The sequence below is a fragment of the Mobula hypostoma genome, chromosome 13 (assembly GCF_963921235.1).
Source record: "Mobula hypostoma chromosome 13, sMobHyp1.1, whole genome shotgun sequence".
NCBI lineage: Eukaryota > Metazoa > Chordata > Chondrichthyes > Myliobatiformes > Myliobatidae > Mobula > Mobula hypostoma.
This window is the reverse complement of record NC_086109.1, coordinates 50494712-50638890: the sequence shown is the minus strand read 5'-3', so window position 1 is coordinate 50638890 and position 144179 is coordinate 50494712. Positions and strand designations below refer to the sequence as shown.

At 46.2% G+C, this 144179-nt stretch overlaps 2 protein-coding genes across 3 annotated transcripts in view; both read right to left on the bottom strand.

Moving 5' to 3' along the window:
• The window catches only part of LOC134355586 (choline/ethanolaminephosphotransferase 1-like), a 143196-nt gene extending 108913 nt beyond the window's left edge, over positions 1-34283 (bottom strand). For both annotated transcript variants that reach the window (XR_010020129.1, XM_063065673.1), the window contains exons 1-2: positions 33821-34283; positions 2938-3085 (exon numbers count right to left, since the gene is read on the bottom strand). Coding sequence is in view for 1 of the 2 variants with exons in the window: in XM_063065673.1 (XP_062921743.1) it covers positions 2938-3085; positions 33821-34162 (490 nt within the window). In the remaining variant the exon portion in view is untranslated. The remainder of the gene's footprint in view (positions 1-2937; positions 3086-33820) is intronic.
• Positions 34284-56761: 22478 nt separating this feature from the next.
• LOC134355953 (myosin-binding protein H-like) lies at positions 56762-143892 on the bottom strand. The gene is made up of 11 exons (XM_063066495.1): positions 143333-143892; positions 142026-142160; positions 121777-121944; positions 94853-94941; positions 85428-85623; positions 79180-79319; positions 76652-76811; positions 72623-72759; positions 64467-64653; positions 57613-57657; positions 56762-57002 (listed from the first exon to the last, which is right to left on the bottom strand). The coding sequence occupies exons 1-10, from the start codon at positions 143355-143357 to the stop codon at positions 57638-57640; spliced, it is 1257 nt and encodes a 418-aa protein (XP_062922565.1). The 5' UTR covers positions 143358-143892; the 3' UTR covers positions 56762-57002; positions 57613-57637.
• Positions 143893-144179: the final 287 nt, after the last annotated feature.

Sequence of the window (144179 nt, the reverse complement as noted above, 5' to 3'; positions counted from 1 at the left end):
CTGTGGACGGAAGTTCCCAATTGCTTCAAAAAGGCAACAATTATACCAGTGCCTAAGAATAATAATGTGGGCTGCCTTAATGACTCTCGGCTGCAAGCACACACATCAACAGTGATGAAATGTTTTGAGAGGTTGGTCATGACTAGACTGAACTCCTGCCTCAATAGGTCAACGGCAGATGCAATCTCAATGGCCCTCCACACGGCTTTAGACCACCTGGACAACACAAACACCTAGGTCAGGATGCTGTTCATCGACTATAGCTCAGTATTTAATACCCTCATTCCCACAATCCTAATTGAGAAATTGCAGAACCTGGGCCTCTGTACCTCCCTCCGTAATTAGATCCTCCACAATCCGTGTGGATTGATGATAACACATCCTCCTCGCTGACAATCAACACTGGTGCACCTCAGGAGTATGTGCTTAGCCCACTGCTCTACTTTCTATATACACATGACTGTGTGGCTAGGCATAGCTCAAATACCATCTATAAATTTGCTGACGATACAACCATTGTTGGTAGAATCTCAGTGGGTGATGAGTGGATGAACAGGAGTGAAATATGCTAACTAGTGGAGTGGTGCCGCAGCAATAACTTGGTACTCAGCGTCAGTAAGACGAAAGAGCTGGTTGTGGACTTCAGGAAGGGTAAGACAAAGGAACACATACCAATCTTCATAGAGGGATCAGAAGTGGAGAGAGTGAGCAGTTTCAAGTTCCTAGATGTCAAGTTCTCTGAGGACTTAACCTAGTCCCAACATATCGATGCCTTGTGGCCATACCCACTCATGGGAAAGGCTTTGAGAGTAAACCCTGAGGATAAATCAGGAGCAGGAGTCCCTATGGCAGTCCGACATTGCCTTCAACCTCATTCTGGCAACTCCTGCGGTGACACTGGTGCCAAGCTGTATTGGCCCTTGCCCTTCCCTTGGACAACATCAGTGTCGTGGAGAGGGGAGAACTGCTGCATGGGCAACTGTCAGTCTTCCATACAACCTTGCCCAGGCCTGCGCCCTGGAGAGGACACCAGGCGCAGATCCATGGTCTCGTGAGACTAATGGATGCCACACTATATATACACACACACACACACATATACATATATATACACACACACACATACACATATATACATATACACACACACATACACATATATACATATACACACACACACATATATACATATACACATATACACATATACATATACATACACACATATACATATACATACACATATATACATACACATACATATACATATATACACATACATATACATATATACACATATACATATATACATACATACACATATACACACATATATACACATATACATACATATATACACATATACATACACACACATATACATACACACACATATACATATATACACATATACATACACACACACACACATATATATAAATTTACTTTGAACTTTGAAGGATACCGCTCTTAAGACAAGGAGACAAAAAAACAACACACAAACTCCAGTGGGATCCAAACAAAGCTTGGCTCCTGTACGCAAAAGACCAACATACATTTTTGATGCAGAGCAGAGAATATCCTAACTCGTTGCATCTTGGCCTGGTATAGAAACATCAACACCCAGGGATGGGAAAGTTATAGGAAGTGGTGGATACAGCCCAGTCCATCACAGACAAAACCTTCCTCACCATTTAGCATATCTACAAAAAAAGCAGCATCCATCATCAAGGACCCCCACCATCTAAGCCATTCTTTCATCTCGTTGCTACCATCAGAAAGGAGGTACAGGAGTCACACTACCAGGTTCAGTAAGAGTTATTACCTTACGACCATCAGGCTACTGAACTAATTTCACTCATCTCAACTCTGGACTGATGCCACAATCTGCACATTCACTTTCAAAACATGTACAACTCACATTGTCAGCACAGAAGCAGGCACTTTGGCTCATCTAGTCCATACTGTACCATTAATCTGACCTGAAAATGGACTACAGCCATCCATCACCTCTCCAAATTTCTTCAATATTGAAATCGAACCCGTATCCACCACTTGCGCTGGCAGCTCATTCCACACTCTCACTACTCTCTGAGTGAAGAGGTTCCCCTCATAATTTTGTAGACCTCTATCAATCTCCCATCGATCTTCTATGCTCCAGGGAATAAAGTCCTAATCTATTCAGCCTTTCCCTGCAACTCAGGTCTTCTAGTTCCCACAACATCCTTGTAAGTTTTCTCTGCACCCTTTCAATCTTATGTAAATCTTTTCTGTAAGATGATGACCAAAACTGCACATAATATTCCGAATTAGGCCTCACCAACATTTCTTATAATTTCAACATTACATCCCAACTCCTGTACTCAATACATTGATTATGAAGGCCAGTATGGCAAAAGCTTTCTTTTGGAGCCTACCTATTTGTGCCGCCACTTTCAAGGAATTATAGATTTGTATTCCCAGATCTCTCTGCTCTACCACAATGCTCAGTGCCCAACCCCTCACCTTGTAAGACCTACCCTGGTTCATCCTCCCAAACTGAACACCTCACTTGTCTGCATTAAATTTCATCTGCCTTTTTTCAGCCAATTTTCCCAACTGGTCCAGATCCCACTACACTCCCATCTTGGTGTCATCTGCAAATCTGCTGATCCAAGGACCCACTGCAGGTTGATGGGAGTAGACAGTTACAATGGTTTTGGCATGGACTAGATGGGCCTAAGGGCCTGTTTCTGAGCTGTACTTTATGACTATGGATAGAAACATTTGCTATGATGGAATGGCAGAGCAGATAGACTCATTGGGACAAATGGCCTAATTCTGCTCCTATGTCTTATGGTCTTTTTCAAATGTGGATCACAGTAACTGGAGTTAAATGCACAAGAAAGAAATCTGTGTAGTGTACGTGAAAAGCAGCCGATTAAGAACGACTCATACCTGTGGAGAGTGAATCGCAGCCATGGTCAAACAGCTCTCCGAGAGGACTGCTACTGTTTGTTCGCCTTGCCTGCTTCCCATCAATGGCGTCGAGTGTCTGGTACACAAACAGACCTAGAGCACAGGCCAGGTACGCCCACAGAGGTGCCTGGAGAGCACAGAAAGCACAGTGAGCTAAAAGGAAGCAGCCACATTACACACATGAGACCATAAGACATTGAAGACTTAAGATTGTTTAATATCATTTCCTTTACACAAGTATAAAGAGAATGAAATAACTGTTACCCCAGATCCAATGCAGTGTAAAATAGCACAAAAGATAAAGAACACAATAATAAAAGCACACAATATAAATACACCAGATAGCTTGTATACATACACTGATTGTGACACTAGACTGTACATAAGGTGACTGATGGGAAATATCAAGTAGTGGCGGAGTTAGTAGGTGGCGGTGTTGATCAGTCTTATTCCTTTTTTGATCAGTAACTTCTTTTTCTGAGTGTGGTGGCCCTGGCGTGGGTGCCATGTGGTCTCCTCCCTAATGGGAGTGGGACAAACAGTCCATGAGCAAGATGGGTGGGATCTTTCATGATGTTATCGGCCCTTTTCCATCACCTTTCTGAATTTAGAATCTTAGGGTCCTAAAACTTTTGCACAGAACTGTTTTTATCAACATGGAGTGAGTATGTAAATCTGGAAAGAGCAAAGGATGTTGGGAACAACGAGGGTAGACTGCCATGGAAAGGACCTTGGATAGGTGACCGAGAAGACGGGGGTGGCGCCGGTGCAGATGCACCCAGCCTGAGACACCAGGCAAAGTCATTTGATTCCAAACAAATGATTTACTGGTCATTACAGAATGTCTCTTTAGGGCTTACTGCTCCCTCCCTTCTCCCTTCCACTTTTCCAGACTGGATTCCTAACTCCCTGCCCCCTTTCCCACTTAGTCCACAATAGAAACCCGTATCAGAATTAGGTTTCATCATCATCACCTTGTGAAATTTGTTTTTATTTTTGCAGCAGTACAGTGAAATGCATAAAATTATTGCAATACTGTGCAAAAGTCATACATTGCCTAAGACTTTTGCACAGTACTGTACCATCCTTGATGGTAGGCAAGTTGGTGCCAGTGATGCATTGGCAGTTTTGACTATCCATTGTACAACCTTCCTGTCCATCAGTGCAGTTTCCATATCAAGCAGTGATACAGCCAAAAGCAGAATTAGGCCATTCGGAAACTACTCCAGGGACGTCCTTCTATTCTGAGGCTGTCCCCTCTGGTCCAAGACTCCCATAAATTAGAAAGTATCCTTTCCACATCCATTCCATCTTGGCCTTTCAATATTTGACAGGTTTCAGTGAGATTCACCCCCCCCCCCACCCAATCTGTTCTAAACTCCAGCAAGTACAGGCCCAGAGCCATCAATTATTCCCCATACATTAACCTTTTCATTCCTAGGATCATTCTCATGACCATTCTCTGGTGGGATGCTGCTAGATTGGAGGACTCTAGTTATGGGAAAAGGGGACAGGCAGGAATGCAGAGGAGGTGGCATTGTCGCTCTGTCGGTAATAAATGAGATCAATCATTAGAAAGAAATGACAGTCAGAAGGCGTTTAATCTTTGTGGATAGAGCTAAGGAACTGCAAGGGTAAAATAACCCTGATGGGAGTTGTATACAGACACCCAAACAGTAGTAAGGATGTTGTCTACAAATTACAACAGGAGAGAGAAAGTGCATGCTGGAAGGGCAATGTTACAATAATTATGGGGTATTTCTATATGAAGGTAGATTTGGAAAATCAGGTTTGTGCTGGATTCCTAGAGCAGCTTGTGGTGGAGCCCACGAGTGGGATCAGCTATTGGATGATCAAATTCACCCTGGAGTTGGAGAAGGAATAGGATGTATCAATATTATAAAGGAGTAAATGGAATTACAGAGGCATGAGGCAGGAGTTGGCCAAAATTGATTGGAAAAGAACACTGGCAGGGATGACGGCAGAGAGACAAGGGCTGAAATTTCTGGAAGCAATTTGGAAGGCATAGAATATACACATCTCAGAGGCAGTAGCATTCTAAAGGCAGGATGACACAACTGTGGCTGACAACAGATGTTAAAGCCAATATAAAAGCCATACAGAGAGCATATAATAGAACAATAATTAGTGGGAAGTTAGAGGATTGGGAAGCTTTTAAAAACCAACAGAAGGCAACTAAAAAAGTCATTATGATAAAGATGAAATACAAAAATACCCTAGCCAATAATATTAAAGAGGTCACCAAAATTTTCTTCAGATACATAAAGTGTAAAAGAGAGGTGAGAGTAGATTTCAGACCACTGGAAAATGATGCTGGGGAACAAAGAAATGGCAGATGAACTGAATAAATATATTGCATCAGTCTTCACTGTGGAAGACTGAAGACACTAGCAGTATGATGGAAGTTCCAGGTTCAGCAGTTACCATTACTAGAGAGAAAAACTGAGAAGTCTGAAGACCATAAGACTAATAGACAGAGGAGCAGAATTAGGTATGCCATTCCATCATGACTGATCCCAGATCCCACTCAACCCCATACACCTGCCTTCGCGCCATATCCTTTGATGCCTTGATCAATCAGGAAACTATCAACTATACCAACAGACTTCGCCTCCACAGATTCACTGCTCACTGGCTAAAAACATTCCTCCTTAACTGTTCTAAAAGGTCACCCACAATTTTGAGGCTGTGCCATCTTGTTCTGGATACCCTCACCAAAGGAAACATCCTCTCCAATTCCATCCTATCTAGTCCTTTCAACAATTGGTAGGTTTCAATTAGATCTCCAAGCATTCTTCTAAATTCGAGTGAGTAAGGCCCAAAGCTGCCAAACACTCCTCACTTGTTAACCCCTTCATTCCCAGAACCATCCTCGTGAACCTCCTCCGGACTGTCTCCAATGACAACACAACCTTTCTGAGAAATGGGGCCCAAAACTGTTGGCAATACTCCGTGTGGCCTGGCTAGCGTCTTATAAAGCCTCAGCATTATCGCCTTGCTTTTATATTCTATTCCCCTTGAAATAAATGCCAACAATGCTTTGGCCTTCTTTATCACAGACTCAACCTGTGAATTAATCTTCTGGGAGTCTTGCACAAGGAGTCCGTCTGCAGCTCTGATGTTTGGACCGTCTCCCTATTTAGATAATAGTCAGCACTTTTGTTCCTTTTACATTTCCCAACAATGCATTCCATACACTGTAGTGCTCTATGACTCCATACAATTAACATCTTCCATCTTGTTTTGGACCTCTGTCATTATGCTGAATGAAAGAGATTCCAAGTGAAACTGGAGGCTAAAAGGAAAACCAGGCCAATCAATAGTTTTGTTGAATATCAGAAGTGTATTGCATTGTGACTTGCAATCTCAAAGCCAGGCCTGACCCTCAGATTGTTAGCTGAGTTAAGCCAAACCAGAGGCCATAGATTTAAGGTGAGGAGTAAGAGGTTTAGAGGGGATCTGAGGAAGGACTATATTCACCCAGAGTGTGGCAGCAACCTGGAACATACTGTCTGAGAAGTTGCAAAGGGGAATGAGAGATGACTTGACAGAGATGTAGATAATCATAAGAGGGATAGACTGGATAGCCAGAGACTTCTTCCCAGGGTGGAAGAATGAGGGGCATAATTTTAATTGAAGTATGGGGGAGGGATGTCATAGGTATTTTTTTTTACACAGACTGGTGGGTGCATGGAACATCCTGCCGGGGGTGGTGGTAAAGACAGTTACATTGAGGACATTTAGATGCCACATGGATGATAGAAAGATGGAGGGCTATGTAGGGAGGAAGGGATAGATTGATCTTGGAGGAGGTTAAAAGGTTGTTACAACATTGTGTGGCCAAAATGTACTGTTCTATGTTCTAATGTGGTAGAGGCAGATACATTAGGGGCTCCTTAGATAGGCACTGTGACGAGAATACACATAAAATTAAGATGTTTGCTGGCCTGGGTTAGCATCAGTGACATCAGCAAGTGGTCTGCCACCTGCCCTCAGGGGAAGGAGAGATAAGGAACAATGGAGCAGCGTCTGGAGATGTGCAATGAAGGGACGGGGGAGAGAGAGCTGTCTGGAGCGGCTCCCCCCTTTGAACCTTGAACTGTTTGAAATGATGGACAGGCGATGCCCCAGCAGGGGGATAAAAAGGGACCGGTTCGCTAAGGCAGGACACACGCCACCCGAGGTAACGAGACCCTGGAAGCGGTGCGCCTCTCACGAGGGGGTGAGAAGTCCATCTCGCTGGTCTGTGAGTGAAGCCGTTCTGAATGATCAGTTGTTCCTGTTCTATCTCTCTCTTCCCCCACGTTGTCCATCGCCATGGCAACGATTACTGCAAACTGAACTTTGAGTCACGTTGAAATTTGGTCATTTACCCCTAGACAACGATAGAGCTTGATTGATGCTGTTATCTTAATTCTGTGCACATGTGTGGTTATCATTGCTGAACTGTTGCATTTATTATCCTTTCGATTACTGTGTTGCTTGTTTCTTTAATAAAACTTTCTTAGTTCTAGTACTCCAGACTCCAACTGAGTGATCCATTTCTGCTGGTTTGGCAACCCAGTTACGGGGTACGTAACATAAGTGGGGTTCTCGTCCGCGATTTTGAACGCTAAATTTGGGACGGAGTAAATTGATTGGGTTAAAATTCCCGAAAGAAAGAAAAGACAAACAGCAGAAATGGAGGCTGAGGAATTTATAAAGGCGCCGAGCTTGGAGGCATTAGAGGATGCCAGGAAATCGGAATTGATAGCTGTGGCCAAACGGTTGAATCTTGCTAAGGTGAAGTCGACAATGAGGAGAGAGGAGATACACAGAGCTATTGTAGAGCACTATGTATCTAAAGGTGTGTTTCCCCAAGGTGAGCTGGGGGTGGTGTCTATTGAAAAACCTGCTGGAGACGCGGTACAGGTACAGCTTGAAAAACTGAGACTCGAGCACGAGTTCCGGGTACGGCAGTTAGAACACGAAGAGAAGGAGAGAGAGTTAGAAAGGCAAGAGAGAGAAAGACAGTTGGAGAGAGAAGAGAAAGAGAGGGACAGACAGTTAGAGAGAGAGGAGAAACAGAGGGAAAGGGAATTCAAGTTGGAAAAGTTAAGGATAAGGGCCGAGCAGGGGCTCGTGCCGAACCAAGGTGGAGGGTTCCGGGCGACCCAGGAGGTTAGGCTGGTTCCCCCATTTGACGATACCGACGTGGATCGGTACTTCCTCCACTTCGAAAAAGTGGCTATAAGTCAGGACTGGCCGAGGGATAAGTGGGTTGTTTTACTTCAGAGTGTACTGAAAGGGAAAGCCCAACAAGCTTACTCCGCTTTATCCGCGGAAGATGCCCAGAAGTATGAGGTGGTGAAAGAGGCCATCCTCAGGATTTATGAGTTGGTCCCAGAGGCATACCGGCAGAGGTTCCGGAATGCGAGGAAGCGGTGGGACTGCACGTATTTGGAGTTTGCCCGTGAGATGCAGACATATTGTGAGCGTTGGTGCGCCTCGAAGGGGGTAGAGGGGGATTATGACAGACTGCTACAACTGATCCTGATTGAGCAGTTTAAAGGTTGTGTCCCTGAAGGTATGAGACCCTACCTCGATGAGAAAGAGGCAGCCACGTTAGCCGCAACTGCTAAGTTAGCGGATGAGTATGCGTTGACGCATAAAATGAAGTTTGCCCCGAGTAAAGGCTACCAGAAGGGTAGTCAGGACGGAGGGGAGAGTCCGCCGGAAAAGTCAGAAAGTAAGCCGGGGACTAGTGAAAAGGATAAGGTAGACCGGGAGCAGTCTGGTAGGAAGTCTCCTGGGGTCGTCTGTTATAATTGTGGGAAAGCCGGACACTCTGCGTCCAGGTGCTTTGCCCCAAGGAAGGAGACGGGGAAAGGAAAAGCGGAAATTTGGAATGGCTGTATCGAGCTGTTAAGCGAACCGCTAGGGAAGGACAGGTCTGAAAAAGTCCAGGAAGGGCGCGAGAGGTTTATCTCGGCCGGACTGGTGTCAGTGAAGGAGGGGTTAAAACCAGTTCCAGTGCGGATCTGGAGAGACACGGGAGCGTGTCAGTCACTAATACTGAAGAGTGTATTAGAGTTTAGCTCAGAGACCCAGACTGGGGAGGTAGAGGTCAAAGGTGTTGGGGAAGGGACAGAGTCAGTCCCTTTGCACCAGATACACTTACAGAGCAACCTGGTCTCTGGACTAGTCACGGTCGGGGTGAGGTCCGAATTACCGCTGAAAGACGTGGAAGTCTTGCTCGGTAATGACATCGCCGGAGGAATTGTGTTCCCCGCCGTGAGGCTGACAAGTCAGCCTGCCAGCATGGAGGCCCCGCCTGTGGACTCGCAGGTTTATCCCGTTTGCGCAGTAACTCAGCGGATGGCGAGGAAAGCTGCAGAGGCCGACATGAATTTAGCTGAAACATTTCTGCCAACCTTGTATGAGACAGGGTGTAGTGAGATAAGAGGTAGTGAGGGAGCTAGGACAGACGTAGCAGTAGCCAGGAAAGAATTTGTGCAGACGCAGGAGCGAGACGAGGGGCTGATGGTTTTGGCAGAGACCGCTCTCTCTGACACAGCCTTAACAAGGGAACTGGTAGGCTATTGTGCGGATGAGGAAGTGCTAAGGAAGAAAGGGAAATCAAGGACAGTATCCGCAGATGAAGAGTGGGGGGTGGTGCAAAAGAGTTATGGGGATGAGGTTTTTAACATGGCCCACGAGGTACCCCCCAGTGGACTTTTTGCGGTGCTGGAGAAAACAGTTGGTGGAATCATGAAAGAGATTTACCGGCTGCCCAGGGGGAAAAATGTTATTGATCATGACCGACGCGAACTGAGACGGTCACCGGCTTTTGATATGCTAACAAACCTAGTCGGTGTTAGCGTGGAAATCAATGAAGCTAGGGGCCCCCTGATAAGAGGAAAAAAACATTTTGAAAAGATTAGTATGGGATCGATCAGATGGGAGAAGGCTATTGTTTTGGCCAGGTCTACTGATAAGGTCTCTCCCTTAATCCCCAAACAAAGCGAATCTTTAGAAGAAGTAACTAAACGACTCACGCCCGTGGGTTTGATTGTCCCGAGGAAATGCAAAGAACTGGGACGTTGGGTGATGTCTGTTACAATAGGGCGGCCTAGTAAACAACACCCATATTTTTTGAGTAATTCAGTGACTAAAGGGCTGATGAACACAGAGGTGTGTATTGGCAATTTAATACGGCTGTCTGAAGCCAGTTTGATAGTGAACCTTGAAAAAAATGAATTCGGCCACACGAGGGTCACTTACCTGGGAATTGTGGTGACACAGGGGCAACTGGCAGTGATGCAAGCTACAGTGCAGGCTATCGCTGACCTCCCAACCCCGACAGACAAGAGGGCCCTCAGAAGGCTCTTGGAGATGGTGGGGTACTGCAGGAAGTTTTGCAATAACTCTGCGGTCAATACCCGTCCCCCTCCTACTAAGCCCTTGCGAGAGAAAATTGAGTCGGAATGGGACGACCCTTGTTGTTGTGGTCTGGGACAAAACCAAATGAGAGGTTACATTGGTCGCAATTCATCAGTGTTTTTGGCCACTATGAAGTTTGCTGAGTTGGAGCCTGGTCTAAGGGATTATTAATAACACGTGTAAAAGGAACAGAAAATGTGATGACTGTCTGTCAAGGTGTTGACAGCTTCAAATTCTCTGTATTAGCCAAATAACTGATAAAGATGCATATTTGTGTGTGTATCCAATAATGTAGTCATGTTTGTAATTTTTACCTCCCGGTAAAAATCCTTTAAAGGGGGGAAGTGTGACGAGAATACACATAAAATTAAGATGTTTGCTGGCCTGGGTTAGCATCAGTGACATCAGCAAGTGGTCTGCCACCTGCCCTCAGGGGAAGGAGAGATAAGGAACAATGGAGCAGCGTCTGGAGATGTGTAATGAAGGGATGGGGGAGAGAGAGCTGTCTGGAGCGGCTCCCCCCTTTGAACCTTGAACTGTTTGAAGTGATGGACAGGCGATGCCCCAGCAGGGGGATAAAAAGGGACCGGTTCGCTAAGGCAGGACACACGCCACCCGAGGTAACGAGACCCTGGAAGCGGTGCGCCTCTCACGAGGGGGTGAGAAGTTCCAGCCAACGGCCAGGGTGGAAAGGTACGATCAGCGGGAACCCGGTGTGTGTCCGCCCTTGCCTGGGTGCCGGGTTCACTGCAGAGGATCGACCGCCATCTCGCTGGTCTGTGAGTGAAGCCGTTCTGAATGATCAGTTGTTCCTGTTCTATCTCTCTCTTCCCCCACGTTGTCCATCGCCATAGCAACGATTACTGCGAACTGAACTTTGAGTCACGTTGAAATTTGGTCAATTACCCCTAGACAACGATAGAGCTTGATTGATGCTGTTATCTTAATTCTGTGCACATGTGTGGTTATCATTGCTGAACTGTTGCATTTATTATCCTTTCGATTACTGTGTTGCTTGTTTCTTTAATAAAACTTTCTTAGTTCTAGTCCTCCAGACTCCAACTGAGTGATCCATTTCTGCTGGTTTGGCAACCCAGTTACGGGGTACGTAACAGCACATTGATGAAAGATAAACAGAGGTCTATGCAGGAAGGGAGGATTAGGTTAATCTTAGAGTAGGTTACATGGGACAGGACAGGTATGTTCCAATCAGAAAGATGGAATAGGATACAGTTGCAAGAAAAAGTTTGTGAACTCTGTAATTACCTGATTTTTGGCATTAATTACTTATAAAATATGTTCTGATCTTTATCTAAGTCACAATAATAGACAAACACAATCCATTTAAGCTAATAACAGACAAACAATTGTACTTCTTCTCGTCAATATTGAGTACACCATTTAAACAATCACAGTCTAGATTCAAAAGTATGTGAACCTCTGGGGTACAGGTGTCCCCAGCTTTTTGAACGTTCACTTTACGAAACCTCACTGTTACGAAAGACCTATATTAGTACCCTGTTTTCACTTTCAGGTGTTTTCACTGTTACGAAAAAAATTCAGCGTACAATAAAAAATTCAGTGCGTGAAAAAAATCAGCACGCGATAAAAAGCAGCGCGCGCCTCGAGCAGCCACTCTCCCCCGGATTCGGAACAGCATTCTCGCCAGCACTGCTTTAACACAAGCCTGTGAGCAGTCATTTGCAAGATGAGTTCTATGGTGTCGGAAAAGCCTGAAAGAGCTCATAAGGGTGTTACACTTAGCGTAAAACTAGACATAATTAAGCCTTTCGATCATGGTGAATGAAGCAAGGACAAAGTGAGTTTGGCTTGTGGAAGCTGACGAAGATGATGTTGAAGAGGTTTTGGCATCCCATGACCAAGAACTGATAGATGAAGAGCTGATGCAATTGGAAGAGGAAAGGATAATAATCGAAACCAAATGAGTAGTGATAAAGTACGACTTTAATTTTGAAAGGGTACGTAGGTTTAAGAGATATTTGCAAGATTCTTTGAGTCCTTACAAAGAACTGTATGATAGAAAAATGTGCGAGGCTCAGCAGTCAAGCAAGCCTTCCACATCAGCCACAGCAGACGACGAACCTCGACCTTCAACATCGAGGCAGGCAGTCATAGGAGAAGATGAGCTGCCTGCTCTAATGGAAACACGACGATGAGATGACACCCCAGTGTCCCACCACCCCAAGACCCAGGCCGCGGACAGATACTGATTCGCGGAGAATGCAGCAGTAGCCAGGAGACACACAGCACATCTTTAAGAAAAAAGCCGAAATAAACATGCTAATTAATTAGATGCCGCCCCACACCAAAGGCAATGCAATCGGCTTTTTTCTTAAAGGTGTGCTGGGTGCGTCCTGGGGGTGCAGGGGTCCGGCTACCGCTGGACCCCTGCGTGCTACGCGGCAATGTATTAGTTGGTGGCCCGGAGGGTGGGGCCACTGCACCACCCAGCCTGCGACGACTCAGTCTAACACACCACCATCAGTGTGCTCTGTGCTGTCCCGATTCCAGTAAGTGATACTACACTGTACATACATTATTTCTACTTTATATCGGCTGTGTATTTTTACGTGTTATTTGGTATGATTTGGCATGATTTGGCAGCTTCATAGTTTAAGGATTACTGGAGAGTGCTTGCGCCATGTTTTTGCCAACAGCGCTTGCGTGAGATTTTCTGCTGACGGCGCTTGCATGAGATTTTCGCCACAGAGAACAGTTCAGTAATGATTGTGGAAAAGTATTTCTAGTTTATATAGGCTGTATATTTATATCATTCCTGCTTTTACTATATGTTACTGTTATTTTAGGTTTTATGTGTTATTTGTCATGATTTGGTAGGTTATTTTTGGGTCTGCGAACGCTCACAAAATTTTCCCATATAAATAAATGGTAATTGCTTCTTTGCTTTACGACATTTCGGCTTACAAACCGTTTCATAGGAATGCTCTACCTTCGGATGGCGGGGGAAAGCTGTAATGCCTTCTACAAAAGTGATTTGGAGTTGGGTGTTCCAATCAATGAGATGAGATTGGAGGTGTGGGTTGTAGAGGTGCCCTGCACATTAAAAGAGACACACTAAGTCAGGTTACTGACAGAGCCTGTGCTTCTCAAGAAAGATCTCTTTATGTGCACTGTGCCTCGATCAAAACAACTTTCAGAGGACCACGGAAGAAGAATTGTAGAGATGCAGGAAGCTGGAAAAGGCTACAAAAGCATTTCTAAAGACCTGAGTGTTCATCAGTCCACAGTAAAAGAAATGGTCTATAAATGGAGGAAATTCAGTAATGTTGCTACTGTCCCAAGGAGTGGATGTCCTGCAAAGATCACACCAAGAGCACAACATCCAATGCCGAAGGAGGTGAAAAAGAACCCAAGGGCAACAGCAAAAGACCTGCAGAAATCTCTAGAACTTGCTAAAGTCTCTGTTTATGTGTCCACCATATAATGGCATTCATGGAAGGACCCACTGAGGAAACCACTGCTCTCCAAAAAAAACATTGCTGCATGTCAAGTTTTCAAAGATCACCTGGATGTTCCACAGCACTTCTGGGACAATATTCTCTGGACAGATGAGACAAAAGTTGAACTTCTAGGCAGAAATGCACACTGCCAGGTTTGGAGGAAAACGGGCAGTGCACATCAACACCATAACTTCATCCCATCTGTGAAGCATGGTTGAAGGCGCATCATGGTTTGGAACTGCTTTGCTGCCTCAATTACAGCTTGCAATTGTTGAGGGAACAATTAATTCAAAGTTGTATCAAAACATTTTACAGGAGAATGTCAGGGTAGCAGTCCGTCACCTGAATCTTTACAAGTTGGATGGGGCATCAAGACAATGATCCAAAACACAGAATAATTTTAAAAGAAAATTCACGCTTTGAACTGGCCAAATCTGAGTTCAGATCTTAACCCAAATGAGATGCAGTGGATGACCTGAAGGCGGCTGTTCATGCAAGGTATCCCAGAAATATTAATGAACTGAAACAGTTTTGTATGGGGGAATGGTCTAAAATTCCTCTAAGCCCATGTGCAGGACTGATCAATAGTTAATGGAAACATTTGTTTGAAGTTATTGCGGTACAAGGGGTCAGACCAGTTACTGAAAGTCAAGGTTCACATACCTTTTCCAACAAATACATGTAACATTTGATAATTTTTTGCAATAAATAAATAAACAAGTGTTATGATTTCTGTTTTCTGATTTAATTGGGTTCTCTTTATCTAGTTATAGGCTTTGTGTGAAGATCTGATTACATTTTAGGTCATATTTATCCAGAAATAAAGCTTAAGTTCATCAAGAGAGGAGATGAATTTCGTCAAGAAAAAGGAAGTATGTGAAGCTTAGGAAGCTCGAATCAAACAGAGCCCTGGAGGATTATAAAGGAGCCAGAAAAGAAATGAAGGGAATTAGGGAAGTCTGGAGGAGCCATGAAAAGTCCTTGGGAAGTAGGATGAAAAAGAATCCCAAGGCGTTTATACATAAATCAAGAGCAAGAGAATTACAAGGGAGAGGGTAGGATCACTCAAGGACAAAGAGACGAACATTTGCTTGGATGCGGAGAATGAGAGTGAGGTACTTAATGAGTATTTAACATCAGTATTTACTGATAAAGGATGTGGAGAATAGGGAGATCAGTGCCAAGAGTATTAATTGCTAGAGCATTTTGAAGTAAAGGAAAGAGTGATTAAGTCTCTTAAAGAGTATTAAGGTGGTTCAGTGCCCAGGGCCTGATGGAATATACCCCAGGTTATTGAGAGAGGTGAGAGAAGAGATTGCTGAGGCCTTGACTAATATCGTTGTGTCCTCTCTAGCCACAGGCAAGGTCTGAGATTTTTTTGGCGAGATGATGAGGGTGATTGATGAAGGATTGATATTTGGATTTTGGTAAGGCACTTGATAAGGTCCCTCATGGAAAGCTCATTCAGAAGATTAAGATACATGGGATCAATGTTGGATTGGCCATTTGGATTCAGAATTCATAGAAGGTAGTGACTGAAGGAACTTAATCTAACTGAGTTTTGTGACAAGTGGTATTCTGGAGTGATCTGTACTGCGACTTCTGCTGCTTGTGATGTATATAGGTGACCTTGATGAAAATGTCAGTGGGTGGGCTAGTAAGTGTACAGGTGATACATAGATTGGTAGTGTGTGAACAGCATAGTAATAGCCACTGCTATTACAAAGAAAAAAGAGCTAGGCAAACTGAAAGGTCTTAAGGTGGATAAGTCACCTGGACCAGATGGACTACATCCCAGCCTGAGGGAAGTTGCTGAAGAGATAACAGATATATTAGTCATCATCAAGAATGACTTGACTCTAGGCATGTTCCCGGAGGATTGCACGATTGCAAATGTCACTCCAATCTTCAAGAAGGGAGGAAGGCAAACAAAAGGAAATTATAGGCCAGTTAGCCTAATCTTAGTGGTTGGGAAAATGTTGGAGTCTATTATTAAGGATGAGGTTTTGGGTTTCTTGGAGACTAATGATACAATAAGTTAAAGTCAACATTGTTTCTGTAAAGGGAAATCTTGCCTGACAAATCTGTTAAGAGTTCTTCAAGGAAGTAACAAGCAGGATGGACAGTGGATGTCTTTTACTTGGATTTTCAGAAGGTATTTGGTAAGGCGCCACACGAGGCGGCTTAAAACGATAAAATACCATGGCATTACAGGAAAGGTACCGGCATGGATAGAAAAATGGCTGACAGCCAGGAGGCAGTGAGTGGGAATAAAAGGGACCCTTTCTGGTTGGCTGCCGGTGACTAGTGGTGTTCCTCAGGGGGAGTATTGGGATCACTATTTTTCACATTGTCAATGAGTTAGATAATGGAATTGATGGCTTTGTGGCAAAGTTTGCAGATGATACGAAGACAAGTGGAGGACGGGTAGGTAGTGCTGAGGAAGCAATGCGATTGCAGCAGGACTTAGACAAATTGGAAGAATGGGCAAAGAAGTGGCAGATGGAATACCATGTTGGAAAATGTATGATAATACATTTTGGTAAAAAGACTTATCTAAATGAGAAGGTTCAAAAACTAAAGGGCACAGCCTCAACTTTGAGAGGCAATCTTTTAGAAGAGGTAAGGAGGAATTTTTTTTACCAGGAGGCAGTGAATCTGTGAATACTCTGCCACAGACTGCGGTGGAGGCCGTGTCCGTGTGTATATTTAAGGTGGAAGCTGATTGCTTCCTGATCGGTCGGGTCATCAAAGGATATGGTGAGAAGACAAGCATATGCAGTTGAGTGGGATCTGAGATCAGCCATGATGGGATGGCAGAGCAGCTCGAAGGGCTGAATGGCCTAATTCTGTTCCTATGTCTTAAGATTTTATAACCATAAACAGAGGTGCAGAGGGACTTAGCAGTCCTTGTGCAAGACTCCCAGAAGGCTAATTTACAAGCTGAGTCTGCGGTAAAGAAGGCAAATGTAATGTTGCCATTTACCTTCAGAGAAACAGAATATTACCAGTATTCTTACAGAATTAACAGGGGTACAATTACCAATGGACCCCGCTGTACATCTTCTAAACGATGACTCCCACCTTTCCCTTACGGGAAAAACACGCAAGATCTGGCTGGCAGGCCTGACTGCAGCTAAGAAGAATGTAGTCCAGTGATGGAAACCTCCCAATGATATTTCAAATACTCACTGGCTTCGGAGCTTTTTAGACATTTCTTACCTGGAACTTTCATCAGCAAAAGTAAATGATGCATGACCAAACACAATCTTAATGTGGACAAATTTGATATCTAACTTAAAAGGTCTTTTGTTAAAATAGGAATGCTTTGTCTGTGTATGCACTACTATTCAGTTGGTTGGTGGAGGGGAGAGGGATGGGGGGGGAAGAGAGGCGTGGAGGGAGGGATGGTGATGAAGGTTGGGTGGTGGCTGGGATAAACAGTCAAAATGTAATTGGCAAACATGAGGAATTCTGCAGATGCTGGAAATTCAAGCAACACACATCCAAGTTGCTGGTGAACGCAGCAGGCCAGGCAGCATCTCTAGGAAGAGGTACAGTCGACGTTTCAGGCCGAGACCCTTAGTCAGGACTAACAGAAAGAGTTAGTAAGAGATTTGAAAGTGGGAGGGGGAGGGGGAGATCCGAAATGATAGGAGAAGACAGGAGGAGGAGGGATGGAGCCAAGAGCTGGACAGTTGATTGACAAAAGGGATATGAGAGGATCATGGGACAGGGGGCCTAGGGAGAAAGAAAAGGGGGGGGAACCCAGAGGATGGGCAAGGGGTTTAGTGAGAGGGACAGAGGGAGAAAAAGGAGAGAGAAAGAATGCGTGCATTTAAATAAATAACTGATGGGGTACGAGGGGCAGGTGGGGCATTAGCAGAAGTTTGAGAAGTCAATGTTCATGCCATCAGGTTGGAGGCTACCCAGACAGAATATAAGGTGTTGTTCCTCCAACCTGAGTGTGGTTTCATCTTTACAGTAGAGGCAGCCATGGATAGACATATCAGAATGGGAATGGGACGTGGAATTAAAATGTGTGGCCACTGGGAGATCCTGCTTTCTCTGGCAGACAGAGCGTAGGTGTTCAGCGAAACGATCTCCCAGTCTGCGTCAGGTCTCAGCGAAACGATCTCGTCTGCGTCGGGTCTCAGCGAAACCAGTTCCCCTCTACCACCACTCTGCTCCGTCTAGTGGAATTAGTCCTTACTCCTAATAGTAAAGTAAGAGTAAGAGTTTCAGCGAAACTCTCCTTTGGCTCCTCCCACTTCCTCCAAACTAAAGGTGTAGCTATGGGCACCTGTATGGGTCCTAGCTATGCCTGCCTTTTTGTTGGCTTTGTGGAACAATCTGTGTTCCAAACCTATTCTGGTATCCGTCCCCCACTTTTCCTTCGCTACATCGACGACTGCATTGGCGCTGCTTCCTGCACGCATGCAGAGCTCGTTGACTTCATTAACTTTGCCTCCAACTTTCAGCCTGCCCTCAAGTTTACCTGGTCCATTTCCAACACCTCCTTCCCCTTTCCAGATCTTTCTGTCTCTATCTCTATCTCTGGAGACAGCTTATCTACTGATGTCGACTATAAGCCTACTGACTCTCACAGCTATCTGGATTATTCCTCTTCTCACTCCGTCTCTTGCAAAAATGCCATCCCCTTGCAAAAATGTCATCCGCCGCATCTGCTCTCAGGATGAGGCTTTTCATTCCAGGATGAGGGAGATGTCCCCCTTTTTTTAAAGAAAGGGGCTTCCCTTCCTCCACCATCAACTCCGCTCTCAAGCGCATCTCCCCCATTTCACGGACATCTGCTCTCACTCCATCCTCCCGCCACCCCACTAGGAATAGGGTTCCCCTTGTCCTCACCTACCACCCCACCAGCCTCCGGGTCCAACATATTATTCTCCATATATTCTGCCACCTCCAACGGGATCCCACAACTAAGCACATCTTTCCCTCCCACCCCCCTCCCGCTTTCCGCAGGGATCGCTCCCTACACGACTCCCTTGTCCATTCGTTCTCCCCATCCCTCCCCATTGAGCTCCCTCCTGGCACTTATCCTTGTAAGCGGAACAAATGCTACACATGCCCTTACACTTCCTCCCTTACCACCATTCAGGGCCCCAGACTGTCCTTCCAGGTGAGGCGACACTTCACCTGTGAGTTGGCTGGGGTGATATACTGCGTCCGGTGCTCCCGATGTGGCCTTCTATATAATTGGCGAGACCTGACGCAGACTGGGAGATCGTTTCGCTGAACACCTACGCTCTGTCCGCCAGAGAAAGCAGGATCTCCCAGTGGCCACACATTTTAATTCCACATCCCATTCCCATTCTGATATGTCTATCCACGGCCTCCTCTACAGTAAAGATGAAGCCACACTCAGGTTGGAGGAACAACCCCTTATATTCCGTCTGGGTAGCCTCCAACCTGATGGCATGAACATTGACTTCTCAAGCTTCCGCTAATGCCCCACCTCCCCCTCATACCCCATTCGTTATTTATTTATATACACACAATCTTTCTCTCTCTCTCCTTTTTCTCCCTCTGTCCCTCTCACTATACCCCTTGCCCATCCTCTGGGTTTTTCCCCCCTCCCCCTTTTCTTTCTCCCTGGCCGTCCTGTCCCATGATCCTCACATATTCCTTTCGCCAATCAACTTCCCAGCTCTTGGCTCCATCCCTCCACTTCCTGTCTTCTCCTATCATTTTGGATCTCTCCCTCCCCCTTTCAAATCTCTTACTAGCTCTTCTTTCAGTTAGTCCTGATGAAGGGTCTCGGCCCGAAACGTCGACTGTACCTCTTCCTAGAGATGCTGCCTGGCCTGCTGTGTTCACCAGCAACTTTGATGTGCGTTGCTTAAAATGTAATTGGCAACTGGTTGTATTGAGTGTAATTTGTTGGTGTTGCAATAAAAAATTAGGAATTAGAAAAAGAATTTAAAAGCAAGGAGATCATTTAACGTGGGGGCTTATATGGGAGGCAGGGTTTGAGGATCGGCACAACATTGTGGGTCGAAGGGCCTGTACTGTGCTGTATTATTCTATGTTCTATCATGCTGAGCCTTTATAAGACACTAGTCAGGCCGCACATGGAGTATTGCTGACGGTTTTAGGTCCCGTATCTCAGAAAGGATGTCTTGTTATTGGACAGAGTCCAGGGGAGGTTCACAAGGATGATTCCAGGAATGAAGGGGTTAACATATGAGCAGCGTTTTGCAGCTTTGGGCCTGTACTCATTGAAATTTGGAAGAATGCATGGGGATCTCACTGAAACCTACCATATGTTGAAAGGACTAGATAGGGTGGATGAGGAGAGGATGTTTCCTCTGGTGGTGGTATCCAGAACTAGAGGGCACAGCCTCAAAATTGAGGGGTGACCTTTGAGAACAGGAGGAGGAATTTTTTTTAGCCAGAGAGTAGTGAATCTGTAGAATGCTCTGCCACAGACTGTGGTGGAGGTCTAGTCTGTGGGTATATTTAAGGTAGAAGTAGGCAGTTTCCTGATCAGTCAGGGCATCAAAAGATATGGCGAAAAGGCAGGTGTATGGAGTTGAGTGGGATCCAGGTTCAGCCATGATGGAATGGCGGAGTAGACCTGATGGACTGAATGCCCTAATTCTGCTCCTGGGTCTTATGGTCTAAGACTGGCAAAGAATACAATGGGATATAGGTCAGTTGCAAATATGGGCACAGAAAGGGCAGATAGAGTTTAACCCTGCCAGATGTGGTGTTGCACCTTGGAATTTAGAATTTATTTAAATCTTGCATCCATCCCACAACATGAGGGAGTAAAAATCTTTGCGTTATGACTCCGTTGCAATGTACATACATGTGAATTTAGAAGTCTAATGGCTCGTAGAAAGAAGCTGTCCCGTAGCTTGTGTGATGTCCTGGCTTTAATGCTGCAGCACTGTTTGCCAGACGGAAGCAGCTGAGTTTATGGTTGGGGTGACTGAACTGATATCCCTGATGATCTTTCAGGCCTTCTTTCTGCACCTGCTTCTATAAGCGTCCTCAATGCTGGGAAGTTCACATACACAAATGTGCTGTGCCACTCTCGGCAGTGCCCAGCAATTAAGGTTGGCGCAGTTTCCGTACCAGGTGCTGGTACAGCCAGTCTGTATGCTCTCAATGGTGCCCCTGTAGAAGGTTTTGAGGATTTGAGGGCACATGCCTGAGGTGGAAGAGACACTGCTGTGCTTTTTTTGCCACACAGTTGGTTTGTACAGTCCAGTTGAGATCTTTGGTGATGTGTATACCAAGGATCTTGAAACTACTCACCCTCTCAAATGCAGACCAATTGCTGTTGATCAGTGCAAACCTGACTCCGTTCCTCCTGTAATCCACAATCAGCTCTTTTGTTTTTGGACATTGACAGAGAAATTGTTATCCTGGCACCACTGTGTCAGGGTGTCCACATCTTTCCTCTGCAGGCTATCTCATCACCACTAAAAATAAGGCCAATCAAAGTTCTGTCATCTGTGAATTTGTTCAGTGGATTGGAGCTGTGTGTGGCAGTACAGTCATGGGTGTAAAGGGAGTGGAGAAGGGGACGCAGAACACAACCCTGAAGGGCTCCTGTGTTGAGGGGCAGAGGTGAGGAAGCTCATCCTTACCACCTGTTGTCTAGAATCCAGCTGCACAAGGTGAGATGCAAGCCAAGGTCTCTGAGCTTCCTGACAAGTCTGGAGGGAATTATGGTGTTGAATGCTGAACTGCAGTCCAGGAACAGCACTCTAACATATGCATCCCTCTTCTCCAGGCGAGTGAGGATAATATGCAGTGCATTGGCTATGGCATCATCAGCAGACCGGTTCCATCAGTCTTTAACCAGCCTCTCAAAGAATTTGCTCAAAGAGTGCAACATAGAATTTGGTAGACCAAATGTAAGGGAACAATGTTAATGAGCAGGGAGATCTAGCTACAAAGGATGATAGGGTGGCTAAGAAGACATATGGCATACTTGCCTTCACCAGTCAAGCACTAATTCAGGAAGTTAAGCTGCAGCTTTCTAAAAGTCTAGTTAGAAACACAGAAAACCTACAGCACAATACAGGCCCTTTAGCCCACAATGCTGTGCCGAATATGTACTTACTTTAGAAATTACCTAGGGTTACCCATAGCCCTCTGTTTTTCTAAGCTCCATGTACCTATCCAGGAGTCCCTTAAAATACCCTTTCGTATCCACCTTCACCACCATCGCTGGCAGCCCTTTCCACGCACTCACCACTGTCTGTGTAAAAAACTTACCCCTGACATCTCCTCTGTACCTACTTCCAAGCACCTTAAAACCATGCCCTCTCCTGTTACCCATTTCAGCCCTGGGAAAAAGCCTCTGACTATCCACACGATCAATGCCTCTCATCAATCATACACCAATCAGGTCACCGCTCCAAGGAAAAAAGGCCGCGTTCACTTAACCTATTCTCATAAGAAATGCCCCCCAATCCAGGCAACATCCTTCTAAATCTCCTCTGCACCCCTTCTATAGTTTCCACATCCATTCTCTAGTAAGGTGACCAGAACTGAGCACAGTACTCCAAGTGGGGTCTGACCGGGGTCCTATATAGCTGTAACATTACCTCGCGGCTCTTAAACTCAATCCCACGGTTGATGAAGGCCAATGCACCATATGCTTCTGAACCACAGAGTCAACCAGTGCAGCAACTTTGAGTGTCCTATGGACTTGGACCCCAAGATCCCTCTGATCCTTCACACTGCCAAGAGTCTTACCACTAATACTGTATTTTGCCATATTTGACCCACCAAAATGAACCACCTCACACATATCTGGGTTGAACTCCATCTGCCACTTCTCAGCCCAGTTTTGCATCCTATCGATATCCCGCTGTAACCTCTGACAGCCCTCCAAACACACCCAACCTTTGTGTCATCAGCAAACTTACTAACCCATCCCTCCACTTCCTCATGCAGGTCATTTATAAAACTCATGAACAGAAGGGGTCCCAGAACAGATCCAAGGCACACTACTGGTCACCAGCCTCCATACAGAATATGACCCGTCTACAAGCACTCTGCCTTCTGTGAGCAAGCCAGTTCTGGATTCACAAAGCAATGTCTCCTTGGATCCCATGCCTCCTTACTTTCTCAATAAGCCTTGCATGGGGTACCTTATCAAATACCTTGCTGAAATCCATATACACTACATCTATTGCTCTTCCCTCATCAATGTGTTTAGTCACAGCCTCAAAAAAAAATCAATCAGACTCCTAAGGCATAACCTGCCTTTGACAAAGCCATGCTGACTATTCCTGATATTATGCCTCTCCAATTGTTCATAAGTCCTGCCTCTCAGGATCTTTTCCATCCACTTACCAACCACTGGAAGTAAGACTCACTGGAATTAGGCTGCATCTGGAGTATTACATACAGTTCTGGCTGCCCCATTATAGGAAGGATGTTGGGGCCTTGGGGAGGGTGCAAAAGAGGTTTAACAGGATGCTGTCTGGATTAGAGGGAATGTGCTATAATGAGAGCTTGGACAAACTTGGATAATTTTCTCTGGAGTGGCTGAAGATGAGGGGAGATCTGATAGAGGTTGATAAAGTCATGAGGCATAAATAGAGTAGAGAAACAATACCCTCTTCCCAGGGTTGAAATATCTAATACCAGAGGGCACGCATTTAAGGTAGAAAGGGGTGATTTCAAAGATGATGTGAGAGGCAAGTCTAAACCCTTTTTACCTTAAATGCATCCCTCTCATATGAGAGGATTCAGAGAGGCCAGGAAGGCCAAAAAACTGGAGGTAGAATTTTTTTCCAGTTAATTAATTGTTTCCTTCTTTATATTTGCACAATTAGAACCGTACAGATGCCAGGTGGGATAGTGGAACGCTCCTTTTGCAGGGTATGGGAAACCAAGGAGACCTCCAGTGTCCCTGACAGCTTCACCTGTAAGAAGTGCATCCAGCTGCAGCTTCCAACACTCCGCATTAAGGAGTTGGAGATTGAAATGAATGAACTCCAGATCATTTGGGAGGCTTAGGGGGTGACAGATTAGACGCATAGAAAGGTAGTTACACCCAAGGCGCAGCCCACAGGAGACTGGGTGACATTCAGAAAAGGAAAGGGGTGAAACAGCCAGTGCAGAGTACCACGTGGCCATACCCCTCAACATCAGGTTTAGGCGCGACGGAACGAGAGGGCTTAAGGGGGAGGTGTGGCATTACTAGTCAGGGAGAATGTCATGGCAGTGCTGTCAGGACAGAGTGAAGAACTTGTCTAGTGAGGCATTATTCCTTTATTTATTGAGATACAGCGTGAAATAGGCCCTTTGAACCACGCCTCCCAAAAATCCCCCGATTTAATTAGAGCCTAATCACAGGACAATTTACAATGTCCAAATGGTACATCTGTGAACTGTGGGAGGAAACCGGAGCATCCGGAGGAAGCCCATGCAGTTCGTGGTGAGAATGTACAAACTCCTTACACATGGTACCCGAATTAAACACAGAACACCGACACCCTGAGCTGTAACATCGGCTCGCTAACTGCAACACTATGAATATCACACAGAGGAAACCCATGTAGTCACGGGGGAACATACGAACTCCTTACAGGCAGCAGAGGGAATTGAACCCAAGTTGCCTATACTGTAAAACGCTATGCTAACCACTACACCACCATGCCACCTTAGGGGTGGAACTGAGTAATGAGGCTGTCTTATAGATGACCTAACAACCCACAGGACTCTTGAGGACTAATGAGGGACAAATTTGTAGAGCGATCACAGACTGTGAGAAACACAAGGCTGTTATAGTAGGTGATTTTAACTTTCCACATATTGACTGGGACTCCCATTAAGTAAAAGAACTAGATGGGATGGAGTTTGTTAAATGTGGTCAGAAAAGTTTTCTTAATCAGTACGTAAAAGTTCCAACAAGAGAGTGCACAACTCTTAATCTCCAAATAGGGAATGAGACAGGGCGGTTGGCAGAAATCTATGGAGAGGAACACCTTGCAGCTAGTGTTCATAATGCCATTAATTTCAAAGTAAATATGGAAAAAGATAGATCTGGTCCATGGGTTGAGATTCTAAATTGGAGAAATGCCATTTTTGATGGTATCAGAAATGATCTGGCAAGTGTGGATTGGGGCAGGCTGTTTTTTTTTAGCAAGGGTGCTTTTGAGAGCACAAAGCTTGTATGTACCTGTCAGAATAAAAGGTAACGATAACATGTTTAGGGAACTTTGGCTTTTCAAGAGATAGTGTGATCCTGGTTAAGAAAAAAAAGTAAGTGCATAGCAGCGAGTGTCAGGTAGGAACAAATGAGGTGCTTACAAGTACAAGGAATGCAGAATACTTACGAAAAAAATCAGGAGGGTTAAAGGGTTACCCAGGCAGACAAAGTAAAAGAGAATCCTAAGGGATTACATAGATATGTGCAGAGGAAAACATTGCAAGGGAAGAAATTGATCCGCTGGAAGATATGCGTGGAGCCAAAGAGATGGAGGGAATCTTAAGTGGATTTTTTTTTAAATCTGTATTTACTCAGGAGATGGACACAGATTCTACAGAAGTGAGGCAAAGCAGCATCGAAGTCATAGAGCCTATACAGATTACAGAGGAGGAAGTGTTTGCTATCTTAATGCAAATTATTGTAGATAAATCCCCAGGGCCTGACAAGGTGTTACCTTGTACCCTGTGGGAGGCATATGCAGAAATTGCTGGGGCCCTAGCAGAGATATTTAAATTATCCTTAGTGACATGTGAGATATCAAAGGATTGGAGAAAAGCTAATGTTGTTCCATTGTTTAGGAAAGGCTCTAAAAATAAACCAGAAAATTATAGGCTGGTGAGTCTGACATCAGTAGTGGGAAAATTATTGGAAGGTATTCTAAGGGATCGGATTCATGAGTATTTGGATAGATATGGGATAGTCTCAGCATGGTTTTGTACGTGATAGTTTGTATCTAATTAATCTTACAGAGTGGTTACCAGGAAAGTTGATGAAGGCAAGGCAGTTGATGTTATCTTTATGGACTTCAACAAGGCTTTCAACATGGTCTCACATGGCAAGTTGGTCAAGAAGGTTCAGTCACTTCACATTCAAAATGAGGTTATAAATTGGATTAGACATTGGCTTTGTGGGAGAAGCCAGAATGGTAGTAGATAGTTGCCTCGCTGACTAGAGGCCTGTTACTAACGGACTGCCACAGGGATCAATACTGGATCCGTTGTTGTTTGTCATCTATATCACCAATCTGGATGATAATGTGGTTAACTAGATCAGCAAATTTGTTAACACCACCAAGATTGGGGGCATAATAGACTGTGAGGAACATGATCAGAGCTTGCAGAAGGATCTGGACCAGCTGGAAGAATGAGCTGAAAAATAGCAGATGGAATTTAATGCAGACAAGTGTGAGGTTTTGCACTTCAGTAGGACCAATCAGGGTAAGTCTTACACAGTGAACAGTAAGACACTGAGGAGTGTGGTAGAACAAAGGGATCTGGGTCCATGATTCATTGAAAGTGGCTTCACAGGTAGATAGGGTCGTAAAGAAAGCTTCTGGCACATTGGCCTTCATAAATCAATCTATTGAGTACAGGAGAAGGGATGTTATGTTGAAGTGGTATAAGATGTTGGTGAGGCCTAATTTGAGTATTGTGAACAGCTTTGGTCACCTATGCACAGGAAAGATGTAAATAAGGTTCAAAAAGTACAGAGAGGCAACATGGCCCAGGTCCGGGAGCATATTGAAACAGCAGGGCTCAAGTCCAAGAGCAAGAAACAGGCCAGATCAGCTTGCTGCTCTATGAGGTGTACTCATGTCTGTGCTGAACTAAGATGATGACTGACTTTGTGGCTATGGACTCACTTTTGTGAACCTCGGTTGTTTGCTTCCTTTTGTTGTTAACATTTGTGTTTTTCTATACACATTGGGCAGTCTTTCTTCTCAAATGGGCTCTTTGTTTTGTGTCTGGCTGTAAGGAGGCAAATCTCAAGGGTACATGTAGTATACACTTTGAAAGTAAATATACAGTTCAATCCGCGAGGGATTGGTTCCGAGACCCCCCGCAGATACCAAAAAACGCGGATGCTCAAGTCCCTTATTTAACCTGTCTCAGTGTGGGTGGACTTTAGGACCCGGGGTAGCTCCAGACCTTATTTAATCTGTCTCAGCGCCGGTAGACTTTAGGACCCAGGGCAGCACAGGACCCGCCGCCCGCAGTGTTTCTGTTCCGTTGACTTATAATACCTAATACAACATAAATGCTATGTATATAGTTGCTATACTGTATTGTTTAGGGAATAATGACAAGAAAAAAGTCTGTACGTGTTCAGTACAGACGCAACCATCGTAGCTCTTCTGGGAACGCCGATGCCGCCTCGGCATCAGCCAATCCCGATTCTCCCGTGACATTTAAGTCCTTGAGGCTGTAGCGCTTTACATTGCCAGCCAGCCATCCCTAGCACTAACATTTCCACGAATTTCAGCTTCTTTCTGCTTTATTGTGCAAATGCTCGATTCGTTCTTACTGACCTTACAGCCCACTTCAGAATGCGACATGACACTTTTCAAAAGATCCAATATTTCTAATTTCTTGGCGAAAGGTAGCACTTTATGCTCCCTCTTGGCCTTTGAGGAATTGCTTTGACCATATAAATGCTTTTTAGGAGCCATTTTTTTACAGAAACAAAGTAGCGAATGAACAAGACGCGACGCAAACAATGCTCGAACAACGAGTGCTGGAGAGAGAACATTCGGGTTTTCCCGATTCGCGGTTGGTTGAATTCGCGAATGCGGAATTTGCGGATAAGGAGGGCCGACTGTACTTTGACATTGAGAACATTTACAAGGATGCCCTGCATTACAAGGAAAGATTGACATTATTCCTTGGACATAGAAGACTGAGCGGAGATTTGATAAAGGTACAATTATAGATACGTGGGGTGGCAAAGTGGAAACACATCTCTACTAAAGGAGGTGTAAGGTGCTTTTCCCTCTTCTAGCCTCCGGGTCACCTGCTTAGCCACACCACCCACATCTTGATCTGGGTTACTTGAAGCCATGGCAGCAGGTGGTGGATGGTCATATGAACAGCTGGTGCATATCATAAGTCCTGGTTATGCGACCACTGATGCCAGGCAGACAGTCTTTGAAGAGTACAGATAATAGCTGGTGTCACCCCTCTTGTAAGACACTGCTCGGAGGAAGGCAATGGCAAACCACTTCTGTGGAAAAATTTGCCAAGAACAATCATGATCATGGAAAGACCATGTTCACCCACGTTATACAACATAGCACATAACCATCTAAAGCTAGATAGGGTAAATCCAAGCCTGAACTAGTTGGGCCAAAGGGCCTGTTTTTGTGCTGCACTTTTCTATGACTATGAGTGAGTGCCTCCAATGCGCTGCCTGGGATGGTGGTAGAGGCCAGTACAGTACAGGAGACTTTTAAGAGGCATTTAGACAGGCACATGAACACAAGGAAAATGGAAGGATATGGACATTGTGTAGGCAGAAGAGACGAGTTCACCATTTGATTACTCATTTCATTGGGTCAGCACAACATTGTAAACCCAAGAGTCTGTTCCTGTGCTGTCCTGTTCTATGTTCTCTTTAATGGCACAGAGCCCAGCACATCAATAAAATATTGCAAATGTTTGCAGCTACAAATACCAAATATCACATTTGAGGGCCCCAGTAAGACAAAAATCAATCATCAGCCAATTAGTAATGCAGAGTGGATCGATCTGAAGCACAGAAAAGTGCAAAACTATGGTGTGGTGTGTTTCTCAACAAGGTTCTCTAGTACAATTACTTGGGCACCATGGTAATATAGCAGTCAGTTTGACACTATTACAGCTCAGGGTGTCAGTTCAGAGTTCAATTCCAGTGTCATCTGTAAAGAGTTTTCTGTTTGACCTCCCCAAGGAATGTATGGGTTTTCTCTGGGTAATCCTGTTTCCTCCCACAGTCCGAAGATGTACCGAGTAGGTTAACTGCTCATTATAAATTGACCCATGATTAGGTTAGGGGTAAACCAGGGTCTTTGGAGGTTGTGGGCTGGTGGGGACTCTGCCCCGTATTAAAATAAATATATTACAACACCACCCCTTACACAAGCACAACTCCCACATTCGCATAGAAGACCAAAAGACACTGGAGCAGAATTAGGCTATTTGGCCCACTGAGTCTGCATCACCATTCTATCAAGGTTGATTTATTATCCCACTCAACCTCTTATCTGCCTTCTCCCTGTACCCTTTGAAGCCCTTAATAATGGGCCTATCAACTTCTGCTTTAAATATACCCAATGACATGGCCTGGAGTTCCATATGTTCACCACTAAAGAATTTCCTACTCATCTCTGTTCTAAATGAACATCTTTCTATTCTGAAGCTGTGCCCACTGGTTCTAGATGCCCCACTACAAGAAACATCCACTCCATCTAAGCTTTCAATATTAAATAGGTTTCAATAAGATCCCTCCAGCAGCGAGTACAGACCCAGAACCATCAAACACTCATCATATGCAAGTCTTTTAATTCCCAGAATCATCCTTGTGAACCTCCTCTGCATCCTCGCCAATCCTTTCTTAGATAAGGGACCCAAAACTGCTCACAATACTCCAAGTGCGGTCTGACTAATGCCGTATAAAGCTTCAGCATGACATCCTGACAAAAACCTGGAAGTGAAGCCAAAAATGTGGAGGCAAGTAAACCAAATGTTAAAAAATGCAAAGTATGGTGCACTCTGGTTAACTGGCATATGTCAACACAAAGTATATTTTAGCCCAATTAAGCATCTACTCCAATCAGCTGAAGTTTCACAGCAGTAATTAAAAAGCAACATAAAAAAAGCAAGAAAAGTGAATAACAAATTAGAAGACCATAAGATAATGTAGTAGAATTAGGCCACTTGGCCCATCTAGTCTGCTCTACCATTTCATACTGGCTGACCCAATTTTCCTCTCAGCCACAATCTCCTACCCTCCCCCCCCCCATATCCCTTCATGCCCTGACCAATCAAGAATCTATTAACCTCTTCTTTAAATATACATAAAGACCACAAGATGTAGGATCAGAATTAGGCCTTTCAGCCCATCAAGTCAACTCAACCATTCTATCATGGCTGATCCTGGATCCTACTCAACCCCATACACCTGCCTCCTCACCATATCCTTTGATGCCCTAACTGCTCAGAAAATGATCAGCTTCCTCCTTAAGTATACACACAGACTTGGCCTCCACCACAGTCTGTAACAGAGCATTCCACAGATTTTCTACTCTTTGGCTATAAAAGAAATCCGTCCTTACATCTGTTCTAAAGGGTTGCCCCTCAATTTTGAGGCTGTGCCCTCTAGTTCTAATGCTCAGCATAGGAAACATCCTCTCCACATCCACCCTATCTAGCCCTTTCAATAGTTGGTAGGTTTCAATGAGATTCCCCAAGCATTCTTCTAAATTCCAGTGAGTACAGGCCTAAGGCAACCAAACACTCCTATGTTAACCCCTTCATTCCCAGAATCATCCTCATGAACTTCCTCTGGACTCTCTCCAAGAGGAGGACACTCTGGACACATTCTTTCTGAGATATGAGACCCAAAACTGTTGACAATACTTCAAGTGCGACCTGACCAGTGTCTTATAAAGGCTCAGCATTATCTCTTTGCTTTTATATTCGATTCCCCTGGAAATAAATGCCAACAGCTCTTCCTTCAGTTAGTCCTGACAAAGGGTCTCGGCCCTAAACGTTGACTGTACCTCTTCCTAGAGATGCTGCCTGGCCTGCTGTGTTCACCAGCAGCTTTGATGTGTGTTGCTTGAACTTCCAGCATCTGCAGAATTCCTCGTGTTTGCTGTATTCCATCTGCCACTTTTTTGCCTGTTCTTCCAATTTCTCTAAGTCCTGCTGTAATTCATTGCTTTCTCAGCACTACCTAACCCTCCACCTATCTTCGTATCATCCACAAACTTTGCCACAAAGCCATCAGTACCATCATCTAAATCATTGACAAACAATCTGAAAAGCAAAGAAGCAGATAAAGACTTGGCCTCCACAGCTGCCTGTAGCAAAGAATTCCAGATATCCACTTTCTGGCTAAAGAAATTCCTCATCTCCATTCTAAAAGAACACCCCTCTATTATGTAATTAAATGAAATACAGCACAAATTAGAACTCAGCAAATAATACTACAGTACTAGAAAACTTTGTATTAGTCATTGGAGGAATTCATCTAGTGTACACAACACACAAAATCGCAGACACCTAGTGCAGATAATGGACTGCCTTCACACAATGCTTTCGACGATTGCATCCTCCAAATCTTCATTTTCATTGTAACATTCAAGATGATTGTCGATACCTTCAAATTCTTTGTAGTTCCTAACTTGCTGAAGTAGTGAAATTGTTTCATTTTCACTCCCGAACGTTTCTGGCATCTCCAAGCCTGAATGCTTGAAACAGCAGTGAGTAAAACAGTTCCGAATTGTCTTGCTGCTTATTTCTCACCAACTATCAGTGACAAAAAGCACTGATATTTGAACACAAACACATACCACTGATGATATTTAAAAACTGATCACTTCAATCATGGTGTAGTGCCCAATGGCTACACGGCACGCAACTGAAGCCAGTTAGATCCTGTTCAGCAAGTCTCCTGCCCCAAATAAGCAGCATAGTAGCCAAATAATCGATTACTTTTTGTTCTTGCAGAGTTGTCCCAAATAAGTGGCTACCCCAATTATAAAATTGCCCAAATAACCAGAATCTACTGTACTTATATTTTAGCATTGTGTTGGCATGTGGCCAAGTGGTTAAGGCGTTCATCTAGTGATTTGAAGGTCACTAGTTCGAGCCTTGGCTGAGGCAGCGTGTGTGTCCTTGAGCAAGGCACTTAACCACACATTGCTCTGCAATGACACCGGTGCCAAGCTGTATGGGTCCTAATGCCCTTAGACAACATCAGTGGCGTGTAGAGGGGAGACTTGCAGCATGGGCAACTGCTGGTCTTCCATACAACCTTGCCCAGGCCTGCGCCCTGGAAACCTTCCAAGGTGCAAATCCATGGTCTCATGAGACTAACGGCTGCCTATATATATATTACCATGAAATTCATTTTTTTTTGGTCTTTACAGGAAATAAAAACAAGAGAAACACAAACACCAGAGATTCGCAGATGCTGGATAACCAGAGAAACACACTCAAAATACTAGAGGAACTCAGCAGGTCAGGCAGCATCTATGGAGGGGAATAAACAGACAACGTTCCAAAGACCTGAAGAAGGGTCTCAGCCCGAAACATCGTCTGTTTGTTCTTTCCCATAGATGTTCCTGACCTGCTGAGATCCGAATTCCAAAGAAGTATGAGTTTGAGAGTGGGTGTAATAGGGCAATGTGAGCTCGTTGCACTGGAAGCCCATTACCATGCTGTATGGATTTAAGTAAAACATTACAGTAGAATTTTACAAAATACAACTGTACATTGACAAAAGCTAACAAACAACCAGTGTTCACTATGGAAATACAAATAACACTGAGAACCAGTTGTTGAGTCCTTGAAAATGAGTCTGTAGGTTGTGGAATCAGTTCAGTGTTAAGGTGAGTGAAGTTATCCACACTGGTTCAGGAGCATGATTGTTGTAGGGGTAATAACTGTTTCTGAATCTGATGGTGTGGGACCTGAGGTTTCTGTACCCAACTCTTCCACCCGAAATGTTAAACACTTGGTCTTTCTCAGCATTTGAGAAAGGGTTATGGGGAGAAAGCAGGGGAATGGGGTTGAGAGGGATAACAAATCGACCTTGATGGAAAGGCAAAGCAAACTCAATGGGCCGAATGGCCTAGTTCTGCTCCACTGGAGGCCCAAGATGGCTAGTCCTGGGGTTGAAGACATGTGTCTGTGCGTGCGTCTGTATCTCTGTGTGTGCATGAATGTGTATGGGTGGGAGGGAGGAACAGGACTGGTTTTAATACTTGTTTTGCTCTGTTCATTCTGAGAACTATGGGTGTGCTATGTTGGGGCTAGAATATGTGGTGACAATTGCGGGTTGTCCCCAGCACATCCTCAGGTAGTGTCGGTTTTTAAAATAAACACACTTCATTGTAAGTTACAATGTAACTGTGATAAATGAGCATGTTTGAATCTGGAACTATGCTTGACAGAGAGAATGCATTCAATTTCATAGAATAAGCATTGCAGTGGGTTGGTACATCTTGCAAGTGACTGGGACAGTGAGAGAGTCGATGTATACTAATCACACTCCAGTGACCACTGGGGGTAGGATAGTGAGAGGGGCAGTCTACACTAATCACACCCCAGTGACCACTGGGAATGGGACGGTGGGAGAGGCAGTGTATAGTAATCACACTCCAGTGACCACTGGGGGTAGGAGAGAACATGTGTAAGACCTTGTACACTAATCCTGTGGAGAAAGGACCTTGTCTATTAACCATCTGGAGATGAGATACTGTACAGTAACCATTTGGAGATGGGATCCTGCATTAGTCCGTGTACATTAACCATTTGGAGATGGGACATTGCATTAGTCCGTGTACATTAACCATTTGGAGATGGGACCCTGCATTAGTCCGTGTACATTAACCATTTGGAGATGGGACACGGAATTAGTCCGTGTACATTAACCATTTGGAGATGGGACATTGAATTAGTCCGTGTACATTAACCATTTGGAGATGGGACCCTGCATTAGTCCGTGTACATTAACCATTTGGAGATGGGACCCTGCATTAGTCCGTGTACATTAACCATTTAGAGATGGGACAGTACATTAGACCCCGTATAGTAACCATTTGGAGATGGGACAGTGTATTAGACCCCATATAGTAACCATTTGGAGATGGGACATTGCATTAGTCCGTGTACATTAACCATTTGAAGATGGGACAGTACATTAGACTCCGTACAGTAACCATGTGGAGATGGAACCGTGCACTCACCTGCTCGGTGGCCGTCGGGCAGTACAGGATAAGGATGAGGGTGGTACACACGTTGAGAGCCAGCCCGGTGACGGTGATAGCGTTAGGCGCCATCCAGAGCGGGAGACGGCTAACCAACCACTCCCACCACACCTGCATTAACGGCTCTAGCAGCGAGGCGCCGGCGCTCCGGTACCGGTGCTCCTCCAGCCGCTTCAGCTGCTGTCGGGACAGCGGCTGCTGCATTAGCAGGGCGCCGAGGCCCGGACCCGGACCGACACTAACAGCCCGAGGTCTCCCAGCCGGCGCCCGGCTCAACACCGGGCTCGCCTCCCTGGCCTCACTCCGCCGCTGCACGTTCATGGGAGCCACTGAATTACTGACGGCCTGAGAGTCCCCGTCCGGCTCGCTTCCCCCGCCGGTTCCCGTCTCCCTGGACACAGAGCCCGGAAACAGTCGCCGTCGCCGCTCCAGGACCGGCCAGGCGCCGCCGGACATGACGTCTGTACACATCCGGCCAGACCACGTGGCAGGATCATCGGTGGGGGTAAGGTAGGGAATGGGCAGTGGAACAGGGAATGGGTAGGGAAATAGGGAATAGCTAGTGGAACAGGGAATGGGGCATTAGGGGATGGGCAGTGGAACAGGGAATAGGGCATGAGGGAATGGGTAGTGGAACAGGGAAAGGGGCATGAGGGAATGGGTAGTGGAACAGGGAATGGGGCATGAGGGAATGGGTAGTGGAACAGGGAATGGGGCATTAGGGGATGGGCAGTGGAACAGGGAATAGGGCATGAGGGAATGGGTAGTGGAATAGGGAATGGGTAGTGGAACAGGGAAAGGGGCATGAGGGAATGGGTAGTGGAACAGGGAATGGGGCATTAGGGGATGGGCAGTGGAACAGGGAAAGGGGCATGAGGGAATGGGTAGTGGAACAGGGAATGGGGCATGAGGGAATGGGTAGTGGAACAGGGAATGGGGCATTAGGGGATGGGCAGTGGAACAGGGAATAGGGCATGAGGGAATGGGTAGTGGAATAGGGAATGGGTAGTGGAACAGGGAAAGGGGCATGAGGGAATGGGTAGTGGAACAGGGAATGGGTAGTGGAATAGGGAATGGGGCATGAGGGCATGGGTAAAGGAACAGGGAATGGGGCATGAGGGTGGGTAGTGGAACAGGGAATGGGTAGTGGAATAGGGAATGGCTAGTGGAACAGAGAATGGGACATGAGGGAATGGGTAGGGAACAGGGACTGGGACATTAGGGAATGGGTAGTGAAACTGGGAATGGGTAGCGGAATAGGGAATAGTGGAACGGGATGGGCAGTAGAACAGGGAATGGGTAGTGGAACAGGGAGAGGGGCATGAGGGAATGTGTAGTGGAACAAGGAATGGGGCATGAGGGAATGGGTAGTGGAACAGGGAATGGGATATGAGGGAATTAGTAGTTGGAACAGGGAATGGGATATGAGGGAATGGGTAGTTGGAACAGGGAATGGGATATGAGAAAATGGGTAGTGGAACAGGGAATGGGGCATGAGGGAATCAGTAGTAGAATAGGGAATGGGGCATGAGGGAATGGGTAGTGGAACAGGGAATAGGGCATGAGGGAATGCTTTTTTCCCTATTTGTGCTCTGTGCTATCTGTTGTTGACAATGTGTTTTGCACTTTGGCGCACACAAAATGCTGGAGGATACGGATAGGAATGAACAGACATTTCAGGCTGAGACACTTTATTGGGACTGGAAAGGAAGGAGGCAGAAGCCAGAAAGTTTGGCACCACTATCATCCTCATGTTGTACTGTATGAACCTTTTACTGTTTATTCTTCTCCAGAGATGCTGCCTGACCTGCTAGGTTCCTCTAGCATTTCGTGGGTGTTGCATGGATTAGACAAATTACAAATGATGTGTCATGTTTTACTGGCTGTAATGGATATGGATGTTGGGTAGACCCCAACCTGATGGCATGAACATCAATTTCTCTAATTTCCTCTACCCCTGGTGCCCCTCTTCCTTCCCTTTCTCCCATGGGCCACTGTCTTCTCCTATCAGATTCCTTCTTCTTCAGTCCTTTACCACCTATCAATCACCTTCCAGCTTTTTACTCCATCTCCCCCTTCCCCACCCACTCACCTTCACCCTCACCTGGTGTCACCTCCTAGCTGCCAACTTGTACTCCTTCCCCTCTCCCCATCTTCTTATTCTGACTTCTTTCCCTTCCTTTCTAGTCCTGATGAAGGGTCTTGACTGTTTACTCCTCTCCAGAGATGTTGCCTGACCTGCTGGATTTTGGAATGACACAGGAGATCAGGGAATGGGACATTCAGGGAGTAATAAGACCATGAAACAAAGGAGCAGAATTATGCCATTTGGCCCATTGAATCTGCTCCACCATTCCATCATCCTTACCTGATTTCCTTCTCAATGCCATTCTCCTGCTTGTTCCCTGTAACCTTTGACACCCTGACTAATCAAGAACCCATCAATCTTTGCTTTAAATATACTCAATGACTTGGCCTCCACAGCCATGTGGCAATGAATTCCACAGATTCACCTCCCTCTGGCTAAAGAAATTCTCCCTCTACCACTACACCTGGCACCCACCACATCCTGTGTAAAAATTCTTTCCTCTGAGATACCCCCAATATTTTCCACCATTCACCTTAAAATTATTCGGCCTCATATTAGCCTTCTCAGCACTGGGTAAAGGTCTCTGGCTGTCCACTCTATCCAATCTTCTTATCATCTTGTACACCTCTCTATCAAGTCACCTTTCATCCTTCTTCACCTCAAAGGGAAAAGCCCTAGCTCACTCACCCTTTCCTCATAAGACAGGCTCTCTAATCCAGGCAGCATCTTGGTAAATCTCCTCTGCACTTTAGAAAAAGCTTCCACATAGTCCCTATAATGAAGTGACTAGAACTGAAGTGTGATCTAACCAGGGTTCTACACAGCTGCAGTATTACCTTGGAGCTCTTGAACTCAGTCCAGACGAATGAGCACCAACACACCTTCTTAACTACCCTATCATCCTGAATGACAATTGTGAGGCATGTCGGAAGTAGACCCTAAAATTCCTCTGTTCCTTTGGAGAGATATAATCTGATTAGGGGTAGTCAGCATGACTTTGTCATAGAAAACATAGAAAATAGGTGCAGGAGTAGGCCATTTGGCCCTTCGAGCCTGCACTGCCATTCAGTATGATCTTGGCTGATCATCCAACTCAGAGCCCTGTACCAGCCTTCCCTCCATACCCCCTGATCCCTTTAGCCACAAGGGCCATATCTAACTCCCTCTTAAATATAGCCAATGAACTGGCCTCAACTGTTTCCTGTGGCAGAGAATTCCACAGATTCACCACTCTCTGTGTGAAGAAGTTTTTTCTAATCTCGGTCCAAAAAGGCTTCCTCTTTATCCTCAAACTGTGACCCCTCGTTCTGGACTTCCCCAACATCGGGAACAATCTTCCTGCATCTAGCCTGTCCAATCCCTTTAGGATTTTATACGTTTCAATCAGATCCCCCCTCAATCTTCTAAATTCCAATGAGTATAAGCCTAGTTCTTCCAGTCTTTCATCATATGAAAGTTCTGCCATCCCAGGAATCAATCTGGTGAACCTTCTTTGTACTCCCTCTATGGCAAGGATGTCTTTCCTCAGATTAGGGGACCAAAACTGCACACAATACTCCAGGTGTGGTTTCACCAAGGCCTTGTACAACTGCAGTAGTACCTCCCTGCTCCTGTACTCGAATCCTCTTGCTATAAATGCCAGCATACCATTCGCCTTTTTCACCGCCTGCTGTACCTGCATGCCCACTTTCAATGACTGGTGTATAATGACACCCAGGTCTCGTTGCACCTCCCCTTTTCCTAATCGGCCACCATTCAGATAATAATCTGTTTTCCTGTTATTGCCACCAAAGTGGATAACCTCACATTTATCCACATTGTTACTGTTGAAGGTATCCTGACCGGTTGCATCATGGTCTAGTAGAGCGATTCAGGTGTGCAGGAATGTAAAAAGCTGTGGAGCGAACTCTGCCCAAAGCATCTCTGACGCATCCCGCCCCATCATCGGTCGTATCTACTGGAGACACTGCCTCGAGAAGGCAGCATCTAAAATCAACGATCTCCACCACGCATGCCATGCCATCTTGTCACAGCTACCATCGGGCAGGAGGTACAGGAGCTTGAAGTCTCACACCAACTCAAGTTCAAGTTTATTGTCATTCAACCATACAAATATGTACTGCCAAACAAGACATCATCCCTCCAAACCAGGAGTTCCCAACCTTTTTTATGCCATGGATCCCTGCCATTAACTGAGAGGGTCTGCAGGTTGGGAACCACTACTCCAGACCAAGGTGCACAACACAGTACATATAATTCACACACATATCACATAAAGTAATATCACCAGAGAGTTCAGTAATGTCATGGTCTGGGGGAAGAAGCTGTTCCCATCCTAACAGTCCTTGTCCTAATGCTGCGGTACCTCCTGTCTGCTGGTAGAGGTCAGATGGGAGAGATCATTGAAAATGCTAAGGACCCTGCGGACACAGTACCCCGCAGTACTCGGGGTCTCTCTTCCACTCCTAATAATGGGTGGAAGAGAGACCCCGATGATCCTCTCTGCAGTCCTTGCAATCGTTTATTGGGACTTGCGGTCAGATGCCTTGCAATTCCTATATCAGACGGTGATGCACTGGTGAGGACACTCTCGTTGGCGCTCCCGTAAAAATTAGTAAATACGAGGTGGAGCCAAACCAACCTCTACTCCCTGAAGGAGTAGGGACGCTGATGTACTTTTGTGATCAACAAGGATGTATTGAGGGACCAGGTGAGATCACTTGTTGTGTGCATTCCAAGAGACTTGGTGCTCTTAACTCTGTCCACAGTAGCTATGAATGTGCAGCTGGTTCTAGAACAGCTACTTCCCTCAACCATTCGGATTCAGAACCCTAGTTGCTACCTTCTATAACAACACAATGGCCATTTTGATCACTTTGTACTAAAGTGTTTATTTTTGTTTGAGTTGTGGTTTTTTTGTAAAAAATGTTAATGATTTATGTTTACTTTTTGGTTTTGCTTGTCAGTATTGTGTTTCAGATGCTAGGGATAGCACAGTAGCGAAGTTGTCACTAGCGATCACCGATCAGTGTTTAGTTCCCACCACTTTCTTAAGGAGATGGTATGTTCTCTCATGTTTGCCTGTGCTCTGGGTTTTTCCCACATTGCAAAGACATATGGGTTAGGGTTAGTAATTTGTGCGCATGCTGTGCATGGGAACACCTGCAGACTGCCCCAGCACAATCTTTGCAGTGTGTTGGCTGTTGATACAAATAATGCATTTTCATGGTTTTGATAAACACTCAGTGGCCACTTTGTTAGGTGCATCTGTATATCTGCTCTTTACTACAAATATATAATTATATTTGAAAACATAATTATGCCTTTATGTTTTCAATACATAAAAGCATGTAGACATGGTCAAGAGGTTCAGTTGTCGTTCAAACCAAACATCAGAATGCGGAAGAAATATGGTCTAAGTGACTTTGACCATGGAATGATTGTTGGTGCCAGATGGGGTGGTTTGAGTATCTCAGAAATTGCTGATCTCCTATTATTTTCTCGCACAACAGTCTCTAAGAGTTTACAGAGAAAGATGTGAAAAACAAAAATGACATCCAGTGAGAGGTAGTTCTGCAGAGAAAGCACCTTGCTAATGAGAGAGGTCAGAGGAGAATGGCAGTACATGTATGTCACCATTTACAATCCTGTGGGCATTCACAGTAAGTACAAAGAAGCACAATAGAATCACTGAAAAACTCAATACAACAGAAACAGGCAGGCAACCAATATGCAAAAGACTACAGAACCTGAGTGGCACAATCCTTCAAAGTGAGTTGCTGGGTTGTGGACTCAGTTCAGTGTTGGGCTGAGTGAAGTTAGCCACGCCAGTTCATGTCTGGATGCACATCATGTTGAACTTTGAAGAGGATGGGCTACAGCAGCAGAAGACCACAAACATACGCTTAATGGCTACTTTATTAGCTGCAGGAGCTCTATACGTGACAAATAAAGCTAATCTTTAAATTTAATTTTTAGGTGTGCCTGTGATGCTGCTGCAAATTAGTTTTTCATTGCACTTGTGCACATGACAATAAGTGCAATTTTGAATATGACTTAGGTCAAGATTCATCCTGACCTGTGGAGTATTTCCACACGTTTCTGTTTTTAGTTCAGGGAATGGAATATCAGGAACTGCTGAATATCAGCAAATGAGGCACAGGCAATTGATCAAGGAATTATATACAAAACACTAGACCTCTTTGGTGCCCCTCTCCTGCCCTTTCTCTCATGATCCACTCTTCTATCAGATTCCTTCTTCGACTCTACTTTTTCCAACCTCACACCTCTCGGCTTCTCACTTCATCCTCCCCCTCCTCTGGCTTTATCTATCTACCTTGTCTTCCTTCCCCTACCCCACCTTCTAATTCTGGTGTATTTCCCCTTCCTTTCCAGTCCTGATGAAAGGTTTCAACCCAAAATATCAACTGTTTATTCCCCTCCATTGATGCTACCTGACACTCTCTGAGTTCCTCCAGCATTTTGAGGAACAAACAATTGATGTTTCGGGTGAGACCTTTCATCAGGATTGGAAAAGAAGGGGGCAGAAGCTAGAAGAAGAGTCCTGTTAGCCCAGTGAAGGGTCTCAGCCTAAATTATCACCCATTAACTCCTTTCCATAGATGCTGTCTGAACTGCTGAGTTCCTCCAGCATCTTGTGTGCGATGTCCTAGAGTTCCAGCATTTGCAGAATCACTTGTGTCTACGCGCAATTATATTTTCTTACCAAAAGAAGGGTCTTTCAGTTGGGAATATTGCTGCTACTCAGCTGGCACAAGGATAAGTGTAGTTGTACTCGATGGAAACCCAGCAGTCATTCCACAGAAAATGAGACCTCCCCACTCAAACAGCAATGGAATTATGGACAAATCATGTTTTACCTTCACCACTCTCTGGTTCCTCATCTTTTTCCCTTTCTCCCATCTCCTCTCCTCTCTCTTTTCCTATCACATTCCTTCTTCTCCAGCCCTTTACATTTTCACTTCTCCCAGATTCTTACCTCATCCATCCTCCACATACTCACTTTCCCCCTCACCTGGTCTCACCTATCACCCGTCAGCTTATGTACCTCCCCCACCCCACACTCCAGCTTCTTCCTCTTTCCTTTACAGTCCAGCTAAAGGATCTCAGCCCAAAACATCAAATGCCTGACCCGCTGAGTTCCTCCAGCACTCTGTGTGTTGCTCTGGACTTCTAGCATCTGCAGAATCTCTTTAGAGAGAAAGCAAGTTAGTTAGAAGTTGCAGATGGTGAATGAAGGAGAATCAGACCAAAGGGTCTGACAGGATGAGGCTAGTATTGCTCCGGGGATAAAATGTAGATTAAACCATCTGGTTTATAGGTTGATGGAAAAAGCTATGAAGAAAAGAACAGAAGAGTTGTGACTTCAGGGTATAAGACCATAAGACAGAGAAGCAGAATGGGCCTTCTCAGTTCCATTCTTTTGCCTTCTCCCCATTGTTGTGTATTTGATATTTCAATATTTGAATAATCAAGATAGAGAGAGAGGTTGATTAAGAATTCTTGTTCATTTAAGTAATTAATTATGGGTTACATGTAAAAATATGTTAAGTGCATATATCATCACGCTACCACATGATATGTGCACAGCTCGCTCGAAGTAAGCTCGAACTACACACATATTTTCAGACTCCCGTGGCTTCTTTGGATTAGTTTAATGTTTTGAAGTTACAAAACATAACGTTGGAGACAAGGTATTTTTAGAACAAATTTGAAATGATTTTTTTTATATAGGCTTCCATTAGTCTCATGACACCATGGATTTGAGCCTTGGAAGGTTTCCAGGGCACAGGCCTGGGCAAGGTTGTATGGAAGACCGGCAGTTGCCCATGCTGCAAGTCTCCCCTCTCCACACCACCGATGTCATCCAAGGGAAGGGCACTAGGGCCGATACAGCTTGGCACCGGTGTCATACCAGAGCAATGTGTGGTTATGTGCCTTGCTCAAGGACACAACACGCTGCCTCAGCTGAAGCTCAAGCTAGCGACCTTCAGAGGGTTTAAACTAATTTGGCAGGGGGATGGGAACCGGAATGATAGAGTGGAGGAGGGGGAAAACAGAAATAAATCTAAGACAGTGAGCAGTAAAGATATCAGGAAGGGCCGGCAGGGGATGAGGCAAATTTGCAGCCATTGGGATGAATTGCAGTGCAATCAAAGCAAAAAGTACCAGATACTGGACTTAAGGTGTTATACTTAAATGCAAGCAGCATAAGGAATAAGGTGGATGATCTTGTCATACAGCTACAGATTGGCAGGTATGATATTGTGGCCATCACTGAGACGTGGCTAAAGGATGCTTGTCTCTGGGGGCTGAACGTCCAAGGATACACAGTGTAGCGGAACGATAGGCAGGTAGGCAGAGGGGGTGGCATGGGTTTATTGGTAAGAAATGATATTAAATCATTAGAAAGAGGTGACATAAGATCGGAAGGTGCCGAATCTTTATGGGTTGAGCTAAGAAATCGCAGGGGTAAAAGGACCCTGATGGCAGTTATATACAGGCCTCCTAACAGCTGCCATGATATGGACTACAAATTACAACAGGAAATAGAAAAGGCTTGTCAGAAGGGCAGTGTTATGATAATTGTGGGGGATTTTAACATGCGAATGCATTGGGAAAATCGGGTCGGCACTGGATCTCAAGAGAGAGAATTTGTAGAATGTCTGTGAGATGGCTCTTTAGAACAGCTTGTTGTTGAGCCCACTAGGGGATTGGCTGAACTGGATTGGATATTGTGTAATGAACCAGAGATGATTAGAGAGATTGAGGTGAAGGAACCCTTAGGAGGCAGTGATCATAACATGATTGAGTTCACTGTGAAATTTGAGAATGAGAAGCCAAAATCCAATGTATCGGTATTTCAGTGGAGTAAAGGAAATTACAGTGGCATGAGAGAGGAACTGGCCAAAGTTGACTGGAAAGGGACACTAGTAGGAAGGACAGCAGAGCAGCAGTGGCTGGAGTTTATGCGAGAAGTGAGGAAGGTGCAAGACGGATATATTCCCAAAAAGAAGAAATTTTCTAATGGAAAATGGAAGCAACTGTGGCTGACAAGAAAACCCGAAGCCAAAATTAAAGCAAAGGAGAGGGCATACAAGGAAGTAAAAATTAATGAGAAGACAGAGGATTGGGAAGTTTTTAAAAGCTTGCAAAAGGAAACTAGGAAGGTCATTAAGAGGGAAAAGATGAACTATGAAAGGAAGGTAGCAAATAATATCAAAGAGAATACTAAAAGCTTTTTCAAGTATATAAAGAGTAAAAGACAGGTGAGAGTAGATATAGGACTGATAGAAAATGATGTTGGAGAAATTGTAATGGGAGATAAGGAGATGGCGGAGGAACTGAAGGAGTATTTTGCATCAGTCTTCATTGAGGAAGACTTCAGCGATATACCGGACACTCAAGCGTGTCAGGGAAGAGAAGTGTGCACAGTCACAATTACAACAGGGAAAGTACGCAGAAGCTGAATAGTCTAAGGGTAGATAAATCTCCTGGACCAGATGTAATGCACCCTCGTGTTCTGAAGGAAGTAGCTGTGGAGATTGCGGAGGCATTAGCAATGATCTTTCAAAAGTCAATAGATTCTGGCATGGTTCCGGAGGACTGGAAGATTGCAAATGTCACTCCGTTATTCAAAAAGGGGGCAAGGAAGCAAAAAAGAAATTATTGACCTGTTAGCTTGACATCGGTGGTTGGGAAGTTGTTGGAGTCGATTGTCAAGGATGAGATTATGGAGTACCCGGAGGCATATGACAAGATAGGCAGAACTTGGCATGGTTTCCTTAAAGGAAAATCCTGTCTGACAAACCTATTGCCATTTTTTGAGGAAATTACAAGTAGGCTAGACAAGGGAGATGCAGTGGATGTTGTGTATTTGGATTTTCAGAAGGCCTTTGACAAGGTGCCGCACATGAGGCTGCTAAATAAGGTAAGAGCCCATGGAATTACAGGGAAGTTACATACGTGGATAGAGCATTGGCTAATTGGCAGGAAACAGAGAGTGAGAATAAAGGGATCCCATTCTGGTTAGCTGCCGGTTACCAGTGGTGTTCCACAGGGGTCCGTGTTGGGGCCGCTTCTTTTTACTCTGTACATCAACGATTTGGATTATGGAATAGATGGCTTTGTGGCTAAGTTTGCTGATGATACAAAGATAGGTGGAGGGGCCAGTAGTGCTGAGGAAACAGAGAGTCTGCAGAGAGACTTGGATAGATTGGGAGACTGGGCAAAGAATTGGCAAATGAAATACAATGTTGGAAAGTGTGTGGTTATGCACTTTGGTAGAAGAAATAAATGGGCAGACAGTTATTTAAACGGGGAGAGAATTCAAAGTTCTGAAATGCAATGGGACTTGGGAGTCCTCATGCAGGATACTCTTAAGGTTAACCTCCAGGTTGAGTCAGTGGTGAAGAAGGTGAATGCAATGTTGGCATTCATTTCTAGAGGAGTAGAGTATAGGAGCAGGGATGTGATGTTAGATTATGAGGACACTCAGTCCTCATTTATTGTCATTTAGAAATGCATGCATTATAAAATAATACAATGTTTCTCCAGAAACACAGGACAAACCAAGAGTAAAACTGACAAAACCACGTAATTATAAGATATAGTTACAACAGTGCAAAGCAATACCGTAATTTGATAAAGAGCAGACCATCAGCACGGTAAAAAAAAGTCTCTAAGTCCCTATAGCCTCATCATCTCACACAGACGGTAGAAGGGAGAAACGTTCCCTGCCATGAACCACCAAGCACCACAAACTTGCCGATGCAGCACCATTGGAAGCATCTGACCGCAGCGGACTCTGAGTCCATCTGAAAACTTCGAGCCTCCGACCAGCCCTTCAACACCGAGCACCATCCTCTGCTGAGCGCTTTGACCCCGCCCCGGCCGCTGAGCAACAAGCAAAGCTGAGGACTCAGGGCCTTCCCCTCCGTAGATTTTGGACCATACAGTAGCAGCAGCAGCGAAGCAGGTATTTCAGAAGTTTCACCAGATGCTCTCATATCCGTCTCCATCAAATCAGGATTGTGCACGGCACCCTACTTGACAAATAACAGACATCACCACCGGAGTGGCCGCTGCAAGCTGTGTCACACTGCCATCTTCGCCATCATATTGAGGCTCTATAAGGTGCTGGTGAGACCTCACTTGGAGTACTGTGTGCAGTTTTGGGCTCCTTATTTAAGAAAGGATGTGCTGACGTAGGAGAGGGTTAGAGAAGGTTCACTAGAATGATTCCGGGAATGAGAGGGTTAACATATGAGGAACGTTTGACCACTCTTGGATTGTACTCCTTGAAGTTTAGAAGAGGACCTCACAGAAACATTTTGAATGTTGAAAGGCATGGACAGAGTGGATGTGGCAAAGTTGTTTCCTGTGGTGGGGGAGTCTAGTACGAAAGGACATGAATTAAGGATTGAAGGGCGCCCATTCAGAACAGAGATGCGAAGAAATTTTTTCAGCCAGAGGGTGGTGAATCTGTGGAATTTGTTGCCACAGGCAGCAGTGGAGGTCAAGTCATTGGGTGTATTTAAGGCAGCGATTGATAGGTATCTGAGTAGCCAGGGCATCAAAGGTTATGGTGAGAAGGCGGGGGAGTGGGACTAAATGGGAGATTGGATCAGCTCATGATAGAATGGTAGAGCAGACTCGCCGGGCTGAATGGCCAACTTCTGCTCCTTTATCTTATGGTCTTATGGCCTTAACCACTTGACCACGCGCCAACACTTGAAATGACTACTAACCTGTTAAAGTGAAGCAAGGAGTTTGCAATAAAATAAAACTTTGTGAGGAATGGTGGAGGATAAAAGAAGCAGCCCAACAAGTGAAGAGACGTCAAGTTTTTAAAAAGCCATAGACCGAAGAATTCACGGTTCATGAAGGGCGAGTACCAGGAGATAATTTTTTTAAAAAGATTAGAAATGGCTCTCTACCTCGGAAAGATTGACAAGTTTGATTAGACAAAGAATAATTCACTCGTGTATACTGAACTATTGGAACAGTATTTTGAAATAAATTAAATAACCAATTAGAAACAAGTACCAATTTTGTTAAGTGCATTATGTTTGAAGGCATACAGTTTGCTTCAAAATTTAATTGCTCCAACCAATCCTGCGGAAATGACCTTTGCTGCTATTGTAAAAGTGATGAAGGAACACTTAAGGCCGAACCCATTAATGATCGCAGAATACTTTAGGTTTCATATGCGGAATCAAAAGGTAGGGGAGGGAGCCCATATCAGTGTTTGTGGCTGAATTGAAGAGTTTGACTATTGTCAATTTGGTAATGGAATTAATGATATACTATGAATTAGATTGTTTAGTTTGTGGAATCTTAAAAGAAAGCATTCAAAACCAGCTCATAACTGAATCACAGTTTACAATCAAACAAGCAGTGGAAATTGCTGTTTCAATGGAAACTGCAGAGAAAGACGCAATTGAGTTGCAGTCAGCAATGAAAGTGAGAGTGAACAAAATTGCATCGTCTAAGCAGAAACTGGCTTGGCTGAACAAATTGTGTTACTGTTGTGACAGGGGCTCACGTGCATCAAATAAAGGCAGATTTAAAGTCAAAATTTGTAGAAAATGCAACAAAGTAGGTCATATACTAAGAGCATGCCGGGCAGACAAATATAAATGGTCTGCACAGGGAAGAGAAAATGCTAAAAAGTCAAGTTGCAGTTTCAAAAAGAGCATGCTGTTGATGAAAAATCTGACAATGTTGAGAATGACACAGGACTGTGTAGCCTTAAGATTTACAGTGTGAAAATTGGCGAGAGACAAGCAATATTGTTTATGTCAGAAGTGAATGGCAAATTAGTTACAATGGAATGAGACACTGGTTCAGCTGTTTCAGTCAATCCACAAAATGAATTTGAATAACAACACACATCAAAGTTGCTGGTGAACGCAGAAGGCCAGACAGCATCTCTAGGAAGAGGTGCAGTCGACGTTTCAGGCCGAGACCCTTCGTCAGGACTGCTGTGTTCACCAGCAACTTTGATGTGTTTTGCTTGAATTTCCAGCATCTGCAGAATTCCTGTTGTAAATGAATTTGAATGACGTTTTAAAGATAATCCAACTAAGAACTTAAACCTGCGAAAAGATAACTCCTGTGGGAATGACATTTGTAACAGTGAAATACAACAACCAACAAGCGGTAAAAACAGGAAGGTCAGCATTATGAGGATGTGATTGGCTGAGACAACTACAACTTGATTGGAGATCCATCCACCATTTGCATGCCACATTCCCTGTAATGAGACCATCTGAAAGTGAATTAAGAAAGGCTGGATGATGCCACAATGGTCTCCATGCCAAATACCATGAATTGTTGCCCAACAGAGGGCAAACAGGTGTTGGTGCCAACCTCTGTGACTCTGGTTGGAAAGTATATTGGATCAAGGAAAGACTGTGCTGCTTAGAGGAAGTGTGGAAATGACAAAAACAGTGGTTTGACTACAACAGTTTTTGTAGCCAACATATCTGAGAAAGCTTCTGATACGTTAATCAGGCAGCTACTTGCGAAATGTGGCTATGTTTTAACCTGTAAGAGAGTTCAAGGAGATTCAGGAAAGTTGCAAGTATTCGGCTTTTGTGAGTGTAAGGAACCAGACTCTACTCTGCATGCATTAAGGTTATTGCATGAACTTCAAGTGGGAGACAAAAAGCTGCTTGTAGAAGTAGATGCAAAGACCAAAGCGCAGCTGGATGAATGGAAGGTCTAAAGGAAAGGAGTCAATGGAGATACAGAAGCAGAGGACTCGTCGGATGATATTGTGGATGATGAATCCAAGAGGAGAGTTCACATGGTAAAGGGAGTAATAGAAGGATTGATAAGGGAATACTCCAGGAAACTAAATGGACCTTCCCAAGACCAGGAGGAAGGAGAAGATGGCGGCGCAACGCAGCACGCGCGGCCATTCTGAATGATATCATATGTGTTAACTAGGGGCTGTGCACAATCCTGATTTGATAGAGACAGCCGTGAGAAGCACAGAGGAACACCTGGAGAAACTTCTGAAATGCCCACTTCATTGTCGCTGCTACTGTTTGATCGAGAATCTCCGGAGGGGAAGGCCCCAAATCCTCGGCTTTGCCTATTGCCTATGCCGGGGCCGAGGTCAAAGCGCTTGGCAGAGGTAGTGCTCGGTGTCGGAGAGCTGGTCGGAGGCTCGGAGTTTTCGGACAGACTCGGAGTCAGACTGTGGTCGGGTGCTTCCAGATGCTGCGTCGGCAAGTTTGCGGCGCTGGAGGTTCACCGTCTGCGTGAGATGATGGAACTTTCAAGAGACTTTGAGACTTTTTACCGTGCCCATGGTCTGTTCTTTATTAAATTACGGTATTGCTTTGCACTGTTGTAACTATATGTTATAATTATGTGGTTTTTGTCAGTTTTTCTGTCAGTTTGTCTTGTGTTTCTGTGATACCATTCTGGAGAAACATTGTATCATTTCTTAATGCATACATTACTAAATGACAATAAAAGAGGACTGTGTGTCCTCATAATCTAATCTAATCTAAGGTGCACCAGCTAGAAGAAGAAAAGGGAAGGAAGAGATGGAGTGAAAGAATGTAAACAAGAAAAAGTGAAAGATAGAAGGAATGTGAGAAAAAAAAAGAAAGGGATCAAAGGAGATCCAGAGAAATAAAAGGAGAAAAAAAGTTGTCTTGAGCTGTCAGAACCACTTCCTATAGTCTCAGAGTCAACTCCTACAACCACCACGGAGGATGCCCCAGAACCTGAGTTTGTTTCACAGCCATGTCTCACCTGCCAAGCAGAGTGATCCCCCTTCTCAGGAAAGACATTATCCCACAAGAATAAGAAATTCTCCACAGCAATGAAATCTTTAAGGCTGAATGGGAAAATTTCAAACTTACTCTGCTGTGGACGTCTGTTGTGTTATATAGTATACTGAGTATATAGTTGAGATGCATTCTATATTGAGCTGGAGTTTATAGCTAAGCAGAGAGGAGTTGCGTATTTGATGTTCCTGTATTTGACTAATCTTGTATATATATTGGTTGATTAAGTATTCTTGTTTATTTAAATTATTGATTATGGGTTATATGTAAAAATACATTAATTGCTTACGTCATCATGCTACCACGTGATATGTGCATGCCTCTAACTACACCACATTTTCAGACTCCAAATTTCTTCTTTGAATTAGTTTAATGTTTTGAAGTTTCAAAACATAACACTTATATTCTTTGATACCCAGAGTAATAAAGAACCTATCAATTCCGTTTTGAATATACCCAATGAATTGCCTTCCTCAGCTTTCTATGGCAATGAGTTGCACAGATTCACCACCCTTTGGCTAAGGGATTACTCACTCTTCCTTCAGTTAGTCCTGACGAAGGGTCTCGGCCTGAAATGTCGACTGCATCTCTTCCTATAGATGCTGCTTGGACTGCTGCATTCACCAGCAACTTTGATGTATGTTGCTTGAATTTCCAGCATCTGCAGAATTCCTGTTGAAAGAGTGCGTTGCAGGTTAACGATAAAGTGCAAGATCGTAGCAAGGTGGATTGTGAGACCAAAAGTCTACCTTATTGTACAAGAGGCCCATTCATGAGTCTGATAACAGTGAGCTAATAGCTGTCCTTGAGCCTGATGGGGTGCAGAGAATGTCCAGGGTGGGTCGGATGCTTTACTGAGGCAGTGAGAGCTTAGATAGAGTCCGTAGAGGAGAGGCCGGTTTCCATGATGTGCTGAGCTATGTCCACAACTCGTTGCAGTTTCTTGTGGTCACGTACAGAGCACTTGCCATAACAAGCTAGGATGCATCACTATGGTGCATCACTAAAAATTCTATGGACATGCCAAATATCTTTATCCCTCTGAGGAAGTAGAGGCATTGGTGAACTTCCTTGGCTGTGGCGTCTACATGGTTTATGTTCTCATGGAGTCACATAGTACAGGTTGTGTGATCAAGAGTCCATCTTATTCTGATGTGTTTAATATTTGGATAATCTTGTATGTATATTGATTGATTAAGCATCCTTGCTCATTTAAATAATTAATTTTGGGAGACATTTAAAAACACTTTAACTGCGTATTTCTTCATGTTACCACATGATAAGTGTGCGCCTCACTGAAAGTAAACTTGAACTACACCTGTATTTCAGACTCCCATATCTTCTTTTGAGTTAGTTTAATGTTTTGAAATTACAAAACACAACATTGCCATGAGGTATTTTTAAAACGAGCCTAACATGGCTATCGACCTGTTAAAGTACAGCGACACGTTCCATATAGAATAAAATGCAGCAAGGAACAATCAAGTTACAAAAAGCATGTGTTCATTGGAAGGCAAGACATAACTGAGTTTTTTTTAAAAAGTCAGAAAATGGAAGAATTCAGAGCTTATAAACAGTGAGTACTGGGTGATAATAATCAGAAAAATATCATAAATGCCTGGCTACATTGGAAAGACTGACAGGTTTGATTATACAATTGGCTTATGTATACTGAGCTATTGGAATAGTATTTTGAAGCAATTGAAATAACCAATGAGAGGTGAATGCCAATTTTGCTAAGTGCATTGGGTTTAAAGTTTGCTTCGAAGTTTGACTGGTCCAACCAAACCTGCAGAGATGGGCTTTCCTGATATTATCAAAGTAATGTAGGAATATTTAGAACCAAAGCCATTGTTGATTGCAGAATGCTTTAGGTTTCATAAATGGAATCAAAACAAAGAGGGGTTCATTTCAGCATACGTGGCTGAATTGAAGAGATTGAGCATTGTTAGTTCAGTAATGGGCTTAATGATACACTAAGAGATGGTTTAGTTTGTGGAATCTTAAAAGAAAGCATTCAAAAATAGTTCATAATTGAAGCACAACTTACATTTAAAAGAGCTGTTGAAATCACTGTATTAATGGAAACAGCAGAGTCAGACACAATTTGAGTTGTCAGGAATGAAAGTGAATGTGAATAAAATTGCAGCACCTAAACAGAAACAGCCTGTTCAAACAAATTGTGTACCATTGTGGCAGGGACTCACATTCACCTAACGGTGGACCACTCTTTTTTTGGCGTCTACCGTTTGACCTGTTTGGCATGGGTGGCTCTACCAAGAGCTAAAGTATAAAGCTCTGACTTCAGCCAACATAACCCACAAGGCCATTGAAACATTCAAGCCTCCAAACTATGATAAGATTATGGTGCTCTTAGAAGTTCAAGTTCAAGTTTCTTGTCATTCAATTGGACAAATGCATACAGCTAAATGAAACAACATTCCTCAGGGACCAAGGTTCAAAGTTTAAAATAAAACTATTATCAAAGTATATATATATGTCACCATATAGGCATCTGTTAGTCTAATGAGACCATGGATTTGCGCCTTGGAAGGTTTCCATGGCGCAGGCCTGGGCAAGGTTGTATGGAAGACTGGCAGTTGCCCATGCTGCAAGTCTCCCCTCTCCACGCCACCAATGTTGTCCAAGGGAAGGGCATTAGGGCCGATACAGCTTGGCACCGGTGTCGTACCAGAGCAATGTGTGGTTAAGTGCCTTGGTCAAGGACACAACACGCTGCCTCAGCTGAGGCTCGAACTAGCGACCTTCAGATCACTAAACCAACACCTTAACCACTTGGCCACGCGCCAACACAATATCATCATATACAACCCTGAGATTCATTTTCTTGCAGGCAATCACAGTAAATACAAGAAGTACAGTAGAATCAATGAGAGACCACACTCAACGGATGAACAAACAACCAATGTGCAAATGACAACAGACTGTACAAACACAAAAAGAAATAATAATATTAATAAATAAGCAAAAATATTGAGTACATAAGATGAAATGTCCTTGAAAGTGACTTCATAGGTTGTGGGAAAACACAGGTAGGTGCGAAGCACAGTATATACTGTTTATCACATACAGCACATTAAATAATATTTAACACAATAATATTAACAGATTTTAGAAGATTCTGTTGATGTACAAGTTGACATAAAGTGCATTTATGCCGTACAGTTATAAACAACTGTATAATGCTTCTGGCGCTGTTATAAATAATGTCCACTTGACTCTTCAGAAGTCTCATAGCCTGGGGGAAGAAGCCATTCTCAAGCCTGACTGTGCTTGTTTTTGTGGGATGGATGAAAGTGGTCCTTCATCATGCTGAGGGCTCTGCAAATGCAACAATTTTGGTGTATGCCCTGGATGTGGGGGTGGGGGGAGAGAGACCCCGATCATTCTCTCAGCAGCCCTCACAATCTATTGCAGGGTCTTGCGGTCACATGCCTTCCAATTCCCATATCAGACCAGATAACAGCTGGTCAGAACACTCTCCATAGTGCTCCGGTAGAATGGGGGGAGGGTTGCAAGAAGCCTTGCGCGCCTCTATCTTCTCAGGCATTGGAGATGCTGCTGTGCTTTCTTGACCAAAGTGGTGGATGTTGAGGGACCAGGTGAGATCATCTGTGATGTGCTCTCCAAGAAACTTGGTGCTCCTGACTCTCTCCATGGAAGAGCTGTTGATCTGCAGTAGGCAGTGGTCAACCTGCACCTTCCTGAAGTCACAATCATATTTGTGTTGTCCATGTTGTTACCCAAGTTGTTGTATTCTTAATCTTCAGCTTGTGCCAAAAAAGACATGGTTTCCTTCATCAGATAAATAGCCAGAGTTAGTTGAGAATTAGAACATAGAACAGTACAGCATGTTCCAGGCCGTTAAACCCTATAACTCTGTTCCTCAAGTCCGGGCAACAGCCTTGTAAATTTTCTCAGTACTCTTTCAATCTTATTGATATCTTTCCTATAGGTAAGTGACCAGAACTGCATGCAATATTCTAAATTAGGCCTCACCAACGTCTTATACAATTTAAGCATAAAATCCCAATTCCTGAACTCAGTACTCTAATTAACATGCCAAAAGCTTTCCTTATGACCCAATCTACCTGTAACAACACTTTCAAGGAATTATGAATCTGTATTCCCAGATCTTTCTTTTCTACCAGTCTCCTCAGTGCCCTATTGTTCCCTGTGTAAGGCCTATCCTGGTTTGTCCTCCCAAAGTCCTGCACCTCACACTTGTCTGCATTATATTCCATATATCCTTAGTGGGCAAATTTGTACACACCTTAGTGTTAAATAGCCACTCCCTTTACTCATGACCCTACCAACAGTGAAAACATCTCAACATCTGTCCTGTTAGACCCTGCTAGATAGTAAGAACTTCAAGTACTACAGGATGAATGACAACTAAACTTCAACTTGAACCTGTTAATCCCTCTAGGATTTTATAGACAAGCAAGGTCATCTCTCATTTTTCTAAAATCCAAAGAGTACAGACGTATTTCTATGACGCTATGACGATGAGCTACAACAGAATATGGAACATAGAACACTACAGCACAGTACAGGTCCTTCAGCCCATCATGTTGTGCCAACCCTTTAACATATTCCAAGATCAATCTAATCCTTCCCTCCCTCATAACCTGAAGGGGATCTACTTCCCTGAGAGGGTGGAACAAGCTGCTAGCAGAAGAGGTATATGCAAGTTCACTTTCATCCTTTGGATAGGTGTGTAAATCGGAGGAGTATGAAGAGGCCAACCAATCCAATAATAAATCTATCCAATCTTAACAACAGAGAGTAATGGAAAACTGGCCCAGGAAAGGAGTTGACACCAGCATAGATCATGAATTGGTCTCTTAGGGAAGTAGATCCCCTTCAGGTTATGGGGGGGGGGAGGGTTAGATTGATCTTGGAATATGTTAAAGGATCAGCACAACATGATGAGCTGAAGGGCCTGTACTGTGCTGTAGTGATCACATTGAATGGAAGGACAGGCTTGAGGGACTGAATGATACAACATGGAAGCAGACCCTTCAGACAGCAGGACCATGCTGCTCACCAACTACTCACTTTGCTTTAATGCCACGCTCTCCATGTAGCCAACAATGCCTCTAGGTATCACCACCCACCAACGCACCAATTCAGAGTGACCAGTTATCTCATTAGTCTCCAAATATCTGGGATGTGGAAGGAACGGGACACCCAAGGGCACTCCATGTTGTTGTGAGGTGATCATGCAGACTCCCAACAAACAGCGCCCGAGGTTGGGATTGAACTTGTGTCTCTTGCACCGTGACACAGTGGTTGGACTTTATCTCTATCTGCCAACACTCTATGAAAGTCCTTCCTGAAACGTCAGCAACCTTTTTCTCTAAGATTCAAGATTTAATGTCATTTCCAGTACACAAGTGTAAAGGAGAACAAAATAATTGTTACTCTGGATCCGACGCAGCATTAAAAAAACAATAAAATAAAGAACACAATCATAAAAAACAATAAATATAAATACATGATAGCTTCTGTACACAAATGTCCATAAAGTGATGATAAATGGGGGGGGGGGGTTGCATTGTGTTGATCAGCCTTACGTTTGGGGAAAGTAACTGTTTTTGAGTTTGGTGGCCCTGTAGCCTTCTCCTTGATGGGAATGGGACAAACAGTCTGTGAGCAGGGTGGGTGGGAAGTACAAAATAATCTGCAGATGCTGTGATCAAAGCAACACTTTCAGTACGCTGGATGAACTCAGCAGGTCGGGCAGCACCAGTTAGAAATGATGAGTTGACGTTTCAGGCCAGAACCCTTCGTCAGGACTGAAGAATGAAAGATGGGGAAGGATTTGAAGAATGCTTATAGCGTCAGTTGAAAGACCAGTAATTTGAAAGACAAAGGGGTGGGGGAGGGGAAGCATTGATGTAATAGCCCTGAAAACAATGGGTAGTAGAAGAAGGAGGTGGAACCATGAGGGAGCTGCGGGAGGGGCTAGAGTGAAATAGGGATAGAGGAAGGGAGGGGGAGGGAAGTATCAGAAGTTGGAGAATTCTATGTTCATAACAAGGGGCTGGGGATTACCTAGACGGTATATGAGGTGTTGCTCCTCCAACCTGAGTTTAGCCTCATCATGGCAGTAGAGGAGGCCATGTATGGACATATCTGAATGGGAGTGGGAAGCAGAGTTGAAATGGGTGGCTACCGGGAGATCCTGTCTGTTGTGGCGGACGGAGTGGAGGTGCTCGACGAAGCGGTCCCCCAATCTGCGTCGGGTTTCACCGATGTGGGCTGCACCAGGAGCACCGGATGCAATAGATGACCCCAACAGACTCACAAGTGAAGTGTTGTCTCACCTGGAAGGAGTGTTTGGGGCCCTGAATGGTTGCAAGAGATGAGGTGTAGGGACAGGTGTAGCACTTACAGGGATAAGTGCCGGGTTGGAGATCAGTGGGGATGGACGTGCGGATAAGGGAGTCGCAGAGGGACCGATCCCTGCGGAAAGCGGAGAGGGGTGGAGAGGGAAAGATGTGCTTAGTGGTGGGGTCCTGTTGAAGGTTGAGGAGGATAATGTGCTGGATCCGGAGGCTGGTGGGGTGGTAGGTAAGGACAAGGGGAACTCTGTCCCTGTTGTAGTTGCAGGAGGATGGGGTGAGGGCATCATTGATGACGGTAGAAGGGAAACCACGGTCCTTAAAGAAAGAGGACATTTGAGATGTCCTGGAATGGAAATCCTCATCCTCGGAGCAGATGCGGCGGAGACAGAGGAACTGGGAATAGGGAACTGGGTGGGATCCTTCATGATATAGCTGATCTTTCTGTCCGGCACCTATATGTGCTTGATGGTGGGTTGGCTGGTGCCGGTGATGCGTTGGGCAGTTTTGATTACCTGTTTTCGAGCCTTCTTGTCCACTGGACTGCAGTCTCTGTACCAGGCAGTGATGCAGCTAGTTAGGATGCTCTGTACTGCACATCTGTAGAAGAAAGTGAGTATTGATGTGTGTAGTCTATCTCCCTCAGCTTCCTCAGAAAGTAAAGGTTTTGGTGAGCTTTCCTTATTGTAAGATGAGTTGTGGGACTATCAGAGGTTGAATGAGATATACACTCCCAGGAGTGTAAAAAGGGGTGTGAGTGGTACAAGTTCTCCTGAAGTCGATAACCATTTTGTTTTGGCTATATTTCATTAGAAATTTGAGGAGAATTTGTATGTCAACAAAGACACTCACAGATTTCCAGGAGTACAGTACCATGGAGAGCATTCTGACTGGTTGCATCACCATCTGGTGTGGTGAGGGGTCACTGCACAGGTTTTGAAAAAGTGGCAGAATGTTGCCAACTCAGCCAGCTCTATCAAGGCCACCAGCCTCCCCAGCATTAAGGACACCTTCAAACGTGATGCCTCAAAAAGGTGACATCCATCATTAAGGATACCCATCTGCCAGGACATGCCCTCTTCTCATTGCTACCATCAAGGAGGAAGTACAGAAGCCTGAAGACACATGCTCAATGTTTCAGGAACAGCTTCTTCCCCTCTGCCATCAGATTTCTGAATGAACAGTGAACTTATGAAAGCTACATCTGTAGTTTTTTTCCCTTCTCTTTTTGCACTAATAAATTTCATTTAATTTTCTATTTTTATATACACCTAATTGTAATTTATGTTTTTTTATTACTGCTGCTGCAAAAACAACAATTTCACAAAATACCCCAGTGGTATTAAACCAGATTCTGTTTCTGATTCATTGAGGAAGAGGTTATTTGCTTGACACCAGGCCTTGAGCTGTTCCACCTGCTCTCTGTCCTTAACAGATCTGCCACTGATCAAGTTTTTCTGCAAGTGTTGCTCTGTGTAGCTTGATGTGTCAACATTGCCCCTTGAGCTTGGAGTATTACTCACGGTGGATGTGTGTTATCACCAGTAATTACAATTTGCATGACTGGGCTCTCTGTCCCACAGAATGTGTGTTGTGTGCAGTTTCTTTTATTGAATACCCACATGCCTGGAACGTTTTATAGTTTTTTATTTGTAGATTCGTTCATTGCCAAGTCTCAATGTCAGGACACCTGACTAAAGTCACACACTTTAAAATGTCAGGGTACAGACACGTGAAGAGAGATTTGACCGACTGCACAACTCAGGGACACACAATGTTCTCTGTGATTCTAAATAGTGGCCGACCTTCCAGCAGCGGGAGGACATTTCTTCAATGTTATCAAGGCGGGAGAAAGCTGACAAGAAACGCATCTGTGAGCGACAAAAACAAAACATCATAAACACAAGTGATCTGCAGGTGCTGGAAATCCAGAGCAACACACGCAAAATGCTGGAGGAACTCGGCAGGTCAGGCAGCATCTATGGAGGGGAATAAAGAGTCAACGTTTTGGGATGAGACCCTTCATCAGGATTGGAAAGGAAGTGGGAAAAGACAAAATAAGGTGGAGGAAGGTGGGGTGGAAGAGTACAAGCTGGCAGGTGATTGGTGAGGCCAGCTGAGTGGGAAGGTGGGTGCACCCCTGCAGACTTTTTGGCTATTGGCCACCTTAGCCACCTTAACCATCACACACATGCACACTCTACACACACACACACACACACACACAAATAAATGCATGCACACACCCAATGCTTATGTATGTGGGTGGGGATGTCTGTGGGTGTACAAGTTGTGTTAAAAATGTGTGCTTGGTATTTGTAATTGAGTTTACCCATTGTGGGTGTATGTGGAGCTGTGAATGTGTGTGTGTGTGTGGGGGGGGGGTGCTGAATGCACATGTATGTGTGGGTGTGTGCATGTGTTTGAACCCAATTTCGAGTTGAATGTTGTTTCCATGTCTGCTCCGAGTGGGAACCTCACCTGCTTGTTCCGTTAGGTCCACATATCACTGGGCCACAGAAACAGCTGGAGAGAGAGAGAGAGTGATGCAGTTAGAGAAGACGGAGAAATGGAAAGAGGCATGAAGAGAGGCAAACCCTGATTACCCGACTATTCAGAAACCCCAGCTGCCTGGCACCTGCCTCACTCTTTAGTCCTGAGTGTGAGCTGAGGCTCCAGTGTGCAGGCAGAGCCAGGGTATGAATTGTGGGCCAGCAGTGTGCCGGAGCTAGGAATGGGTCCAGAAGACCATGAATCAGGCTTATGGCAAGAGACAGAGTCTCCAATACTTCTGTTCCCACTTCTAAAGTCACAGGAAAATATACTGCTTACTGTCTGGTATGTAAAAACTGTGAAATAATAATTTTTAAAAATCTTCTGATAGTCCACAACATTTGGAAATGCAAAGGCTGCCAGATTATCGATTTGGATATATTACTAAGATTCAGATGAGCTTTATTTGCCACATGTACATCAATTTTTAAGATTAAGATTTGTGTTACTTGTTACATGTACATTAAAATGTCAAAACATACAGTGAAAGGTGTTTGCGTCAGTGACTAACAAAGTCGGAGAATGTGCGATGGGGCAGCCAGCAAGTGTTGCAATGTTTCCAGTGCCAACATCACATGCTTGTAACCCTATTCCGTACATTTTTGGAATGTTATGCGATCATGCTGATTTAATCTCCATAAAACTGTATGCAGGACAAGTTTTTCACTGTACCTCAGTACACAAGACAATGATAAACCAATTCCAATTGCTTGGAACTTTTATTCACAGAAACAGCATGGTAAAAGGGCCTTATTGCTCAATGAGGCTGTGCCCTCTGTGTGACCAGTTAATCCCGTCTATAGAATGTGGGAAGTCCATAAGACATAGGGGCAGAATTAGACCATTCAGCTCAATGCGATTGCAGCAGGATTTAGACAAATTGGAAAAATGGGCAAAAAAAAGTGGCAGATGCAATAGAGTTTGGAAATGTATGATAATGCATCTTGTTCAAAGGAACAATTGTGTGAATTATCTAAATGAGGAGAAGGTTCAAACATCAGAGGTGCAAAGGGAATTAGGAGTCCTCCTGCAAGACTCTCAGAAGGTTTGCTCCTGTGCTACGTGCCAGTGAGGGTAAGAATAGGATGCTCCGGAGGATGAACAAGTGGCTGAGGAACTGGTGTAGGGGGCAGGGTTTCAGATTTCAGGATCATTGGAACCTCTTCTGGGGCAGGTGGGACCTGTACAAGAGAGACGGGTTACACTTGAACTACAGGGGGACCAATATCCTTTCGGGGAGGTTTGTTAGTGCTATTGGGGAGGCTTTAAACTAGATTTGCAGGGGGATGGGAACCAGAGTGCCAGAGCTGACAGTGTAGCTGGGGTGAAAATAAATGATGTTAAAAGTTCAAGCAAATCCGCTAATAGAAAGGTTGTGAGTGGTGGTAAAAATCTTCTGAGATGTATATCAATGCTAGGAGTATTGCGGGGAAGGCGGATGAGTTGAGGGCGTGGATTGACACGTGGAATTATGATGTTATAGCAATTAGTGAAACTTGGCTACAGGACAGACAGGACAGGCAGGACTGGCAGCTTAATATTCCAGGGTTCCGATGTTTCAGATGTGATCGAGGCACAGGAATGAAAGGTGGGGGAGTAGCATTGCTTGTTAGGGAAAATATTACAGCAGTGCTCAGGCAGGACAGATTAGGGGGCTTGTCTACTGAGTCCTTATGGGTGGAGCTGAGAAACAGGAAAGGTGTGGCCACATTAGTGGGATTGTATTACAGACCACCCAATAGTCAACGAGAATTGGAAGAGCAAATCTGCAGAGAGATAGCAGGCAACTGCAGGAAACATAAAGTTGTGGTGGTAGGGGATTTTAATTTTCCATATATTGATTGGGACTCCCATACTGTGAGGGGTCGAGATGGTTTAGAGTTTGTAAAATGTGTTCAGGAAAGTTTTCTAAATCAATATATAGAGGGACCAACTAGAGGGGATGCAATATTGGATCTCCCGTTAGGAAACGAGTTAGGACAAGTGACGGAAGTCTGTGTAGGGGGGCACTTTGGTTCCAGTGATCATAACACCATTGGTTTCAACTTGATCATGGACAAGGATAGATCTGGTCCTAGGGTTGAGGTTCTGAACTGGAAGAAGGCCAAATTTGAAGAAATGAGAAAGGATCTAAAAAGCGTGGATTGGGACAGGTTGTTCTCTGGCAAAGATGTGATCGGTAGGTGGGAAGCCTTCAAAGGAGAAATTTTGAGAGTGCCGAGTTTGTATGTTCCTGTCAGGATTAAAGGCAAAGTGAATAGGAATAAGGAACCTTGGTTCTCAAGGGATATTGCAACTCTGATAAAGAAGAAGAGGGAGTTGTATGACATGTATAGGAAACAGGGAGTAAATAAGGTGCTTGAGGAGTATAAGAAGTGCAAGAAAATACTTAAGAAAGAAATCAGGAGGGCTAAGAGAAGACTTGAGGTTACCTTGGCAGTCAAAGTGAAGGATAATCCAAAGAGCTTTGACAGGTATATTAAGAGCAAAAGGATTGTAAGGGATAAAATTGGTCCTCTTGAAGATCAGAGTGGACGGCTATGTGCGGAACCAAAGGAAATGGGGGAGATCTTAAATAGGTTTTTTGCGTCTGTATTTACTAAGGAAACTGGCATGAAGTCTATGGAATTAAGGGAAACAAGTAGTGAGATCATGGAAACTGTACAGATCGAAGAGGAGGAGGTCCTTGCTGTCTCGAGGAAAATTAAAGTGGATAAATCCCTTGGACCTGACAGGGTGTTCCCTCGGACCTTGAAGGAGACCAGTGTTGAAATTGCAGGGGCCCTGGCAGAAATATTTAAAATGTCGCTGTCTACAGGTTAGGTGCCGGAGGATTGGAGAGTGGTTCATGTTGTTCCGTTGTTTAAAAAAGGATCGAAAAGTAATCCGGGAAATTATAGGCCAGTAAGTTTAACGTCGGTAGTAGGTAAGTTATTGGAGGGAGTACTAAGAGACAGAATCTACAAGCATTTGGATAGACAGGGACTTATTAGGGAGAGTCAACATGGCTTTGTGCGTGGTAGGTCATGTTTGACCAATCTATTGGAGTTTTTCGAGGAGGTTACCAGGAAGGTGAATGAAGGGAGGGCAGTGGATATTGTCTACATGGACTTCAGTAAGGCCTTTGACAAGGTCCCGCATGGGAGGTTAGTTAGGAAAATTCAGTCGCTAGGTATACATGGAGAGGTGGTAAATTGGATTAGACATTGGCTCAATGGAAGAAACCAAAGAGTGGTAGTAGAGAATTGCTTCTCTGAGTGGAGGCCTGTGACTAGTGGTGTGCCACAGGGATCAGTGCTGGGTCCATTGTTATTTGTCATCTATATCAATGATCTGGATGATAATGTGGTAAATTGGATCAGTAAATTTGCTGATGATACAAAGATTGGAGGTGTAGTAGACAGTGAGGAAGGTTTTCAGAGCCTGCAGAGGGACTTGGACCAGTTGGAAAAATGGGCTGAAAAATGGCAGATGGAGATTAATACAGACAAGTGTAAGGTATTGCACGTTGGAAGGACAAACCAAGGTAGAACATACAGGGTTAATGGTAAGGCACTGAGGAGTGCAGTAGAACAGAGGGATCTGGGAATACAGATACAAAATTCCCTAAAAGTGTCGTCACAGGTAGATAGGGTCGTAAAGGGAGCTTTTGGTACATTGGCCTTTATTAATCAAAGTATTGAGTATAAGAGCTGGAATGTTATGATGAGGTTGTGTAAGGCATTGGTGAGGCCGAATCTGGAGTATTGTGTTCAATTTTGGTCACCAAATTACAGGAAGGATATAAATAAGGTTGAAAAAGTGCAGAGAAGGTTTACAAGGATGTTGCCGGGACTTGAGAAACTCAGTTACAGAGAAAGGTTGAATAGGTTAGGACTTTATTCCCTGGAGCGTAGAAGAATGAGGGGAGATTTGATAGAGGTATATAAAATTATGATGGGTATAGATAGAGTGAATGCAAGCAGGCTTTTTCCACTGAGGCAAGGGGAGAAAAAAACCAGAGGACATGGGTTAAAGGTGAGGGGGGAAAAGTTTAAAAGGAACATTAGCAGGGGCTTTTTCACACAGAGAGTGGTGGGAGTATGGAATGAGCTGCCAGACGAGGTGGTAAATGCGGGTTCTTTTTTAACATTTAAGAATAAATTGGACAGATACATGGATGGGAGGTGTGTGGAGGGATATGGTCCGTGTGCAGGTCAGTGGGACTAGGCAGAAAATGGTTCGGCACAGCCAAGAAGGGCCAAAAGGCCTTTTTCTGTGCTGTAGTTTTTCTATGGTTTCTAAGGTTCATTTACAGGTAAAGAGGAATTTTTTTAGCCAGAGAGTAGTGAATTTGTGGAATACTCTGCCAAAAGACTGCGGTGAAGGCCAAATCTGTGGGTATATTTAAGACAGAAGTTGATCGTTTCCTGATTGGTCAGGACTTCGAAGAATATGGCAAGAAGGCAGGTGTATGGGGTTGAGTAGGATCCGGGATCAGCCATGATGGAGCGGCAGGGTCTTTAGGGATGTTTAAAGCAGAAGATAATATATTCCTGATTGGTCAGGCAACAAGGGATATGTTGAGAGCTCTTGGGGTCCAAGTCCATAGGACACTCAAAGCTGCTGCGAATGTTGACTCTGTGGTTAAGAAGGCATACGGTGTATTGGCCTTCATCAATCATGGGATTGAGTTTAAGAGCCGAGAGGTAACGTTGCAGCTATATAGGACCCTGGTCAGACCCCACTTGGAGTACTGTGCTCAGTTCTGGTCACCTCACTACAAGAGGGACGTGGAAACCATAGAGAGTGTGCAGAGGAAATTGACAAGGATGTTGCCTGGATTGGGGAGCATGCCTTATGAGAATAGGTTGAATGAACTCGGGCTTTTCTCCTTGGAGCAACGGAGGATGAGAGGTGACCTGATAGAGGTGTATGAGATGATGAGAGGCATTGATCATGTGGATAGTCAGAAGCTTTTTCCCAGGGCTGAAATGGCTAGAACGAGAGGGCACAGTTTTAAGATGCTTGGAAGTAGGTACAGAGGAGATGTCGGGGTAAGTTTTTTTACGCAGAGAGTGGTGAGTACGTGGAATGGGCTGCTGGTGGAGGCGGAAACAATAGGGTCTTTTAAGAGACTCCTGGATGGGTATGTGGAGCTTAGAAAAATAGAGGGCTATGGGTAAGCCTAGGTAGTTCTAAGGTAAGGACATGTTCGGCACAGCTTTGTGGCCCAAAGGGCCTGTATTGTGCTGTAGGCTTTCTATGTTTCTATGAATACGTGTATGGGGTTGAATGGGATCCGGGATCAGCCATGATGAAATGATGGAGTGGACTTGATGGGCTAATTCTGGTCTTAACAGTCAGGATAAACAACTGCTCCTGCCTCCCCAACATCCCCAACACAGAAACCTCCCAGGGCTGTGTACTGAACCCATTCCTGTACACTCTGCTCAATTGACTGCATGGCCAAATACCCAAGAGTCGCATTGTCAAGTTTGCTGATGACACGACAGTTGTGGGGCTCATCACCAACTATGATGGTCTCCAGAAAGGAGGTGAAAGAGCTCAAGGCCTGGAACACCTCATCCACCATAAATAAGCTCTTCCTCAATTTCATCAAGACAAAGGAGATGGTTATCGATTGCAGAATGCACACCACTCACACCCCTCTTTACAGCAGTGGAAACTGCAAGCAGTTTCAAATTCCTGGGAGTGACATCTTGCACAAACTCTTATGTCCCAGAAAACATCTTCCGCAGTCAGGAAAACTCAGCAATTCCTCCACTTTCCGAGGAGGCTGAAGCGAGCTGGACTTTGCACACATCATTCTATGGATATGTAATAGAGAACATCCTAACTTACTGCATAGTGGAGAAACGGCACTGCGGCAGGCAGGAAGGCTCTACAACGGGTAGTGAAAACTGCCCATGCATCACTGGCACCAGCCTACCCACCATCAAAAGTATATACAGTAAAATGCTGAAAATGGGCCGGTAACATCTTGAAGGATCCCACCCACCCTGCTCAAAGACTGTCCCACTCCCATCAGAGAGGAGGCTATATAGCCTATCACCTGCCTCCTAGAACATTTTGCTCCCCTCCTCCCATCTTCTTACTCTGACTTCTCAATTTTCTTTACGGTCCTGATGAAGGGACTCAGCCCGAAACACCGACTGTTTACTGTTTTCCATAGATGCTGCCTGGCCTGCTGAGTTCCTCCTGCAATTTGTGTGTGTTGCTCTGGACTAACAGCATCTGCAGATTTTCTCTTGTTTGTGATTCGATTCAAAAACAGTTACTTTCCGCAACCAGTATGGCTGATCAACACCTCCAACAGACCCATCCCTCCACACCCCCAACCACCACTTTATCACTTCCTTTTAGAACCACCACTTTATCACCTCCTTTTAGACGAGTCATCCTATGTAGATATTCCAATGCCTCATGTCACTTACGTACATACAATTGATCTAAGTGTATAAGTTATCTTATCCATTCATAGTTACTGTCTTTTTCACTATTGTCTTCTTTATCTTACTGTGTTTTTGTGCTGTATCAGGTTCAGAATAACTTGTCTACTGGAAATGACAATCTTGAAACTTAAACAACCTGCACTGCATTTTCTCTCTAACTGTTGCGCTTTATTTTGATTTGTTATTGTTTTACCTCAATGCTCTGTGTGGGAACAGCACAACACAAGCTTTTCATTGTATCTCAGAATAAATTAATCCCATTTCCAATTGCTTGGAAACATTTTGACAAACCCTGGGGCTGTGAAATTCCAGTCCACTCTCGCTCACCCTTCACATCAAGCCTGCAGTCCACTGCTGCCTCTCCCAACATGTTCACAGCTTTGCACGTGTAGACGCCCCCGTCAAAAGTCGACGGCTTGCGGATTTCCAGGGTGCAGATGCCCTGGTTGGTTAGAATCCGGAACTTTGGGTTCTCCTCAAGCAAGGCCTTGTTTTTCAACCAGCTGATTTTGGGCTGTAACGTTACAAAGAAATGAACCAATGGGTTATAACAACCAAATTGGTGACACAGAGTGAAGTGTAACCAGTTATGGTGTGATGTTTTATAATTAGCTGTAATATGCAATTCTGAATCAGAATCAGGTTTATTATCACTGACATTTGTTGTTTTACTGCAACAGCACAATGCAATAAACAAAATGTCCTATAGAAATATATATATGTGTGTAGATTCTGGCTAATTTGGCCATCGGTTAATCAGGGCAACCATTTATTTATGGCATCTCTTAAAGATGAAAAACTAATTTGCTGGGATTCCCTTCATATACTTGGGACACTATGCTGTGATGGGGCAGAAGACTGTTGCTAAACCATCCAACGGCCACACGTGTGCTCAGACTAACCAGACTTAATAATTAGCACGTCACGAGGAGAAGGAGATGAATAATGCGGTAGTGTTGATGGGGAAGAAAAGGAATGGAGTGGTAGTGTCCATGGGTTCATGGATCATTCAAACAAATGATGGTAGAGGAGAAGGAGCTGTTTCTAAACGTGAGTCTTTAGGTCTTTCATCATGGTAGTAATGAGAAGAGAGTATCTCCTACATAGAACATAGAATAGTACAGCACATTACAGGCCCTTCAGCCCACAATGTTGTGCCGACCCTCAAACCCTGCCTCCCATATAACCCCCCACCTTAAATTCCTCCATATAACTGTCTAGTAGTCTCTTAAATTTCACGAGTGTATCTGCCTCCACCACTGACTCAGGCAGTGCATTCCATGCACCAACCACTCTCTGAGTAAAAAACCTTCCTCGAATATCCCCCTTGAACCCTCACCTTAAAGCCAAGTCCTCTTGTATTGAGCAGTGGTGCCCTGGGGAAGAGGCGCTGGCTATCCACTCTATCTATTCCTCTTAATATCTTGTACACCTCTACCATGTCTCCTCTCATCCTCCTTCTCTCCAAAGAGTAAAGCCCTAGCTCCCTTAATCTCCGATCATAATGCATACTTTCTAAACCAGGCAGCATCCTGGTAAATCTCCTCTGTACCCTTTCCAATGCTTCTACATTCTTCCTATAATGAGGTGACCAGAACTGGACACAGTACTCCAAGTGTGGCCTAACCAGAGTTTTATAGAGCTGCATCATTACATCGCGACTCTTAAACTCTATCCCTTGATTTATGAAAGCCAACACCCCATAAGCTTTGGTAAGGGTCCTTAATAACAGATGATTTATGAAAGCCAACACGCCATAAGCTTTGGTAAGGGTCCTTAATAACAGATGATTTATGAAAGCCAACACGCCATAAGCTTTGGTAAGGGTCCTTAATAACAGATGATTTATGAAAGCCAACACCCCATAAGCTTTGGTAATGGTCCTTAATAACAGGTGTCACCTTCTTGAGGCATCATGTTTTGAAGATGCCCTCAATGGTGGCTAGTGCTCATGATGGAGCTGCCTGAGTATCGGGTGAAACACTTTGCAAAGGAGCCTTGATGCAATTTACACTCCATAAGACATAGGAGCAGAATTAGGCCATTCAGCCCATCGAGTCTGATCTGCCATTCCATCATGGCTGATCCCCGATCCCACTCAACCCCATATGCCTGCCTCATTGCCATATCCTTTGATGTGCTGACCAATCAGGAAACGATCAACTTCTTTAAGTATACCCATGGACTTGGCCTCCACCACAGTCTGTGACAGAGCATTCCACAAATTCACTACTCTCTGGCTAAAAAAACTCCTCCTTACCTCTGTTCTAAAGTGTCGCCCCTCAAGTTCGAGGCTGTGCCCTCTAGTTCTGGATACCCCCATCATAGGATACATCCTCTCCACATCCACGCTATCTAGTCCTTTCAACACTTGGTAGATTTCAATGAGCTTCCCCCCCACATTCTTCTAAGTTCCAGTGAGTACAGGCCCAAAGCTGCCAAACACTTCTCATATGTTAACCCCTTCATTCCCAGAATCATCCTTGTGAATCTCCTCTAGACTCTCTCCAATGACATCACATCCTTTCTGAGATATGGGGCCCAAAATTTAGACAAATTGGAAGAAAGGGCAAAAAGGTGACAGAAACAGTGTTGGAAAATGTACGATAATGTATTTTGGTAAAAGAACCAGAGAGTAGTAATACTGTGGAATGCTCTGCCAGAGACTGCGGTGGAGGCCAAGTCCGTGCGTATATTTAAGGTGAAAGTTGATCGGTCAGGGCATCAAATGATATGATGAGAGGGCCAGTGTATGGGGTTGATTGGAATCCGGGATCAGCCATGATGGAATGGTGGAGCAGACTTGATTAGGATGAATGGCCTAATTCTGCTCCTATGTCTTATGGTCTTATGGTCTAAAACTATTAATGATACTCAGTGGTCACTATATTAAGTACACTTGCTCATTAATGCAATTATCTAATCCTCCGTCAGCTGAATTATTTCTCCTTTGGCTCCTTCCACTTCCTTCAAGCAAAAGGGGTAGCGATGGGCACTTGCATGGGTCCCAGCTATGCCTGTCTTTTTGTCGGCCATGTGGAACAGTCTATGTTCCAAGCCTACACTAGCGCCTGTCCCCCACTTTTCCAATGCTACATCAATGGCTACATTGGGGCTGCTTCCTGCACCCATGCCAAGTTCTTTGACTTTATCAACTCTGCCTCCAACTTCCACCCTGCCCTCACATTTACCTGATCCATTTCCAACACCTTCCCCCCCCCCCCGGCTTTCTCAATCTCACTCTCTCTATCTCTGGAGACAGCTTATCTACTGATGTCTATCATAAACCCATGGACTCTTAGAGCTACCTGGACTATACCTCTTCCCACCCTGTTACTTATAAAAACACCATCCCCTTCTCTCAATTCCTCAGTCTCCACTGCATATGCTCTCAGGATGAAGCTTTTCATTCCAGAACGAAGAAGATGTCCTCCTTCTTCAAAGAAAGGGACTTCCCTTCATCCACTATCAATGCTGCCCTCACCCACATCTCTTCCATTTCACACACATCTAGTGTTACCCCATCCTTCTGCCACCCTACCAGGGATAGGGTCACTGTAGTCCTCACATACCACCCACCAGCCTCTGTGTCCAGCACATAATTCTCCGCAACTTCCGCCATCTCCAACGGGATCCCACCACCATGCAGATCTTTCCCTCCCCCCCACTTTCTGCTTTCCGCAGGGATCACTCCCTACGCAACTCCCTTGTCCATTTGTCCCTCCCCACTGATCTCCCTCCTGGCACTAATCCTTACAAGCAGAAGAGATGCTACACCTCCTCCCACACTACTATCCAGGGCCCCAAACAGTCCTTCCAGATGAGTCTGTTGGGGTCATATGCTGTGTCTGGTGCTCCCAGTGTTCCCTTTTGTATATTGGTGAGACCCGACATAGATTGGGAGACCGTTTTGCTGAGCACCTATGCTCTGTCTGCCAGAACAAGTGGGATCTCCCAGTGGCCAATTCCACTTCCCATTCTGATATGATAATCCATGGCATGCTCTACTGTCATGGTGAGACCACACTCAATTTGCAGGAACAACACCTTATATTCCCTCTGGGTAGCCTCTAACCTGATGGCATGAACATTGATTTCTCGAACTTCCGGTACTGCCCCACCCCCCTCTCCTTCACCATTCCCTATTCCCTTTTCCCTCTCTCACCTTATCTCCTTACCTGCCCATCGCCTTCTCCCCCCTTTTCTTTCTTCCAGGGCTTTCTGCCCTCTCCTATCAGATTCCCCCTTCTCCAGCCCTGTATCTCTTTCACCAATGAACTTCCCATCTTTTTACTTCACCCCCTCCTCCCAGTTTCATCTATCACCTTGTGTTTCTCTCTCCCCTCCCCCACCTTTTAAATCTACTCCTCATCTTTTTTTCTCCTGTCCTGCCAAAGGGTCTCGGCCTGAAACGTTGACTGTTCTCTTTTCCATAGATCCTGCCTGGCTTGCAGAGTTCCTCCAGTATTTTGTGTGTGTTAATTTATCTCATCAGCCAGTCATGTGGCAGTAACTCAATGCATACAAGCATTCAGACGTGGTTGAGAGGTTCCGTTGTTGTTCAGACCAAACACCAGATTGGGGAAGAAATGTGATCCAGGTGACTTCAACATGAAATGATTATTGATGCCAGATAGGGTGGTTTGAGTTTCTCAGAAACTGATGATTTCCTGGGATTTTCATGCACAAGTCTCAAGAGTAAACAGTGGAAAAATGAAAAAAAAATCCAGTGAGTGGCAGTTCTGCAGGGGATTGTGCCTTGTTAAGGAGAGGGGTCAGAGGAGAATGGCCAAACTAGTTCAAGCTGACAGGAAGGCAACAGTAACTCAAATAACCACACGCTATAACAGTGGTGTGCTGAAGAGCATCTCTAAATGCACAACACTTAGAACCTGGAAGTCATGGGCTACAGTAGCAGGAGACCACCAACATACATCAGAAGCCACTTTATTAGGTACAGGAAGTACATAATCAATTGGCCGCTGAGTGTACATTGCACGATTGCTGTTTAATGGTAGGTGATTCAAATAAATTGCATCAATCCAGCTGGTGACAGCATATTACGCTACTACTGGTTGTAAAAATTTCGTCAAAAACAGCCAGCTCCATCATAGCTACCATCTCCCCAGTTTCAAGGATATCTTCAAAAGGAGATGCCTCAAAGTGGCTGCATCTATCATTAAGACCATGAGATATAGGAGCAGAATTAAGCCATTAGGCCCATCGAGTCTGCTCCGCTATTTCGTCATGGCTGATCCAATTTTCCTATCAGCCCCGACCTCCTGCCTTCTCCCCGTATCCTTTCATGCCTGACCAATAAATATACATATACATACAGCTGCCTCTGACAAAGAATTCCACAGATTCATCACCCTCTAGCTAAACAAATTCCTCCTCATCTCCATTCCAAAAGGATGCCCACTTATCTTGAGGCTGTGTCCTCTGGTCTTAGACTCTCCCACTATAGGAAGCATCCTGTCTACATCCAGTATATCAAGGCCTTTCACTATTCAATAGGTTTCAGTGAGGTCCCCCTTATTCTTCTGAATTCTAGTGAATAAAGTCCCAAGGCCATCAAACACTCTTCATATGACGAGCCATTTAATCCTGGAATCATTTTCGTGAACCTCCTTTGAACTCTCTCCAATTTCAGCACATCCTTTCTAAGGGGCCCAAAACTGCTCACAATACTCCAAGTGAGGTCTCACCAGTGATTTACAAAGTTTCAACATTACATCCTTGTGTTTATATTCTAGTCCTTGAATGCTAACATTGCATTTGCCTTCCTTACCACAGAATCCACCTGCAAATTAAACTTTAGGGGATCCTGCACAAGGACTCCCAAGTCCATTTGCACCTCAGATTTTTGTATTTTCTCTCCATTTATAAAATAGTCAACTCTTTAATTTCTTCCACCAAAGTACATTTCCATACACTTCACGACTCTGTATTCCATCTGCCATTTCTTTGCCCATTCTCCTAACCTGGCTAAGTCCTTCTGTAGCCCCTCTACTTCCTCAAAACTATCTGCTCCTCCACCTATCATATTGTCTGCAAACTTTTTAACAAAGTCATCAATTCTATCATCCAAATTATTAATATATAATTTAAAAAAAAATAGTCCCAACACAGACCCCTGTGGAACACCACTAGTTACTGGCATCTGAACTGAAAAGGCTCCCTTTATTCCCACACTTTGCCTCCTGCCAATCAGCCCCTGCTTTATTCATGCTAGAATCTTTCCTGTAATACCATAGGCTCGTAGCTTGTTATGCAGCCTCATGTGTGGCACCTTGTTTAAAGGCCTTCTGAAAATCCAAATACACAACATCAACCGATTCTTCTTTGCCTGTTCTACTTGTCAATTCTTCAAAGAATTGCAACAGATTTTGAACTTCGAGGAACATAAGATTCTCTCTTGTGGAGACCATGCTGACTATGGCCCATTTTATCATGTGCCTCCAATCACCGTGAGACCTCATCCTTAATAATCAACTCCAACATCTTCCCAACCACTAAAATCAGACTAACTGGCCTACAGTTTCCTTTCTTCTGCCTCTTTTCCTTCTTGAAGACTTCCTCCAAACTGCTGGTGTCTTCCACAGTGATGACTGATGCAAAAATACTTATTCAGTTCATCCACAAATTCATTGTCCCCAATTACTACCTCTCCAGCATTGTTTTCCAGTGGTCCAATATCCACTCCTGCCTCTATTTTACACTTTATGCATCTGAAGAACCTTTTGGTATTCTCTTTAATATTATTTCATACTCCATCTTTACCTTCTTAATGACTTTTCTAGTTGCCTTCTGTTGCTTTTTAAAAGCTTCCCAATCCTCTAACTTCCCACTAACTTTAATTCTATTATATGTCCTCCCTTTGGCTTTTATGTTGGCTTTGACTTCTTTTGTTAGCCACAGTTATGTCATCTTTCCTTTAGAATACTTCTTCCTCTTTGAGGTGTATATATCCTTTGCCTTCCAAATTGCTTCCAGAAGTTTTAAGACCTTAAGACCATAAGATATAGGAGCAGAAATTCCAGCCATTAAGGTCCCCACCACTCAGGACATGCCCTCTTCTCAATACTACCACCAGCGAGGAAGTCTGGGAGCCTAAAGACACACACTTAACATTTTAAGAACAGCTTCTTGCCCTCTGCCATCAGATTTCTAAATGGACGATCAACATACCTCACTAATGTACCTCACTATTTTTGCTCATTTTATTGTTATTTATATTTTTATTTTGAGATTTTGTTTTTAATTTTTGTCCTGCTTATTTATAGGTGTGTGTGTGTGTGTGTGTGTGTGTGTGTGTGTGTGTGTTTCTTATTGTAATTTATAGTTGTTTTTATGCATTGCACTGCACTGCTGTTGCAAAGCAGTACATTTTACAACACATGTCAGCGACATTAAACCTGATTCTGATTCCGATTCTGGTAATTTAAGAATGAGCTGTGTCACAACATCATCTTGTCGAAGGTTGAGAGTCTCTGGAATACTCTGCTCTGCTGTTGGGGGTGGGGTGCGGTTGGTGCCTGGGATCACTGGGTATTGAAAGTGGAAGTGGATACATTTTGGAGAGATCAGGGGATTGAGGACTATCGAGCAATGGCTGAGAAGAAGAAATATGGTTTGGGAGTACACCAGCCATGAACTCATTGAAGGGTATAAAAGGAATCACAAGGCACAGGATAACTGTCCCACAGAAGAAGTTGTTCTCAGATGGCAGGCGTAGGCAACCGTGGCTGACAAAGGAAGATAAGGACTGCATAAAAGCCAAGTATAAGGTAGCAAAACTGGGTGGGGAGTTGGATGATTGTGAAACCTTTAAACTCCAACAAAAGGCAATTAAAAAACCATAGGAAGGGAAAAGATGAAATATGAGGGCAAACTAGCCAATAATATAAAGTGGGATACTAAAAGATTTTTCAGTTATATAAAGAGTAAAAGAGAGGTGAGAATTGATATTGGATCACTGGAAAATGATACTGGTGAGGTAGTAATGCGGGACAAAGAAATGGCAGATAAACAATGGGTACTTTGAATCTGTCTTCACTGTGGAAGACACTATAGAGGTCCGTGAGTGTCAGGGAGCAGGAGTAAGTGCCATTGCAATTACAAAGGAAGAAGTGCTAGGTAGATTGAAAGGTCTTAAGGTGGCAAAGAGCAGTGAATTTGTGGAATGCTCTACCACAGACTGCGGTGGAGGCCAAGTCCATGGGTATATTCAAAGCGGAAGTTGATAGATTTCTGATCGGTCAGGGCATCAAGGAATATGGTGAGAGGGCAGGTGTATGGGGTTGAGTGGGATTTGGGATCAGTCATGATGAAGTAGCAGAGCTAACTCGATGGGCTGAAGTGAGATTTCGGGATGCGATAATTCCGACTGTACAATTAGAACTCTCATGACGTGGGCCTTTGATTGAAGGCCTCTGGGGGCGAGAGGGTGTTCCAGCTGGGGACTGAGGTATGCATCTTACCTTGGGATTACCCCTTACACTGCAGAAGAGCTTGGTGGTAAATCCCACTGTGGTGGTCTTGTCCACTGGCGGCTGAGTGAATTTAGGGGGCTCGGTGAAGTCCTTCCCCTTATATACAGGTGGGCTGTACTTTGTACCTGAGACAGAAATAGACAGTCATTATACAGCATGGAAACAGCCATCTCGTCTGATGCAGAGCAGACTTAAAGCAGAGTGCTAGGAGTTGATCTTAGCCATGAATGATTCATCCAGACCAGCATTTACTAATTATCTGCATAGGTCATTGAAGAAGGACTAGATTGTGATTCCACGGGCTCCACCGATCAGTGTTAAATTATACAAACAAATAAATAGGGAGATTTGGTATCAGCAAATTCCTACAGATGTACTGTGGAGAGCATTGCAGCTGATTGCATCACAGTCTGGTATGGAGGGACATCTTCAAAACATGATGTCTCTAAAAGGCAGCATCCATCACGAGGAACTACCCAGGACTTCTAGTCAAACTCTTCTCATTAATACAATCAAGGAGGAGGTACAGGAGCCTAAAGACACAAGATTTTTGTAACAGCTTCTTCCCTTCTACCATCAGATTTCTGAGCAGACAATGAACCAGTCCATGGGCACTGCCAAACTATTTTTGCTCTCTTTTTGCACTAATTACTGATTTTTATCTTATCGTAACTGAGAGTATAGTTTTATGTACAGTACTGATGCTGCTAAACAACAGACTTCACAACATGTGTCAGGGACAATAAACCTGATTCCAATTCCAATTCTGATCCTGGTCAGTTAAAACAGAGTTGTGTAGGAACTTCATCTAGAGGGTGGGGAGTCCCTGGAATTATCTGCTCCAGGAGTTTTTGGTGGCTGGGTGGCTTGGTGACTCCGGAGAAGAGATTGCCCAATTGATCCTGGGGAAACTGGAAGTGGTCAGGTTTGGGATGGCGCTGCCCACTTCTATCTTGCCCGCCTTTGACTAGAAGTTGGGAGTGGGTTAAGCTAATATGGCGGGGGGGTGGGGGTGGAACCCGTATGATAGAGCTGAGGATGAGCCAGCAGGTTTACAGGTAGATGATGGGTGTAACATGAATGTAAGGAAGGACAAGATAATAATTGGGTACAAATGCAGACAGAGCAAAGAGTTAAATTGTAGCACAAAGCTAAATTCATAAGGGTGAGGAATATAGGACTGAAGGTGTATAGCATTTGGAATCAGCCGGAAGAGTTTCTGCCGAGTTAGAGATTGGTCGATATGATGTTGTGGGCATCACTGAATCGTGGCAGAATGAAGGTCATAGTTGGGAGCTTAACATCAAGGGATATACCTTGTATCAGAAGGACAGGCAGGAAGGCATAGGCAGTGGTGTGGCTCTGCTGGTAAGAGATGGAATTACATCTTTAGAAAGAGGTGACATAGGGTTAGAGAATGTTGAATTGTGTGGGTGGAGTTAAGAAATTGCAAGGGTGAAAAAAAACTATTATAGGAATCAAATTTAGGCAACCAAATAGTGGCTACGATGTGGAATTGAGATTGCAAAGGGAGCTGGAAAAGGCATGTAATAAGGGTAATGTCACAATTGTAATGGGGGATTTCAATATGCAAGGAGATTGGAAAAATCAGATTGGTGCCATATCACAGGAGAGGGAGTTTGTTGAATGCCCACAAAATTGGTTTTTGGAGTAGCTTGTGCTTGCGCCTACTTAGGGAAAGGCTGTCTTAGATTAGGTGTTATATAATAACCCATACCTTATTAGGGAGGTTACTGTAAAGGAACTCTTAGGAGGCAATGATCATAATATGATTGAATTCATGCTGCAGTTTGAGAGGGAGAAGCATAACTCACATGTATCAGTATCACAATGGACTAAAGGGAATTACAGAGGCATGAGAGAGGAGTTTGCCCTGGTGGATTGGTGGAGGATACTGGTGGGGATGACAGCAGAGCAGAGTTGGCTGAAGTTTCTGGGAATAGTTCACAAGGCGCAGAATAGATTATGTCCCACAGAGGAAGTAGTTCTCAAATGGCTAGGGTAGGCAACCATGGCTGACAAGGGAAGTTAAGGACTGCATAAGGTAGCAAAAGTGAGTGGAAAATTGGATGATTGGGAAGCTTTTAAAATCCAACAAAAGGCAACTAAAAAAGCTGTAAGAAGAGAAAAGATGAAATATGAAGACAAACTAGCCAATAATATAAAGCAGAATACTGAAAGTTTTTTCAGTTATATAAAGAGTAAAAGAGAGGTGAGAATTGATATTGGTCCACTGGAAAATGATGCTGGTGAGGTAGCAATGGGGACAAAGAAATGGCAGATAAACTTAATGGGTACTTTGCATCTGTCTTCACTGTGGAAGAAACCAGCAGTGTGCCAGAGGTCCATGAGTGCCAGGGAGCAGGAGTGAGTGCCATTATTATTACAAAGGAAAAAGTGCAAACTCAATGTGAATAAGTCACCTGGACCAGATGGAATGCATCCCAGAGTCCTAAGACAGGTTGCTGAAGGATAATGGATGCATGGGTCATGATCTATCAAAAATCACTTGATTCCAGCATGGTCCTGGACTACAGGAAGATCACAAATGTCACTCCATTCTTCAGAATGGAGGAAGGCAAAAGAAAGGGAATTATAGGTCAGTTAGTCTAAACTCAGTGGTTGGGAAAGTGTCGTGTCTATTATTAACGATGAGGTTTTGGGGTACTTGGAGACTAATGATAAAATAATTCAAACTCAGCATGGGTTCTTTAAAGGGAAATCTTGTATGACAAATCTATTAGTGTTCTTCAAGGAAGTAACAAATAGGGTGGACAAAGGAGAGACAGTGTGTGACATTTGCTTGGATTTTTCGAAGGCATTTGATAAGGTGCTGCACATGAGGCTGCTTAACAAGACAAAATTCTTTGGCTCTACAGGAAAGATACTGGCATGGATAGCGGAATGGCTGACAGGTAGGAGACAGCAAGTGGGAATAAAAGAGGCCTTTTCTGGTTGGCTGTCAGTGACTAGCGGTGTTCCTCGCAGGTCAGTACTGGGACCGCTACTTTTCACAATGTTTGTCAGTGATTTAGATAATGGAATTGATGGTTTTGTGGCAAAGTTTGTGGATGATATGAAGATAGGTGGAAATGTAGGTAGTGCTGAGGAAGCAATGTGATTGCAGCAGGATGGACAAATGGGAAGAATGGGCAAAAAAGTGGCAGATGGAATACAGTGTTGGGAAATGTATGATAATGCATTTTGTAAAAGGAATAACAGTTGAAACTATTATCTAAGTGGGGTGAAGATTCAAATATCAGAGCTGCAGAGGGACTTAGGAGTCCTCGTGCAAGACTTCCAGAAGGTTAATTTACAGGTTGAGTCTATGGTAAAGAAGGAAAATGCAATGTTGACATTTATTTCAAGAGGAATAGAATATAAAAGCAAGGAGATAATGCTGAGCCTTTATAAAACACTAGTCAGGCTGCATTTGGGGTATTGTCAACAGTTTTGGGCCCCATATCTCGGAAAGAATGTGTTGTCATTGGAGAGAGTCTAGACGAGGTTTACGAGGATGACTCCGGGAATGAAGGGGCTAGTGTTTGAGGTGCATTTGGCAGCTTTGGGCCTGTACTCACCGGAATTTGGAATGTGGGGAATCTCTTTGAAACCCACTGAATGTTGAAAGGACTAGATAGGGTGGATATGGAGAGGATGTTTCCTATGATGGGGTTATCCAGAACTAGAGGGCACAGCCTCAAAACTGAGGGGTGAGCTTTTAGAACAGGAATATTTTTTAGCCAGAGAGTAGTAAATCTATGGAATGCTCTGCCACAGATTGCAGCGGAGGCCAAGTCTATGGGTATATTTAAGGTGGAAGTTGATAGTTTCCTGATTGGTCAGGGCATCAAAGGATATAGTGAGAAGGTAGGTGTATGAGGTTGAGTGGGATCTAGGATCAGCCATGATGGAATGGTGGAGCAGAATTGATGGGCTGAATGGCCTAATTCTACTCTTATGTCTTATGGTCTGTGTGGTGAGCCAGATCCTTACCCTCTTTGGGGACATAGACAGTGTCCTTGCAGAGTGCTGCTGTTTCGCTGAGTCCACAGAGGTTCTCAGAGAAGACACGGAAGTTGTAGTGATTCCCCATCACCAGGTTAGAGATGGTGTAGGTGGTGGCGTGCGATTTCTCCATCACGGTGAACCACTCCTGCCATGGGAGAAGGAGAATTCGTCACCAGGGCAAGGACTTTTTATCTCTGACAGTGTCAAACTCGGATTCATACATCTAGGAAACAGGCCCATCGAGTTCATGCCGACAATCAACCCCCCATTTTCCCTGATAGTTTCTCACTTAGTTCACTTGAACACAACCTCACTGTTTATTTATCTATCAATACTCTGTGGCCACTTTATTAGATACACCTGTACATCTGCTCGTTAATACAAAAATCTAATCAGCCAATCATGTGGCAGTAACTCAATGCAGACATGGTGAAGAGGTTTGGTTGTTGTTCAGAATGGGGAAGGAATGTGATCACACAACAGTCTTTAGAGATTGCAGAGAATGGTGTGAAACACAAACAAAAAACATCCAAGGAGCAGCAGTTCTGTGGGTGAAAGCACCTAATTAATGAGAGAGGTCATAGGAGAATCGCCAGACTGGTTCAAGCTGACAGGAAAGCAACAGTAACTCAAATAACCATGCATTACAACAGTGGTGTGCAGAAGAGCATCTCTGCATGCACAACACATTAAACCTTAAAGTGGATGGGCTACAGCAGCAGAAGACCACACTGGGTTCCACCCCTGTACCTAATAAAGTGCCCACGGAGTGCATTTTAAAACTTGCGTCTTTCACTGTACTGCTGCCACATATCAACAAAGTTTGCAACACATGTCAGTGGAAATAAGCATGATTGTGATTCTACATTCCCAACTCTTGGTAATGAACCCCTGGGTGTGGGAGGAAACCAGGCAGCACAAGGGGTGGTAAAGACCATGTGGTCACAGGGAGAATGTGCAGACTCCACATAGACAACATAGTGGGGATTGAACCTGAAGTTGTGTCCCATTCATGTTGAGTACAGTGGTGACTAGCTGTCTGACCATATTGAAGGACAGGGTGCATATGTATGAATGTATTGACACATGTTAGAACCTTATCCTGGATGTTGTTGGCTTAGCTATATCATTGTTATTTTCTTTACAACTACTTATACCTGCTAGCATTTTATGTAACTAACTGTATGTATGTAACTTTTTAGTATGATTCCTAGTGGTAACAATATGTATAAACAATTGTACATGCAATTGTTCAGTGTATCCCCCCATGGTTACACCTCCTTCAGTCATTCTGGAAATTTCCTGGAATTGCAATATTTGATAGAGGCTATCTGAGTGGTTAACTCTTATCTACAAATTTGAATGGAATGTTTCGTATCTGTATAAGGGCTGAAGACATTGGACCACCATCTTTCCTTACTCAACTAGACTTTTGCTTCTCCATATTACCAATTCTGTTTGTTCTATTAGGGCTTAAAACAATTGTGAAGCAATAAGTTTTATGCCTCTTTCTTGACTCCTGAAAGAACCGTGGATCAAAATGACATCAAAATCCAACAGGTTGCCAAGGCTACAGAATCTCCTCCCGCTATTCAAAAGACGAGAACCAACTTGTGTTTCAGCCTCACTTTATTGCAGCTACTTATGTCATGGAAGAGAATCCAGCTAGTGGTCCTGGCCTTCCTAGTCAGCGTCAAGAAACACCCAGCACACAGGGAGATGTAGACCGAAGGGACAGACAGGAGTTTGAATGGCAGACCTTCCTGGAACTGGGCTGAAGAGGCAGGAGATTCTTTCCTTTGAGTCTCTGATCTGAGGATTTATGTCTTTGATCAGACTGCATTTTGAGTATGGTGAGCAATTATGGGCCCCACATCTAAGAAATCATGTACTGGCATTGGAATGAGTCACGAAAGTGATCTCAGGAATGAAAGGGTTAATGTATGAGGGCATTTAGTGGCTCACTGGGGTTTAGAAGGATGAAGGGCGATCTCCATGAAACCTATCGAATATTGAAAGTCCTCGATAGAGTGGACACGGTCTCAGAAAAGAAGGACGTTCCTTTAGATGAGGAGGAATTTCATCAGCCAGAGGTGATGAATCTATGGACTTGGCTGTGGAGGCCAACTTATTGGGTATATTTAAACTGCAGGTTGATGGGTTCTTCATTAGTAAAGGATTCAGAGGTCTTGGGGAGAAGGCAGGAGAATGTGGTTGACAGAGATAATAAAGTAGTCATGATGGAATAATAGTGCAGGTTCAATGGGCTGAATGGCTTAATTCTGCTCCTATGTCTTGTAATCTTATGGCCGAGTCCTTGGACCAGATTGTTTGTACCGTTTGTGCTGAGGTGAAAGGGTGACTATTAACTTCTGGCTTCGATTGAATCAGCCAAATGGGGAAGTCAGAATTCTGGATCCTCTGGAAATGCTGTCCTATTAACTAGAGCAGTGGCCACCAGGCATGGTAGCCACTCGGTCACACACCTCCCCTCTACCCCACTACACACTCACCCCCGTCTTCTTGTCGGACTTCTGAATGGTGTAACCACTGATCTCGGTGTTTCCGTTATCCTTGGGGGGTTGCCACTGCAGGGTCACATTGCATCCCCACACACTGGCCAGCTTCAAGTTCTGTGGAGGTCCAGGCTTCTCTGTGGGTCAAACATATCAGAAGGTGGGTTTACAGCAGTAGGGGAGGGGACGCCTCAACCGCATTCATGAAGTGGCTGTCAGGACAGAGTTATTTACGGTTGAAATTGCCAGGGTAGTGACGTTTCTGGAAGACATGGTGTACACTGGGGTGTTGGACAAATGGGCAGGAGGTTTGGTATGTCAACAAAGACACTAGCAAATTTCTATAGCTCTACCACACAGAGCATTCAATGCCAGACCAAGGAACTGATTGTGGACTTCAGGAAGGAAAAGTCGAGGGAACACACACCAGTCCTCAATGAGGAATCAGCAGTGGAAGGGGTGAGCAGTTTCAAGTTCCTGAGTGTCAACATCTCTAAAGATGTATCCTGGGCCCAACATATTGATGCACTTATGAAGAAGGCACACCAGTGGCTATATGTCATTAGGAGTCTGAGAAAATTTGGTATCTCACCTGTGACGAAAGAGGGTTACAAAAGTACACATAGACTAAGATGTTAACTGTCCTGTGCTAGCACCAGTGGGATCAACAGTTGATCTGCCACCTGTCTTCAGGAGAGAGAGGTAAGTAAGACAATGGAGCAGCATTTGGAAATGTTAATGAAGAGACGAGAGAGTTTAACGGAAGGAGACACCGGTCTGAATATTGTCAAGACTGGCTCCTTTTGAACCCTGAACTGTTTGAAGTGTGATGGACAGGCGATACCCCAGCAGGGGGATAAAAAGGGGCAGGTTCGCTAAGACACCACACACGACACCACAAGGTAACGAGACCCTGGAAGCGGTGCACCCCCATAAGTCGGTGGGAGTTTTGGAGGTCTGGTCGTGGGACCAGCTATAGACGCACAGGGTGGAAAGATATGGTCGGCGGGAACCTGGTGTGTGTCCACCCTTGCCTGGGTGCCGGGTTCACCGCTGAAGAACAATCGTATCTGAAATGGAGGGGTCACAGTCGGTGACCTCAGAAGACATTACAAAGGGCTCGCCCGAAAGCTAACTGCGAGGAATATCAAAGGTCTGTTTGAATCCGATTTGAATATCAGCATTCACTCTCTCTCTCCCCAGCGGCACGACGGCGATTACTGCGAACTGAACTAAACTGAACTCTGTCACTTGTGATTGAACATTTTACTCCTAGACTGCTGATTGACCCTATTATCCTAGTTCTGTGTACATATGTGTTTATTCATTGCTAACCTGTTGCATTTATATCCTTACTATTAGAGTACTGTGTTGCTTATTTCTTTAATAAAACTTTCTTAGTTCCAATAATCCAGACTCCAACTGAGTGGTCCATTTCTGCTGGTTTGGCAACCCAGTTACGGGGTACGTAACACACCAAAGACTCTAATAAATTACTAAATCTCTATAGATGTATTGTGGAGAACATTCTAAGCAATTTCATCACCATCTGGTATGGAAGTGCTATGCAAGAGATTGGAAAAAGCTGTAGAGAGTTATAAACTCAGGCAGCTCCATCACAGGCACAAGCCTCTCCAGCATTGAGGACACCTTTAAACAACACACATGAAAGTTGCTGGTGAACGCAGCAGGCCAGGCAGCATCTCTAGGAAGAGGTACAGTCGACGTTTCGGGCCGAGACCCTTCGTCAGAACTAACTGAAAGAAGAGCTAGTAAGAGATTTGAAAGTGGGAGGAGGAGGGGGAGATCCAAAATGATAGGAGAAGACAGGAGAGGGAGGGATGGAGCCAAGAGCTGGACAGGTGATTGGCAAAAGGGATATGAGAGGATCATGGGACAGGAGGCCCAGGGTGAAAGAAAAGGGGGAGAGGGGAAAAACCCAGTGGATGGGCAAGGAGTATAGTGAGAGGGACAGAGGGAGAAAAAGGAGAGAGAGAGAAAGAATGTGTGTATATAAATAAATAATGGATGGGGTACAAGGGGGAGGTGGGGCATTAGTGGAAGTTTGAGAAGTATTTTTAAGGAGGAAGTTGATAGTTTCCTGATTGGTCAGACATCAAAGGATATGGCGAGAAGGCAGGTGTATAGGGTTGAATGGGATCCGGGATCAGCCATGGCAGAGCAGACACGATGAGCTGAATGGCCTAATTCTGCTCCTATGCCTTACCGATTATGGCCTTATATCTGCATGCTTTTATACATTGAGTTGCTGCTATATGATTGGCTGATTAGATATTTGCAAGAAAAATAATGTGAGTTGCCTTACTGACTGCTGCCCAGCAGCATTCACATCGACAGTGATGAAATGCTTTGAGAGGTTGCTCATGACTAGACTGAACTCTTGCCTCAGCAAGGATCTGGACCCACTGAAAATTTGCCTATCACCACAATAGATCAACAGCAGATGCAATTTCAATGGCTCTTAGACTACCTGGACGACACAAACACCTTTGTCAGGATGCTGTCTATCGACTATAGCTCTGCATTTAATACCTTCATTCCCACAATCCTGATTGATAAGTTACAGAACCTGGGCCTCTGTACCTCCCTCTGCAATTGAATCCTCGGCTTCCTAACCGGAAGACCACAATCTATGCGGATTGATAATAATATCTCCTCCTCGCTGACGATCAACACTGGTGCACCTCAGGGGTGTGTGCTTAGCCCACTGCTCTGCTCTCTCTATACCCATGACCATATGGCTAGGCATAGCTCAAATACCACCTATAATTTTGTCAGATGGAGAAAAGAGGGTGTACAGGAGTGAGATATGCCAACTAGTGGAGTGGTGTCGCAGCAACAACCTGGCAGTCAACGTCAGTAAGACAAAAGAGCTGATTGTGGACTTCAGGAAGAGTAAGATGAAGGAATGCATACCAATCTTCATAGAGGGATCAGAAGTGGAGAGAGTGAGCAGTTTCAAGTCCCTTGGTATCAAGATCTCTGAGGATCTAACCTGGTCCCAACATATTGATGCAGCTATAAAGAAGGCAAGACAGTGACTATACTTTCATTAGGAGTTTGAAGAGATTTGGTATGTCAACAAAAACACTCAAAAACTTCTATAGATGTACTGTGAAGAGCATTCTGACAGGCTGCATCACTCTCTGGACTGAAAGAAGCTGCAGAGGGTTGTAAATTTAGTCAGCTCCATCTTGGGTACTACCCTACAAAGTACCCAGGACATCTTCAAGGAGTGATGTCTCAGAAAGGCAGCATCCATTATTAAGGACCTCTAGCACCGGGCATGCCCTTTTCTCACTGTTACCATCAGGTAGGAGGTACAGAAGCTTGAAGGCACCCACTCAGGGATTCAGGAACAGCTTCTCCCCCTCTGCCATCTGATTCCTAAATGGACATTGAACCCTCGGACACTACCTCACTTTAACAGATATTATTTCCTGCTTTTGCATGATTTTAATCTATTGTGTATATATATATATATATATATATATATATATATATACTGTAATTGATTTACTTATTCATTTATTTATTTTCTGCTAGATTATAGAAACATAGAAACATAGAAAATAGGTGCAGGAGTAGGCCATTCGGCCCTTCGAGCCTGCACCGCCATTTATTATGATCATGGCTGATCATCCAACTCAGAACCCAGCCTTCCCTCCATACCCCCTGACCCCTGTAGCCACAAGGGCCATATCTAACTTCCTTTTAAACATAGCTAATGAACTGGCCTCAACAGTTTGCTGTGGCAGAGAATTCCACAGATTCACCACTCTCTGTGTGAAGAAGTTTTTCCTAACCTCGGTCCTAAAAGGCTTCCCCTCTATCCTCAAACTGTGACCCCTCGTTCTAGACCTCCCCAACATCGGGAACAATCTTCCCGCATCTAGCCTGTCCAATCCCTTTAGGATCTTATACGTTTCAATCAGATCCCCCCTCAATCTTCTAAATTCCAACGAGTACAAGCCCAGTTCATCCAGTCTTTCTTCATATGAAAGACCTGCCATCCCAGAAATCAATCTGGTGAACCTTCTTTGTACTCCCTCTATGGCAAAGATGTCTTTCCTCAGATTAGGGGACCAAAACTGCACACAATACTCCAGGTGTGGTCTCACCAAGGCCTTGTACAACTGCAGTAGTACCTCCCTGCTCCTGTACTCGAATCCTCTCACTATAAATGCCAGCATACCGTTCACCTTTTTCACCGCCTGCTGTACCTGCATGCCCACTTTCAATGACTGGTGTATAATGACACCCAGGTCTCGTTGCACCTCCCCTTTTCCTAATCGGCCACCATTCAGATAATAATCTGTTTTCCTATTTTTGCCACCAAAGTGGATAACTTCACATTTATCCACATTAAATTGCATCTGCCATGAGTTTGCCCACTCACCCAACCTATCCAAGTCACCCTGCATCCTCTTAGCATCCTCCTCACTGCTAACACTGCCACCCAGCTTCGTGTCATCCGCAAACTTGGAGATGCTGCATTTAATTCCCTCATCCAAGTCATTAATATATATTGTAAACAACTGGGGTCCCAGCACTGAGCCTTGCGGTACCCCACTAGTCACCGCCTGCCATTCTGAAAAGGTCCCATTTATTCCCACTCTTTGCTTCCTGTCTGCTAACCAATTCTCCACCCACACCAATACCTTACCCCCAATACCGTGTGCTTTAAGTTTGCACACTAATCTCCTGTGTGGGACCTTGTCAAAAGCCTTTTGAAAATCCAAATATACCACATCCACTGGTTCTCCCCTATCCACTCTACTAGTTACATCCTCAAAAAATTCTATGAGATTCGTCAGACATGATTTTCCTTTCACAAATCCATGCTGACTTTGTCCGATCATTTCACCGCTTTCCAAATGTGCTGTTATCACATCCTTGATAACTGACTCCAGCAGTTTCCCCACCACCGACGTTAGGCTAACCGGCCTATAATTCCCCGGTTTCTCTCTCCCTCCTTTTTTAAAAAGTGGGGTTACATTAGCCACCCTCCAACCCTCAGGAACTAGTCCAGAATCTAACGAGTTTTGAAAAATTATCACTAATGCATCCACTATTTCTTGGGCCACTTCCTTAAGCACTCTGGGATGCAGACCATCTGGCCCTGGGGATTTATCTGCCTTCAATCCCTTCAATTTACCTAACAGCACTTCCCTACTAACATGTATTTCGCTCAGTTCCTCCATCTCACTGGACCCTCTGTCCCTTACTATTTCTGGAAGATTATTTATGTCCTCCTTAGTGAAGACAGAACCAAAGTAATTATTCAATTGGTCTGCCATGTCCTTGCTCCCCATAATCAATTCACCTGTTTCTGTTTGCAGGGGACCTACATTTGTCTTTATCAGTCTTTTCCTTTTTACATATCTATAAAAGCTTTTACAGTCCGTTTTTATGTTCTCTGCCAGTTTTCTCTCATAATCTTTTTTCCCCTTCCTAATTAAGCCCTTTGTCCTCCTCTGCTGAACTCTGAATTTCTCCCAGTCCTCATGTACTGCATTGAACTGCTGCTGCTAAGTTAACAAATTTCACGACACATGCCAGTGACAAACCCGATTCTGATTCTGATTCTGCATCAATGAGCAGTACAATGTACAGCAATGTACAGCAGTGCCTAATACAGTGGCCACTGAGTGTATTTACTTTAGTATCCTATTGTAATTTTTTCACCTTCCATTGTTCTGTTTCCACAAAACATCAGATTTCACGATGTTTTCAGTGTATTTCCAAGTTCTGAAGCCTTCCATCGGTCAGTGAGTGAGCCTGCTTGGCTGCACCCAGCCACTGGTCACTGGGCTGGGCAGTGGGGGAGTGTCAGCAGGGAGAGAAGGCACCTGGCCTTGATCCAACTCAGAAGGAAGTGCCTGCCTTGAGAGTGGTCCTGCCACTCCAACACGGTATGTATGGGGGTTGTTTGTAACCCAGGGAGCTCCTCTACCTCCAAGACATGATTTGCGATTGAATATTGGTCTTACCCAATCCGTCATGGCTGGTCCCAAGCCCACCTGTAAAAGAAAGAGAGTTGGCTTGGAACTAGCAACCCCATCCTGTAAAAACTCAGAGCTACAGAAACACCAACAGAAGCTCCAAAGATCTCATCCCTGGGAGAGGAAAATGGGCTACACCTGGGGACAACTTGAAAGACTAGCCCAGGACAGAGGACTCCTGGAAGGGTAATGAACTAATCTATCAACCATTAGACTTACCCATGACCTGGATATCAATGATCACTTCATCTGTTGCTGAATCCACCTGGACCACCAGTTTGTACTTGCCCGAGTCCTTCCTCTCCAGCGTCCTGATGAAGAGGATGGCGTCATTAGCAGTACCACAGACACTCACCCGGTCAGAAGGCAGAGGCTGCCCATCCTTGGTCCATGAGATGGTGGGTTTCACGTTGCCCTGTGCAAAAGAGAATTCCTGTCACTGAGGGAGGAAAAATGGAAATGGGAAAACCAAGGCCACTCTTGCCACTCTTCTGACCGGATGCTCACCCACCAACGGGGAGCTCAGGTCATGTGCAGCTTTATAAATCACTAGTTAGGTCATGTCTGGAGTTTTGCGTACAATTCTGGTCATCCCATTATCGGAAGGATTTCGAGGCTCAGGAGAGGGTGCAGAAGAGGTTTGCCAGGATGCTGGCTGGATTAGAGGGCATGTGCTCTCTAAAGAGAGGCTGGACAAACTTGGGTTGTTTTCTCTGGAGAAGTGGAGGCTAAGGGGAGATCTGATAGAGATTTATAAGATTATGAGAGGCATACAGAAGTACAGCACAGAAACAGGCCCTTTGGCTCATCTAGTCCATGCTAAAACCATTTAAAATGCCTGCTCCTGTTGACCTACATTGGAACCATAGCTTTCCATATTGCTACTATCCAAACTGCTCTTAAACATTGAAATCGATCTTGCATGCACCACTTGTGCAGCTCATTTCACATTCTCATGTCCTTCTGAGTGAAGAAGTTTCCCCTCATGTTCCCCTTAAACTTTTCACATTTCACCCTTAACCCATGCCCTCTGGTTAAAGTCATTCCCCCCCCCCCCACCCCACCCAGCTCAATGAGAAAAGCCTGCAAGTATTTACACGATCTCTACCCTCAGAGTGTAGACAAACAGTATTTTTTGCCTGGATTTGAAACATCTAATACCAGAGGGCATGCATTTAAGGTAGGAGGGGGTAATTTCAAAGGAGATGTGAGGGGCAAGTGTTTTTACACAGTGGTGGGTGCCTGGAATGCATTGCCTCGGGTGGCGTAAGAGGCAGATACGTTAGAGACCTTTAGAGATGTTTAGATATGCTCATGAATGTGTGGGAAATGGAAGGATATGGACATTGTGTAGACAGAGGGGATTGGTTTACTTGGCCAATTGTTTACTAATTTAATTGGTTGGGTACAGCATTGTGGACTGAAGGTGCTGGTTCTGTGTTGTTCTGTTCTATATTCTAAATGCAAGGGTGGGATGGGCTCAGGTGGCCTACTCCTGCCCCTATCTAGTCATATTTTGTTGTGTCAGGAGTTCCTGAGTCTCCTTCAACCCAACACTACTTTGCTATTCCTCTTTCACACTATTTACTTACTCATTTATTATAATTTCTTTTATGTATTGTTCTGTACTGTTGTCACAAAACAATAAATGTCACAGCATCAGGGAGGAGGTACAGGAGCCTGAAGACACACACTCAATGCTTTAGGAACAGTTTATTCCCCTCCACCATCAGATTTCTGAATGGTCTGTGAAACCACGAGCACCACCGGCTCCTTCCTCTCCTTGAACATTTATTTAGTTTTATAGTACAGAGGATTCTGCTTCATTCGGCCTTCACTTCATCGGGGCAGTTGCTTACATAGGACAACTCTTCAAGAATAAAAAACAATCGAGAAATAGCCGGGATTCCTTTGTTTATTTGGGACACAATGCCATTTAATGGAGGCAGGCACTGATGCCAAACAGTTTCTAACTCATATCACTTGCATGGCTGTTAGACACTACATCATGCTTAGAGGGAACATTTTTAAGTAGCGTCAGTTGCATGTGCTCAAAAAGGAGTCATATTTTGTCACTGATAATTGGTGAGAAATAAGTAGTAAGACAATTCACAACTGCTTTGCTCAGGGTGGTTTCAAGCATTGAGGCGTAGAGATACCAGAAATGACTGGGAGTGAAAATGGAACGATTTCTCTACTTCAACAAGTTAGGAAGTACAAAGAATTTGAAGGTATCAATAATCATCTTGAATATTACAATGAAAATGAAGATTTGGAGGATGCAATCGTTGATAGCATTGTAGGAAGGCAGTCCATTATCTGCACTAGGTGTCTGCAGTGATTTTGTTCATTTACAGACAATCACATAACATCAATGACTATTATGAAATAATACAGTTTTATGGTTCTGGAGCAGCATTGGTAGCGTTCTAACTTGTTCTGTATTCCATTTAAATAAATAATTTATTACTTATTTAAATGGTAGTTTCTCTTTTTCATATCTTCTAAAATATTTTCATGAAGCTTCAACCAATTGGGACAGCTGCTTAATTGGGCCAAAATTTCCAAGTCTTGATTAACTGGAATCCACTGTAATGTTTTTGTAGTTTACTATACTGCTGCTACCAAACAAGAGACTTCCTGACATCCAAGTGAGTGATAACGAACCTGAATCTGATTCTGATGCATGCACTGGGCCACAGTTCATGGGGAGACAGAACTTCGCCAATGTCCAGGAAAATAAAAGGTACTGAGAAAAATTTGTTCCAGAAATTTGCTTAAATATTTGTTTTTAATTGAAAGGTGGTTTTGTTTATGGTCAGGATCACACTAATTTCAATCTTAAGGAATTCAGGAATAGATTGTTGCATATTGATACTTCAACACAGCAGCGTCTCCACTTCCTAAGAAGATTGAGGCTAGCGAGGCTTCACCATCCCCCGTTGTAACTTGTTTTTACAGGAGCACCATCGAGAGTGTCCTGACCAGCTGCATTACTGTCTGGTACAGGAATTGCAAGGCATCTGACTGCAAGTTGCTACAAAGGATTGTGAGGTCTGCTGAGAGTACAATCAAGTCTCTCTTCCACCCATCAGAGACATTTATCAGGAGCAGGGCCCCCGGCATTGCCAATGATCCAACCCTTCCATCTATCCAACCATTTCTACCATCCCCTACCATCAGGCAGGAGGCACGGTGGCATTAGAACAAGATCTGTTAGGATGGGAAATAGTTTCTTCCCTCCAGCCTGTGAGACTGCTGAACTCCCTGCCGCCATTCATAAGATCACAAAACATAGGAGCAGAATTAGGCCATTCAGCCCATCGAGTTTGCTCTGCCATTCCATCCTGGTTGATTTATTATTCCCCTCAATCCCATTCTCCTGCCTTTTCCCTGTAGCCTTATACTCCCCGTTAAATCAAAAACTTATCAACCATGTTAAATATATCCAATGAGTTGGCCTTCATAGCTCTCTGGGCAATGAATTCCTCAGATTCACCATGTGCTGGTAAAATAAAAATTCCTCATCTCTGTTCTCAATGGATATCCCTCTATTCTGAAGCCGTGCCCTCTGGTCCAAGACTCCTCCACAATAGCAAACATCCTATAAGACATAGGAGCCAAATAGGCCATTTGGCCCATTGAATCTATCCACCATTCAATCATGGCTAATCCTTTTTTCCCCTAGGTAGTACAGCAGAACTTAAACAAATTGGAAGTATGGGCAAAAAAAGTGGCAGATGGAATATAGGTTGAGTCTGTGGTAAAAAGGGCCAATGCAATGTTGGCATTTATTTCTAACGGAATAGAATATAAAAGCAAGGCGATAATGCAGAGCCTTTATAAGGCACTAGTCAGACTGCACTTGCAGTATTGTCAACAGTTTTGGGTCCCATATCTCAGAAAGGATGTGTTGTCATTGGAGAGAGTCCAGAGGAGGTTCAAGAGGATGATTCTGGCAACAGAAAGCGTTAACATATGAGAAATGCTTGGCAGCTTTGGGACTGCACTCACTGAAATTTAGAAGAATGCAGGGGGATCTCATTGAAACCTACTGAATGTTGAAAGGACTAGATAGGGTGGATGTGGAGAGGATGTTTCCCCTGGTGGGTGTATCCAGAATGAGTGGGCACAGCCTCAAAATTGAAGAGTGACCCTTTAGAACAGAGAAATCTTTTTAGTCAGAGAGCAGTGAATCTGTGGAGGCTAAGTTTGTTGGTATAGTTGATATTTCTCTGATTGGTCAAGGCATCTAAGGATATGGTGAGAAGGCAGGTGTTTGGGGTTGAGTGGAATCCAGGATCAGTCATGATGGAATGGCAGAGCAGACTCGATTGGCTGAATGGCCTAATTCTGCTCTTATGTCTCAGGCTCTAAAAGGATCCTTTCATTTCCACTTGCTGCCTCCTACCAATCATCCAATGCTCTAATCATGCAGTAACTTTCCTGTAATAGCTCTTAACTTGGTAAGCAGTCTCATTTGTGGCACCTTATCAAAGGCTTTCTGAAAATCCAAATATACAACATCCACTGCTTCTCGTTTATCTATCCTACTTGTAATTTCCTCAAAGAATTCCAACAGGTTCGTAAGGCAAGATTTTCCCTTAAGGAAAACATGTTGACTTTGTCCTATCTTGTCCTACCTTGTACTCCATATCCTCATCCTGAACAATTGACTCCAATATCTTCCCAACCACTGAGATTAGGCTAACTGGTCTATAATTTTCTTTCTGCTGCATTCCTCCTTTCTTAAGGAGTGGAGTGACATCTGCAATTTTCCAGTCTTCTGGAACCATGCCAGAGTCCAATGATTTTTGAAAGATCACTGCTAATGCTTCCACAATCTCTACCACTATCTCTTTCAGAACCCTAGGGTGCACTTCATTTGGTCCAGGTGTCTTACGTACCCTGAGGTCTTTCAGCTTTTTGAACACCTTCCTTGTAATAGTAACTGCACCCACTTCTCTTCCTTCACACACTACAACATCTGACACACTGCTATTGTCTTCCACAATGAAGACTGATACAAAATACTCATTTAGTTCATTTCCTTGTCCCTCTGTTATTATTTCTCCAGCCTTATTTTCTAGCGGTCCTATATCCACTCTTGTTTCTATTTTATTTTTAACATACTTGAAAAAGCTTTTACTATCCACTTTGATATTGTTCACTAGCTTGTTTTCATATTTCATCTTTTCCCTTCTAACGATTCTTTAAGTTGCTTTCTATAGGCTTTTAAAAGCACCACAATCCTCTGTCTTCCCACTCATTTTTGCTTTGTTGTATTCCCTCTCTTTTGCTTTTACATTAGCTTTGACTTCCCTTGTCAGCCACGGTTATACTACTTTACCATTTGAGTATTTCTTTGTTTTTGGAATACATCTGTTCTTCACCTTCCTCATTTCTCCCAGAAACACACGCCATTGCTGTTCTGCTGTCCTCCTGCCAGCATCTCCTTCCAATTTATTTAGCCATCTCCTCTCCTATACCACTCTAATTTCCTGCTGAAATACTGCTACATCAGACTTTACTTTCTCTCTATCAAATTTCAAGTTAAACTCAATCATATTGTGATCACTGCTTCCTCAGTGTTCCTTTACCTTAAGCTTCCCTAATCCCTTACGTAACACCCAATCCAGTATAGCTGATCCCCTAGCAGGCTCAGTGACAAACTACTCTAAAAAGCCATTTCATAGGCATTCAACAAACTCACTCTCAAAGAGAATCAATATCCTGTCTGGGAGCTTTTCTCAGGAGGGTTTAAACTATTTTGGCTAGGGGTGGAAACTAGAGCAGCAGGTGAGAGAGTGAAGGGATGTAGAGGACGGTAGATGTCAGGGCCAGTAAGAACAGGCCAGAGCAAAGTAATAGATATGATGGGACTGATAGTGTGTGTATTTTAATGCTAGGAGTATTATGGGCAAAGGTGATGAACTTAGAGCATGGATCAGTACAAGGAACCATGATGTTGTGGCCATTACAGAAAAGTGGTTGAGAGAGAGACAGGAATGGGTGCTTAGTGCCCCAGGGTTTTCACATTTTAGAAAAGATAGAGAGGAGGTAAAAGAGGTGGGGATTTGCACTACTAATCAGAGAACAATACCACAGCTGCACTGAGGACATTATGCCCAATGTGTGTATATGGGTGAAACACAAAAATAGTAAGTGTGAAATCACTCTGATGGGATTGTACTACAGACCCCCGTCTTCACCCACTCCCACACCCCCCCCCCATTAGCCATCAGGACATTGAGAAACAGATACGCAGATAGATTCAGGAAAGATGTCAAAACAATATGATTGCTGTCATGAGGAACTTCAACTTCCCTAATATAAACTGGTCTTTCTGAGTGCAAGAGGTTTAGATGGGACAGAGTTGTTAGGGGGTTTCTCAAATCAATATGCAGATAGTCCAACAAGAGGAGGGGCTTTACTGCAGCTGGTGTTGGGTAATGACCGACCTACAGTGGTCAGTTAGGGAATAGTGAACACAACTCGATGAGTTTTAAGACAGCTACAGATAAGGAGAAGAATGATCTTTGTGGGAGAGCATTAAATTGGAGCAGGGCAAATTCTGTGAGGATTAGGCACGAACTAGGGCGAGTTCACTGGAAGCAGCTGTTTTTGTCAAGCCACATCTCACACAGGGAGGGTGTTTGAAGTCCAACTGCACAGCTTACAGAACAGTCAGAAGGAAGGACAAGGATAGTAAGGTAAAAGAACCTTGGATGTCCAGAGAGGTGATGAATTTAGTCAAGAAGAGAAAGGAAAAGTATGTGCAGCTTAGGAAGCTGGAATCAAACAGGACCCTGGAGGATTATAAAGAAATCAAGAAGGTGCCATGTAAAGTCCTTGGCAAGTCAGATTAAAGAGCAAGAGGATAACTAGAGAGAGGGTAGGACCACTCAAAGATAAAGCCGGGGGGAACAATTGCTTGGTTGTACCGGATATGGTGAGGGTCTTATTGAGTACTTTCCATCAGTAAGATGTAAGAAGAAAGATGTGGAGAATAGGGAGATCAGTGCTGAGAATATTAATATGCTAGGGCATTTTGAAGTAAAGGAAGAGGTTGAATTGAGTCTCTTAAAGAGTATTAACGTAGAAACATAGAAAACCTACAACACAATACGGGCCCTTTGGCCCACAATGCTGTGCCGAACATGTACTTACTTTAGAAGTTACCTAGGGTTACCCATAGCCCTCAAATTTTCTGAGCTCTGTGTACCTGTCCAAGAGTCTCTTAAAAGACCCTCTCGTATCTTCCTCCACCATCGTCGCCAGCAGCCCATTCCATGCAATCATCACTCTCTGTGTAAAAAACTTACCCCTGACATCTCCTCTGTACCCACTTCCAAGCCCTCTCGTGTTAGCCATTTCAGTGCTGAGAAAAAGCCTCTGACTATCCACACAATCAATCCCTCTCATCATCTTATACACCTCTATCAGGTCACCTCTCATCCTCCATCACTCCAAGGAGAAAAGGCCGAGTTCACTCAACCTATTCTGAAAGGCATGCTCCCCAATCCAGGCAACATCCTTGTAAATCTCCTCTGCACCCTTTCTATGGCTTCCACATCCTTCCTGTAGTGAGGTGGCCAGAACTGAGCACAGTTCTCCAAGTGGGGTCTGACCAGGGTCCTATATAGCTGCAACATTACCTCTCGGCTCCTAAATTCAATTCCACGATTGATGAAGGCCAATACACCGTACGCCTTCTTAACCACAGAGTCAACCTGCACAGCAGCTTTGAGTGTCCTATGGACTCAGACTCCAAGATCCCTCTGATCCTCCATACTGCCAAGATTCTTACCATTAATGCTATATTCTGCCATCATATTTGACCTATAAAAATGAACCACCTCACACTTATCTGGGTTGAACTCCATCTGCAACTTCTCAGACCAGTTTTGCATCCTATTGATGTCCCGCTGTAACTCCTGACAACCCTCCACACTATTCACAACACCCCCAACCTTTGTGTCATCAGCAAATTTACTAACCCATCCCTCCACTTCCTCATCCAGGTCATTTATAAAAATCACGAAAAGAAGGGGTCCCAGTACAGATCCCTGAAGCACACCACTGGTCACCAACCTCCATGCAGAATATGACCTGTCTACAACCACTCTTTGCCTTCTGTGGGCAAGCCAATTCTGGACCCACAAAGCAAGGTCCCCTTGGATCCCATGCCTCCTTACTTTCTCAATAAGCCTTGCATGGGGTACCTTATCAAATGCCTTGCTGAAATCCATATACACTACATCTTCCTTCATCAATGTGTTTAGTCACATCCTCAGAAAATTCAATCAGGCTCGTAAGGGATGATCCGCCCTTGACAAAGCTATGCTGACTATTCCTAATCATATTAAGGTGGGTGACCCAGTGCCTGATGGAATATACCCCAGGTTATTGAGAGAAGTGAGAGAAGAGATTGTTCGGGCCTTGACCAATATCATCATGTCCTCTCTAGCCACAGGCAAAGCCCCAGAGGATGGCAAGTAGCTAATGTCCAAGAAGGGGACGAGGGATAATCCTGGAACCTGTAGACCAGTGAGTTTCACGTCAGTGTTAGGGAAATTACTGTATTTAACTCTTAGGGACAGGATTTATGAGCATTTGGAAAACCATGGTCTAATTAAACCATGGCTTCGTGTGGGGAAGGTAGTGTCTTACAAACTTGGTTGAGTTTTTTAACGTGGTGACGAGGGTGATTGATGAAGGTAGAGCTGTGGATGTTGTCTACATGGATTTTAGTAAGGTTTGACAAGGTCCCTCATGGGAGGCTCATCCAGAAGATTAAGATGCATGGGACCCATGGTGAATTGGCTGTTTAGGTTCAGAACAGGTTTGCCCATTGAAGACAGAGTGTAGTGATCAAAAGGACTTACTCTAGCTAGAGGTCTGTGATTAGTGGTGTCCCGCAGGAATCTGTACTGGGATTAGTGGTGTCCTGCAGGAATCTGTGCTGGGATTAGTGGTGTCCTGCAGGAATCTCTGCTGGGATTAATGGTATCCCACAGGAATCTGTTCTGGGAGTAGTGGCGTCCTGCAGGAATCTGTGCTGGGATTAGTGCTGTCCTGCAGGAATCTGTGCTGGGGTTAGTAGTGTCCTGCAGGAATCTGTGCTGGGGTTAGCGGTGTCCTGCAGGAATCTGTACTGGGAACCCGAGGGGAGAACCTGACAGAGGTTTATGAGATTATCACAGTCCGAGATGGAGTAGACTGAGAGTATCTGTGTCCCAGGGTAGAAATGGCTAATACCAGGAGGTGTGTATTGAAGGTGAGAGGGGGTAATTTCAAAGGTGATGTGACAGGCAAGTGTTTTTTACACAGAGAGTGGCGGTTGCCTGGCATGTGCTGCCTGGGGTATAGACACATGAATGTGAGGAAAGTGGAAGGATATGGACATTGTGTAGGTGGAAGAGATTATTTAGTTAGTCATTTGGTTACTAATTTAATTATGGGACAAAGGGCCTGTTTCTGTGCTTTGTCCCACCCATTCCCAGTGGAATTACTTTCACGCGGGTAAGAAAGATTAGCACAATATCGATTAAACCAATCTGTGAGAACGATGGGTCAGAGCGGTGCGACAATGGGCCACCCTCCCCCCCCACCACACCCCCCTTCCATTCCCTGTTACTCACATGGATTGGGATGGACAGGTTCAACTTCTGTCCAACCTTCCGAATGTAAGTGTCCCTGAGATTGCGGGGTAAACGGATCTTGGGGCGAGCTGCAGAAAAAGAGGCAAGTTGTAATGAGCAAAGGGCAGAATATCAAGGGAAGAAAGAAAGATTTGTATCTGCCCACCTCAAGGTTTCTAAAACTAGGCAGCATTATATTAGGCCCAAGGGATAAAGATTTCCTAGGAAATCTGAGCAACAGTCTTCTCAACCAGGCATGGAACTCTCTGCATGAGCATATTCTGGAGACAGACACCCTCACAATGTTTCAGAAGTATTTAGATGAACTCTTCAGTTGCAAAGGTATTGAAAGCCATTAGACATAGGAGCAGAATTAGTCCATTTGGCCCATCGAGTCTGCTCCACCATTCCATCATGGCTAATTTATTATCCCTCTCAACACCTTTCTCATACCTTCTCCTCGTAACTTTTGACACCCTGACTAGTCAAGAACCTATCAACCTCCACTTTAAAAAAAGGCCAATAACTTCCACAGTTTCAAGTTAAAAGTACAATTATCATCAAAGTACGTATACAGTATGCGACCTTGAGATTTGTCTTCTTGCCGACAGCCACAAAGCAAAGAAACACCATAGAACACAGTTAAAGAAAACCCCCTCAGTACAAGATCATAAGGTGTGTAAAAAAAGAACAAATCATGCAAACAGCAAAAAGCCAACAAATAACACACAAAACATTAAACATCAAACCACCAGAGACCCCAGGCATGAGTCCACAGCCACAAGCTGCTGCGGGGAGTAAGGACAGTCCAGGAGCTGATGCAGCAGTCACAGTCGTCGAGTCAGTCGGTTCAGTGCTGCGTCAATGGCTTCAGACCACAACCGCAGATCCAGTCAGTGCTGAAGCATCGCGATCAAAGAGTAAAGCGTGTTCAGCATTCAGGACATTAAACATCAAACCAGAGCTGAAAGTGAGTTGACAGCTACGAGCCACGAGCTATGAGCTGCTCAGGCAAACAAACCCTGTAACATGAAACCCAATGTTCCTACACTTCCCAAGGCATTTTACAGATACTCAGGTAGTTTTAGAGTCATCGAGGTAGACAGCATGGACACAGGCCCTTCAGCCCAAAACCAAATGTTAACCAAATTGCCTACCTGAGCCAATCCTATTTGCATGCATTTGCTCCATATCCCTCTGAACCTTTCCTGATAACGTACTTGTCCAAAAGTTCTTTAAAAACTTTGTAATGGCACCCCCTTTCTCTACCATCTCCTCTGGAGGCTCGTTCCAAATACCCACCTACCTCTGAGTGAAAAAATGCCCCTCCAGTTCAGTTGAAATTCAGTTTACTGTCACTCAACCATACGTATGTGTACCTCCAACGAAACAAATGTATTCATGTGTACCCCCAACGAAACAACTGAACGCACGTGTACCAACAAGACAACCGTACGCACATGTACCCCGAGACAACCGTACCCACGTGTACCCCGAGACCGTCGTACACACGTGTACCCTAATGAGATAACCATACGCATGTGTACCCCAACAAGATAACCATACGCACGTGTACCCCAATGAGACAACCGTACCCACGTGTATGCCCAACAAGACAACCGTACGCACGAGTACCCTCAACGAGACAATCGTACGCACGTGTACCCCAACAAGACAACCAAAGTGACAACCTTTTCCCATCCAAACCATTCTTGTCCTAATGCCACTGCACCTCCTGCCTGATGGTAAGGGGTCAAAAAGATCGTTGCACGGATGGGAGGGTTCATTGACAGTATGAAGAGCCCTGCGTACATAGCACTTCCAATAAATATCTCGGATGGGTAGGAGAGAGATCCCATTGATCTTCTCAGAGTCATTGCAATCGTTTGTAGGGTCTTGCAGTCAGATGCCTTGCAATTCCTGTATCAGACTGTGATTGTAGCTGGTCAGGACACTGTCGATGGTGCTCCTGTAAAAACTGATTAAAAGGGGGGCGGGGAGCCTCACTCACCTCAATCTCCTCAGGAAGTGGAGATGCTGCTGTGTTTTCTTGACAAAAGAGGTGGTGTCGGATGACTGGGTGAGATTGTCCATTATGCGCTCTCTCAGAGAACTGGTGCTCCTAACTCTCTCCATGGAGGAGCCATGTATGTGTAGTGGGCATGGTCTGCCTGCATCTTCCTAAAGTTCACAATTATCTCTTGGGTCTTGCGCATGCTGAGACTCAAGTTGTTGTGCTTGCACCGTTCTACGGCCTCTCTGTACACTGTCTCATCACTACTGTTGATGAGGCCAACCATTGTGTCATCAGCAAACTTGATGACTGGGTTTGGACTAGATTTAGCAATGCAGTCATGTGTCAGCAGCATGAACAGCAGTGGGCTGAGCACGCAGCCTCAGGGAGCCCAGATCACCTTTAAATTTCTCCCCACTCACCATAAACTCATCCTTCTAGCCTTAGATTCCTCTACCCTGGGAAATCCACGGAATCCCACATCCACTTGACTATAAATTGTACGACCATTGAACACAATTTGACCACTTGACCCATTGAGTCTGATCGTGGCTGATCTATTTCTATCTCAACTGCATTGTCCTGCCTTTTCCCCCATAACCTCTCATGCCCTGACTCATCAAGAATTTATCAACCTCCACTTTAAACACACTCAATGACCTGGTCTCCACAGTCGCCTGTGCAACAAATTCCATAGATTCACCACCCTCTGACTAAAGAAATTTTTCCTCATCTCTGTTCTAAATGGATGTCCTGTAGCGGTGTGCTACACACAGTGCTAAAATAACTACACGTAGTCGGTGAGTTAGAGTTGTGATGAAAGAGATTTATTCAAACTTCGCGGCCTGCTTTAAAGCCTTCACATTCCCGCCCTCCCTGGGTGGGACTGCTGTGGGGAATGCATATTCCCAGACCCTTTCCGCGCGCGGGATTTTCCCCCTGCTGGTGAAGATGGCCTGGTGCCCTTTCTGGGGCCAGCCTCTCTGCCTGCGCGCACTGTTTCGTGAGCCGGTTCGTGTGTGCTAGAAAGTGGATCGCCACATAACCCCCCCCCCCGCAGAACCGGCGATACCTCCCCCATTGTCCACAGTCTGGATCGGCCTCTGTTTGGGAGGTCTGCCCCTGCGCCGCGGTGCCTGAGCCTGGACCGGCTGCGCCAAGTCCACATGGGCCGGTTTGAGTCAGTCCACTGTGAAAACTTCCTCTCTCCTCCCAATGTCCAGCACGAACATAGACCCGTTGTTCCTGATCACCTTAAACGGCCCTTCGTAGGGCTGCTATAGCGGTGCCCGGTGTCCGCCTGTCGTACAAAAAGAAACTTACAGTTTCGCAGGTCTTTGGGTACGCAGGTCGGGCTCTGTCCGTGCTGTGAAGTGGGTATGGGGGCCAGATTACTGAGCCTCTTACGTAGTCTGTCCAGGACTGCTATGGGTTTGTCCTTTTGCCCCCTTGGGAGTGGTATGAACTCTCCTGGGACTACCAGGGGTGCGCCGTACACCAACTCGGCCGACAAGGTGTGCAGGTCCTCCTTGGGTGTCGTGTGGATTCCGAGCGGGTCCCAGGGAAGTTCGTCCACCCAGTTAGGCCCCTCCAGGCGGGCCATGAGAGCCGACTTCAAGTGACGGTGGAAACGCTCCACTAGTCTGTTCGACTGTGGGTGGTAGGCAGTTGTGTGGTGTAGCTGCGATCTTAAAAGGCTGGCCATAGCCGACCACAGGCTGGAGGTGAACTGGGCGCCCCTGGAGGTGGTGTCAGTGAGCGGGACTGCCTCTGGCCATCTGGTGAACCGTTCTATCATAGTTAGGAGGTACCACGCTCCTCGCAACACTGGCAGGGGCATGAATGTGGTCGAACCTCTGGCAGGTGGGTTCGAACCGCTGCGGCGGAGCCTTGGTGTGCCGCTGCACCTTGGCCGTTTGGCACTGCATGCACGTTTTGGCCCATTCACTGACCTGTTTACGCAGTCCATGCCACACGAACCTGTTGGAGACCAACTGGACGGTTGTCCTGATGGAGGGGTGCACTAAGTTGTGAATGGATTCGAAAACCCGCCGGCGCCAGGCTGCTGGGATGACGGGGCGGAGTTGGCTGGTAGCTATGTCACAGGCTGCTGGGCCTACGGGGAGCTCTTGGAGCTGCAAACCGGAGACCGCAATTTTGTAACTAGGGATCTCATCGTCTGCCTACTGTGCTGCATAGTCCACCCCCTGGGACAGGGCCTGTATGGTCGGTCTGGAAAGTGTGTCCGCCACGACGTTGTCCTTTCCCGAGACATGCTGGATGTCCCTCGTGTACTCGGAGATGTAGGACAGATGTTGCTGCTGGCGGGACGACCAGGGGTTGGACACCTTCGTGAACGCAAAGGTAAGTGGTTTGTGGTCTGTGAACGAGGTGAAGGGCCTACTTTCTAAGAAGTATCTGAAATGCTGGATTGCCAGGTATAGTGCCAACAGCTCCTGGTTGAAAGCACTGTATTTGAGTTTGGATGGTTGTAGGTGTTTGCTGAAGAACGCCAGGGGTTGCCAGCGACCCTCGATGAATTGTTCCAGCACTCCACCAACTGCTGTGTTGGATGCGTCCACCGTGAGGGCAGTAGGAACGTCCGTTCTGGGGTGCACTAGCATCGCGGCGTTTGCCAAGGCTTCTTTGGTTTTAATGAAAGCGGCTGCGGCCTCTTCGTCCCAGGTAATGTCCTTGCCCTTACCCAACATTAGAGTGAACAGGGGGCGCATGGTTCGGGCTGCTGAGGGGAGGAAACAGTGGTAGAAATTCACCATACCCACGAATTCCTGCAAGCCTTTGATTGTGTTGGGTCGGGGGAAGTGGCGGGCAGCAGAGTTGCCCCGTCTTTAGTAATCCTGTGGCCCAGGAAGTCGATGGTGTCGAGTCCGAACTGGCATTTGCCTGGGTTGATTGTAAGGCCGAATTCGCTCAGTCGGGAGTAGAGCTGGCGGAGGTGGGACAGATGCTCCTGACGACTACTGCTGGCTATGAGGATGTTGTCCAAATAGATGAATGCAAAGTCCAGGTCGTGTCCATTAGCCGCTGGAACGTCTGTGTGGCATTCTTTAGACCGAACGGCATTCGGAGGAATTCGAAAAGTCCGAACGGGGTGATAAGTGCTGTTTTGGGGATGTCGTCTGGATGTACCGGGATTTGATGGTATCCCCGGACGAGGTCTACCTTGGAAAAGATCCTTGTGCCATGTAGGTTTGCTGAGAAGTGTTGAATGTGCGGCACAGGGTAGCGGTCTGGCGTTGTAGCCTCGTTCAGTCTGCGGTAGTCACCGCATGGTCTCCAGTCCCCCGTTGCCTTGGGCACCATGTACAGGGGGGAGGCCCATGGGCTGTCGGACCGTCGTATGATCCCTAATTCCTCCATCTTCTTGAACCCCTCCTTCGCCAGTCAGAGCTTGTCCGGGGGAAGCCTTCGAGCACGGGCGTGGAGGGGTGGTCCCTGGGTCAGGATGTGGTGTTGTACTCTGTGTCTGTGGGCATGGCTGCCGTGAACTGCGGTGTCAGTATTGATGGGAAATCTGCCAGCATCCTGGTGAATTCATCGTCGGACAACGTGATGGAGTCCAGGTGTGGGGCTGGCAACTTTGCTTCACCCAGGGAGAACATTTGAAAAGTCTTGGCGTGGACTAATCGCTTCCCTTGCAGATCGACCAGCAGGCTGTGGGCTCGCAGAAAATTCGCCCCCAGGAGTGGTTGGGCCATGGCGGCCAGTGTGAAGTCCCACGTGAACCAGCTGGAGCTGAACTGTAGCCACACCATGCGGGTGCCGTAGGTTCGTATTGTGCTGCCATTTGCGGCCCTCAGGGTAGGTCCCGGTTCTCTGTTGCGGGTGTCGTAACTCAGAGGTAAGATGCTGATCTCCGCTCCGGTGTCGACCAAAAAGCAGACATACAGGAGGCTGTCCTGATGGCCAGCCGCCGTAGCCAACAGCGGTGGCTGGGCCTTGGCGTTTCCCGGGAATTTGCAGGGTGGTCTACAGTGGCGGGCCTCTGTGCCCCACCGCTGGTGGTAGAAACACCATTGTTCGTTGGGCTCCTTACTCCCATCGCCGAGTTTTGAAGGCTCTGCTGCCGGGCCTGGTCTGGTCTGCCATTGGGCACGCGGCTTGGTGATCTGTGCGACGGACGCCCCTCTCTCTTTCCTGGCATTCCACAGCGCATTTGCTCGGGCCGCCACCTCCCGGGGGTTGCTGAAATCTGCATTGGACAGCAGCAGGCATACGTCCTCGGGCAGTTGCTCTAGGAACGCCTGCTCAAACATGAGGCAGGGTTTGTGTCCTTCAGCCAGGGCCAGCATTTCGTTCATTAATGCTGACGGCGGCCTGTCTCCCAAACCATCCAGGTGCATTAAGCGGCGTGCTCATTCGTGCCGTGAGAGTCTGAAAGTCCTTATGAGCAGGGCTTTGAATGCAGTGTATTTGCCGTCCTCCGGGGGCGACTGTATAAACTCCTCAACTTGTGCAGCTGTCTCCTGGTCAAGGGAGCTCAGCACGTAGTAGTAGCGAGTGGACTCCGAGGTTATCTGCTGAATGTGGAATTGAGCTTCTGTTTGTTCGAACCATAGACGGGGTCGCAGCGCCCAAAAGCTTGGCAGTTTTAACGAAACTGTGTGAACAGATGTGGCGTTGGTCATCTCTGGTCCAAATATTGTTTGGGCCGTTGCGGTCACCAATTGTAGCGGTGTGCTACACACAGCGCTAAAATAACCACACGTAGTCAGTGAGTTAGAGTTGCGATGAAAGAGATTTATTCAAACTTCGCGGCTTGCTTTAAAGCCTTCCCGTTCCCGCCCTCCCTGGGCGGGACTGCTGTGGGGAATGCATATTCGCAGACTCTTTCCGCGCGCGGGATTTTCCCCCAGCTGGTGAAGATGGCCTGGCGCCTTTTCTGGGGCCGGCCTGTCTGCCTGTGTGCGCTGTTTTGTGAGCTGGTTCGTGTGTGCTAGAAAGTGGGTCGCCATAGTTCCTCTATTCTGAGGTTGTGCCCTCAGGTCCAAGACTCCCCCACTATAAGAAACATCCTCTTCACATCCACTCTATCTAGGCCTTTCAACATTTGATAGCTTTCAATGAGATTTCCTTCATTCTTCTGAACTCCTGCAAGTACAGGCCCAGAGCCATCAAACACTCCTTTGAACCCTGTCCAATGTCAGCACATCAGTTCTTAGGGGCCCAGAATTTCTCACAATACTCCAAGTGAGGCCTCAGCAATGCCTTATAAAGGCTCAGCATTGCATCCTTGCCTTTATATTCTTGTCTTCTTGAAATGAATGCCAACATTGCAGAAGCCTTCCTCACCACCAACACAACCTGCAATTTAACCTTTAGGGAATCCTGCATGAGGACTCCCTAGTCCCTTTGCACCTCAGATTTTTGAATTTTCTCCCAGTTCCTCCCTGCTTCCTTAACACCACCTGCTCCTCCACCTATATTTGTTTCATCTGCAAATTTGGCCACAAAGCAATCAATTCCATCACCAAATTACTGACATAAAACATAAAAGGAAGCAGTCCCAGTACTGACCCCAGCAGAACACCACTAGTCCCTGGCAGCCAATGAGAAAAGGCTCCCTTTAATCCCACTCTTTGCCTCCTTCCAATCAGCCAATGCTCAATCCATGCTAGTATCTTCCTTGTAACACCATAGGCTTTTATCTTGCTAATCAGCCTCATGTGTGGCACTTTGTCAAAGGCCTTTTGAAAATCCACGTACACAGTAACCACTGATTCTCCTTTGTCTATCATACTTGTTACTTCCTCAAAGAATTCCAACGAATTTGTCAGATTTTCCCTTAAGGAAACCATGCTGACTTTATCATGTGCCTCCAAGTACCCTGAGACCTCATCCTTAATAATTGACTCCAACATCTTCACAACTCCTGAGGTTAAGCTAACTGGCTAATAATTTCCTTTCTTCTGCCTTCCTCAGTTCTTGAAGTGCAGAGTGACATTTGCAATTTTGCCAGTCCTCCGGAACCATTCCAGGATCTAGTGATTGTTGAAAGATCATTACTAATGCCTCCACAATCTCTTCAACTACCTTTTTTAGAACCCTGGGGTGCAGTCCATCTGGTCCAGGTGACTTATCTACCTTCAGACCTTCCAGCTTCCCAAGCACCTTCTCCTTAGTAATAGCACCTGCACTCACTTCTGCCCCCTGACACTCTCGAACTTCCACCATACTGTTAGTGTCTTCCACAATGAAGACTGATAGATACTTATTCATTTTGCCCACTATATTCTTGTCCCTCATAACCACCTCTCCACCATCATTTTCCTATGGTCCGATATCTAATCTCACCTTTCTTTTACTATTTATATATCTGGATATAATTTTGGTATTCTCTTTGATATTATTGGCTATCTTTTCATGCCTCATGGCTTTTTAGTTGCCTTCTGTTGTTTTAAAAGCTTTCCAATCCTCTAACTTCCCACTAATTTTTGCTCTATTAATTAGCCCTCTTTTGCTTTTATGTTGTCTTTGACTACTCTTATCAGCCACGATTGCATCATCCTACCTTTAGAATACTTCTTCTTTGGGATGTATCTATCCTGTGCTTTCCAAATTGCTCCCAGAAACTTCAGCCACTGCTGCTGTGCCATCTTCCCTGCTAGTGTCCCCTTCCAATCAACTTTGACCAGCTGTTCTTTCTTAATATCTACATGCTCAAGCTTTACAGTCCGCTGCAAGTCATCACTACAGTCACCAAGATCCTTTTCCATAGTGAATACCCGTCCGAGCCCTTCCTTGTATGCACAGTGGTGAGGCAGGGGTGTGTACTAGCACCAGTACTCTTTAACATCTTCCTCTTGTGTGTTACCAAGCTTCTCCACCACGAGATTGAAGACAGCAGTGGTGTGGCAATGGATGTCGGATTAGATGGCAACCTCTTTGACATCAGGAGGCTTCACGCAACCACCAAACTCCTTAGAGAGCAGGTCCTGGAACTGCAGTATGCAGACGACTGTGCTCTTGTGGGCCATACTCCGGAGAATCTTCAGACTGTCCTTGCTGTGGCGGCGAGAGCGTATAGCAGGATGGGGCTGCCTGTCACTACCACCAAGACAGAAGTGGTTTGCCAATGGAGTACCAGTGTCCCACCGCTCTACCTGCCTTCACTGTTGGTGAGGAAAAGCTGTCAGTAGTGCCATCTTTCAAATATCTGGGGAGCATTCTCTCCGAGGATAGCGGCATTGACAACAACATCCAGAGCCGCATTAAACAGGCATCAGGTGCCTTTGGGAGACTTCGGCATAGAATCTCTCAGAACAGGAGCCTTCATTCCTCCACAAAGGTCACCGTATACCAAGCGGTCTGTGTCACCACCCTCCCTTATAGCTGTGAAGCTTAGGTAACCTACAGTGGTCACATCAAGTTCTTGGAGTGCTTCCACATAAGCTGCCTCCAGCGCATCCTGGGAATTACCTGGCATGAGTGGGTGCCTCACAGTGAAATACTTGTAAAGACCAACTGCAGAAGTATTGAGGCCATGATCACCCAGCGTCAGCTGCAGTGGCTGGGGCACGTGATAAGGATGAGCCCATGTCGGCTACCCCGCAGATTGTTATACAGCCAGCTACATCATGGTCGACGCTCAGTTGGAGGGCCGAAGAAGCGCTATGAGGATCAGATGAAGAATGCTTTAAGGAAGTGCAAGATCAGACCCGGGGACCTGGAGGATGTTGCTGCTGACCGTACCACGTGGCGACAGCTGTGTAGGGACGGGGTTCGTATTCTGGAGATGGAAAGAACAACCAGAAGATAGCAGAAGAAAGCCAGGAGAAGTGCAGCCATGGTTGCCACCACTACCACATATACATGTCCCACCTACAATAGAGCTTGTGGGTCCAGGATAGGACTGTATAGTCATCAAAGATCTCACCGTTAAAGGAGTGGATGTCATCATTGGATTTTTATGGACAACTGAAGAAGACTGAAGTAAAGTATTCATTAAGTACCTCTGCTATTTCCTCCAGTTCCATACACACTTTCCCACTGTCACACTTGATAGTTCCTATTCTTTCATGTCTTATCCCTGTTCAGGCGTTGCATTGTGCGTGGAATGGGCTGCTGGCAACGGTGGTGGAGGCGGATACTATAGGGTCTTTTAAGAGACTTCTGGATAGGTGCATAGAGCTTAGAAAAATAGAGGGCTATGGGTAAGCCTAGTAATTTCTAAAGTAGGGACATGTTCGGCACAACTTTGTGGGCCAAAGAGCCTGTATTGTGCTGTAGGTTTTCTATGTTTCTATGTTCTCTCATGCCTCTGTAATTCCTTTACTCCACTGTAATATTGAGACCAGACTTTAGCTTCTCCCTCTCAAATTGCAGGGTGGATTCCAGCTTCTGCAGATTTTCTCTTGTTTGTGATGAAATATATGGTGATGGGTGAAACCAGGGGTGGGGGTGGGTGGCGGTGTGGGAGAGGGCTGAAGTAAGAGCTGGGAAGTTGATTGGTAAAAAAGATACAGGAAGCCACTCCAGAAACAGTCGATGACCCCAACAAACTCACAGGTGAAGTGTTGCCTTCCCTGGAAGGACTTTGTGGCCTCCTGCATAACGATGAGACCCAACGTATATTGGGAGAACCGCTTTGCCAAGTACCTCTGCTCCATCCACCAGAAAAAGTGGGATCTCCTAGTGGCCACCCATTTTAATTCCACTTCTCTTTCCCATTCCTATATGTCAGTTCTTGGCTTCCTCTACTGTCGCGACGAGGCCACACTCAGGTTGGAGGAGCAACACCTCGTATTCCGTCTGGGTAATCTCCAACCTGCATGAGCATCGATTTCTCAAACTTCTAGTAATTTCCACCCAACTCTCCTTCACCATTCCCCATTCCCATTTCCTTCTCCTTGCCTGAACATCACCTTCCTCTGGAGCTCCTTCTTCCCTTTCTTCCATGGCCTTCTGACCTTTCCTGTCAGATTCTCCTTCTCCAGCCCTGTATCTTTTTCATCAATCAACTTCCCAGCTCTTTACTTCACCCTCCCCCCCAGTTTCACCTATCACCTTGTATTTTTTCCTTTTCTCCCCCACCTTATAACTCTGACTTCTCATCTTTTTTCTCCAGGCCTGATGAAGGATCTTGGATTGAAACGTCAACTGTTTACTCTTTTCCATAGATGCTGCCTGGACTGCTGAATTCCTCCAGCATTTTGTGTATTAGGATCACTGTCTCGTGAGGGATCCTTTACCTTAAGCTTCCTGATCAAATAATACCGGAAAATACAGGAGTAGAATTAGGCCATTTGGCTCATAGAATCTACTCCACCATTTTATCATGGTTGATCCATTTTCCCTCTCAGCCCCAGCCTCCTGCCTTTTCCCTGTATGTCTTCATGCCCTGACCAATCAAGAGCCTCTGCCTTAAATAAACGTAAGTTCTTGGCCTCCCCACAGCTGCCTTGGCAATGAATTACACAGATTCACAGTACTCCAGCTAAAGAAATTCTTCCTCGTCTCCGTTCTGAAAGGACACCCCTCTATTCTGAGGCTGAGTCCTCTGGTTCTAGGCTCCCTCACCACAGGAAACATCCTCTCCACATCCACTCTATCTGTGCCCTCTGGTCCTAGACTCTCCCGCTATAGGAAACATCCTCTCCACATCCACTCTATCTGTGTCCTCTGGTCCTAGACTCCCCCACTATAGGAAACATCCTCTCCACATCCACTCTATTGAGGCCTTTCGACTTTCGATGTAACTCTAATCAGGGTCTTTTTGCCCTTGCAGCTGTTTAACTCTACCCACACCAATTCTACATTTTCCGATTCAATGTCATCTCTTTCTATGGATTTGATTTAATATCAACAGAGCCCCATCAATCACTCTGCCTACCTGCCTGTCCTTTCGATACAATGTGTGTGGTTGGATTTTAAGCTCCAAGCTATAACCTTCTTTCAGCCACAACATTATACCTGCTGATCTCTAAATGTGCTACAAGATCATCAACCTTATTCCATTTTCTACATGGATTCCCCCTGTTACACTACAATTCATCCCATTGACTGTAATTTTGTCCTTTCATCTGTCTCATTATACACCACATCTGCTTGTACACCATCTGCCTCATCCTCAGCCCTATCACTCCAATTCCCATTCCCTGTCAAATCAGTTAAAAACCAAGCCCAGCCGGCCCACAAGGATATTGGCCCCCCTTCGGTTCAGGTGTAACCTTTCACCTTCCCAGAAGAGATCCCAATGATGCAGAAATCTGAAACCCTGCCCCTGCACGACTTCCTCAGCCACGCATTTGACTGCCAATTTATCATATTCTTTTCCTCACTGGCACGTGGCACAGGCAGCAATCCAGGGATTATTATTCTAGAGGTCCTGTTTTTCAGCTTTCTACCTAGCTCCCTAAATTCGCTCTTCGGACTTCCTTCCTTCTTCTACCTATGTCATTGGGGCCAATATGTACCAAGATTTCTGGCTTTCACTGTCCCTGTGTACCTGATCGGAGACAAGCCTGACCCTGGCACCTTGGAGTCAATGTACCACCCGGCTGTCTCTATCACACCCACAGAATCTCGTGTCTACTGTTCCAACTATGGAATCCCCTACCACTACCACATTAGTGAGGACAGATTTGGAGTATTGTGTGTAGTTCTGGTCACCTACCGACAGGAAAGATATAAATAAGATGGAAAAAGTAAAGAGAAAATTTACAAAGATATTGCTGGGACTTGAGGACCTGAGTTATAGGGAAAGTCTGAATAGGTCAGGACTTTATTCGCTGGAGTGTAGGAGAATGAGGAGAGATTTGACAGAGGTATTCAAAATGATGAGGATTATAGATGGAGTAAATGCAAAACAGGCCTCTTTCACTGAAGTTGTGTCATGGGTTAAAGGTGAAAGGTAAAATATTTAAGGGGAACCTAAGGGGGTTTTCACTCAAAGGGTGGTGCGTGTGTGGAAGGAGCTGCCGGTGGAAGTCTTGGATACGGGTTTGATTGTAACATTTCAGGGAAGTTTTCATAAGCGTGTTTTGTAGAGGGATGGAGGGCAGAATAGAGGGGCCCGTTTCTGTGTGCCTATGCTCAGTGACTCTCTGACTAAGTACTCTGTCTCAGCAGCTATATTCCTTGAGAGGAATATTGCTAAGAAAGACCACCTTTGTTCCATCCGCCGCAAAAGGTGAGATTTGCCAGTAGCCAGCCATTTCAATTTGACTTCCCATTCTCATTCCAGCATGGCCTCCTCTACTGCCACGATGAGGCCACTCTCAGGTTGAAGGAGCAACACCTCATATTCCATCTGGGGTATGCTCCAATCTGATGGCATGAACATTGATTTCACTAACTTCTGGTTATTTCTGCACCGACTTCTTTCTTTTTCCATTGTCCATTCTTGTTACCCTTTTACTCCTTCTCTTCTCCTCACCTCCCCATCACCTCCCCCTTTCTCTTCAGCTGCCCATCACCTCTCCTTTCTCTTCTTCTCCTCACACCCCATCAGCTCCCCCTTTCTCTTCAGCTGCCCATCACCTCTCCTTTCTCTTCTTCTCCTCACCTCCCCATCAGCTCCCCCTTTATCCGCTTCTTCACCTCTCCCTTACTCCTCAGCAGCCCATCACTTCCCCCTTTCTCCTCAGCTGCCCATCACCTCTCCTTTCTCCTCTTCTCCTCACCTCCCCATCACCTCCCCCTTTCTCCTCAGCTCCCCATCACCTCCCTTTTCTCCTCAGCTCCCCATCACCTCCCCCTTTCTCCTCAGCTCCCCATCACCTCCTCCCTTCTCCTCAGCTCTCCATCACCTCTCCCTTTCTCCTCACCTCCCTATCACCTCCCCTTTCTCCTCAGCTCCCCATCACCTCCCCCTTGCTCCTCACCTCCCCATACCTCCCCCTTCTCCTCAGCTCCCCATCACCTCCCATCACCTCCCCCTTTCTCCTCACCTCTCCCTTTCTCCTCAGCTCCCCATCACCTCCTGCTTTCTCCTCAGCTCCCCATCGCCTCCCCATCACCTCCCCCTTTCTCCTCACCTCCCCATCACCTCCCCCTTTCTCCTCAGCTCCCCATCACCTCCTCCCTTCTCCTCACCTCCCCATCACCTCTCCCTTTCTCCTCAGCTCCCCATCACCTCCTCCCTTCTCCTCACCTCTCCATCACCTCCCCTTTCTCCTCACCTCCCCATCACCTCCCCCTTTCTCCTCAGCTCCCCATCACCTCCCTTTTCTCCTCAGCTCCCCATCACCTCCCCCTTTCTCCTCAGCTCCCCATCACCTCCTCCCTTCTCCTCAGCTCCCCATCACCTCCTCCCTTCTCCTCAGCTCCCCATCACCTCTCCCTTTCTCCTCACCTCCCTATCACCTCCCCTTTCTCCTCAGCTCCCCATCACCTCCCCCTTTCTCCTCAGCTCCCCATCACCTCTCCCTTTCTCCTCAGCGCCCCATAACCTTCCCCTTCCTCCTCTTCTCCTCACCTCCCTATCACCTCCCCCTTTCTCCTCACTTCCCCATCACCTCCTCCCTTCTCCTCACCTCCCCATTACCTCCTCCCTTCTCCTTACCTCCCTATCACCTTCCCCATTCTCCTCAGCTGCCCACCACCTCCTCCCTTCTCCTCACCTCCCTATCACCTCCTCCCTTCTCCTCACCTCTCTATTACCTCTCCCTTTCTCCTCACCTCCCCATCAACTCCACCTTTCTCCTCAGCTCCTCATCACCTCCCCCTTTCTCCTCAGCTCCGCATCACCTCCCCCTTTCTCCTCAGCTCCCTATCACCTCTCCCTTTCTCCTCAGCTCCCCATCACCTCTCCCTTTCTCCTCAGCTCCCCATCACCTCCCCCTTTCTCCTCACCTCCTCCTTTCTCCTCAGCTCCCCATCACCACCCCATCACCTCCTCCCTTTCTCCTCAGCTCCCCATCACCTCTCCCTTACTCCTCAGCTCCCCATCTCCTCCCCCTTTCTGCTCAGCTCCCCATCACCTCCCCATCACCTCCTCCCTTCTCCTCACCTCCCTATCATCTCCTCCCTTCTCCTCAACACTCCATCACCTCTCCCTTTCTCCTCACCTCCCCCTTTCTCCTCAGCTCCCCATCACCTCCCCCTTTCTGCTCAGCTCCCTATCACCTCTCCCTTTCTCCTCAGCGCCCCATAACCTTCCCCTTTCTCCTCTTCTCCTCACCTCCCTATCATCTCCCCCTTTCTCCTCACTTCCCCATCACCTCCTCCCTTTTCCTCACCTCCCCATTACCTCCTCCCTTCTCCTTACCTCCCTATCACCTTCCCCATCCTCCTCAGCTGCCCACCACCTCCTCCCTTCTCCTCACCTCCCTATCACCTCCTCCCTTCTCCTCACCTCTCCATTATCTCTCCCTTTCTCCTCACCTCCCCATCACCTCCACCTTTCTCCTCAGCTCCCCATCACCTCCCCCTTTCTCCTCAGCTCCGCATCACCTCCCCCTTTCTCCTCAGCTCCCTATCACCTCTCCCTTTCTCCTCAGCTCCCCATCACCTCCCCCTTTCTCCTCAGCTCCCCATCACCTCCCCCTTTCTCCTCAGCTCCCCATCACCTCCCCATCACCTCCTCCCTTCTCCTCACCTCCCTATCACCTCCTCCCTTCTCCTCACCTCTCCATCACCTCCCCCTTTCTCCTCAGCTCCCCATCACCTCCCCATCACCTCCCCCTTTCTCATCAACTTCCCATCACCTCTCCCTATCTCCTCAGCACCCCATAACCTTCCTCTTTCTTCTCTTCTCCTCACCTCCCTATCACCTCCCCCTTTCTCCTCACTTCCCCATCACCTCCTCCCTTCTCCTCACCTCTCCATCACCTCCTCCCTTCTCCTCACCTCCCTATCACCTCCTCCGTTCTCCTCACCTCTCCATCACCTCCCCCTTTCTCCTCCGCTCCCCATCACCTCCCCCTTTCTCCTCACCTCCCCATCACCTCCCCCTTTCTCCTCAGCTCCCCATCACCTCCTCCCTTCTCCTTCCCTATCACCTCCTCCGTTCTCCTCACCTCTCCATCACCTCCCCCTTTTTCCTCAGCTCCCCATCACCTCTCCCTTTCTCCTCACCTCCCCCTTTCTCCTCAGCTCCCCATCACCTCCCCATCACCTCCCCCTTTCTCCTCACCTCCCCATCACCTCCCCCTTTCTCCTCAGCTCCCCATCACCTCCTCCCTTCTCCTCACCTCCCCATCACCTCTCCCTTTCTCCTCAGCTCCCCATCACCTCCCCATCACCTCCTCCCTTCTCCTCACCTCTCCATCACCTCCCCTTTCTCCTCACCTCCCCATCACCTCCCCCTTTCTCCTCAGCTCCCCATCACCTCCTCCCTTCTCCTCACCTCCCCATCACCTACCCATCACTTCCCCATCACCTTCCCCATTCTCCTCAGCTCCCCACCACCTCCTCCCTTCTCCTCACCTCCCCATCACCTCTCCCTTTCTTCTCAGCTCCCCATCACCTCCCCATCACCTCCCCTTTCTCCTCAGCTCCCCATCACCTCTCCCTTTCTCCTCAGCTCCCCATCACCTTGCCCTTTCTCCTCAGCGCCCCATCACCTACCCATCACTTCCCCATCACCTCCTCCTTTCTCCTCACCTCCCTATCACCTCCTCCCTTCTCCTCACCTCCCTATCACCTCCTCCCTTCTCCTCACCTCCCCATCACCTCCGCCTTTCTCCTCAGCTCCCCATCACCTCTCCCTTTCTCCTCAGCGCCCCATAACCTTCCCCTTTCTCCTCTTCTCCTCACCTCTCCATCACCTCCCCCTTTCTCCTCAGCTCCCCATCACCTCCCCCTTTCTCCTCACCTCCCCATCACCTCCCCCTTTCACCTCAGCTCCCCATCACCTCCTCCCTTCTCCTTCCCTATCACCTCCTCCGTTCTCCTCACCTCTCCATCACCTCCCCCTTTCTCCTCAGCTCCCCATCACCTCCCCCTTTCTCCTCACCTCCCCATCACCTCCCCCTTTCTCCTCACCTCCCTATCACCTCCCCCTTTCTCCTCTTCTCCTCCCCTCTCCATCACCTCCCGCTTTCTCCTCACCTCCCCATCATCTCCCCTTTCTCCTCAGCTCCCCATCACCTCCTCCCTTCTCCTCACCTCTCCATCACCTCCCCCTTTCTCCTCAGCTGCCCATCACCTCTCCCTTTCTCCTCAGCTCCCCATCACCTCACCATCACCTCCTCCCTTCTCCTCACCTCTCCATCACCTCCCCCTTTCTCCTCAGCTCCCCATCACCTCTCCCTTTCTCCTCAGCTCCCCATCACCTTGCCCTTTCTCCTCAGCGCCCCATCACCCACCCATCACTTCCCCATCACCTCCTCCCTTCTCCTCACCTCCCTATCACCTCCTCCCTTCTCCTCACCTCCCTATCACCTCCTCCCTTCTCCTCACCTCCCCATCACCTCCGCCTTTCTCCTCAGCTCCCCATCACCTCTCCCTTTCTCCTCAGCGCCCCATAACCTTCCCCTTTCTCCTCTTCTCCTCACCTCTCCATCACCTCCCCCTTTCTCCTCAGCTCCCCATCACCTCCCCCTTTCTCCTCACCTCCCCATCACCTCCCCCTTTCACCTCAGCTCCCCATCACCTCCTCCCTTCTCCTTCCCTATCACCTCCTCCGTTCTCCTCACCTCTCCATCACCTCCCCCTTTCTCCTCAGCTCCCCATCACCTCCCCCTTTCTCCTCACCTCCCCATCACCTCCCCCTTTCTCCTCAGCTCCCCATCACCTCCCCCTTTCTCCTCAGCTCCCCATCACCTCCCCTTTCTCCTCAGCTCACCATCACCTCCTCCCTTCTCCTCACCTCCCCATCACCTCTCCCTTTCTCCTCAGCTCCCCATCACCTCCCCATCACCTCCTCCCTTCTCCTCACCTCTCCATCACCTCCCCTTTCTCCTCAGCTCCCCATCACCTCTCCCTTTCTCCTCAGCTCCCCATCACCTTGCCCTTTCTCCTCAGCGCCCCATCACCTACCCATCACTTCCCCATCACCTCCTCCCTTCTCCTCACCTCCCTATCACCTCCTCCCTTCTCCTCACCTCCCCATCACCTCCGACTTTCTCCTCAGCTCCCCATCACCTCTCCCTTTCTCCTCAGCGCCCCATAACCTTCCCCTTTCTCCTCTTCTCCTCACCTCTCCATCACCTCCCCCTTTCTCCTCACCTCCCCATTACCTCCTCCCTTCTCCTCAGCTCCTCATCACCTCCTCCCTTCTCCTCACCTCCCTATCACCTCCTCCCTTCTCCTCACCTCTCCATCACCTCCCCTTTCTCCTCAGCTCCCCATCACCTCCTCCCTTCTCCTCAGCTCCCCATCAGCTCCCCATCACCTCCTCCCTTCTCCTCACCTCCCTATCACCTCCTCCCTTCTCCTCACCTCTCCATCACCTCCCCTTTCTCCTCAGCTCCCCATCACCTCTCCCTTTCTCCTCAGCGCCCCATAACCTTCCCCTTTCTCCTCTTCTCCTCACCTCCCTATCACCTCCCCCTTTCTCCTCACTTCCCCATCACCTCCTCCCTTCTCCTCACCTCCTCATTACCTCCTCCCTTCTCCTTACCTCCCTATCACCTTCCCCATTCTCCTCAGCTCCCCACCACCTCCTCCCTTCTCCTCACCTCCCCATCACCTCTCCCTTTCTCCTCAGCTCCCCATCACCTCTCCCTTTCTCCTCGGCTCCCCATCACCTCCCCCTTTCTCCTCAGCTCCCCATCACCTCCCCATCACCTCCTCCCTTCTCCTCACCTCCCTATCACCTCCTCCCTTCTCCTCAACACTCCATCACCTCTCCCTTTCTCCTCACCTCCCCATCACCTCCCCCTGTCTCCTCAGCTCCCCATCACCACCCACTTTCTCCTCAGCTCCCCATCACATCCCCGTTTCTCCTCAGCTCCCCATCACCTACCCATCCCCTCCTCCCTTCTCCTCACCTCTCCATCACCTCTCCCTTTCTCCTCACCTCCCCATCACCTCCCCATCACCTCCCCCTTTCTCCTCAGCTCCCCATCACCTCCCCATCACCTCCCCCTTTCTCCTCACCTCCCCATCACCTCCCCCTTTCTCCTCACCTCCCCATCACCTCCCCCTTTCTCCTCAGCTCCCCATCACCTCCTCCCTTCTCCTCACCTCCCCATCACCTCTCCCTTTCTCCTCAGCTCCCCATCACCTCCCCATCACCTCCGACTTTCTCCTCAGCTCCCCATCACCTCTCCCTTTCTCCTCAGCGCCCCATAACCTTCCCCTTTCTCCTCTTCTCCTCACCTCTCCATCACCTCCCCCTTTCTCCTCACCTCCCCATTACCTCCTCCCTTCTCCTCAGCTCCCCATCACCTCCTCCCTTCTCCTCACCTCCCTATCACCTCCTCCCTTCTCCTCACCTCTCCATCACCTCCCCTTTCTCCTCAGCTCCCCATCACCTCCTCCCTTCTCCTCAGCTCCCCATCAGCTCCCCATCACCTCCTCCCTTCTCCTCACCTCCCTATCACCTCCTCCCTTCTCCTCACCTCTCCATCACCTCCCCTTTCTCCTCAGCTCCCCATCACCTCTCCCTTTCTCCTCAGCGCCCCATAACCTTCCCCTTTCTCCTCTTCTCCTCACCTCCCTATCACCTCCCCCTTTCTCCTCACTTCCCCATCACCTCCTCCCTTCTCCTCACCTCCTCATTACCTCCTCCCTTCTCCTTACCTCCCTATCACCTTCCCCATTCTCCTCAGCTCCCAACCACCTCCTCCCTTCTCCTCACCTCCCCATCACCTCTCCCTTTCTCCTCAGCTCCCCATCACCTCTCCCTTTCTCTCAGCTCCCCATCACCTCCCCCTTTCTCCTCAGCTCCCCATCACCTCCCCATCACCTCCTCCCTTCTCCTCACCTCCCTATCACCTCCTCCCTTCTCCTCAACACTCCATCACCTCTCCCTTTCTCCTCACCTCCCCATCACCTCCCCCTGTCTCCTCAGCTCCCCATCACCACCCACTTTCTCGTCAGCTCCCCATCACATCCCCGTTTCTCCTCAGCTCCCCATCACCTACCCATCCCCTCCTCCCTTCTCCTCACCTCTCCATCACCTCTCCCTTTCTCCTCACCTCCCCATCACCTCCCCCTTTCTCCTCAGCTCCCCATCACCTCTCCCTTTCTCCTCAGCTCCCCATCACCTCCTCCCTTCTCCTCACCTCCCCATCACCTCTCCCTTTCTCCTCAGCTCCCCATCACCTCCCCATCACCTCCTCCCTTCTCCTCACCTCTTCATCACCTCCCCTTTCTCCTCAGATCCCCATCACCTCCCCCTTTCTCCTCAGCTCCCCATCACCTCCTCCCTTCTCCTCACCTCCCTATCACCTTCTCCTTTCTCCTCAGCTCCCCATCACCTCCCCCTTTCTCCTCAGCTGCCCATCACCTCTCCCTTTCTCCTCAGCGCCCCATAACCTTCCCCTTTCTCCTCTTCTCCTCACCTCCCTATCACCTCCCCCTTTCTCCTCACTTCCCCATCACCTCCTCCCTTCTCCTAACCTCCCCATTACCTCCTCCCTTCTCCTTACCTCCCTATCACCTTCCCCATTCTCCTCAGCTCCCCACCACCTCCTCCCTTCTCCTCACCTCCCCATCACCTCTCCCTTTCTCCTCAGCTCCCCATCAGCTCCCCATCACCTCCTCCCTTCTCCTCACCTCCCTATCACCTCCTCCCTTCTCCTCAACACTCCATCACCTCTCCCTTTCTCCTCACCTCCCCATCACCTCCTCCCTTCTCCTCACCTCCCCATCACCTCTCCCTTTCTCCTCAGCTCCCCATCAGCTCCCCCTTTCTCCTCAGCTCCCCATCACCTCCCCATCACCTCCTCCCTTCTCCTCACCTCCCTATCACCTCCTCCCTTCTCCTTACCTCCCTATCACCTTCCCCATTCTCCTCAGCTCCCCACCACCTCCTCCCTTCTCCTCACCTCCCCATCACCTCTCCCTTTCTCCTCAGCTCCCCATCAGCTCCCCCTTTCTCCTCAGCTCCCCATCACCTCCCCATCACCTCCTCCCTTCTCCTCACCTCCCTATCACCTCCTCCCTTCTCCTCAACACTCCATCACCTCTCCCTTTCTCCTCACCTCCCCATCACCTCCCCCTGTCTCCTCAGCTCCCCATCACCACCCACTTTCTCCTCAGCTCCCCATCACATCCCCGTTTCTCCTCAGCTCCCCATCACCTACCCATCCCCTCCTCCTCCTCACCTCTCCATCACCTCTCCCTTTCTCCTCACCTCCCCATCACCTCCCCCTTTCTCCTCAGCTCCCCATCACCTCCCCATCACCTCCTCCCTTCTCCTCACCTCTTCATCACCTCCCCCTTCTCCTCAGCTCCCCATCACCTCCCCCTTTCTCCTCAGCTGCCCATCACCTCTCCCTTTCTCCTCAGCGCCCCATAACCTTCCCCTTTCTCCTCTTCTCCTCACCTCCCTATCACCTCCACCTTTCTCCTCACTTCCCCATCACCTCCTCCCTTCTCCTAACCTCCCCATTACCTCCTCCCTTCTCCTTACCTCCCTATCACCTTCCCCATTCTCCTCAGCTCCCCACCACCTCCTCCCTTCTCCTCACCTCCCCATCACCTCTCCCTTTCTCCTCAGCTCCCCATCAGCTCCCCCTTTCTCCTCAGCTCCCCATCACCTCCCCATCACCTCCTCCCTTCTCCTCACCTCCCTATCACCTCCTCCCTTCTCCTCAACACTCCATCACCTCTCCCTTTCTCCTCACCTCCCCATCACCTCCCCCTGTCTCCTCAGCTCCCCATCACCACCCACTTTCTCCTCAGCTCCCCATCACATCCCAGTTTCTCCTCAGCTCCCCATCACCTCTCCCTTTCTCCTCAGCTCCCCATCACCTCCCCCTTTCTCCTCAGCTCCCCATCACCTACCCATCACTTCCCCATCACCTCCTCCCTTCTCCTCACCTCCCCATCACCTCCTCCCTTCTCCTCACCTCCCCATCACCTCCGACTTTCTCCTCAGCTCCCCATCACCTCTCCCTTTCTCCTCAGCTCCCCATCACCTCCTCCCTTCTCCTCACCTCCCCATCACCTCCCCTTTCTCCTCACCTCCCTATCACCTCCTCCCTTCTCCTCAACACTCCATCACCTCTCCCTTTCTCCTCACCTCCCCATCACCTCCCCCTGTCTCCTCAGCTCCCCATCACCACCCACTTTCTCCTCAGCTCCCCATCACATCCCCGTTTCTCCTCAGCTCCCCATCACCTACCCATCCCCTCCTCCCTTCTCCTCACCTCTCCATCACCTCTCCCTTTCTCCTCACCTCCCCATCACCTCCCCCTTTCTCCTCAGCTCCCCATCACCTCTCCCTTTCTCCTCAGCGCCCCATAACCTTCCCCTTTCTCCTCTTCTCCTCACCTCCCTATCACCTCCCCCTTTCTCCTCAGCTCCCCATCACCTCCCCATCACCTCCTCCCTTCTCCTCACCTCCTCATTACCTCCTCCCTTCTCCTTACCTCCCTATCACCTTCCCCATTCTCCTCAGCTCCCCACCACCTCCTCCCTTCTCCTCACCTCCCCATCACCTCTCCCTTTCTCCTCAGCTCCCCATCACCTCTCCCTTTCTCCTCAGCTCCCCATCACCTCCCCCTTTCTCCTCAGCTCCCCATCACCTCCCCATCACCTCCTCCCTTCTCCTCACCTCCCTATCACCTCCTCCCTTCTCCTCAACACTCCATCACCTCTCCCTTTCTCCTCACCTCCCCATCACCTCCCCCTGTCTCTTCAGCTCCCCATCACCTCCCCCTTTCTCCTCAGCTCCCCATCACCTCTCCCTTTCTCCTCAGCTCCCCATCACCTACCCATCCCCTCCTCCCTTCTCCTCACCTCTCCATCACCTCTCCCTTTCCCATCACCTCCCCATCACCTCCCCCTTTCTCCTCAGCTCCCCATCACCTCCCCATCACCTCCCCCTTTCTCCTCACCTCCCCATCACCTCCCCCTTTCTCCTCACCTCCCCATCACCTCCCCCTGTCTCTTCAGCTCCCCATCACATCCCAGTTTCTCCTCAGCTCCCCATCACCTCTCCCTTTCTCCTCAGCTCCCCATCACCTCCCCATCACCTCCGACTTTCTCCTCAGCTCCCCATCACCTCTCCCTTTCTCCTCAGCGCCCCATCACCTTCCCCTTTCTCCTCTTCTCCTCACCTCCCCCTCACCTCCCCCTTTCTCCTCACCTCCCCATCACCTCCTCCCTTCTCCTCAGCTCCCCATCACCTCCCCCTTTCTCCTCAGCTCCCCATCACCTCTCCCTTTCTCCTCAGCGCCCCATAACCTTCCTCTTTCTTCTCTTCTCCTCACCTCCCTATCACCTTCCCCATTCTCCTCAGCTCCCCATCACCTCCTCCCTTCTCCTCACCTCCCTATCACCTCCTCCCTTCTCCTCACCTCTCCATCACCTCCTGCCTTCTCTTCACGTCTCCATCACCTCCCCCTTTCTCCTCACCTCCCCATCACCTCCCCTTTCTCCTCTTCTCCTCACCTCCCTATAACCTCCCCCTTTCTCCTCACTTCCCCATCACCTCCTCCCTTCTCACCTCCTCATCACCTCCTCTCTTCTCCTCACCTCTCCATCACCTCCCCATCACCTGCTCCCTTCTCCTTACCTCTCCATCACCTCTCTCCTCAGCTCCCCATCACCTCCCCTTTCCTCTCCCCATCCCTCCCCTTTCTCCTCAGCTCCCTTTCACCTCCTCATCACCTCCTCTCTTCTCCTCACCTCTCCATCACCTCCCCATCACCTCCTCCCTTCTCCTCACCTCTCCATCACCTCTCTCCTCAGCTCCCCATCACCTCCCCCTTTCTCCTCAGCTGCCCATCACCTCCCCATCACCCTTTCTCCTCACCTCCCCATCACCTCTCCCTTTCTCCTCAGCTCCCCATCACCTCCTCCCTTCTCCTCACCTCTCCCTTTCTCCTCAGCTGCCCATCACCTCCCTATCACCTCCCCCTTTCTCCTCTTCTCCTCCCCTCTCCATCACCTCCCGCTTTCTCCTCAGCTCCCCATCACCTCTCCCTTTTCTCCTCACCTCCCCATCACCTCCTCCTTTCACCTCAGCTCCCCATCACCTCCTCCCTTCTCCTCACCTCTCCATCACCTCCCCCTTTCTCCTCACCTCCCCATCACCTCTCCCTTTCTCCTCAGCTCCCCATCACCTCACCATCACCGCCTCCCTTCTCCTCACCTCTCCATCACCTCCCCCTTTCTCCTCAGCTCCCCATCACCTCTCCCTTTTTCCTCAGCTCCCCATCACCTCCTCCCCAAACCCCCCTCTCCTCACCTCCCCAGAACCTCCCCCTTTCTCATCACCTCCCCATTACCTCTCCTCTTCTCCTCAGCTTTCCATCACCTCACCATCACCTCCTCCCTTCTCCTCACCTCTCCATCACCTCCCCCTTTCTCCTCAGCTCCCCATCACCTCTCCCTTTTTCCTCAGCTCCCCATCACCTCCTCCTTTCTCCTCACCTCCCCATCACCCCCTGTCTCCTCACCGCCCCATCACCTCCCCCTTTCTCATCACCTCCCCATTACCTCTCCCTTTCTCCTCAGCTTTCCATCACCTCCCCCTTTCTCCTTTTGTCCTCAGCTGCCCATCACCTCCCCCTTTTTCCCATGGTCTATTCTTCTCTCCTATCAGGTTCCTTCTTCTCCAGCCCTTTACCTTTGCCACCTACCTAGCTTAACCAATTACCTTTCAGCCTTTCTTCCCCTCCCCTCACCTTCTTATTCTGGCTTTTGACCCCTTCCTTTCCAGCCCTGAAGAAGGGTCTCTACTGAAATGTCAATGGTTTATTCCTCTCCATCGATGCTGCCTGACCTGCTGAGTTCCTCCAGATTTTTATGTGTGTTACTCAAGATAAGGAAAAAAAAGATTGGCTTTATTGTCACATGCACATTGAAACATGCAGTGAAATGTGTTCATTTCCGTCAGCAACCAACACAATCTAATGATGTGCCTGCAAGAGTCGCCACGTTTTGGATCCAACATAGTATGTCCACAACTCACTAACCCCAACACATACGTTTTTGGAGTGTGGGAGGAAACCAGAGCACCTGGAGGAAATCACATGGCCATGTCCCCAACTCACTAACCCCAAACCGTATGTCTTTGGAGTGTGGGTGGAAACCGGACCTGGAGGAAACTCATATGCTCATGGAAAGAACATACAGACAGTGGTGGGAAATTTTTGTCTAGGCCCGATCACCAGCAAACCTATAAGTAATTCTGGATCTCTTCAGGTGGAGTGGATTTAAGGAGTTAAGAATTCTGCTGTAAACGGGATTTCCCACATGTACTTAACACAATGGTTGTGACACTATTACATCTTGGGGCACCGGAGTTCAGAGTTCAGTGCTGGCATCCCCCGTAAGGAGCCTCTGTATATCCTCCCCGTGGAATGTGTGAGATTCCACTGGCTGTTCCAGGTTCCTCCTACAGTCCAAAGACGAATTGGTTAGCAGGTTAAAAGGTCATTGTAAATTGTCCTGTGACTGGGTTAGGGTTAACTCAGGGTTGTCAGGAGTTGTGGGCAGCGTGTTTCAAAGGCACTGCATCTCTAAATAAATAAGTAAAATTGACAAAGGTTGCAGCCCGCTGGCTGTCCACACCCAGTCTCGTCTGCCTGTCGAAGTGGTGTACCAGGGTGTGCCTGCTGACACACACAAACACTGCTATCAAGTCACCTCTCATCCTCCGTCACTCCAAAGGGAAAAGCCTAGCAGACCCTACATTAGATGGGGCTGATCACGAACGTTAGGTCCCAGATTTCTACTTGATACACAAGCCAGGGCAGTACAATATGGAGAGCAAACTGTTGCCAATGCAGCAGGCTCCCCCTCCCCATAAAGCTGATGAACCCAAAGGAACGGCAGAGACCGATACTGTTTGGCACCAGCAGCACCACAGGAGTTGCTAGTCAGTATTGAACTCAATGTAGGACTGCCTTAGGTAATCCAGCTCCATATTTTTCCTTGAAGCCTCTTGCATGAGGGGGTTTGAGATCAAAGTTTTTCTTCTCCTAGATGAGCTGCTTTCCTAGGCCAAGGAGCCCCATCTCCCTGAAGCAACTGGCTTTAAGGCACCAGACCTGTTGAGTTCCTCCAGCATTTTGTGTGTTGCATTTAACAGCTTTTGCCATTTCTCTCAGTAGAAACGGTTTCGCCAGATTTAGTAGCTAAGCACACGTGAAGGACAGGTGCTGGACTTGATCGTTAGAGGCTATTTGAGACACACGCCATTGGAAGCACTTAATAGGTAGTGGGAGCTTATGCCCACGACCACCTCCCCCCGCCAGCTTTAACAGCCTTAAGGAGCCAGGTTCCGGAGAAGACTTTCGGAAACACGTGGTTCTGCGGCAAATGTTTAAATTTTGCTGATCCAACCAGTATTCCAATCATCTCAGTTTACATGTTTCTCCCTGACTCAGGAATCCACAGGGGGATTATTCTCCATGTGTCACCATCAGTCTGACAGGAGTAGGGAAAAGCGACACCCTCCCTCGCTCCTTCAATTTTCAATTAGCTTCAATTTTCAAGATAGTTTAATGTCCCATTTTGTACACAAGTGTAAAGGAGAATCAAATAATTGATACTCTGTATCCAAAGCTGCACAAAAAACCCACAATAAGACAAAGAACACACTAAATATAAATACATAAGATAGCTTGTATACATTGATTGTATGTCCATAAAGTGACACTAGTCTGTACATAAGGTGACTAACAGGAAATTATAAAGTAGAGGAGTTGGAGGTGTTAGCCTTACTACTTGGGGAAAGTAAATAATTTTGAGTCTGGTGATCCTGGTGTGGATGCTGCACAGCATCCTCTCTGATGGGACTGGGACAAACCGTCCATGAGCAGGGTAGGTGGGATCCTTCATGATGTTACTGGCCCTTCTCCCGGCATCCTTCACTTACCGATGGGCTGCTGGACGAGGATGGTGTCCGGGAAGGTAGCTGTGGCGATGCCACCACTGCCATGAACTGCCTTTACCCGCACCTTCAGCTTGTCTCCCTCTGTCAGGTTTTTAATCACCAGAACGTTCTTCGTGGTCAATTCCTTGTTGGCCGGCACCCAGGTCTGAGCTTGGAGAAGACATGCAGGAATTAGTAGAGAGTCCCAGCACAACACTTCCAGAGTGAGTGTTTGTGTGCATTAGAAAACCTCAGAGCAACACACACACACACACACACACACACACACACACACACACAAAACAATGTAGGAGCTCAGATCGCAACATTTCAAAGTAAATTTGGTATCAAAGTGCATATATGTCACCATATACACCCTGAGACTCATTTTCCTGTGGGCATTCATAGTAAACAAAAAGAAACACAATAGAATCAACGAAAAACCACACATGGCAGAGACGGACAAACAACCAATGTGCAAAACAGAACAAATTATAAACAGAAAATAAAGGGAAATAAATAAATGAAAGATAGATAGACAGGCAGATAGATAGACAGACAGATGGACGGACAGATAGATAAGCAACCAAGCAATATATATCAAGAACTTGAATTGTAGAGACCTTAAACGTGAGCCAGTGATGGAGTTAGTTCAGTATTAGAAAGTATAGTCAACATACCTTTATGTGTGGTAGGTCATGCCAAACCAATCTTATAGAGTTTTTCAAGGAGGTTATCAGGAAAGTTGATGAAGGCAAAGCAATGGACTTTAGCAAGGCATTTGATAGGTTCTGCGTGGGAGGTTGGGCAGTAAGGTTTGTTACTTGGTATTCAGGATGAGGTAGTAAATTGGATTACACTCTGGCATCACAGAAAAAGCCAGAGAGTGGTGGTAGATGGTTGCTTCCCTGACTGGAAGCCTGTGACTAGTGGAGCGCCACAGATGTCGATTGTTGTCTGTTGTTGTTTGTCAGTAATCTGTCTGCTAATGGGGTTAACTGGATCAACAAATTTGCAGATGACACCAAGGATGGAGGAGTGATGGACAGCATGGAAGACTGTCAAAGCTTGCAATGGGATCTGGACCAGCTGGAAAAATGGGCTGAAAAATGTCAGATGGAATTTAATGCAGACCAAGTGTGAGGTGTTGTAGGACCAACTAGGGTAGCTGTTACACAGTGAATGTGAGGCACGAGGGAGTGCGGTAGAACTGAAGAATTGGGGAAATACAGAACCATAATTCCTTGGAAGTGCCATCACAGATAGATAGAGTCATAAAGCTTTTGGCACATTGGCCTTCATAAATAGAAGTACTGAGTATACAGTACTGCAGGTGTTAGCGCAACCCTATTACATCGGAGTTCAAAGTTCAGTTCCAGGGTACTCTGTAAGCAACTTTGTATGTTAATTCCCAAGTGTGTGTGGGTTTCCTCCAGGTGCTCCGGTTTTGCCCCACAGTCCAAAGACATACCGGTTACTAGGTCTCTGTATAATTGGTCATTGTAAATTGTCCTGTGATTAGGCGAGAGTTAAATTGGTAGGTTTCTGTGGGATGAAGCTCAAAGGGGCCAGAAGGGCCTGTATCTCTAACAAAGTCAATCAATAAGAGTTGGGTGTTCTGTTGTACTTGTCTATGACTTTGGGTCCGCCTCATTTGGAGTACTGTGTGTAGTTCTGGTCACCTACCTACCGGAAAGATATCACTAAGATTGAAAGAGTTCTGAGAAACTCTACAAAATGTTGCCTGGACTTGAGGACCTGAGTTATAGGGAAAGTTTGAATACGTTACAACTTTATTCCCTGGAGTGTAGGAGAATGAGGGGAGATTTGATAGAGGTGTACAAAATTATGAGGGGTATAGACAGGGTAAATGCAAGTAGGCTTTTATGACAGAGGTTGGGTGAGACTAGAGGTAGAGGTCATAGGTTAAGGGTGAAAGGTGAAATGAGTAACGGGAACCTGAGGGGAAACTTCTTCACTCAGAAGAAGGTGAGAGTGTAGAATGAACTGCTGGCAGAAGTAGTGGGTGTGAGTTTGATTTCAACATTTTGATAAGTACACGGATGGGAGGGGTATGGCAGACTGTTGTCCTGGTGCAGGCCAATGGACAAGGCAGATCAATACTTCGTCACAGACTGCATCACCATCATGTATGGAGGGGCCACTGCACAGGATCAGGAAAAGCTGCAGAGGGTTGTATGCAGCCAGCTTCATCATGCACAAGCCTCCCCACCATCAAGGACACCATTTGAAAGCAATGTCTCAAGATTAGGCATTCACCACCAAGGATCCTGACCACCCAGGACACACCCTCTTCTCATTACTACCATCAGGGAGGTTAAGGAGCTTGAAGACACACATTCAATGTTTTAGTAACAGCTTCTCCTCTACCACCATCAGATTAATGGAATGATGAACACCATCTGAGTGTCCACTTTATTATTAACACCTATACACCTGCTCGTTAATGCAAAATTGTTGGTGCCAGATGGGGTGGTTCGAGTATCTCAGAAACTGCTGATCTCCTGGGATTTTCACACACAACAGTCTTTAGAGATTACAGAGAATGTCGTGAAAAACAAACAGCATTCATTGAGCTGCATTGCTGTGGGCAAAAATGCCTTGTTAATGAGAGGTGTCAGAGGAGAATGGCCAGACTGGTTCAAGCTGATAGAAAGATGCCAGTAACTCAAATAACTGCCTGTTACAAAACAGTGGTGTGCAGAAGAGCTTCTCTAAATGCACAACACAGCAAACCTTGAAGTGGATGGGCTACAACAGCAGAAGACTATGAGCATACATTCAGTAGCAATTTTATTAGGTGCAAAAGTACCTAATAGTGGTCACTGTATGAATGTTTCTTATTGCAATTTACCATATTATTTTATACATACGGATTGCACTGTACTGCTCCACAAAGCAACAACTTTCCCAAAATTTCAGTCAGTGATAATAAACCTGACTCTGATTGTGAAAGTCCTGTTTCAGTTCTGTGGTGCTCCATGACCTTAGACCCAGTCTAACGTTTGGTAACTCACTCCACCTTCTGCAACTCCAAAGTTTTCTTGAAGGAATTGTCTCCACTAAATCAATGCCTGGGAACCTGTTTGTAGACAGCAGCCTGTCTGACTGGCAAACCCACCTCTGACCTAAAGGCACGAGTGGTTATATTTCAGTAGGAGTTTGAGGGGAATTGGTATGTCACCAAAGACTCTCGCAAATTTCTGCAGAGAATTCTGGTTGCATCACCGTCTTGTATGGAGAGGCTACTGCACAGGATCAGAAAAAGCTGTGGAAAGTTGTAAACTCATCCAGGTCCATTGTGGGCACCAGCTTCCCCAGCATGGAGAACACCTTCAAAAGGCAGCTTCCATCATTAAGGACACCCATCTCCCAGGACATGCCCTCTTCTCATTGCTGCCATCAGGGAGGAGGTACAGGAGCCTGAATGCACACACTCAATGTTTCAGGAACAGCTTCTTCCCCTCTGCCATCAGAGAGGCCATGATAACAGAGTGGTTAGCACAACACCATTACAACTCGGTGTTCCGGAGTTCAGAGTTCAATTCCAGCGCCAGTCTCTGTATGCCCCCCCCCCACCTGCTGAATGCGAGGAGTTTTCCCAGTTGCTGCTTTCCTCCCACAGTCCAAAGTCCAAAGACACATGAAGAATTTGGTGTCAACAATCATCTTGAATGTTACAACGAAAATGAAGGTTTAGAGGATGCAACAGTGTAGCTGTTAGAGTGCTTAGAGTGGACAGTTGATGTTTATTCATTTGGGTTGATCAACACCAAATTAAAGCTGTGATTTTAGGTATTTCAGGCGGGGAGGCAATGAAGGCTGATCATTATCTACACTAGGAGTGTGTGCTGATTTTGTTCATTTACAGTCAAAAGAACACAACAATGTACACTGGGTGAATTCCTCTGTCAATAGGAACTAACACACTATTTTATAGTACTGTAGAAATAGTGGGGGCATTGTAACCTGTTCTGTATTTCGTTTAAATACAGAATTTGTTACTTAGTTAAATTAAAAGAATTGCAGTGTGATTGAATTCATATTGCAATTTGAGAGGGAGAAGTACAAGTCCCATGTATCAGTATCACAATGGAATAAAGGCATGAGAGAGGAGTTTGCCCAGGTAGATTGGAGGGGGGTACAGGCAGGGATGATGGCAGAGCAGAGATGGCTGAAGTTTCTGGGAGTAGTTCACAAGGTGCTGGCTGGATATGTCCCACAGTAGAAGTAGCAATTCAGTGATTCAGGAACAGCTTCTTCCTCTCTGCCATCTGACTCCTGAATGGACTTTGAAGATTTGGACACTACCTCACTTTTTAAAATATACAGTATTTCTGTTTTTGCACATTTTTAATAATCTATTCAATATGTGTAATTGATTTACTTGTTTATTTATTGTTATGTTTTATTTTAATTATTTTTTCTCTCTCTGTTAGATTATGTATTGCATTGAACTGCTGCTGTTAAGTTGACAAATTTCACGTCACATGCCAGTGAAAATAAACCTGATTCTGATAATTCTCAAATGGCAGGGCTAGGCAACTGTGGCTGACAAGGGAAATTAGGGACTGCATAAAAGCCAAGGATAGGACATATAAGGTAGCAAAAGTGAGTGGGAAGTTGGATGATTGGGAAGCTTTTAAAATCCAAAGGCAACTAAAGAAGCTATAGAAGGGAAAAGCTGAAATATGAGGGCAAACTAGCCAATAATATAAAGTAGGATACTGAAAGATTTTTCAGTTATATAAAGAGTAAAAGGGAGGTGATATTGGGCCACTGGAAAATGATGCTGGTGAGGTAGTAATGGGGGACAAAGAAATGGCAGATGAACTTAATAAGTACTTCGCTTAGGTCTTCGCTGTAGAAGATACTAGCTGTGTGCCAGAGGTCCGTGAGTGTCAGGTAGCAGGAGTGAGTGCCATTGCTATTACAAAGGAAAAAGGGCTAAGCAAACACAAAGGTCTTAAGGTGGATAAGTCACCTGGACCAGATGGACTACATCCCAGAGTCCTGAGAGAGGTTGCTGAAGAGATAACAGATGCATTGGTCATGATCTTTCAAGAATCATGTTGCCTGGATTGGGGAGCATGCCCTATGAGAATAGGTTGAGTGAATTTGGCCCTTTCTCCTTGGAGCGGCAGAGGATGAGAGGTGACATTACAGAAGTCTATAAGATGATGAGAGGCATCGATCGTGTGGATAGTCAGAGGCTTTTCCCAAGACTGAAATGGCTAACACGAGAGGGCACAGTTTTAAGTTGCTTGGAAGTAGGTATGGAGGAGATGTCAGGGGTAAGCTTTTATGCAGAGAGTGGTGGGTGCGTGGAAAGTGCTGCCGGCAACGGTGGTGGAGGCAGATACGATAGGGTCTTTTAAGAGACTCCTGGATAGATACATGGAGCTTAGAAAAATATAGGGCTATGGTAGGTAATTTCTAAAATAAGTACATTTTCAGCGCAGCATCGTGGGCCGAAAGGCCTGTATTGTGCTGTAGGTTTTCTATGTTTCTTATCACTTGATTCTGGCATGGTCCCAGAGGACTTGAAGATTGCAAATGTCACTCCACTCTTTAAGAAGGGAAGAAGACAAAAGAGAGGAGATTATAGGTCAGTTAGCCTAACCTCAGTAGTTGAGAAAGTGTTGGATTCCATTATTAAGGAAGAGGTTTTGGGGTACTTGGAGACAAATGATAAAATAAGTAAAAGTCAGCATGGTTTCTGTGAAGGGAAATCTTGCCTGACAAATCTTCGAGGAAGTAACAAGCAACAAAGGAGAGGCAGTGATGTCATTTACTTGGATTTTCAAAACACATTTGATAAGGCGCCACTCATGAGGCTGCTTAACACGATAAAATCCCATGGCATTACAGGAAAGATACTGGCATGGATAGTGGAATGGCTGACAGGAGGAGACATTGTGTGGGAATAAAGGAGGTCTTTTCTGGTTGTCTGCCAGTGACTAGCGGTGTTCCTCATGGGTCAGTATTGGAATCACTGCATTTCACACGGTTTGTCAATGATTTAGATAATGGAATTGATGGCTTTTTAGCAAAGTTTGCAGATGATACAAAGATAGCTGGAGGAGTAGGTTATGCTGAGGAAGCAGCAGGACTTAGACAAATGGGCAAAAAAGTGGCAGATGGAACACAGTGTTGGGAAATGTATGAACGTGCATTTTTGTAAAAGGAGCAATAGTGTGGACTATTATCTAAATGGGAAAACATTCAAACATTAGAGGTGCAGAGGGACTTAGGAGTCCTCGTGCAAGACTCCCAGGAGGTTAATTTGCAGGTTGAGTCTGTGGTAAAAAAGGGAAATGCAATGTTAGCATTTATTTAAAGGGGAATAGAATATAAAAGTAAGGAGATAATGCTGAGCCTTTATAAGACACCAGTCAGGCTGCACTTGGAGTATTGTCAACAGTGTTGGGCCCCTTATCTCAGAAAGGATGTGTTCTCATTGGAAAGGGTTCAGAGGAGATTCATGAGGATGATTCCAGGAATGAAGGGGCTAACATATGAGGAGAGTTTGGCAGCTTTGGGCCCGTACTCACTGGAATTTATAATAATGCAGGAGGATCTCATTGAAACCTACTGAATGTTGAAAGGGTGGATATGGAGAGTATGTTTCCCGTGCTGGGGATATCCAGATCTAGAGGGCACAGCCTCAAAAATGAGGGGCGACCTTTTAGAACAGAGGTAAGGAGGAATTTTTTTTAGCTAGAGAGTAGTGAATCTCTGGAATGTTCTGCCACAGACTGTGCTGGAGGCTAAGTCTGTGTGTATATTTAAAGTGGAAGTTGATAAATTCCTGATCGGTCAGGGCATCAAAGGATGTGGTGAGAAGGCAGGTGTATGGGGTTGAGTGGGATCCGGGATCAGCCATCAGCAGAACAGACTTGATGGACTGAATGGCCTAATTCTGCTCCTGTGTCTTATGGTCTTATGGTCTAAATGGTAGTTTGTCTTTTTTTAACTATTTCCATGAAACAGGCTAATTGGGGCAGCTGCTTAATTGGGCCAAAATGTACTGGATCTGACGTGGCCGAATTAACCAAAATGCATTGTAATAAGCTTTTGTGAGTTTCTCTCATAATTGATTCCTATCCATCTGTAATTGACCTTGGTGCTGGTGGTGAGACACCTTCTCAAACCACAGTAGTCTGTGCAATCATGAGGTGTAGGAGAAGAATTCAGCTATTCACCATATTAAGTCTGCTTCAGTTCTCTCTATGCTCTGTGGACATCAGACCCAGGCGATGAACAAACGACGATGAGGAAGCAGTGTGCATGTGGCAAAATCTGCAAGAACAATCGTGGCTTGAAGATCCACCAAGCAAGGATGAAGTGTTTGGCGGGAGCAGGAGCAGCACAACGCGCAGGTGCTCAACGTGGTGGGACAAAGAAGGGTCCAGGCCCAGAGTCACCCCATAGTGCCCGGAACCTCCAAGTGTTGCAAACTAATCCCTCTAACATGAAGTCTAACAGGAGGTGGATCAAGTGGCCTGCAGCTAACATGACTTCACTGTGGAAGCAATTTGATGAAGATGTGAACCAAATTCTGGAGGCAACGGCAAAGGGAGGGGTTGATAGGAAGCTGCAAGCCATGACAACAATTATTGTAAGTATCGCAGCTGAACGGTTCCCAGTGGAGGTTGGTTGTAGGGGATTCGTAGCCCGTTCTTTAGTTACAGCCTTCAGCATTTTGGGCATCGAGGGAGAGAGGAAGAGGACAGCCATCTGCAGTACCACCAATGCGGCAGAGAGGGCCTCAAGATGGCTGTGGCTCAAAAGAGGGGAGCCATGGAGTCATAAGTAGCCAGCCATCTGGACACAAGCTGGGGTCTGATCAGCCCCGGCTGGGTCACCTGGAGGAGGTTGTATGATGTTGAAAGACCCGAAACACCCGAAACACCCGATGATTCCAGGAACATCACTGAAGATGTGTCCAGAAGCATCAATAGATGTATGTACACAGCTGGAGTCTACTTCCTGTGACATGTGATTTAACCCCTGAGCTGCTTGGGCTTCTTCCCACATCCTGAAGACCATAAGACATAGGAGAAAAATTGGGCCACTCGGCCTATTAAGTTTGCTCTGCCATTCCATCATGGCCGAGTTATTTATCCTCTTGACCCCATTCTCCTGCCCTCTCCTCAAAACCTTTGGCAATCTGAATCACAAATCTATCAACCTCCACTTTAAATATACCCAAAGACCTGCCTTCCACAGCCATCTATGACAAAGAATTCCATAGATTCACTGACTGCTCGTATAGTGGTTAGCATAGCGCTTTACAATACAGGCAACCTGGGTTCAATTCTCCCGCTGCCTGTAAGGGGTTTGTATGTTCCACCGTGACCTGTAAAGGGTTTGTATGTTCCCGCGGCCTGTAAGGGGTTTGTATGTTCCCATGGCCTGTAAGGGGTTTGTATGTTCCCCCCATTGCCTGTAAGGGGTTTGTATGTTCCCCTGTGACCTGTAAGGGGTTTGTATGTTCCCCTGCTGCCTGTAAGGGGTTTGTATGTTCCCCCGCTGCCTGTAAGGGGTTTGTATGTTCCCCCGTGACCTGTAAGGGGTTTGTATGTTCCCCTGCTGCCTGTAAGGGGTTTGTATGTTCCCCCCCCTGCCTGTAAGGGGTTTGTATGTTCCCCCGTGACCTGTAAGGGGTTTGTATGTTCCCCTGCTGCCTGTAAAGGGTTTATATGTTCCCCTGTGGCCTGTAAGGGGTTTGTATGTTCCCCTGTGGCCTGAAAGGGGTTTGAATGTTCCCCCGTGACTGTGTGGTTTCCTCCGGGTGCTCCCGTTTCCTCCCACAGTCCAAAGGCATACTGGTTGGAAGGTTAATTGGTCGGATTAAATTGTGGTTCAGCTGGAAGGGTCTATCCTGCACTGCGTCCCAGACAAACAAATAAATAAATAAAGATGTGATGTTGAGGCTTCACACAGCACTTGGAGTGTTGTGCGCAGTTTTATGCCCCTTATCTATGTGCTGCTGTTGAAGAGAGTCCAGAGGAGATTCACAAGAAAGCAAGTGTTTTAAGTAAGAGGAGTGTTTGCAGGCTCTGGGCCTGTACTCACTGGAGTTTAGAAGAATGAGGGGGGATCTCATTGAAACCTTTTGAATGTTGAAAGGACTAGACAGTTTGTTTCCTATAATGAGGGAGTCTAGGACCAGTGGGTACAACCTCAGAGTAGGATGGGGTCCCTTTAGAACAGATAAAAGGAGAACTTTCCTTTGCCCAAGGGTGGTGAATCTGTCAAATCCATTGCCACAGACAACTGTGAAGGCCAAGTCATTAAGTTTATTTAAAGTGGAAGTTGATAGGTTCTGGATTAATTAGGGTTTCAGAGGTTATGGGGAAAAGGCAAGAGAATGGGGTTAAGGAAGGATAATAGAGGGAAGTATGTGTGTGAGGCCGGTGTTCTGTTCTGGGTGTCAGATGTGGGATGTCTGGGAGACTCCCAGCCTCCCGGATGGCCACATCTGCACCGGGTGCATCAAGCTGCAACTCCTTGCGTGAGTGGGCCAGTGAAGGAGTGGAGCTTTGAGGCTTTGACTCGAGAGATTCTGGCAGTTTTGGCAGTTGGACTGTGCAATCAAGTCAATCAAGATTTGAATAGCTCAGACTCAGCAGAAAGCAGCTGATTGGGCAGTCGAGGTCAGGTGACCAAACATTTTGAAAAGCTCAAACAGATAAATAGAGGGATAGCTCAAGCGAAGCGGCCAGAGTGAGAGTGGACCAGTGAAGGAGTGGAGCTTTGAGGCTTTGACTCGAGAGGCTTCGACAAGAAGAGGCAAAGGACAAGCTAGCTCGCAGTTAGTTTTTACAATGTCTCCTGAGATGCTGATGTGCCTCTCATGTGAGATGTGGCAGTCTTGGGGGAACTCCCCTCTCCCGCAGAGTCACATCTGCCAGTAGTGCATACGGCTGGGCGATCTGGAAGACCGTGTAAGGAATCTGGAGCAGCAGCTGGATGACCTTCGACTCATAAGGGAGAATGAGGCAGTCATAGATGAGAGCTTCAGGGAGGTAGTCACACCTAGGCTGTCAGAAGCAGGTCGTTGGGTGACAGTCAGAGGGGGGAAAGCGAAGGTGAGCAGACAGGTAGCGCAGAGCAGCCCTGTAGCCATTCCCCTGAATAATAAGTTTACCGTCCTGGATACTGTTGGCGGGGACGACCGACCAGGTGTGAGTCACGGTGGCAGGGCCTCCGGCATTGAGTCTGACCTTGTGGTGCAGAAGGGTGGGACGGAGAAGAGGAGAGCTGTCGTCATTGGAGACTCTATAGTCAGGGGAGCAGACAGGAGATTTTGTGGACGTGAGAAGGACACCCGCATGGTTTGTTGCCTCCTGGGTGCCAAGGTCCGGGATGTCTCTGACCGGGTGCACGACATCCTGGTACGAGAGGGAAAGCAACCAGAAGTCGTGATACATGTTGGGACCAACGACATAGGCAGGAAGAGGGATGAGGTCCTGAAGTGTGAGTTTAGGGAATTAGGCAGAAGGCTGAAGAACAGGACCTCAAGTGTGGCGTTCTCAGGATTGCTGCCAGTGCTACGTGACAGAGATGGTAAGAATTGGAGGAGTTGGCAGTTGAATGCGTGGCTGAGGAGTTGGTGCAGGGAGCAGGGCTTTAGATTTTTGGATCATTGGGATCTCTCTGGGGAAGGTGAGACCTGTACAGATTGGATGGGTTGCACCTGAACTCGAGGGGGAGCAATATCCTTGCAGGTAGGTTTGCTAGCATGGTTCGGGAGGGTTTAAACTAATTTGCGAGGGGGATGGGACCCAGAGCGAAAGAGCAGTGAAAGAAGTGCATGGAGTAAAGCCAGATCTAACATACAGAGAGACTTTGAGGAAAGAGAAGCAGAATAAATGGTGTAAAGACAGTAAGGTAGAAGGGCTGAAATGTGTGTACCTCAATGCAAGAAGCATCAGGAACAAAGGTGATGAACAGAGAGCTTGGATACATAAATGGAATTATGATGTAGTGGCCATTACAGAGACTTGGCTGGCACCAGGGCAGGAATGGATTTTCAATATTCCTGGATTTCAGTGCTTTAAAAGGGATAGAGAGGGCGGAAAAAGGGGAGGAGGTGTGGCATTACTGGTCAGGGATACTATTACAGCTACAGAAAGGGTGGGTAATGTAGCAGGATCCTCTTTTGAGTCAATATGGGTGGAAATCAGGAAACAGGAAGGGAGCAGTTACTCTACTGGGGGTATTCTATAGGCCCCCTGGTAGCAGCAGAGATACAGAGGAGCAGATTGGGAGGGAGATTTTGGAAAGGTGCAAAAATAACAGGGTTGTTATCATGGGTGACTTTAACTTCCCTAATATTGATTGGCACCTGATTAGTTCCAAGGGTTTAGATGGGGCAGAGTTTGTTAAGTGTGTCCAGGATGGATTCCTGTCGCAGTATATGGACAGGCGACCAGGGAGAATGCCATACTAGATCTAGTACTAGGTAATGAACCGGGTCAGGTCACAGATCTCTCAGTGGGTGAGCATCTGGGGGACAGTGACCACCGCTCCCTGGCCTTTATAATTATCATGGAAAAGGATAGAATCAAAGAGGACAGGAAAATTTTTAATTGGGGAAAGGCAAGTTATGAGGCTATAAGGCTAGAACTTGCGGGTGTGAATTGGGATGATGTTTTTGCAGGGAAATGTTCTATGGACATGTGGTCGATGTTTCGAGATCTCTTGCGGGATGTAAGGGATAAATTTGTCCCGGTGAGGAAGGTAAAGAATGGTAGGGTGAAGGAACCATGGGTGACAAGTGAGGTGGAAAATCTAGTCAGGTGGAAGAAGGCAGCATACATGAGGTTTAGGCAGCAAGGATCAGATGGGTCTATTGAGGAATATAGGGAAGCAAGAAAGGAGCTTAAGAAGGGGCTGAGAAGAGCAAGAAGGGGGCATGAGAAGGCCTTGGCGAGTAGGGTAAAGGAAAACCCCAAGGCATTCTTCAATTATGTGAAGAAAACAAGGATGACAGGAGTGAAGGTAGGACCGATTAGAGATAAAGGTGGGAAGATATGCCTGGAGGCTGTGGAACTGAGCGAGGTCCTCAATTAATACTTCTCTTCGGTATTCACCAATGAGAGGGAACCTGATGATGGTGAGGACAATATGAGTGAAGTTGATGTTCTGGAGCATGTTGATATTAAGGGAGAGGAGATGTTGGAGTTGTTAAAATATATTAGGACAGATAATTCCCCAGGGCCTGATGGAATATTCCCCAGGCTGCTCCATGAGGCGAGAGAAGAGATTGCTGAGCCTCTGGCTAGGATCTTTATGTCCTCGTTGTCCACAGGAATGGTACCGGAGGATTGGAGGGAGGCGAATGTTGTTCCCTTGTTCAAAAAAGGTAGTAGGGATAGTCCGGGTAATTATAGACAAGTGAGCCTTACGTCTGTGGTGGGAAAGCTGTTGGAAAAGATTCTTAGAGATAGGATCTATGGGTATTTAGAGAATCATGGTCTGATCGGGGACAGTCTGCATGGATTTGTGAAGGGCAGATCGTGTCTAACAAGCCTGATAGAGTTCTTTGAGCAGGTGACCAGGCATATAGATGAGGGTAGTGCAGTGGATGTGAACTATATGGATTTTAGTAAGGCATTTGACAAGGTTCCACACGGTAGGCTTATTCAGAAAGTTAGAAGGCATGGGATCCAGGGAAGTTTGGCCAGGTGGATTCAGAATTGGCTTGCCTGCAGAAGGCAGAGGGTGGTGGTGGAGGGAGTACATTCAGATTGGAGGATTGTGACTAGTGGTGTCCCACAAGGATCTGTTCTGGGACCTCTACTTTTCGTGATTTTTATTAACGACCTGGATGTGGGGGTCGAATGGTGGGTTGGCAAGTTTGCAGATGACACAAAGGTTGGTGGTGTTGTAGATAGTGTAGAGGATTGTCAAAGATTGCAGAGAGACATTGATAGGATGCAGAAGTGGGCTGAGAAGTGGCAGATGGAGTTCAACCTGGAGAAGTGTGAGGTGGTACACTTTGGAAAGACAAACTCCAAGGCAGAGTACAAAGTAAATGGCAGGATACTTGGTAGTGTGGAGGAGCAGAGGGATCTGAGGGTACATGTCCACAGATCCCTGAAAGTTGCCTCACAGGTGGATAGGGTAGTTAAGAAAGCTTATGGGGTGTTAGCTTTCATAAGTCGAGGGATAGAGTTTAAGAGTTGCGATGTAATGATGCAGCTCTACAAAACTCTGGTTAGGCCACACTTGGAGTACTGTGTCCAGTTCTGGTCACCTCGCTATAGGAAGGATGTGGAAGCATTGGAAAGGGTACAGAGGAGATTTACCAGGATGCTGCCTGGTTTAAAAAGTATGCATTATGATCAGAGATTAAGGGAGCTAGGGCTTTACTCTTTGGAGAGAAGGAGGATGAGAGGAGACATGATAGAGGTGTACAAGATAATAAGAGGAATAGATAGAGTGGATAGCCAGCGCCTCTTCCCCAGGGCACCACTGCTCAATACAAGAGGACATTGCTTTAAGGTAAGGGGTGGGAAGTTCAAGGGGGATATTAGAGGAAGATTTTTTACTCAGAGAGTGGTTGGTGCGTGGAATGCACTGCCTGAGTCAGTGGTGGAGGCAGATACACTAGTGAAGTTCAAGAGACTACTAGACAGGTATATGGAGGAATCTAAGGTGGGGCTTATATGGGAGGCAGGGTTTGAGGGTTAGCACAACATTGTGGGCCGAAGGGCCTGTACTGTGCTGTACTATTCTATGTTCTATGTTCTATGTTCCTTGGGGACCGTGTTAGGGAACTGGAGATGCAGCTCCATGACCTTCATCTGGTCAGCGAGAGTAAGGAGGTGATAGAGAGGAGCGATAGGCAAGTAGTTACAGGGGGGCCTTGGGAGACATAAGTGCGTAACAGTCAGGAGAGGGAAGGGGAAGTGTCAGATACTAGGGAGTACCTCTATGGCTGTCCCCCTTAACAATAAGTACTCCTGTTTGAGTACTGTTGGGGGGGGGGCAGCCTACCTGGGGGAAGCAACAGCCTCTGGCCCAGAATCTGGCCCTGTGGCTCAGAAGGCTAAGGAAAGGAAGAGGATGGCAGCAGTGATAGGGGACTTTATAGATAGGGGGTCAGACTGGTGATTCTGTGGGTGCAGTAAAGAAGCATGGATGGTAAGTTTGTCTCCCAGGTGCCAGGGTCCAGGATGTTTCTGATCGTGCCCACGATATCCTGCAGTGGGAAGGTGAACAGCCAGAGGACATGGTACGTATTGGTACCAACAACATAGGTAGGAAAAGGGAGGAGGTCCTGAAAGCAGGCTACAGGGAATTAGGAAGGGAGTTGAGAAAAAGGACCGCAAAGGTAGTAATCTCGGGATTACTGCCTGTGCCACCCGACAGTGAGAGTAGGAATGCAATGAGGTGGAGGGTAAATGCGTGGCTGAGAGATTGGAGCAGGGTGCAGGGATTCAGATTTCTGAATCATTGGGACCTCTTTTGGGGGAGGCGTGACCTGTACAAAAAGGACGGGTTGCACTTGAATCTGAGGGGGACCAATATCCTGGCAGGGAGGTTTGCTAAGGCTATTGGGAAGAGTTTAAACTAGAATTGCTGTGGGGTGGGAACTGAACTGAAGAGACGGAGGAAGGGGCGGTTGGCTCACAAATAGAGAAAACTTTAAAGGTGGGTCTCATCACAGTTGCAAGAATTATATTACAAAACTGGAAAAACCCAGATATCCCACTGTGAAGGAATGGGCTGAGGAAATGATTAAGATTTCATCATATGAACACATGTTGGGAAGAATTAACAGTGAGGGAAAAGTGCAAGATGCGTGGGATCAATTTTGGTTGTATGTTAATTTAAACTTAAATTAGAACTTCTTTCTGTTTCTAAGTTTTATTTGTTTTCCTGTCATGGGATGGCTGTGTAAATATGCTGTACTCTATCTGCTCTGTGATATGCTGTGCTGCTTTGTTAAATAAGAATAAATAATAACAAATTTGAATTACAAAAAAACAAACAGGGAAAGCTTGTCAGCAGTGCAAGGGGGCAGATAGGCAGGTGATAGAGAAGGCATGCGTTCAGACTGATGGTTTGAGATGTGTCTATTTTAGTGCAACAAGTATCATGAACAAAGCAGATGAGCTTAGAGCGTGGATCAGTACCTGGAACAATGATGTTGTGGCCCTTGCAGAGACGTGAATGGCTCAGGGACAGGAATAGTTACTTCGAGTGCCAGGCTTTAGATGTTTCAGAAAGGACAGGGAGGGGGGCAAAAGAGATGGAGGCATGGCATTGCTGATCAGAGATAGTGTCACGGCTGCAGGAAAGGAGGAAGACATGGAGGGATTATCTACTGAGTCTCTGTGGGTGGAAGTTAGGAACAGGAAGGGGTCAATAATTGGTGTTTTTTATATATCTCCCAATAGTAACAGGGACATCGAGAAGCAGATAGGGAGACAGATTCTGGAAAGGTGTAATAATAACAGGGTTGTCGTGGTGGGAGATTTTAATTTCCAAAATATTGATTGTCATCTCCCTAGAGCAAGGGGTTTAGATGGGGTGGAGTTTGTTAGGTGTGTTCAGGAAGGTTTCTTGACACAATATGTAGATAAGCCTACAAGAGGAGAGGCTGTACTTGATCTGGTATTGGGAAATTAACCTGGTCAGGTGTCAGGTCTCGGTGGAAGAGCATTTTGGAGATAGTGATCACAATTCTATCTCCTTTACCATAGCATTGGAGAGGGATAGGAACAGACAAGTTAGGGAAGTGTTTAATTGGAGTAAGGGGAAATATGAGGCTATCAAGCAGGAACTTGGAAGAATAAATTGGGAACAGATGTTCTCAGGGAAATGTATGCAAGAAATATGGCAAATGTTCAGGGATATTTGCGTGGAGTTCTGCATAGGTACATTCCAATGAGACAGGGAAAGGATGGTAGGGTACAGGAACCATGGTGTACAAAAGCTGTTGTAAATCAAGTCAAGATGAAAAGAAAAGCTTACGAAAGGTTCACAAAACTAGGTAATGATAGATATCTAGAACATTATAAGGCCAGCAGGAAGCAGCTTAAGAATGAAATTAGGAGAGCCAGAAGGGGCCATGAGAAGGCCTTGGTGGACAGGATTAAGGAAAACCCCAAGACATTCTACAGGTATGTGAAGAGCAACCAGATAAGACGTGTGTGAAGAGCAACCAGATAAGACGTGAGAGAAAAGGACCAAGCAAGTGTGACAGTGGAAAAGTGTGTATGGAAGCGGAAGAGATGGCAGAGGTACTTAATGAATACTTTGCTTCAGTATTCCCCACAGTAAAGGATCTTGGCAATTGTAGGGATGACTTACAGCGGAATGAAATGCATGAGCATATAGACATTAAGAGAGAGGATGAGCTGGAGCTTTTGGAAAGCATCAAGTTGGATAAATCACTGGGACCGGATGAGATGTACCCCAGGCTATTGTGGGAGGCAAGGGAGGAGATTGCTGATCCTCTGGCAATGATGTTTGTGTCATCAATGGGGACAGGAGAGGTTCCAGATGATTGGAGGGTTGCAGATGTTGTTCCCTTATTCAAGAAAGCGAATAGAGATAGCCCAGGAAATTATAGACCAGTGGTTGGTTGGTAAGTTGATGGAAAAGATCCTGAGAGGCAGGATTTATGAACATTTGGAGAGGCATAATATGATTAGGAATAGTCAGCATGGCTTTGTGAAAGGCAGGTCATGCCTTATGAGCCTGATTGAATTTTTTGAGGATGTGACTAAAAACATTGATGAAGGTAAAGCAGTAGATGTAGTGTATATGGATTTCGGCAAGGCATTTGATAAGGTACCCCATGCAAGGCTTATTGAGAAAGTAAGGAGGCATGAGATCCAAGGGGACCTTGCTTTGTGGATTCAGAATTGGCTTGCCCACAGAAGGCAAAGAGTGGTTGTAGACGGGTCATATTCTGCATGGAGGTCAGTGCCTCAGGGATCTGTCTTGGGACCCCTTGATTTTTATAAATGACCTGGATGAAGAAGTGGAGGAATGGGTTAGTAAATTTAATGACACAAAGGCTGGGGGTGTTGTGGATAGTGTGGAGGGCTGTCAGAGGTTTCAGCAGGACATCAATAGGATCTAAAACTAGACTGAGAAGTGGCAAATGGAGTTCATCCCAGATAACACTACCTCACTATTCTTGCTTTCTTTTTACACTACCTTTAAATATTTTTGTAATTTATAGTATATTTCATGTCTTGCACTGTACTGCTGCTGTAAAACAACAAATTTCATGACATGTCAGTTATAATAAAACTGATTCTGATCAATGGGGGTCAGCAGGGAGTACCTCAAAACAAATACTTGGAGCCAGTTCTCGAGCTGCATGTCCGTGGTTTGTCAAGACTTTCATTTCTGTGTTGGATTCCACATTGTTTTCACACTTAGTCACTTTCCCGATGTCCAGTGCTCATACTAGGACACTGGTTAAAACCCAGTGACCCAGCATCAGTTGGAAGATAAACAGTGTTTAATCTTCAATCTGTTAATCCTCCATCAGAACTGGGAAAGATAAAGCAATTTGAAGTTGAGAACATGGGGGAAGGAAAGATGGGACAAAGGAAATACTTCTGATCTGGAGAGGACAAGACTTGCATGGAGAAGTTAGAGGTTATTAGATTAATAGAGGTAGTATGAGAAAATCAATACGATAAGAAAAGTTGATTTTCATTTTTATGAAAAGGAACTTGATGACGGTGAGGACAATGTGAGTGAGGTTGATGTTCTGGAGCATCATTAAGGGATAGGAGGTGTTGGAGTTAAAATACATTAGGATGGATAAGTCCCCGGTGCTGGACTGAATATTCCCCAGGCTGCTCCACGAGGTGAGAGAAGAGATTGTTGAGCCTCTGTCTAGGATCTTTATGTCCTGGTTGTCCACGGGAATGGTACCGGAGGATTGGAGGCAGGTGAATGTTGTCCTCTTTTCAAAAAAGGTAGTAGGATAGTCCGGGTAGTTATAGACCAGTGAGCCTTACGTCTGTGGTGGGAAAGCTGTTAGAGATGGGATCTATGGGCATTTAGAGGGTCATGGTCTGATCAGGGACAGTCAGCATGGTTTTGTGAAGGGCAGATCGTGTCTAACAGCCTGATAGAGTTCTTTGAGGAGGTGACCAGGCATATAGATGAGGGTAGTGCAGTGGATTCGATCTGCATGAATTTTAGTAAGGCATTTGACAAGGTTCCACACAGTAGGCTTATTCAAAAAGTCAGAAGGCATGGGATCCAGGGAAGTTTGGCCAGGTGGATTCAGAATTGGTTCACCTGCAGAAGGCAGAGGGTGGTGGTGGAGGGAGTACATTCAGATTGGAGGGTTGTGACTAGTGGTGTCCCACAAGGATCTGTTCTGGGACCTCTACTTTTCGTGATTTTTATTAACAACCTGGATGTGGGGGTAGAAGGGTGGGTTGGCAAGTTTGCAGACAAAACAAAGGTTGCTGGTGCTGTGGATAGTGTAGAGGATTGTCGAAGCTTGCAGAGAGACATTGATAGGATGCAGAAGTGGGCTGAGAAGTAGCAGATGGAGTTCAACCCGGAGAAGTGTGAGGTGGTACACTTTGGAAAGACAAACTCCAAGGCAGAGTACAAAGTAAATGGTAGGATACTTGGTAGTGTAGAGGAGCAGAGGGATCTCGGGGTACATGTCCACAGGTCCCTGGAAGTTGCCTCACAGGTGGATAGGGTAGTTAAGAAAGTTTATGGGGTGTTAGCCTTCATAAATCGAGGGATAGAGTTTAAGAGTCGCAATGTAATGATGCAGCTCTATAAAACTCTGGTTAGGCCACACTTGGAGTACTGTGTCCAGATCTGGTCGCCTCACTATAGGAAGGATGTGGAAGCATTGGAAAGGGTACAGAGGAGATTTACCAGGATGCTGCCTGGTTTAGAGAGTATGGATTATGATCAGAGATTAAGGGAGCTAGGGCTTTACTCTTTGGAGAGAAGGAGGATGAGAGGAGACATGATAGAGGTATACAAGATATTAAGAGGAATAGATAGAGTGGACAGCCAGCGCCTTTTCCCCAGGGCACCACTGCTCAGTACAAGAGGACATGGCTTTAAGATAAGGGGTGGGAAGTTCAAGGGGGATATTAGAGGAAGGTTTTTTACTTAGAGTGGTTGGTGCATGGAATGCACTGCCTGAGTCAGTGGTGGAGGCAGATACACTAGTGAAGTTTAAGAGACTACTAGACAGGTATATGGAGGAATTTAAGGTGGGGCGTTATATGGGAGGCAGGGTTTAAGGGTTAGCACAACATTGTGGGTCGAAGGGCCTGTACTTTGCTGTACTGTTCTAAGTGTGAGGTTCATTTTGGTAGGTCAAATGTGATGGCAGAATATAGTATTAATGGTAAGACTCTTGGCAGTGTGGCAGGTCAGAGGGATCTTGGGGTCTGAGTCCATAGGACACACAAAGCTGCTGCGTGATTGACTCTGTGGTTAAGAAGGCGTACGGTGTATTGACCTTCATCAATCGTGGAATTGAATTTAAGAGCCAAGAGGTAACGTTGCAGCTATATAGGACCCTGGTCAGACCCGACTTGGAGTACTGTGCTCAGTTCTGGCCACCTCACTTCAGGAAGGATGTGGAAACTATACAAATGGTTCAGAGGAGATTTACAAGGATGTTGTCTGGTTTGGGGAGCATGCCTTATGAGAACAGGTTGAGTGAACTTGGCCTTTTCACCTTGGAGTGACAGAAGATGAGAGGTGACCTGATAGAGGTGTACAGATGATGAGAGGCATTGATCCTGTGGATAGTCAGAGGCCTTTTCCCAGGGCTGAAATGACTTGCACGAGAGGGCATAGCTTTAAGGTGCTTGGAAGTAGGTACAGAGGAGATGTCAGGGGTACGTTTTTTATGCAGGGTGGTGAGTGCGTGGAATGGGCTGCCGGCGACGGTAGTGGAGGCGGATACGATAGGGTCTTTTAAGAGACCCCTGGATTGGTACATGCAGTTTAGAAAAATAGAGGGCTATGGGCAACCCTAGGTAATTTCTAAAGTAAGTACATGTTCGGCACAGCTTTGTGGGCTGAAGGACCTGTAAGTTTTCTATGTTTCTAAATCGGCGGAGCAGACTCGATAACTTAATTCTGCTCCTATGGACTCGTGACACCATCACATCGAGCCGGGCCAGCTCCGCTTTGCTGAACCGGCAGAGTTGGGCGAATTTCAGCCAAGGCTGGAGAACGTCACTTACTGCTTTCCACGCAGTATTCCACAATGTATCCTGCCAAGCCGCTCGTGCCAATGTGCTTGGGCGAGTTCCAGTTCACGGTCACCGACGTGCTGGTTATGTCGTCCACCGTCAGCTCCGTGGGTTCTCCATCGGGAACTGCACAGGAGTAAGAGATAGATTACAGCGGACTTGCATCCAAATCTCCCCACCGGCTGACTGAGATAGATTAGAAAGATAGAGAGATAGAGAGCACAACAGAGAGAAAGAGTAATAAATACAGAGAGTAGGAGAAAAGGCAACAGAGAGAGAAAAGAGCGATAGAAGGGGATAGAGAGCAGAGAGAGAGAGAGATGGAAAGGGAGAAAGAAAGAGAACTCGGGAGAGAGAAAGAAGAGCTTCAGATAAAGGGAAAAGAGGACAGAGAGAGAAACGTCGGCTGTACTTTTTTGCATAGATGCTGCCTGGCCTGCTGAGTTCCTCCAGCATTCTGTGTGTGTTGCCTTGTATTTCCAGCGTCTGCAGATTTTCTCTTGTTTGTGGACAGAGAGAATAATGAGCGATAGAGAGGTGGGGGGGGGGAGAGAACACGAGATAGAGAGAATAAAGAGCGATAGAGAGAGGGAACAGAGCACGAGATAGAGAGAATAAAGAGCGAAAGCGAGAGGGGAAGAGCCCACGAGATAGAGAGAATAAAGAGCGATAGAGAGAGGAAGGGGAAAAAGAGGGCAGAGAAGAGAGAGAGTGATGGGGAGAGCAAGGGAATGCAATACAGAAAGAGAAAAAGAACGACAGAAGGGGCGGTAGCACGGGATGTAGAGATAAAGAGAGGATTAAAAGGGCAGAGATTGCAAAGTCAGAGGGTGGGAAGAAAGCTAGCACAATAGAGAACGAACGAGAGAGAAAGGAAAAAGCAACAGATGGAGAGATAGAGACAGCGAGACAGAAAGAGCACGATTTAGGGAGGGCAAAATAAGAAAGAAATTGAAGGGGTCTAGTGGGTTTGTGAGAAAGACATCGATCCGGCAGGGAGCTCAAATTGTACAGATTTGCGGAGAGAGAGCAAGATCGTCGCTATCCCAGCACGGAGAAAGTAATACCATTGAGGGAAGTAGATGGATAGAAAGAGAACACAAAAGGAAAAAAAGGCGACAGGGGAAGAGAAAGAGTAAAATAACGAGGGGGAGAGAGAATTGTTTTGTTAAATGGGGAAAAGGAGATCGATGGCGGAGAGGAAGGATGAGACCAGAGTTACGGAGAGTTTGAACGGAGCGAGACTAGCGGAGAGATGTATCTCCACACCCGTTGCCTTTTGTCCTGTTCCCTCTTACCTCCTTTAGGGGTCTCTGGATCCATGGTTGGTGCAGGAGAGGCTGTAGCAACTGCCGCGGGTCTGGAGCAGCGGGTGGTCTCTTTAAATAGTCCTCAGGCTGATGTGATCCCGCCCCGCGGCTCTGAATCCTGGCGGGGCAAGGTAGCTGGGCGGAGCGGAGGGCCACCCTGAACTTAGAACCTGGTCCCAGCACACTCACACTCACACTCACAACACAACACACACTGCCACAACGATATACACACACAGTCATACTCATGCTCATCCACATTACAACACTGACACTCATACACACATTCACACACATATACTCACAACCACACATAATCACAGCCAACAGCCGCTAGACAGACACAGGCACACACTCATACACACACTCACACACACTCATACACACACTCACTCACACACTCACACACACACTACGCACAGGCACTCATACACATTCACACACACTCGCAATACACACAAATTCATACATACATTGACACACACACAATACACAGACACACACACATTCACACACACATTCACACTCACACACTCACACATACCCACAACCACGAGCCGCCAGACAGAGATCTATAAACAGCAACGGACCCTCAGTCTACGCGCAGCCCGACGGAAATGGGCAGACCTGGCGTGAATTTTACAGGAGATTGGTATTGGGGTATTGGCCAGTTGGATTCGCCAATGAAATACTCGCAGCTAATGCTATCTCCTAAATTAACACCGAAATACAGGACACAAGACAGCACAGTGGGCTTGTAATAAGATAAACACAGCGAGTGAAAAAAAAATAATCAGCGGAGGTGTCGGGTCAATATGATCCTGATAGATGGGTT

Coding starts and splice junctions, on each gene's coding strand:
- LOC134355953 (XM_063066495.1), bottom strand. CDS start 143,357: ATGGATCCAGAGACCCCTAAAGGAG. Junction 79,320..85,427: donor CATTGATATCCAGGTCATGG/GTAAGTCTAATG, acceptor TTTGACCCACAG/AGAAGCCTGGACCTCCACAG. Junction 72,760..76,651: donor TGTCTATGTCCCCAAAGAGG/GTAAGGATCTGG, acceptor TTTCTGTCTCAG/GTACAAAGTACAGCCCACCT.